At 43.7% G+C, this 144,179-nt stretch overlaps 1 protein-coding gene across 1 annotated transcript; it reads left to right on the plus strand.

The window, feature by feature from the left end:
* The first annotated feature begins 759 nt into the window (after window positions 1-759).
* Window positions 760-106,489, plus strand: LOC122540532 (zinc finger protein 385B-like). The gene is made up of 7 exons (XM_087976543.1): window positions 760-836; window positions 42,219-42,358; window positions 86,503-86,668; window positions 93,991-94,281; window positions 94,826-95,001; window positions 101,969-102,070; window positions 106,220-106,489. The coding sequence occupies exons 2-7, from the start codon at window positions 42,272-42,274 to the stop codon at window positions 106,433-106,435; spliced, it is 1,038 nt and encodes a 345-aa protein (XP_087832669.1). The 5' UTR covers window positions 760-836; window positions 42,219-42,271; the 3' UTR covers window positions 106,436-106,489.
* Window positions 106,490-144,179: the final 37,690 nt, after the last annotated feature.

Below are 144,179 nucleotides of genomic sequence, written 5' to 3' on the forward strand. Positions count from 1 at the left end.
CCACATACAAAGAGAAAGTAAAAAAAAGGAAAGATTTAAAGTCCATCTGTCAGTGGGCGGCACGGTGGCACAGTGGTTAGCACTGCTGCCTCACAGCGCCAGAGACTCGGGTTCAATTCCCGCCTCAGGCGACTGACTATGTGGAGTTTGCACGTTCTCCCCGTGTCTGCGTGGGTTTCCTCCGGATGCTCCGGTTTCCTCCCACAGTCCAAAGATGTGCAGGTCAGGTGAATTGGCCATGCTAAATTGCCCGTAGTGTTAGGTAAGGGGTAAAAGTAGGGGTATGGGTGGGTTGCACTTCGGCGGGGTGGTGTGGACTTGTTGGGCTGAAGGGCCTGTTTCCACACTGTAAGTAATCTAATCAGTAACCCTCACTCATTCCATCAAGACTGAGTAAATATTGCCTTTTATTATGACATGAAATGTTATGTAAGGAAGGGGTTAACTGAGCCTGTTTGTTCGGTGACTGTGATTAATGTCAGTCTCCATGGATTCTAATTACCCCAGTGGAGAGTTCCCATCTTTTAATGATAAATAGGCACTGTTCGATGTGTTATCTCAAAGTGTGAGCAGGAACATCACCGACAGCACGATCAGCAGCCCTAGATGGAGAAGAGATCATAATCCGAGAACATTAGACGGGAATGTTTCAACAATAGATCAGAATCTGGGAACATTAGATTGGAATGTTCCAACAATGGACAGGGGTTTATCGGATTATGTTTGGACTCTTTCTACATATTATGATTGGTTGTCATTATCATCGCGGATCTATTATGTCCTTCGGATTATTCAATATTTTTATTATCCTCTCCTGTCTATCATTGGTGTTCCTGGTAAGTCTCACCATCCAGATTGTAATGTTCTCATTGAGGGCCGAAGGGCCTGTACTGCGCTGTAATGTTCTATGTTCTAACACACTGCATGCCTTCTTAACAGCACAAAGTTTAATTTGTATCTTTTAAGGAAATGAAATGCTGAGCAATGTAGGACTGATGCTGCACACCATTCACCTCTTCTACTTTATACACCACCTGGACATGCCTTGGTATGCCCATCTGCTGCCGCAAGGAGGGTATCCCCAGTGGGAGTCCTCCCTCTTTCGCTTGGAGATCTGGGATAGAGGGTGTTGCACACAGCAGTCCCTTGTAATCACGGTTCACAGACTCCCAGCCCAGCTGCTTATTTGGTGGCACCTTGGAGTCCGTGAACAATATATATTGTGGGCACTTGCACTCCCTTTTTAGTTATCTGAAGAACCTTTCCCTCTGTTTTTGGTTGCACTTTAGCTCCAAGCTCCTGATCTTTGGAGACGGGTAAGAGGACAAGTCAGAGGATCTCCTCATGGGTCTGCTCCTGGGCCTGGCAAAGCTGGCCATGAACAGGTCAAGGCAATGGGCTGTGGAAATGGTCATTATGGCCAAATGCCTGACCCTATTCTGCAGCTATGTTCAAACTTGGGTATCCCTCGAAAAGGAGCGCGTGGTGTCCACCAACACTCTCGATGCCTTTAGAGACGGGTGGGCACAGCAGGAAGTGGAATGCTTTATTTCATACAAAATAAAACATAGAACATTACAGCACAGTTCAGCCCTCAATGTTGCGCCGACCTGTGGAAGCAATCTGAAGCCCATCTATCCTACACTATTCCATTTTCTTTCATATGTTTACCCAATCACCTTTAAAGTTGGTGAGTCTACTGCTATAGCAGGCAGTGTGTTCCACACCACTACTAGTCTCTGGGTAAAGAAACTATCTCTGGCATCTGTCCTATATCTATCACCCCTCAATTTAAAGCTATGTCTCCTCATGCTAGCCATCACCATCTGAGGAAAAAGGCTCTCACTATCCACCCTATCTAACCCTCTGATTATCTTATAAGTCTCAATTAAGTCACCTCTCAACCTTCTCTCTAAAGAAAACAGCCTCAAATCCCTCAGCCTTTCCCCATAAGACCTTTCCTCCATTACAGGCTCCCAGACTGTTGTCCCAGGCACCTTGGCTCTCGGGTAGGACTTTTTCCCTGAGGAGCCGGGTTCCGAGTCTCTGCCACCCAATAACCCAGGCCCAGAACAAGCCCCATTGGGGTGCATTGAGGAGGTCCTGCTAGCGATCTTGGAGATGGTGTCACTGGGAGGTTGGGGCCAGCTGTTGGTGCCAGGCCAGCCTCCACTTTCTCAGTGGAGGAGGGGCCAGTGGCTGAAGACAACTAACCGCAGGAGGATTTCGACTCCCGGTAGTGGGTGCTGGGAATGATGCGGAGTCCGTCTTCAGTAAGAGTTTTGGATTTCCCCTCATCTCCATTGAAGAACTCTAGGACTACTCTTGGTCCTTGTGATAGAGTCCAACTGGGTCCAGACCACTGGAAGATTTTTGGGTCTTCTGGCCCACCCAGACAGCTCATAACACACCCAAAGCTGGCTCTTGAGGGGAAAATCCTCAGGGCCTGATTAGCTGACTGTGGAGTTCTTCAGGGTATTCTGGGATGTCCTTGGGGGGGGTGACTATGCATGTGTCCTGGGGGAGTGTCTCTTGGCCAGAGAGCTGCCTCTTTCCTGGTGCAAGGACAGTCATCGTGCTGCTGCCAAAGAAAGGAAAGCTTCGTTCTCTGAAGAACTGCCATCTGGTCTCCCTCTTCAACACAGATTACAAATTTTTTGCTAGGGTTTTGTATTCTTGCCTGGCATCCATGCTGGACCACATGATCCACCCTAACCAGATAGACCAGCCCTCTGACAAAAATGGATCAGGTCCTTGACCAGATGGACGTTGTCATGTGCCTCTTGCACAAGAATTTGTTGGGACTAGATCTGCGCGGGGCAGGCACGAGCATGATGACATGCTCCTCATTTTCACTGACCTGGCTGACTTGGGGATGATGTACGATGCAGTCAGTGGTGCCTTCCACCAGGATCAACTGGGCCAAATGTTCTGGTCTCCTGTTCTGTCCATGGCCAATGGGATTCTCTGCCAGAAGAGTTATGGTGGTTCAGCTGCAGTACCACCCATCTCCTCTACCTGGGGTCTACCTTAGCATGGCTGAGGAATCCTTTCCAGCGAATTGGCAAGAACCAAAGGCCAAAGTCTAGGACACTGGACAGCACTGCTTCGAGTGCTACCTTACAGGAGTTGAGTACTGGTCATAAACCAGCTGATAGCCTCCATGCTGTCATATCAGCTGGTCTATTTGGTTCCTCTGACTGGTTTTGTTGATGACATCCAGAGAATGTTGGTTCACTTCTTCTGGGACAAAAAGATGCACTGGGTCACTGCGCAGTTTCCCTGTTGAGGAGGGTAGTCAGTCGCTGGTGTGCATCCACACACAGGCAGTAACATTCCACCTTGCAACTGGTACCTTTACGTTTAGCCTCCACCCAGTTGGTATGTCTTGACAACAGTTTTTTTGTCAGTTGCGTATACTCATTTTTGCAGCTCTTATTCATTGACTGTGAGGGTTCACAGAGAGTCCTCAGGATGCTGCCTGTCTTTTCTCAAGACCTGATCAATGTCTGGGACATGATCAACTCAAGCCGGGCCTACCTTCTGTCTGGAGAAGCGGCTATCATCAGAGAACCTATGCTCAGGAATCTGCAACTCCACATTTACAGGTTCGAGTGGCTGGAAGAAGGGAGGGCTGTGGCTACGGGGGAGACCAGGAATTGGGATGTGCTGGGCGGCGAAGGGCCTAGGCTGGAGGCTGCTGCAGGAATTGACATACTGGGCAGGGGTAGACAACAGTGATCACAACTCCTGAAGTTTTAAGGTAGCAATGAATAAGGATAAGTCAGGACTTTGCAGGAAAGTACTTAATTAGGGAAGGGCACATTAGGTCAGTGTTAGGCAGGAGCTAGGCAGAATTAATTGGAATTAGTTGTTCTCAGACAAGTCCAGATTTGACTTGTGGGAGTTGTTAAAAGACCTGCTGATCAGAGTTCAGGACCAACAAATTCCAGTAAGAAGGAAGGACAATAATGACAAGGTATGGGACGTTTGGATAATGAGGGAGGTTGTGAACTTAGTCAAAAAGAAAAAGGAAACATATGTAAGGTTTAGAGAGCTTAAATTGGACAGGGCTCATGAGGAATATAAAAGAAGTAGGAAAGAACCCAAGCAGGAATTAGGAAAGCAAAGAGAGGCCATGGTGAGTAGAGTTAAAGAGAATTGCAAGGCATTCTATACATATATTAAAAGCAAGAGGATAATCAGGGAGAGGGTAGGGCCACACAAGGATTAGATTAGATTAGATTAGATTAGATTTTTTTAGATTAGATTAGATTACATTACATTACAGTGTGGAAACAGGCCCTTTGGCCCAACAAGTCCACACCGACCCGCCGAAGCCCTACATTTACCCATTACCTAACACTACGGGCAATTTAGAATGGCCAATTCACCTGACCTGCACATCTTTGGATTGTGGGAGGAAACTGGAGCACCCGGAGGAAACCCACGTAGACACGGGGAGAATGTGCAAACTCCACACAGTCGCCTGAGGCGGGAATTGAACCCGGGTCTCAGGCGCTGTGAGGCAGCAGTGCTAACCACTGTGCCACCATGCCCCCCCATACATAGAGGAGGGAACTTGTGATTGGAGGCAGAGGATGTGGATGAGATCCCAGATGATTGCTTTGCATACGTATGAACCAAGCAGAAGGACATGGAGTATAGTGAGATTAATGTGGAGCATGCTAATATGCTCGGGAACTTTGAGGGCAAGAAAGAAGTGGTGTTGGTCTTTTGAAGAGCATTAGGGTGAATAAGTCCCCGGAGCCTGATGGGATCTACCCCAGGTTATTGAGAGAGACAAGATTCTTTAGGACTTGATCAAGAACTTTTATGCTCTCTAGCCACTCCACTGGAGAGGTCCCTGAGGACTAGTGAATAGTTAATGTCGTTCCTCTGTTCAAGAAAGGAAATAGGGATAATACAGGAAATTATAGTCCAGTGAGTCTTACATTGGAGGTTGGGAAGCTATTGGAGAACATTCTTAGGGGTAACATTTACGCGCATTTGGAAAAACATGGGACAGTCAGAGAGTCATAGAGATGCACAGCACAGAAACAGACCATTCAGTCCAATTCGTCCATGCCATCCAGATCGTAAATTAATCTAGTCCCGTTTGCCAGCACTTGGCCCATATCCCTCTAAACCCTTCCTATTCATATACCTCTTCAGATGCCTTTTACATGTTGTAATTTTACCAACCTCCACCACTTCCTCTGGCACCTCATTCCATACATGAACCAACCTCGGTGTGAAAAAGTTGCCGCATAGGCCCCTTCTAAATCTTCCCCCTTTCACCCAAAACATGTGCTCTCTAGTTCTAGACATCCCCACCCCAGGAAAAAGACCTTGTCTGTTTACCCTATCTATGCCCCTCATGATTTTAAAAACCTTTATCAGGTCGCCCCTCAGCCTCCAACGCTCCTGGATAAACAGCCCCAGCCTATTCAGCCTCCCCCTATAGCAAAGCCCTCCAACTGTCAGAATGGTCGAAGAATGTGGTGCTGGAAAAGCACAGCTGGCCAGACAGCATCCGAGGAGCAGGAGAGTCAATGCTTTGAGCATAAGCTCTTCATCAGGAATGAGGGGGTGGCCCAAGGGGGTTGAGAAATAAATGGAAGGAGGGTGGCGCTGGGGGGGACGGTAGCTGGAAATGTGATAGGTAGATGAAGGTGGGGGTGAAGTTGATAGGGTGGACAGGAGAGTGGGGCGGATAGGTCGGAAGGAAGATGGCCAGTTAGGACAGTTTAAGAGGGTGGTGCCGAGTTGGAAGGTTGGATCTGATATAAGGTGGGGGGAGGGAAATGAGGAAACTGGTGAAATCCACATTAATCCTGTGTGGTTGGAGGGTCCCAAGGTGGAAGATGAGGTATTCTTCCTCCAGGCGTCGGGTGGCTAGAGTTTAGTGGTAGACGTGGCCAGAACTTGCAAGTCCTTGGTGGAGTGGGAGGCGGCGGAAGAAAAGTTTGATGCGTGTTGAATTAATTGATCTGGGAGTGAGGGGGATGAAAGTGAGGCGTTCACTGAGGATTGATCGTTCATCTTCAGTCGGGGGCGGTCTGGGGTGGCTGGTAAAAACTCGGCAGGGCTGGAGTTGGGAGTGGGGGTGGAGACTGTCTCTAGAGTGGGTGTGTTTATGTTGTTGTGAGTGATGTCACCAAAGGAAGTGATACTTATCCTGGGGGTTGGGGAGCAGAAGTGGTGCATGAACACCTTTCATCAAGTTTTCCTGATTTATTTTGGTCACCTCCCTCCCCTTCCTGAACTTCTTCATCTCCATTTCTGGCAACCGACTCAATTCAGACATCTACTACAAACCCACCAACTCCCACAGCTACTTGGACTACATCTCCTCCCACCCTGCCTCCTGTAAAAATGCTACTCTTTATTCCTTATTCCTCCACCTCCACCACATCTGCTGCTCGGAGGACCAATTTCACCATAGAATAGCCCAGATGGCCTCCTTCTTTAAAGACCGCAGTTTCCCTTCCCACATGGACAATGCCCTGCTCCACTTCCTGCACCTCCACCCTTGAACCCCACCTCTTCAATCGCAACAAAGATAGTGGTCCTTACCTTCCACCCCACCAACCTCCGGATGTATCGCATCATCCTCTGCCATTTTCGCCACTTATAAACAGATCCCAGGGATGTATTTCCCTCTCCACTCCTATCTACGCTCTGGAGAGACCATTTCCTCCACGGCCCCCTTGTTAGGTCCATGCCCCTCACCAACACACCCTCCACTCCCAGCACCTTCCCCTGCCACCGCAAGAAGTGCAAAACCTTCACCCACACCTTCATCGAGGGCCCCAAAGGATCCTTCGCAATCTGACAGAGATTTATCTGTACTTCCACACACGTCACCTACTGTGTCCATTGATCTCGATGTGGTCTCCTCTACATTGGGGAGACAGGATGCCAACTTGTGGAATGTTTCAGAGAACATCTCTGGGACTCATGCACCAAACAACTCCACCACCCTGTGGCTGAACACTTTAACTCCCCCTCCCAATTTACCAAGGACATGCAAGTCCTGGGCCTTCTTCACTGCCAAATTCTAGACACCTGGAGGAAGAACGCCTCAGCTTCTGCCTTCAGACTCTCCAATCACATGGGATCAATTTGAATTTCACCAGTTTCCTCATTCCCCTCCCCTCACCTTATTCCAGATGCAACTTTCCAACTCAGCAACACCTCCTTGACCTGTCCTACGTGTCGATCTTCCTTCCCACCTATCTGCTCCACACCATCTGTGACCTATCACCTTCACCCCCACCTTCATCTACCTATTGCATTTCCCCAAGACCCACCTCCCTCCCATTTACTTCCTAGCCCCTTGGGCCACCCCTTCACTCCTGATGAAGGGCTTATGCTCGAAACTTTGACTCTGTTCCTCTTTGGAGTAGCCTGACCAGCTGTGCTTTGCCAGCACCATACTCTTTGACTCTGATTTCCAGCATCTGCAGTCCTCATTTTCTCCTAATTGTCAGCATGGTTTTGTGCGGAGCAGGTTATGTCTTCCTAACTTGATTTTTGTTTAGGATGTTGATCAATGAGGGTAGAGCAGTTGATGCTGTCTACATGGATATTAGTAAGGCTTTCGACAAGGCCTCTCATGGTAGAATAAGATGCATGAGATCCACGGTGAGTTGGCTGTTTGAATTCAGAATAGGTTTGCCCATAGAAGACAGAAGGTAATACTGGAAGGATGTTTTTCTGGCTGGAGGTTCATGACTAGTGGTGTTCCACAGGGATCAGTACCAGAGGAGTGGCAATGTTCTGGTGGGGTTGGGGGGGGGGGGGGCGGGGGAGTTGGAATTTGCTAATGCTCTTTGGGAGGGTTTAAATTAATTCAGCAAGGGGATGGGAACCGAAACTGTAGTTCCAGTGTCCAGGAGGTTGAGAGTATTGAGGTCAGAAATAAGGTTTCAAGGTCACAAGAGTGCACCAGCAGGCAGGGGTTTGGTTAGATGTGTGTCTACTTCAACACCAGGAGCATCTGGAATAAGGTGGTGAACTTGCAGCATGGGTTGGTACCTGGAATTTCGATGTTGTGGCCATTTCAGAGACATGGATAGAGCAGGGATAGGAATGGGTGTTGCAGGTTGCAGAATTTTAGATGTTTCAGTAAGAACAGGGAAGATGGTAAAAGAATGGGGCATGTGGCACTGTTAGTCAAGGACAGTATTATGGTGGCAGAAAGGACGTTTGAGGACTCATCTACTGAGGCAGCATGGGCTGCGGTTAGAAATAGGAAAGGAGAGGTCACCCTGTTGAGATTTTTCTGTGGGTCTTCAAATAGTTCCAGAGATAGACAATAGACAATAGGTGCAGGAGTAGGCCATTCAGCCCTTCGAGCCTGCACCGCCATTCAATATAATCATGGCTGATCATTCCTAATCAGTATCCTGTTCCTGCCTTATCTCCATAACCCTTGATTCCACTATCTTTGAGAGCTCTATCCAACTCTTTCTTAAATGAATCCAGAGAGTGAGCCTCCACTGCCCCCTGTGGCAGAGCATTCCACACAGCCACCACTCTCTGGGTGAAGAAGTTTCTCCTCATCTCTGTCCTAAATGGTCTACCCCGTATTTTTAAGCTGTGTTCTCTGGTTTGGCACTCACCCATCAGTGGAAATATGTTTCCTACTGCCAGAATGTCCAATCCTTTCATAATCTTATACATCTCAATCATATCTCCTCTCAATCTTCGAAACTCAAGGGTATACAAGCCCAGTCGCTTCAGTCTTTCAGTGTAAGGTAATCCTGCCATTCTAGGAATTGACCTCGTGAACCTACGCTGCACTCCCTCAATAGCCAGAATGTCTTTTCTGAAATTTGGAGACCAGAACTGCACACAGTACTCCAGGTGTGGTCTCACCAGGGCCCTGTACAGCTGCAGAAGCACCTCTTTGCTTCTATACTCAATTCCTCTTGTTATGAAGGCCAGCATGCTATTAGCCTTCTCCACTACCTGCTGTACCTGCATGCTTGCCTTCAATGACTGGTATACAAGAACACCCAGATCTCTCTGTACTGCCCCTTTACATAAATTGAATCCATTGAGGTAGTAGTCTGCCTTCCTGTTCTTGCTACCAAAGTGGATAACCATACATTTATCCACATTAAACTGCATCTGCCATGCATCTGCCCACTCACCTAACATGTCCAGGTTACCCTGTAATCTCCTAACATCCTCATCACATTTCACCCTGCCACTCACCTTTGTATCATCAGCAAATTTGCTAATGTTATTGTTGATACCATCTTCTATATCATTAACATATATTGTAAAAAGCTGCGGTCCCAGCACGGATCCCTGCGATACCCCACTGGTCACTGCCTGCCATTCCGAAATGGAGCCGTTTATCACTACCCTTTGTTTCCTATTAGCCAACCAATTTTCAATCCACTCTAGTACTTTGCCCCCAATACCATGTGCCCTAATTTTACTCACTAACCTCCTGTGTGGGACTTTATCAAAAGCTTTCTGAAAGTCCAGGTACACTACATCTACTGGATTTCCCTCATCCAACTTCATAGTTACATCCTCAAAAAATTCAAGAAGATTAGTCAAGCATGATTTCCCCTTCATAAATCCATGCTGACTCTGTCCTATCCTGTTACTACTATCCAGATGTGCAGTAATTTCATCCTTTATAATAGACTCCAGCATCTTTCCCACCACTGAGGTCAGACTAACTGGTCTATAATTTCCTGCTTTCTCTCGCCCACCTTTCTTAAAAAGTGGTATAACATTAGCCATCCTCCAATCCTCAGGAACTGACCCCGAATCTATTGAACTCTGGAAAATAATCACCAACGCATCCACGATTTCCGGAGCCACCTTCTTCAGTACCCTGGGATGCAGACCATCAGGCCCCGGAGACTTATCAATCTTCAGACCTGATTACATCCAAAAAGCACAACAACTACTTACAGATATCAACACCTACCAAATGAAGGAATTTGACCCCACACCACAACTCACCAATAGGATAAATAACACACTAAGGAATCTACAAAAAAACGGACAGATAACCAGAGCTGACCTACAAAGAATGAAACCGGAAAGCAACAACACCCCCAGATTCTATGGATTACCTAAAGTACACAAACCAGACATCCCACTCAGATCCATAGTATCACTACCAGGGACACCATCATACAAACTGGCCAAAGAACTACAACAGAAACTGAAACACCTGGTCAGCGGATCCAAACACTCTATACAATCAACACAGGAATTCTTGGACATCATCAGAAATATACACATAGACAAAGAAGAAACCATGATATCAATCGACGTGATGGCACTGTTCACTTCGATTGACAAAACCCTAGCCAGAGAAACAATAGCCAACCTACTGGACATACAGAACAGAAAACAGGACACTGAACCTATCAACAAAGACGGCATACTTAAACTACTGGACTTGTGCCTCACAACACACTTCACATTCAACAACCAGATATATGAACAAATCAACGGAACACCCATGGGATCACCAATCTCGGGACTCATAGCAGAGGCAGTTATGCAAAGGTTAGAACAAACAGTCCTACCACAAATTCAACCCAAACTCTGGGTCAGATATGTCGATGACACGTTTGTAATCATTAAAAACACGGAACTAGAAAAAACACACCGGATCATCAACGCCACACTCACAGGAATCCGATTCACAAGAGAAGAAGAAAAGGATAGCCAACTCCCATTCCTAGACGTGATGGTACAGAGAACACCGAACTGAGAATTCACTACAAGGGTATACAGGAAAGCCACACACACAGACCAAGTCCTAAACTATGAAAGTAACCACCCCAACACACACAAACGAAGCTGCATCAGGACACTATTCAAAAGGGCCACAACACACTGCAGTACACCAGAACTGCAAAAAGAAGAAGAGGAACACCTATACAAGGTATTCGCTAAAAACGGATACCCGCGCAACTTCATCAACAGATGCCTAAGAGAAAGACCACGGAACGAGGACATACCACAACCAAAAGGACTAGCCACACTACCGTACATCAGGAGCATCTCAGAACTGACAGCCAGACTACTGCGACCCCTAGGACTCATAACGGCACACAAACCAACAGCCACGCTCAGACAACAACTCACCAGAACGAAGGACCCGATACCCAACATGAGCAAAACTAATGTAGTGTACAAAATACCATGCAAGGACTACACAAAACACTATATAGGACAAACAGGAAGACAGCTAACAATCCGCATACATGAACATCAACTAGCCACGAAACGACACGACCAGCTATCCTTAGTAGCCACACATGCAGACAACAAGCAACATGAAATCGACTGGGACAACACTACTATCATAGGGCAAACCAGACAGAGAACAGCCAGGGAATTCCTAGAGGCATGGCATTCATCCACAAACTCCATCAACAAACACATCGACCTGGACCCAATATACCAACCACTACAGCGGACAGCTGAAACTGACAACCGGAAGCGGCAGGGACAGACCACTATAAACACCGGAGGAAACATCAAAGAAGCGCTTTGCAGGAGGCTCCCAAGCACTGATGATGTCGCCTAGCCAGGGGACGAAACGTTTGCAACAAAAACTTCCAGCTCAGCGAACAGAACCACAACAACGAGCTCCCGATCTACAAATCTTCGCACAAACTATGAATACTTGAACTATACTATTTCCAGTCAATATTTGTAAAGTTAAAAACCCCCATAACAACTACCCTGTCTCTCTCACTCCTATCCAGAATCATCTTTGCAATCCTTTCCTCTGGGGGAAAGGACCTGAACTTAAGGGAATTTATATTTGCCAGGATTTGGTGTTGGAGAGAATGAAAACTTCCAGCTCGGCGAACAGAACCACAACATAGTTCAAGTACTTTAGATGGGTCAGTTTTTGTCCAATGTATGCAGGAGGGTTTCCTGACACAGTATGTAGCTAGGCCAATAAGGGACGAGGCCACATTGGATTTGGTAATGAATCTGGCCAGGTGTTAGAGTTTGAGGTAGGTGAGCACTTTGGGGTGATAGTGACCACAATTCGGTTATGTTTACTTTAGCGATGGAAAGGGATAGGTATATACAGCAGGACAAGAGTTATAGCTGACTGAAAGCCAACTATGATGCGATTAGGCAAGATTTAGGATACAGAGGATGGGAAAGGAAACTGCAGGGGATGGGCACAATTGAAATTTGGTGCTTATTCAAGGAACAGTTACTGAGTGTCCTTGATAAGTATGTACCTGTCAGGAAGGGAGGAAGTGGTCGAGCGAGGGAGTTGCGGTTTATGAAAGAAGTTGAATCACTTGTCAAGAGGAAAAAGAAGGCTTATGTTAGGTTGAGACATGAAGGCTCAGTTAGGGCACTTGAGAGTTACAAGTTAGCCAGGAAAGATGATAAGAGAGAGCGAAGAAGAACCAAGATGGGACATAAGAAGTCGTTAGCAGATAGGATCAAGAAAAACCCTAAAGCTTTCTACAGGTATATCAGGAATAAAAGAATGACAACATTAACATTACGGCCATCAAGGTCAGTCATTGGAAGGTGCACGTGGAGTCGGAGGAGATAGGCGAATCACCAAATGAATTTTTTCGCCAGTATTCACACTGGAAAAAGACAATGTTGTTGAAGAGAATACTGAGGTACAAGCCACTAGACTAGACTAGACAGGATTGACGTTCACAAGGAGAACATGGTAACAATTCTGGAAAGAGTACCAATAGATAAGTCCCTTGAGCTAGATGCGATTTATCTGAGAATTTTCTGGAAAGCCAGGGAGGAGATTGCAGAGCCTTTGGCTTTGATCTTTATGTCATCATTGTCTACAGGAATAGTGCCAGAAGACTGCAGGATAGCAAATGTTGTCCCTTGTTCAAGAAGGGGAGTAGAGTCAACCATCATAGTTATAGACTAGTGAGTCTTACTTCGTTTGTGGGGAAAGTGTTGGAAAAGGTTGTAAGAGATAGGAATAATTAATCATCTAGACAGTAATAAGTTGATTAGGTATAGTCAACACGGTTTTGTGAAGGGTAGATCATATGAGTTCTTTGAGAAGGTGGCCAAACAGGTGGATGCAAGCAAAGTGATTAATTGGTGTATATGCATTTCAGTAAAGCATTTAATATGATTCCCCATGGTATGCTATTGCTCCAAATGCAGAGGCATGGGATTGAGGGTGATTTAGCAGTTTTGAGCTGTAATTCGCTAGCTGAAAGAAGACAAGGTGGTGGTTGATGGGAAATGTTCATCCTGGAGTTCAGTTGCTAGTGGTGTACTGCAAGGATCTGTTTTGGTGCCACTACTGTTTGTCATTTTTATAAATGGTCTTAACGATGGTGTAAAAGGATGGATTAGTAAATTTGTGGATGACACTAAGGTCGGTGGAATTGTGGATAGTGCTGAAGGATGTTGTTGGTTACAGAGGGACATAGATAAGCTGCAGAGCTGGGCTGAGAGATGGCAAGTGGAGTTTAGTGCAGAAAAGTGTGAGGTGATTCACTTTGGAAGGAGCAACAGGAATGCAGATTACTGGGCTAATGGTAAGATTCTTGTTAGGTGAGCCGAGGGATCTCAGTGTTCCTGTACATAGATTCCTGGAAGTTGTCACCTGGGTTGATACAGTTGTTAAGAAGGCATATGATGTGTTAAGCTTTTGTTGGTTGAGGGATAGAGTTTCAGAGCTATGATTTCATGTTGTAGCTGTATAAACCTCTGGTGCGGCTGCACTTGGTGAATTGCATACAGTTCTGGTAACCGCATTATAGGAAGGATATGGAAGCTTTGGAAAGGGTTCAGAAGAGATTTACTAGGATGTTGCCTGATACAGAGGGAAGGTCTTACAAGGAAAGGCTAAGGGACTCGAGGCTGTTTTCAATAGAGGGAAGAGGTTGAGAGATGACTTAATTGAGACATATAAGATAATCAGAGTGTTACACAGAATGGACAGTGATAGCCTTTTTCCTCGGATGGTGATGGCTAGCACAAGGGGAGAAAACTTTAAATTGAGGAGTGATAGATGTAGGACAGATGTCAGAGGTAGTTTCATTACTTAGAGATTCGTTCCACAGGTCGGTGCAACATCAAGGTTCGAAGGACCTGTTCTGTACTGTAATGTTCTATGTTCTACAGTACTGAGAACTCTGCTGTTTGTGATATATGTCTAAATTACTTGGATGAAAACATCAACGAGTGGGCTCATAAGTTTGCAGCCGACACGAAGATCTGAGGAATTGTAGATAGTATAGAAGTTAGTTGAAGGACTCAGCGAGATATAGATTAGTTGCAGATTGTGGTGGAGAAATTGTACATGGTGTTTAATGCAAGTAAGTGTGAGGTTCTTCACTTTGGGAGTTCAAATGTTAAGGAAAAGTACACAGTTAGTGGCAGGACCCTGAAGAACAGAGAGATCTTGGGTTCTATTCCATAGCTCCCTGAAAGTGACCACACAAGTAGATAGGGTGATAACGAAGGCATAAAGCACCCTTGTCTTTATTGCTCAGAGCATTGATTACAAGGGTCAGCAAGTGATGTTGCAGGTTTATAAAAGTTTGGTTTGGCCACAGAGTATTGGTCGCCACATTACAGAAAGGATGCGAAGAGGACACAGAAAAGGTTTACCAGAATGTAGGTTAGATCACAGAGTATGAGCTAAATGGAAAAGCTGGACAAAGTACAGTTGTTTTCTCTGGAATTGTGGAGGCTGAGGGAAGACCTGAAAGAAGATTATAAAATTATAAGAGGCATAGATAGGATTGACGGTCAGAATCCTTTCCCTGATTTGAAATGCCTAATAGTCGGGGCATGCATTTAAGGTGGTAGGGAAAAGTTAAAAGGAGATGTGAGGGGCAAGTTTTTTACACAAAGAGTGTAGGTACCTGGAGTGATAGGGGCTTTTAGGGGGCTTTTTGATAAGTACATGAATGTGTAAGAAATCGAGAAATAAGGATCATGGGCAGGCAGAAGGGATTAGTTTAACTTGGCATCATGTTCAGCATGACATTATGGTCCGAAGGGCCTGTTCCTGTTCTCTGCTCAATGCTCCATATTGATGAGGCTCATGCAGTTGACGTGGTTTATGTAGACATTAGTAAAGCCTTTGACAATGTCCCAATGTGGAAAGCTGTTCAAAGCCGATGTGATCCAAAGCAAACTAGATCCAAAATTAGTTCATAACTAGAAGACAAAGGGTGATGGTAGAGGGTTACTTTTGTTATTGGAAGCCTGTGACCAGCGGTGTACCACAAGGTTTGGTGGTGTACCCCTTGCCATTTGTTATGTATATTAACTCTTTAGTTGAGAATATAGAAAGTACAATTAGTAAGTTTAGTGATGAAAAATTGGTGGCGATAGTGAAGAGTCTCAAGCTAAAGTCTGATATTGATAAGCTGGTAAATTGGGCAGAGCACTGGCAGGTGGAAGTTAATCTTGATAAGTATGAGGTGAAGCATTTTGGGAGGTCTAATATGTAAAGGATGTACACAATGAGTGGTCATATATAATATAAGAGCAGGGAATTCTTGTCGCAACTTCATAGAGCATTGGTTGGTCCATCGATGGAAATCTGTGTCCTGTTCTGGTCGCTACACAATCAGAAAGGTGTCATTGCATTGAAGAGGGTGAATGGAAATACATCAGAATATTGCTTGGGAAGGAAAATCCTGGAGAAGGGATAGCTAGGGGCTATTTGACAGGCATAGATAGGACAGATCTTGAGAATCATTTCCCCATGTGTCTAAGACCAGAGGGCATAGGTTTAAGGTGAAGAGCAAGTCATTTAGAGAGGATTGGAGGGAAATATTTTTGCCCACGCCTTGATAGAAACATGGAACATGTTTCCTTACAGTCTGGTGGAGGCAGTTACTATCACAGTGTTTAAGAAGCATCTGGATGAGTACTTAAAATGCCCGGGGGAGACTATGCTATGGACCAGGGGCAGGTAAATGGGATTAGTACATTTTTGTCTTTGTTGCTTGCTTTAGGGTTCGTTTGTATTCTGTATGACTCTAACTCTAACCTAAATACAGACAAGTATGTCTCAGTGATTGTCCTTTTCAAAAAGTCTCCTGAGTCTAAACAACTGCTCACTCCCCTGCTGTTAGGTCTGAGCTGGATCTTATGACAAAGGCCCTACAGATGTTCAGTGTTTCAGATGTACAGATTAGTGAACAGCTCCTAATGAATAGTTAATATTAGTTTACAATTACATTAGGAAACCTGGTGAAAGACTGCTCTATGAATGAAAGATTTTAGCAAGTGTGGAAGGTATGCTAGGTTTGATTAGGTAAAAAGGCCAATTGGATTTGTAACATTTGGATAACTGAAACATTACGTACCAGTCTCCAAAATGTGATCACATTTGATATTTCAAGGACTGGATGGTCCTAAATCTCAAAGGAATTGACACATTTTATTAAGAACAACTTTAAACAGTTTGAAAGCCATGTCAGCATTACTTTCAACAAGTGTGAGGAACTCATGGCTTCTCTGCCACTAAGTATGGCAGTATCCATTCATCAGTTTCTGCCACTTTTTTCTCACTCCACATGTCATATCTTCTCATGAAAGCCCTGTACATCATCCCATCCCCCACTACACTGGCTTTGAACTTACATCCATCTCTATGTTCTTTACTATATTCCCTCATTGCTTTCTTTGACCTCAACTTGCCCATAAGAGCCACAATTCTACCAACTGCTGATGAACCAACTTCCTTTTCAGGATCCCATGGTAACTAAAGTTGCTGATGTTGAAACTCTCATCTCTGCCTTTGTTGCCTGTTGACTATTTCAAAGTTTAACTGCACATTCTACCATCTGTAAATTTGAGGCTATCCAAAGCATTGCTGCCTATATCCTAACACACACCATCTGTTGTTCACCTATCATCTGTTGTTCACCGAGTGTTAGGTAAGGGGTAAATGTAGGGATATGGGTGGGTTGCGCTTCGGCAGGTCGGTGTGGACTTGTTGGGCCGAAGGGCCTGTTTCCACACTGTAAGTAATCTAATCTAATCTAATCTCTGTGCCAATGGACCTGCATTTTCTCCTAGTTGAGTGATGACTCAAATTTCAAATTCTCATCATTTCTTTCAAATACCTCTCAAGCCTTATTCCTCCCTATGTCTATAACATCCACCAGCCCTATAATGCTCCAAGGTATCTGGGCATTGTCCTTTCAGTTCCCAGGCCCGAAATTCTGGATTACTCTCTCTAAATCACTCTGCTTCTCTAATCTGTTTTTCTCCTTTAAGGTATTCAAGAATCATACAGTCAAATGGGATAAAAACAGAACCTTTAGTCCACCATATCTACACTGACCAACAGTGTTGTGGGCAGCACGGTGGCACAGTGGTTAGCACTGCTGCCTCACAGCGCCAGAGACCCGGGTTCAATTCCCGCCTCAGGCGACTGACTGTGTGGAGTTTGCACATTCTCCCCTTGTCTGCGTGGGTTTCCTCCGGGTGCTCCGGTTTCCTCCCACAGTTCCAAAGATGTGCAGGTCAGGTGAATTGGCCATGCTAAATTGTCCGTAGTGTTAGGTAAGGGGTAAATGTAGGGGTATGGGTGGTTTGCGCTTCGGCGGGTCGGTGTGGACTTGTTGGGCCGACTGTAAAGTAATCTAATCTAATCAAACTCCAAACTACACCAATTCCATTTACCTGTACTTGGTCTATAGTCTACTATGCTCTGAATTTTAAGTGCTCATACAGATGCTTCTTAAATGTTGCATAATGATGTGCTGCCAAAACTTTCTTAGGCAGCATGTTCCATATTTTTACCACTGTGGGTGAAAGTTGTTTTCCTCAGAACCTCTCTAAATGACTTACTCTTTAGCTTAAATTTATGCCATCTGATCTTAGATACATTTGCCATAGGGAAAAGATTCTTATGATCTACCCTATGTAATTTTATATATCTCAATTGGATATTCCTTTAGTCATCTCTTCTCCAGTGAATACAAACACAGCCTATCAAGTCTCTCTTTATAACTGAGTTTTTCCATCCAGATATGTACCTTGCTGGATATCTCTATGACTCTATGACAGCAAACTGGTGAACCTCCTCTGTACCCTCTCCAGTGCAATCATGGTGCAATTCCGATCGTGTGGTTACCAGAGCTGCATACAGTATTCTATTTGTTGACGAACCAATGGTCTATAAAGTTGCAACAAGACTTCCATACTCCCATGATCTATGCCTCAGCTAATGAAGGCAAGTATCCTATGTACTCTCCATCACTTGTGCTGACCCCTTCACAGATCTATGGGGTTGTACAGCAAGTTTCCTTTGTTCCTCAGTACTCCTCAGTACTATATTCATTGCATAAATCCTTCCTTTATTAGATCACCCAAAGGCATCACCTCACAATTATCAGGATTAAATTCCATCCGCCATTACTCTGCTAACTTACCAGTTAATTAAAAGCAAGCTACAGCTTGAGACTATCCTTCTCACTATCAACAACACCACTAATTTTCATGTCATCTGAAAACTTACTAATTATACCTTCTATGCTAACATTTAAGATGCTAATGTGTATAAAAAAGAGCAAGGGTCTGAGTACTGATCCCTGTGGTATATCGCTGGCCACAGGCTTCCAATCACAAAATAGGGGAGGTGATGGCCATGTGTATTATCATTAGACTATTAATTCAGAGGCCCAGGTAATGTTCTGAGTCCTGGGTTCTAATCCCACCATAGCAGATAGTGGAATTTAATTCAGTAAAATGTTTGGAATTAAGAGTCTAATGATGTCCATTGAACCATTTTCGATTGTCTGCAAAAACCTATCAGGTTTACTAATATCCTTTTGGGAAGGAAACTGTCATCTTTATTTGATCTTGTGTACATGTGACTGCGGATCCACAGTTGACTCTTAACTACTCTCTGAGTAACTATGAATAGACACTAAATGTTAGCCTAACCACGAGGCCCAAATCCTATAAATGATTTAAAACAAACAAATGAAGATGCAAGTGATTTGAGGATCAAATCCTTTCATCTTTGCAATCTTCTTTTAGATCCAGTTTTCCTACTTGCTTTGGAGTCTGTGGGCTCTTGAATCCTGCCTCTTTGTCCAAGTGTTAGCTCATCCTACTTAAAATCTCCTTACGTGTGTCACTGTCACATTGTGCTTTGCACTACTATAAACTATATGTTTTTAGTGTTAAGATAATGAAATTACTAAAATAACTGTGTATCTAGTTCTTTGGCAACAAGCTCAAACCCAGATCCCCAAAAGGATGCCCGTGTAGAGAGTCCTTGATGAGGAACACTATTCTCTGTTGGCCACAACTGTTTGGGCAGTGAGAACATTAGTGCTGTCCCAGCTCCTTTCACAGACATCACACTGCTCCCAGCTTAACAGTTAGATTGGAAATTCTGAACAAAAGCTGGTCTGGTTTGTGAGAGTGCTCCTGATGGCAATAGCATTAAACTTGAATAGCAACCTGACCTATTTGTGAGTCAAACTGCAGCTGCTAAGATGAGAGGGCTCAAATTTCTTCCCTTCAACATTACATCCATTAAAACCAAGTCTACAAAAGGATCCACAGCAAATTAGTAGAAAACTCATTGAACACAACACTGCATCTGTTGAATTAGTAATAAGTGCTGTAAGCTAATGTGCAATTTGATATAACAAATGCAACTGAAGTGGGTCTGAAGGTCACATTCCAGAATCTTTCAGTAACTGTCAGGAAAAGGAAGCAGGCAGCCATTACAGAGTTACAGTCATTATGGCACAGAAGGAGGCCATGCAAACCATTGAGCCTATACCAATTACCTCTAAGGCAATCCAGTCAGTTGTATTCTTTCACTCTTCCCCAAATCACTGATCATTTCCATTCCCACTGCTTTTGTGGGCAGTGAGTTCCAGGTCATTATTGCTCACTGTATAAAAACATTCTTCTTCACATCAACTTGTGCCCTTTGCCCAAAACCTTAACTGTATGCTCCCATTAACCAATAGCAAAACTGATTCTTGTCTAGCTTATCTAAGCCAGTCAAATCTTTCCTTGATCTTAACTGTTCCCAGCAGAAAATCCCAGCTTTTCCAAGCTAATCTTATCATCAAAATCTACCACCCTGAAATCATCCTCTTCACTCTTGTGAGGATCCTCAAGCACTTAAAGTGTGGGACTGGATGTAGTAATCCCGTTGTGGCCTTGCCAGAGCTTTATCAAAGATCAGCAAAATATCTTTTGCCTCATACTCAATGCCTGTATTTAGGAAATTCAAGATCCCATTTGCTTTGCTAGCCACTGCCTCAATATATCCTGCATCGTCAGTGAACCTCTGGATGAAGTACTGGTGGTGTAGCCCGCTGTCTATTTATATGTTTGGGTTTCCTTGGATTACTGATGTTGTTTCCTGTGGTGATGTCATTTCCTGTTCTTTTTCTCAGGGGGTGGTAAATGGGATCGAAGTCAATGTATTTATTGATAGAGTTCCGGTTGGAATGCCATGCTTCAGGGAATTCTCGTGCAGAGTGATTTAGAGAGAGTAATCCAGAATTTCGGGCCTGGGAACTGAAAGGACAATGCCCAGATACCTTGGAGCATTATAGAGCTGTTGGATATTATAGACATAGGGAGGAATAAGGCTTGAGAGGTATTTGAAAGAAATGATGGCTTGTCCGAGGATGGATGTGTTGTCCTAGTCGAAGTAGTGTCCTTCCTCATCCGTATGTAAGGATACTACATACTACATGAGAGTGTGTCATGCCTTTTAGTGGCTAGTTGATGTCATTTCCTGTAGTAATGTCATTTCCTGTTCACATCAACTAACCACAAGAAGACAAGACCCACTCTCCCTAGTATCCTTACATACAGATGAGGAAGGACACTACTTGAGTGTTATTGGGTAAAAACAATGACTGCAGATGCTGGAAACCAGAGTCTAGTTTAGAGTGATGCTGAAAAAGCACAGCAGTTCAGGCAGCATCCGAGGAGCAGTAAGATCGACGTTTCAGGCAAAAGCCCTTCATCAGGAATACAGGCAGAGAGCCTGAGGGGTAGAGAAATAAATGAGAGGAGGGTAGGGTGGGGAGAAAGTAGCATAGAGTACAATAGGTGAGTGGGGGAGGGGATGAAGGTGATAGGTCGGGGGTGGGAGGGTGGAGTGGATAGGTGGAAAAGAAGATAGGCAGGTAGGACAAGTCATGGGGACAGTGCTGAGCTGGAAGTTTGGAACTGGGGTGAGGTGGGGGAAGGGGAAATTAGGAAACAGTTGAAGTCCACATTGATGCCCTGGGGGTGAAGTGTTCCGAGATGAAAGATGAGGCGTTCTTCCTCCAGACATCTGGTGGTGAGGGAGCAGCGGCGAAGGAGGCCCAGGACCTCCATGTCCTCGGCAGAGTGGGAGGGGGAGTTGAAATGTTGGGCCACAGGGTGGTGTGGTTGATTGGTGTGGGTGTCCCAGAGATGTTCCCTAAAGCGCTCTGCTAGGAGACATCCAGTCTCCCCAAGAGGAGACCACATCGGGAGCAATGGATACAAAAAATGATATTGGTGGATGTGCAGATAAGACTTTAATGGATGTAGAAGGCTCCTTTAGGGCCTTGGATAGAGGTGAGGGAGGAGGTGTGGGCGCAGGTTTTGCGATTCCTGCGGTGGCAGGGGAAGGTGCCAGGATGGGAGGGTGGGTTGTAGGGGGGCGTGGACCTGACCAGGAAGTCACGGAGGGAATGGTCTTTGCAGAAAGTGGCAAGGGGTGGGGAGGGAAATATATCCCTGGTGGTGGGGTCTGTTTGGAGGTGGCGGAAATGTCGGCAGATGATTTGGTTTATGCGAAGGTTGGTAGAGCGGAAGGTGAGCACCAGGGGCGTTCTGTCCTTGTTATGGTTGGAGGGGTGGGGTCTGAGGGTGGAGGTGCGGGATGTAGACAAGGTGCGTTGGAGGGCAACTTTAACCACGTGGGAAGGGAAATTGCGGTCTCTAAAGAAGGAGGCCATCTGGTGTGTTCTGTGGTGGAAATGGTCCTCCTGGGAGTAGATACGGCGGAGGTGGAGGAATTGGCAATTTTGCAGGAGGTAGGTTGGGAAGAGTCGGTGGGTTTGTAAAAAACGTCAGTGTCAAGTCGGTCATCATGAATAGAGATGGAGAGGTCCAGGAAGGGGAGGGAGGTGTCAGAGATGGTCCAGGTAAATTGAAGGTCAGGGTGGAATGAGTTGGTGAAGTTGATGAATTGCTCAACCTCCTCGTGGGAGCACGAGGTGGCGCCAATGCAGTCATCAATGTAGCGGAGGAAGAGGTTGGGAGTGGTGCCAGTGTAACTACAGAAGATGGACTGATCTACATAGCTGACAAACAGACAGGCATAGCTGGGGCCCACACAGGTGCCAATGGCTACCCCTTTGGTCTGGAGGAAGTGGGAGGATTCAAAGGAGAAATTGTTAAGGGTGAGGACCAGTTCGGCCAAACGAATGAGAGTGTCGGTGGAAGGGTACTGTTGGGGACGTCAGCAGAGGACCAGGAGGCCCTGGTCATAGCGGATGGAGGTGTAGAGGGATTGGATATCCATGGTGAAGATGAGGCGTTGGGGGCCGGGGAAACGGAAGTCTTGGAGGAGTTGGAGGGCGTGTGTGGTGTCTCGAAAGTTTGTGGGGAGTTCCTTTACTATGGGGGATAGGACAGTGTCGAGGTAGGTAGAAATGAGTTCAGTGGGGCAGGAGCATGCTGAGACAATGGGTCAGCCAGGGTGGTCAGTCTTGTGGATCTTGGGCAGGAGGTAGAACCGGGCTGTGCGGGGTTCCCGAACTATGAGGTTGGAAGCTGTAGGTGGAAGATCGCCTGAGGTGATGAGGTTCTGTATGGTCTGGGAGATGATGGTTTGGTGATGGGGGGTGGGGTCATGGTCGAGGTAGGAAGAGATGTCCTCGAGTTGGTGTCTGGCTTCAGCGGTGTAGAGGTCAGTGCGCCGGACTACCACTCAGCCCCCCTTTATCTGCTGGTTTGATGGTGAGGTCGGGATTGGAGCAGAGGGAGTGGAGGGCAGCGCGTTGTGAGGGTGAGAGGTTGGAGTGGGGGAGGGGCGTATACAGGTTGAGGCGGTTAATGTCCCGGTGGCAGTTGAAAACGAAGAGGTCGAGGGTGGTTAATAGGCCAGCACGGGGTGTCCAGGTGGATGCAGTGTGTTGGAGGTGGGCGAAGGGGTCCTCGGAAGGTGGGCGGGAGTCCTGATTGTGAAAGTAAGCTCGGAGGTGGAGGCAGCGGAAGAATTGTTCGATGTCACGGCGTGTATTAAATTCATTGATGTGTGGGTGGAGGGGGATGAAGGTGAGTCCTTTGCTGAGGATTGATTGTTCGTCCTCAGTGAGGGGGAGGTCTGGAGGGATGGTGAAAACTCGGCAGGGCTGGGAGCTGGGATCTCGTGTGGGTGTGGAGCTGGGAGTAGGGGCGGGGCCAGTAACTGGAGTGTGTGTGGTTGTGGGGAGAATGGGGATGGAGTCATGAGCAGGGATGGTGTGCCCCTCAGGGTTCTGGGGGGCGGGGATGGTGACAGTAGGATCTGTGAGGGAACGTGTCAGCAGAATGCAGGTGAGTGGCGTTGGTGGGACGGAAGTGGTGGCAAACACGGCAATGGGGGTCGGAAGTCACTGAGCGTGTGACATCAGCGATGATGTGAGAGGCGGAAATGATGTCACGTGTGGTGCATGAGGAATTGTGAGGGGCGAAAGTGACTGTGGGAGCAGAAGTGACATCGTCAATCAGAGTGGGAATGGTGCAGTGTTATTGGGGCTGCACTCATCTGCGCAAATGGAGTATATTCCATCACATTCCTGAGATGTGTCTTGTAGATGATGGACTGGCTTTCATGATTCAGTAGATGAGATACTTGCTGCAGTATTCCTAGCCTCTGATCTGCTCTTGTAGCCACGGTGGCACAGTGGTTAGCACTGCTGCCTCACAGTGCCAGAGACCCGGGTTCAATTCCCGCCTCAGGCGACTGACTGTGTGGAGTTTGCACGTTCTCCCCGTGTCTGCGTGGGTTTCCTCCGGGTGCTCCGGTTTCCTACCACAGTCCAAAGATGTGCAGGGTGAGGTGAATTGGCTAAATTGCCCGTAGTGTTAGGTAAATGTAGGGGTATGGGTGGGTTTCGCTTCGGCGGGTCGGTGTGGACTTGTTGGGCCAAAGGCCCTGTTTCCACACTGTAATCTAATCTAATCTAGTATTTAAATGGTTAGTCCAGTTCCTGAGTAATCGTAACCACTAGGTCGATGATATAGGGGCATTCAGCATCGAAGAGTGTGGTGCTGGAGAGCACAGCCTGTCAGGCAGCATCCAAGGAGCAGGAGAATCGCCACTTCGAGCATAAACTGTTCATCACGAATGAAGCTAGTAGCCCAAGGGGGTTGAGAGATAAATTGGAGGGATGGGGCTCAGGGAACGTAGCTGGGAATGTGATTAGTAGATGGAGGTGGGGGTGAAGGTGATAAGTCGGAGAGGAGGGTGGAGCAGATAGGTGGGAAGGAAGATGGACAGGTAGGACAAGTAAAGGGGGTGTTGCTGAGTTGGAAGGTTGGATCTGGGATAAGGTGGGGGAGGGGAAATGAGGAAACTGATGAAATTCACATTGATCCTGTGTGGTTGGAGGGTCCCATGACGTTCCTCCTCCAGGCATTGGTTGTATAGGGTTTGGCACTGGAGGAGGCCCAGGACTGCATGAACTTGGTGGAGTGGGAGGGGGAGTTAAAGTGTTGGATAGGCACATGGATGATAGTAAAATGAAGGATATGTTGGTTAGAGTAGGATAAAAGATCAGCACATTACATTGAGGGCTAAAGAGCCTGTACTGTGCTGTTCTGTTCTGTGTTCTATCTGACTTTGTGATGGAGGGAAGTTGTTTGGGCCTAAGACAATATCTCCTGCAGAGATGTCCTGGAGCTGAAGTGATTAATATTAAGTGATTAAAGTGTGCAAAGTATGACTCCAAATAGTTTCTCCTGAATAGTCATGATCTCATTGAATGGCAGAGTGGACCTGATAATGGGATGATGGGCCTATTCCCAAACCTACATTCTAAGATCTTACAATTTTATGGACTCCAGTTTTGCTAGAATTCTTTAATACCACATTTGATCAAGTATTTACTTGATGTCAAAGGTTTCATCAAGGAACAGGAAAACAAAAATGTTTATTATAATAAATGTATCTTGAAATAAATGGCAAAAACATACTATTAATTATAAATGCAAACTTAAACTCCTGTAAATCCAAACAATTCATTCACACACACAACAAACAAAGTGGTGAGAAAAAATGTTTTCGTAGGAATGCCATGAATGGAAAATACAGGCAAATAAGACCCAAAGTTTGTGGATTAAAGTGCAGTCAAAAAGGGAGAAGTGGGGTTACTTTTTTCAAAGTTCCGTTTTGGTTCCTGGTGATATCATGTTGCTGTCAACTTCAATGATCTCAGTTTGGTAGCCAGTCTAGGCTCTAGCCAATCTAGCTCTTAGAATCATAGAAACCTGGAATGTTACAGTCCAGGAGGAGCCCTATGGCTCATTGATCTGAACCAACACAAAAAAATACTGCTACCTACACCCGTCTCACTTTCCTGCAGTAGGCCCATAGCCTTGAATGTTATGACACTTCAAGTGCTCATCCAAATACTTTTTAAATACTGTGAGGTTTCCCAGCTCAATTACTCACTGTGGCCAACGTTTTCCAAACCCCCACCACACCGTGGGTGAGAACGCTTTTCCTCGAAATCTTCTGCCTTTCACATTAACATTTCCACATAACCTCTCTGCTCTTATAAACTGTGTGTGAATGATAAAGGCAAGCACGGATCCTCTAAAGTAGCCTATACACCCGTCCTGCTATCCATCAGATCTTGGTGAGTATTGATACACATGCTGCTGAGTGCTGCAGGGTTCCCCCATAGTGACTCAGGCAGCAGAAAATATACTTAGAAAATACTTGATCTACTTGATCACATGCTTTATGACAAAATGGGTTAATTAGCACCAGATTGTCGGTGTTGTTGCCTAGTTTTTAACCCTTTAATTTTTCCTCGTGGGTCTGCTGCAGAATGAAGACACATGTACTCCATATGGCTACATGCCTCTTTGACATTGAGGAAGTGAAATTCCTCTCTGTCATGGTAATTATAGGTTGGTTAGCTTGACAATGGTGTTGGAGACAATTATTAAGGATGTAATAGAGCATTTGGAAAACGGTGACAGGATTGGTCTAAGACAGCATAGATTCACTAAAGGGAAATCATACTTGACAAATCTTGCCGAACCTTTTGAGGATGTGACCAGTAGAGCGGACAAAGGTGAATCAGTGGATGTTGTGTATCTGAAATTTCAAAAGGCTTTTGACAGGGTTCTACACAAGAGATTAGTAACCAAAATTAAAGCTCATGGTATTGGGGTAATACATTGAAGTGGATAGAGAACTGGTTGGTCGACAGGAGGCAGTGCATTAGAATAAGCAGGTCCTTTCCAGAGTGGCAGGCAATTGATGAGGTGGGTAACACAGAGTTCAGTGCTGGGACCCCAGCTGTTCACAATACATTAACAACTTGGACTAAGAATTTGAATGTAATATCTCCAAATTTTCAGATGACACTAAACTGGGTGGTAGTGTGTGCTATGGGAAGGATGCTAAAAGGCTGCAGGGAGACTTGGACAGACTGGCTGAGTGGGCAAATACTTGACAAATGCCATAAAATGTGGATAAATGTGAGGTTATCCACTTTGGTGGCAAAAACAGGAAGGCAGATATTACCTGAATATTGGCAGTTTCAGAAAACATGAGATGCAACAAGACCTGGGTGTCATGATGAAACAGTCACTGAAGGTTGGCATGCAGGTGCAGCAGGCAGTGAGGAAAGGTCATTACCTCACTTATATCAAGTGGATTTGAGTATTGGAGTAGGGATGTTTTGCTGAAGTTAAATAGGGTCTTGGTGAGACCACACCTCGAATATCGTGTGCAGTTTTGGTCTCATAGTCTGAGGAAGGATACTATTGTTACTATTGAGGGAGTCCAGCGAAAGTTCACCAATCTGATCTTTGGAATGGCAGGATTGACATATGAAGAATGACTGGGCTTGTACTCACCGGAATTTAGAAGATTGAGGGGTGATCTCATAGAAACATATGAAATCCTAATTGAGTTGGACGGGCTAGATGTGGGAAGAATATTCCTGTTGTTAGGGAAGTCTAGAATTAGGGGTCACAGTCTAAGAGTAAAAGGTAAGCCATTCAGAACTGAGATGAGGAAGAATTTCTTCACTCAGGAGAGTTGTGAACCTGTGGAATTCTCTACTACAAAAAGCTGTTGGAACCTGTTCATTAGATATATTCAAGAGGGAGTTGGGCATGACCCTTGTGGCTAAAGGGTTCAAGGAATTTAGAGAGAAAGTGGGAATCGGATACTGAGATCGCATGATCAGCTATGATCATATTGAAAGGTGGAGCAGATGTGAAAGGCCAAATGGCCTACTCCTATGTCTATTTTCTATGTTTCTATGTTCATGTTGAACGATAGAACAGGCTCAATGGGTCAAATTGTTTACTCCTTTTCTTGCTCCTATTTTCTTGGATTATATATTTCTGTCATGGCAAGAAACTACCACATCATTCTCTCCGTACTAGCACACAAAGCCTTTGCAACCATGTCTTTGAGACGCTGAATCTGAGAGGTTAACTGGATCTTTGAGATTTCTATCAAGTGCTGAGTAACATCACCTGCTCTACACATATGTCCAATACATACTCCCTGTGCAGTGTTGCACCCTCACCAATGTGGCAGAGGGGTGTGGCTGCAGCAAAAATACTGTGTTAGACCCAAAATAGAATCAACGTTTTCATTCAACATCTTCAGGAGGGAGGCAAACTCATCTTTTAGCCCATTGTGCTATTTGAAAGTAGTCATCCTTCTGCTAGATCCATGATTTTGCCTGTAACCCTATTATATCTCAAAGTATCTTTTTTATTCATTCATGGGATATGAACATATAAGCCAGCATTTATTTTCCACACAGAGAGCAGTTAAGCGTCAAAAACATTACTCTGAGTTTGGAATCCCATATAGACCTGTTCAGGTAAGGACAGCAGGTGAACTAGAAATATATTTCCAGTAATCCAACCATTGTTTTGCGTCATCATTAGACTCTCAACTCTATGTGTGTTATGGAATTCCAATGCCATGCAGAACATTACCTGGGTCTCTGACTTAATAGTCTAGTGATTAAACCATCACCACACCAGTTAAGACAGCTGTTCAATTCCTGTTTCTTACTGTAATTATTTACAGTAAATTACTGTAAATTATTTACAGTATCAGCCATCCCACTTTCCAATTAAGTATTTCAGAGTCAACAACTATGAGTAAAACATTTAACTTTTCTCTTTTGCTACATGTTCTTTGGATGGAGTGACACTCTCCAGGGAGAATCACAAGCACTTTGTTTTGTATTTTTTTTCATATTCTCTCTTGTTGAGATGAAGACAATGAAAGGTATTTCTGCTGTAACCCTTAACAGCCTAATCCTATTTAAAATTCATTTCAGTCTGGTGAATCTCCCGAGCTGGAAGATGCTGGGAGTAGAAAATGAAGTATCTGAATACTATAACAGGACCTGCTAACAGTGCTGGCATTGAGCTTCTCCTACAGGCAGTTGTAAACCAATCAAACAGCATAAGCAGTGCCCAAGGGGTGCAGCCTGTCTGACTGACCTTTGATGTGGCTCCTATTTGCAGGTATTTATGAAGAGTTCAGGATAGATAGAATATCAGTTTCTGTGTGTTGCTTTTGTAAAGCCTGTGCGTGTGTGTGTACTGCCTCGTTCACACTTGGAGATCTATTTCCAACACTCTTCATCACCTGCTTTAACCATGTTGCTGGGTAGGTTGCAGACTTGGTATAATGTACTTTCAAACAAACTTTGGTCATTTTCCTGTGTTTGATGCTCAGTAAATAACTGGTTTTGGTTCAGTTTAATTTACTGTGGCACTCTGACTCTGCAGTGAACAGCTTTGCTCATTCACTTTGACTTAATTTAATTGTCTACTTTCTATTTTCATTCTGTGTATTTTCTTTACAAATCCCTTGTTCTATTAGGCAGGGGAATTTTGAAGTGGATTTAGTTATTTAAACACTTGGATATGAGGTTAATAATAAGAGCCAAAAGCAGTGTTTCTTTTACACGACAAGTTATTAGGATCTGGAATACGCTGCCAGACAGGACAGCGGAAGCAGATTAAATTATAGCTTTCAATAAGAATTAGATAACTCGAGAAAAGGAGGAATTGAAATTCATTGTGGAAAGGACAATGGAATGGACAAAATGGGGAAATCTTTCAAAGAGCTGGCTCTGGCAAAATGAAATAATGCAGAGTATTGCTCATTAAGAAGCATAAATGAGAATCCTTTATAAGTTCAAAAGTTGGGAATAAGAATGGGCTGTGTAGGAACATTGTTGCTGGCTTGACCAACATTTATTGCACATCTTCAATTGTCTTTGAGAAGATGATGGGGAGTTGTTTTCTTGACCTGTTGCCTCCATCAGTTCAGTACACCCCACAATGTGGTCAGGAACAGAATGTGCGTATATCTATGCATGTTAAAACAGAGAGAGCTGCATATTCTGCCCCTGTGCATGTGGGCAAAGTTTGTTGAGTTTGTCTTTGTGCCTGAGTATGGATTTAGCTGTGTGGGGTTGTTGGTGTCTGTGTATTAATCTATGAAATCTGCCTGGCTGTGTATTGATTAAGGATGCAGTGTGTGTACAGAGGAACCTTGATTATCTGAAGGACATGGGCGGGGAGTATTTCGTTCGATTAATCGAATTCCGGATATTTGAATGCCAGATAACATAATTTGCCGAGCATTAGGAGCTTGCGATCTTGCCGGATAATCTGATATTTGGATAATCAAATGCAGGATAATCGAGGTTCCTCTAGTGTAGGTATATGTAGGTTAGATATCTTGATGCGTGTCTGTGTTTAGTAGGTCTATGTGTATCTAGGGGTATAGAACATACAACATAGAACAGTAGAGCACAGTACAGGCCCTTTGGCCCTCGATGTTGTGCCAACTTTTTATCTACTCTAAGATCAAACTAACCAACATACTCTTCAATTTACTATCATCCGTGTCACTTAAATATCCCTAATGTACCTGACTCTACTAGCACCACTGGCATGGCATTCCACGCACCCATCACTCTCTGTGTAAGGAACCTACTTCTGACATCTCCCCTAAACCTTCCTCCAATCACCCTAAAATTATTCCCCCTTATGATAGCCATTTCTGCGCTGGGAAAAAATCTCTGATATCCACTCTATCTGTGCCTCTAATCAACTTGTACACCTCTATCAAGTCACCTCTCAACCTTCTTTGCTCCAATGAGAAAAGCCCTAGCTCCCTCAACCTTTCTTCATAAGACATGCCCTCCAGTCCAGGTAGCATCCTGCTAAAACTTCTCTGCACCCTCTCTAAAGCTTTCACATCCTTCCTATAGTGAGACAACCAGAACTGAACGCAATATTCTAATTGTGGTCTAATTAGGGCTGTATAAAGCTGCAGCATAATCTCGTGGTTCTTAAACATATCATACACCTTCTTAACAACTCTATCAACTTGGGTGGCAACTTTGAGGGATCTTTGGATGTGGACCCTCAAGATCCCTCTACCTGTCCACATTGCCAAGAATTCTGCCTTTAACCCTGTAATCTGCATTCAAGTTCAACCTTCCAATATGAATCACTTCACACTTTTCCAGGTTGAACTCCATCTACCACTTCTCAGCCCAGTTCTGCATCCTGTCAATGTCCCATTGCAACCTACAACAGCCCTCCACATTATCCACAACTCCACAAACATTCATGTCATTGACAAACTTACTAATCCACACTTCCATTTCCCCATTATCCACAACTCCACAAACATTCATGTCATTGGCAAGTTTACTAATCCACACTTCTGTTTCCCCATCCAATCCACACTCCTACTTCCCCATCCAAGTCATTTGTAAAAATCACAAACAGCAGAGGTCCTGGAACAGATCCTGACCTTTACTATAGTCATGGAGAGAGATCGGAGCAGACAATATGGGAAAGTATTTAATTAGGGGAGGGGTAATAGCAAATCTATTAGGCAGGAAGTGTGGAGCATAAATTGGGAACAGATATTCTCAGGGAAATGCATGACAGAAATATGGAGGTTGTTTAGGAAGCACTTGTTGCATGTTCCTGAAGAAGGGCTTATGCCCGAAACGTCGATTCTCCTGTTCCCTGGATGCTGCCTGACCTGCTGCGCTTTTCCAGCAACACATTTCCAGCATGTACTGGATAGGTTTGTCCCACTGAGACAAGGAAGGAACGGTAGGATGAAGGAACCTTGGATGACAAGAGATGGGGAATATCTCGTCAAGAGGACAAAGGAAGCTTACTTAAGGTTGAGGAAGCAAGGATCAAAAAGGGCTCTAGAGGGTTAGAAAGTAGCCAGGAGCAGACACTACTGAAGTATATTGGGAGGATGTGTGCATGTCAGTATGTGTGTGGCAGGATGTATGCTAATGTGTGTGTCTGAATGTGAAGCTGCGGAAATACCTGCCTATTTCTCTATCTCTTGAATCACCTATCATTATGCCTTCTCCAGTCTTTCTTGTACACCCCCTTAAAGTAATGACACTTTGTGCGCAAATGGTTAATGGATGTTGTAGGTTGGGACATTGACAAGATGCAGAACTGGGCTGAGAAGTAGAAGATGAAGGTCAACCTGGAAAGTGTGAAGTGATTCATTTTGGAAGGTTGAATTTGAATGCAGACTACAGGGTTAAAGAATTATCCTGGAGTTCCCACAGTGCACAGATGGAATTTGGGATAACCTTGTAATTTTGGTGTATGTTACCTTGTTACATTCAATCAATCTTAGTACTGTGAATAAATCTTTCTGAACAATTGTACTCTTGACTACTATTTAAAAACCTAATGAATATTATAAAATCTATTCATTCTTATGAATGTTAATAACATGTTTTAAGCCTTGCTATGGAGGTGGTAATGTCGACGTTTTGGGCAAAAGCCCTTCATCAGCTCATTATCAATGAAGGGCTTTTGCCCAAAATGTCAACTCTCCTGTTCCTCGGATGCTGCCTGACCTGTCGACTCCTGCATTTCTCACTTTCTCCATGGGGGTGGTAATGGTCTGGCTTAGATTCTTCTTGCTTTAGTGTACAGAACATAACTTGACAATTTTTCAGAATGTCAAGTAGATGATAGTGTTATTACTGTAATATAACAATATGGCTAGGGACTTTGCTAGTTCTGGAGCACAAATCTTCAGCCAGAATGTTGTCAGGCTGAAATTCTGTCTTTGTAGAATTTGGCGCCTTCAGCTGTTTCTTGTCATCATTTTGGGTGAATTGAGTTAGCATTTATGATGCTTGACACCTCAACGGGAAGCTTAAAATGGGTTTTGCATTTAGCATTTCTAGCTGAAGATTGCTACAAATACTTCAGCGTTAATTTTTAACAATTATGCTGGCTGCGCCCATCATTGAGGTTGTGGGTATTTGTGAAATCTTGTATTCATTGTATAATTGTCAACTGCCTTTCAAGGCTGGAGTTGGTAAGACTACAGAGCTGAGATCTTATCCAATGGCTTAGGTTCATATTTCTCTGTTTATTGCATGAGTAAACAAGTATCTTTTGTGCAACAGCATACAACATGGTCGTGGTCTGTACTACTGATAGATTTTGTCAATGTTATGGGAACTAGCAGTCTATGAAATTAATGTTGAGAGACTGTGGCTCCTGGACAGAACTGAAATAATTATGAGATGGGAAAACTGTTTAGGTTCAGTTTAGTGCAAATAGTATCAGATTCAGTATTACCTGAATGAAGAGGGCAGACTATTAAGGTCTCATTTGCTGAGGGAATGCTGCTGGTGGAGATATTGTTTCAGTTCATTTTCATTCCCTTTCAATGTCAAGAGCTAGACCTGACCTATTCCTAAATAACTTAAACTCTGAAGCTGTTCTTCGTTTGGACTGTCTGCCTTTGTTACCTGAAAATTGTAATTCTCTTCCACGTTCATTCATAGACAGCAGGGTGAGAGTGAATACAACCTTGGTCAACCTGGGTCAGTGGATCAAAATCTTGGAATTCCCGCCCAAATGACATTGTGAGTCTATCTACAGCACATGTATGATCTGTAGACTGTACCACATGGAAGGCAGGTGCAGCTTGAGAGTCAGATAGATGGATAGTTTAGAGTTATTGATAGTGTGGTGCTGGAAAAGCACAGCAGACCAGGCAGCATCTGAAGAGCAGGAGAATCGATGTTTTGGGCATAAGCCCTTCATCAGGAATGAGCAATCAGGCTCATTCAGGATGAAGGGCTTATGCCCAAAATATCAATTCCCCTGCTCCTCAGATGCTGCCTGGCCTGCTGTGCTTTTCCAGCACCACACTCTCAACTCTGATCTCCTGCATCTGCAGTCCTCACTTCCTCCCAGTTTGGAGTTGTGTGTGCTTCTTTTGATGCCTGACTTTGCCCCTGCTGTTCATGACAAAGTCTTTGTTTGTTCCCTACTTCCCAAATGAACCTTCTGTTTTTTTCCTTCAGCATAACTCAGGGTCTTCTATGAGTCAGTAGGCTATTTCACCTTTTCATTGACTCTTTGTGGAATCTTTAAAATGTTTACCACTTTCATCCTGGAAGTCTCCTGCTGTGACTTGAGTTCTAGGTATTTTCTCCATGAATGTAGTGTCAGACGCACAAATGTGTTCATGTAGACAGTCCATTCCAGTTTTAAAGTGATCTGTTAAAGGAGCAAGGATGAAGTGAGCAAAAACTTTTTCACTCAGTTAGTAGTTTGGGTAGTTTTGCACTGTCTGTAAGTGTGGTGGAGGCAGATTCAATTGAGGTATTCGAGATTGCATTTGATGATTATTTGAATAAATATAATATGGAAGAGTGTATGGAAAAAGGAAGAGACTTGCAAACTTACAGAGAAAATACAGGAAGGTATGAGGTAATGATGCTCACTTAAAGAACCGGAGCCATTGCTAAATGGTTCCTTCTGTGCCATAACAATTGCATAATTCAGTGGAGTTTGCTTTAGGTGATTAGCCCCTCAATGTTGGGCATATTGACCTGGGGAATGGGAGATTATTGCTTCATGTTTCATATGGAGTTAGTTCAGGCAAAAGAACAGCTTCACTCCCAGTTTAATCAGTCTTCCCCTACTGAAATGAGGCTAACAACAAATCCCTTCCTGATTTTAATGAAAATGTTCTTGCGCTAAGTTCCACCTTTCACCCACACTTTCTCTGTTTGACTCAGCTAATTCTGCTAGAAAGAGACAATAAAAGAAAAATTATGGATAAATTAGTTACAAAGAAGAATATTTTTAAAACATAATGTCTTCGTGGAGAGGTGATAGCATTGTGGTATAATTGCTAGACCATCAATGCGGACAAGTGTGAGCTAATTCACTTTGGTCGGAGTAACCGGAATGCAAAGTATTGGGCAAATGGTAAGATTTTTGGTTGTGTAGATGAGCAGAGAGATCTCAGTGTCCAGGTACACAGATCCTTGAAAGTTGCCTCCCAGGTTGACAGGGTTGTTAAGAAGGCATACAGTGTTTTAGCTTTTATTAATAGAGGGATCGAGTTCCAGAACCGTAGGGTTATGCTGCAGCTGTACAAGACTCTAGTGCAGCCACACTTGGAGTATTGTGTACAGTTCTGGTCACCGCATTATAAGAAGGATGTGGAAGCTTTGGAAAGGGTACAGAGGACATTTATGAGGATGTTGCCTGGTATGGAGGGAAAGTCTTATGAGGAAAGGCTGAGGGACTTGAGTTGTTTTCGTTAGAGAGAAGGTTGTGAGGTGACTTAATAGAGACAGATAAGATAATCAGAGGGTTAGATAGGGTGGACAAGGAGAGCCTTTTTCCAAGAATGGTGATGGCGAACATGAGGGGACATAGCTTTAAATTGAGGAGTGATAGATATAGGACAGATATCAGAGGTAGTATCTTTACTCAGAGAGTAGTAAGGGTGTTTAGATTAGATTAGACTACTTACAGTGTGGAAACAGGGCCTTCAGCCCAACAAGTCCACACCGACCCGCCGAAGTGCAACCCACCCAGATCCATTCCCCTACATTTACCCCTTCACCTAACACTACGGGCAATTTAGCATGGCCAATTCATCTAACCTGCACATTTTTGGACTGTGAGAGGAAACCGGAGCACCCGGAGGAAACCCATGCGGACACGGGGAGAATGTACAAACTCCACACAGTCAGTTGACTGAGGTGGGAATTGAACCCAGGTCTCTGGCGCTGTGAGGCCACAGTGCTAACCACAGTGCCACCGTGCCACCCACAAGTGGAATGCTTTGCCTGCAACGGTAGTAGATCCGCCAACTTTAAGTACATTTAAGTCGTCATTGGACAAGCATATGGCCGTACATGGAATAGTGTAGGTTAGATGGGCGTCAGATTGGTATGACAGGTCAGCGCAACATTGAGGGCCGAAGGGCCTGTACTGCGCTGTAATGTTCTATGTTCTATCATTCTAGATACATTAATAATGTTCTGGAGATCCAGTTCGAATCCCACCACAGCAAATGGTGGAATTTGAATTCAAGTTTTTAAAAATCTGGAATTAAGAAACTAGTGCTGTCCATGAAGTCACTGTCAGTTGTCAGACAAATTCATCTGGTTCATCAAATAAATGAAACTGGAAGGATCATCTGGCATCAATTGAGGTACCAGAAAAGACAACAACAAAGACAGACCTGTACACCCTGCAAAGTGCTCCTCACTAACATCAGGGGGCTAGTGACAACATTCGGAGTGGTGCCTCATAGGCTAGTCAATAGACACAATAGACGATAGACAATAGACAATAGGTGCAGGAGTAGGCCATTCTGCCCTTTGAGCCTGCACCACCATTCAATCCTTAATCAGTATCCTGTTCCTGCCTTATCTCCATAATCCATGATTCCACTATCCTTGAGAGCTCTATCGAACTCTTTCTTAAATGAATCCAGAGACTGGGCCTCCATTGCCCTCTGGGGCAGAGCATTCCACACACCCACCACTCTCTGGGTGAAGAGGTTTCTCCTCATCTCTGTCCTAAATGGTCTACCCCATATTTTTATGCTGTGTCCTCTGGTTTGGCACTCACCCATCAGCGGAAACATGTTTCCTGCCTCCAGAGTGTCCAATCCTTTAATAGTCTTATATGTCTCAATCAGATCTCCTCTCAGTTTGCTAAACTCAAGGGTATACAAGCCCAGTCGCTCCAGTCTTTCAGTGTAAGGTAGTCCCGCCATTCCAGGAATTGACCTCGTGAACCTACACTGCACTCCCTCAATAGCCAGAATGTCTTTTCTCAAATTTGGAGACCAGTACAGCACACAATACTCCAGGTGTGGTCTCACCAAGGCCCTGCACAGCTGCAGAAGAACCTCTTTGCTTCTATACTCAATCCCTCTTGTTATGAAGGCAGACTATTAGCCTTCTTCACTACCGGCTGTACATGCATGCTTACCTTCATTGACTGGTGTACAAGAACACCCAGATCTCTTTGTACTGCCCCTTTATCTAAATTGATTCCATTTAGGTAGTAATCTGCCTTCCTGTTCTTGCCACCAAAGTGGATAACCATACATTTATCCACATTAAACTGCATCTGCCATGCATCTGACCACTCACCTAACCTGTCCAGTTCACCCTGTAATCTCCTAACATCCTCCTCACATTTCACCCTGCCACCCAGCTTAAGCAACAACCTGACATAGTCATACTCATGGAAACATACCTTACAGAAAATTTCCCAACCACCACGTTCACTATCTCTGGATATGTCCTGTCCCATTGGCAGGACAGACCCAGTAGAAATGGTATCCGGGAATCCTCAGCATTGACTCTGGATCCCAAGAGGTCACATGGCTTCAGGTTAAACATGGGTAATCCTGCTGATTACCATAAACGTCTTGCGTCATCTGGTGAATCACTACTCCTCCATGTTGAACAACACTTGGAGGAAGCACTAAGGGTTGCAAGAGTGCTAAATGTACTGTGGGAGGGGGATTTCAATGTTTACAACCAGGAGTGTCCTGTAGCAGCACTACTGATCAAGCTGGTTGGGTTCAAAAGGACATGGCTGCTGACTGTGTCTGTGGCAAGTGACAAATGAACCAAGAGGGAAAATCATACTTGACTTCTTCCTTACCAGTCTGCCTGTTGAAGATGTATCTGTCCATGATAGTATGGTTAAGAGTGATCACTGCACAGTCCTTGTGGAGACAAAGTCTAGTCTTCACATTAAGTAAACCCTTCATTGTGTCATGAGCATGTTAAATGGAACAGACTTCATACAGATCTAGCAATTCAAGACTGGGCATCCACGAGATACTGTGGGCCATCAACAGCAGAATTGTATTCCAGCACAATGTGTAACTTCATGGCCTGGCATATCCCCCACTCAACCATTATCTGCAGGGTTCAATGGGGAGTGCAGAAGGGCATGCCAAGAACAGCAGCAGCAGGCATACATGAAGCTGAGGTGAAGCTACCTGGTGAAGCCGCCAAACAGGATTACTTGCATGCTAAACAGCATAAGCAGCAATAGACAAAGCTAAGTAATTCCACAACCAATGGATCAGATCTAAGCTCTGCAGTCCTGCCACATCCAGTCCTGAATGGTGGTGGACAATTAAACAATTTACTGGGGAAGGAGGCTTCATCCTCAATGGTGGAAGGACCCAACACATTTGCACAAAAGTTAAGACTGAAACATTCACAGCAATCTCAGCCACAAGTGCCAAGTGGATGATCCATCTTGGCCTCCTCCGTGGTCCTACGCTTCATAGGTACTTATCTTTTGCTAACTTGATTCATGTCATGTGATATTTAGGAATGATTTGAGATACTGACTACTAAGGGTACCATGATAATAGTCCTAAATATTTGGGCTCCAGAACTTGCTGCTTCCAGAACTAGCAAAGCTCTTCCAGTACAGTTACAATGCTGGCGTGCACTTGACAATGTGAAAATTGTCCAGGTACATCCTGTACATAAAAAGGAGGACAAATCCAAGCCAGCTAATTATCGCCCCACCATTCTACTCTCAATCATCAGTGCTATCAAGCAGCACCTGCACAGCAACAATCTGCTCAGTGAAGACCAGTTTGGAATCTGCCAGGACCACTCAGCTCCTGACCTCATTACAACCTTGGTCCAAACATGGACAAAAGCACTGAATTCCAGAGGTGGGGTGAAGATGATAGCCCTTGACACCAAGGCTGTAAACGACCGAATGTGGCATCAAGGAGCCCTGGCAAAATTGGAATCAATGGGAATCTGAGGACAAATTTGCAGTGGTTGGAATCATATCTGACACAGAGGATTATGGTTGTGGTTATTGGAGGCCAGTCATCAGCTTCAGGACATCTCTGCAGGAGTTCCTCAGGGTAGTGTCCCAGGCTCAACCATCTTTAGATGCTTCATCAATGACCTTCCCTCCTTCATTCAGTCAGAAGTGAGGATGTTTGCAGAAGATTGTACAATGTTCAACACCATTTACAATTCCTCAGATATTGAAACAGTCCATGTCAAAATGCAACAAGATCTGGAAATCTCCAGGCTTGGGCTGATAAGTTGGTCGGCATGGATAGTTTGGACTGAAGGTCTGTTTCCCTGCTGTACATCTCTATGACTCTACAGATTTACCAGAATGCTGCCTGGATTGGAGGACTTGTCTTATGAAGAGAAGTTGAGTGAGCTAGGGCTTTTTACACTGGAGAGAAGAGATGGAGGTGACTTGCTAGAAATGTACAAGGTAATGAGAGGCTTTGATAAAGTAGATAGCCAGAGCAGAAATAGTTGTCATGAGGAGTCATAATTTTAAGGTGATTGGAGGAAGGTTTAGGAGAGATATCAGATGTAGGTTCTTGACACAGAGTGTGGTGGGTGTATGGAATGCATTGCCAGCGGTGGTAGTAGAGTCAGATATATCAGGGACATTTAAGCAACTCTTGGATAGGCACATGGACGGCAGTAAATTGAGTGGTGTGTAGGTTAGGTTGATCCTAGATAAGATAAATGCTCATGCAACATCATTGGCCTGTACTGTGCTGTACTGTTCGATGCTCCATGTTCTAGGTTCAGTCCAGTTTTTGCACCAGGATTATCAATTGTGAAGCCCGATTAGCCAATTTGCCTTTGTAGGGTTTTAAACAAATGGTAAACTGCTTCTCACAACTGAATAAACACCCAATCACATAAATGATTTAGATGCAAAGTTGGTAGGTGGGTTATCCTTCACAAAGCCGTACATGAGACACATATACTTGCAATTGTGGTTAGATGTGGTTTCCCAGAAATATGCTGCAGTTAATACACTTCAAAGTTTGTATCAATATACAAAACTACCATTTGGGGTATCATTGGCCTGTGCAATTTTTCAGCATTGTAAAACATTTTACAGCATTGTAAAACATTTTACAAGGTCTACCCCAGATTGCCATTTATCTAGGTGACATGCCAATGATGGAAAGACCAATTAGGAGCACTTAGAGAACTTGGGAAAAGTCCTTAGATGTTTCTCCCAGGTGGGTGTAAGCCTTAGATGGAAACAATGTGTGTTTCAGGGACCCCAAACAACCTAATTAGGATACAAAGTCGGCAAGATCAGGTTACAAGATAAAGTGAGGGTGATCAATGGTGCTCTGGCTCCTACATTTGTACCAGATCTTAGGGTTTTCCTTGAGCTGGTGAATTATTATGAAATATTCATATATAACTTTACCTCAATCCTGATACCTTTGCATTAACTCATAAAAATGGGTCAACCTTGGAGATCGTCATGTAACCAAGCTACAGCTTTCAGGGATGTGAAGAAACAACTCACATCATCTAGTGTTGGCACACTATGAACCCATGCCATGTCTCCTTGTGCAGCATAAGTGGAGAGGAATGTCGAATAGCTTATGGATCCAGGACTTTGGTTAATGCAGAGTGTAAATACGCCCAGATAGAGAAGGAAGGTTTGGCAGGCACATTTGGAGCCAGAAGGTTCCACCAATACCTCTGCAGATCTAAATTTTTAATTATAACAGATTAACCTCTATGAGGGCCATCCGGGGGTTCCACATGAAGATGTTGGTGAGATGCTATGATTGGTGGCTAGAATAGGATACAGACATTGGTAAGGAAATGCCCAGTGTTCCAACTAGAACAAAGATTACTGCCAGCAGTTGCTCCATATTCATGGGAATGGCTGGTTAAACCTTGGACTCAATTACACATTGACTAAGCAAGGTCTTTCATTGGCTCAATGCTCTTAGTCATTGTGAATGTCTACTCAGAATGGCTAGACATGCATAGAGTTCATCCATGAAACTTGGGGATGATGACAGAAAAACTGCAATACATGGACTCCTGGAAGTGCTGGTCACAGATAATAGCCAATTGTTTACCAGCAGGGAATTTCAGTGTTTCAAATGGTATTCGACAATATCAGGACAGTTCCATATTATCCATCCTCTGGTAGAAAGAGCAGTCCACACTTAGGAGACAGGCTTAAAGAAACAGTCTACAGCTTCACTAAATACCAAACTCTCCAGGTTCCAATTTGATTATGGGACCACGCCTGGTGAAACTACAGGGATAGATCCAGCAAAGTTGTTGTGGAGAGAAGTCTTGGTGCCAAGTTAAATCTGACCTTCCTGGACCTGATGAAGAGGGTGAAACAGCAAAAGGAACGTCAATGCAGGACACAAGACTGATGTAAGTGAGACAGACAGTTTACTTCAGGGGATGAAGTTTGGTGTAGGAACCATGGGAATAGTCCTGCATGGTCAACACAAAGTCATGTCCTGCATGGTCAACATAAAGTCTGAATAGATGTGATAATCCTGAACAAGCATGTGGACCATATGAAAACTGTAAACTGGCAAACTGTATGGGAGCAAAACACACCCATCTCCACAACAGCCATTCAGATCGTTCTGGAACCCATGGTTCTCGATCTCCATCAATCGCTGAAGATAACTCGCAATCTGAGACTGAGGGATGTCGCAGACTCGATGCATTTGCCACTTGAAGAAGAGAATGAATTTCTTTCAAGATGCTCCAGGCACAAGTGGTGAGCTACAGTGTGCTACACGCTGCCCGTATCAGAGGCAGAGTTGGAGGAACCTGACCCAGTGCTGAAACGCCTGAGGGGGAGCTATGGAAAAAAGGGGAACCAACCTATGTCCTTGGATTCAGAGGGGGAAGAGTGTAACAAGGTCAGCCAGGTGGATCTCATAGAATATGAGTTCCCTGATTGGGGTTGTTAATCTGGTTTAATCAGGGATCTCTGGCTGACAGATGAGAATGAAGTGTCAAATGTTTCACGAGCCAAGTGGGTGCTTTTGTGATAGTGGAAAATGTAGAATAAATTTTAAGCAAATTGGTGTCTTTTTACTGGGTCAGTACACATTCACACACAGCCATGGGTGATGTGGGGAAAAAAATAAGTACTACTACCTCTGAGCCCGATTTGGATGCTGTGGTAGTGTGTGTGTGTGTGGGGGGAAATAAAACAAAAGGAACAGGAGTGTCAGACATCCTGTTGACTTTGAGGTCTGGAGCTGAGGGAGCTGGATCAGTGTTAAGGACTCTCCACATGATGGGATACTGGCCTCTGGGAAGTTATTTCTGGTACTGTTTGATATATTTGGATATATCCGTGTAATACATCCAGAGACAATCTACTACACCCAGAAACAATGTATATTAGACCCAGAGAGAGAGCAAGATATCCAGAACCAAAGAAATATCAAAAGAGTTGGGTTACCACATCTGTTTGCCACAATCAATGCTTCTTAACCTTACTGCATACTACTCAGAGAAAATGAGCACAGTTGATGTAATTGAATAAGGCAATTAGCTTGAAGGCATACTACTGGTTCCTATGTCTCAAATTGCTCCATAGCTAATTTTGAGATGTCATCACTTTCAATAAAAGCAAACACAAGAACAACCACTTGCAGTTGTATAGCTCATTTATCAATGTAAAATTTCCTCAGACTCTTCTTAGGAATATTATTCTCAAAACCTAACACTGAACCAAGCGACTGCAGAGAGATTACCATTAATTTCATTCTGTGATAGTTCCAATCTTTCTACCTTTGTTTCTCAGCAATAACGTTTGTTTTTTCCCTTCTTCAGGTGGCATTAACCAATTGAACACACTCCCATTAAGTGATCAGATCCATGTTGCAATGTCACCGCACATGATGAATACGAAGTCAATTATCTCTTTCCCATTTGATGTTTCTTCTCCCACCAGATTCTATCACAACAATGCAGTAAGTATGGCTTAAAGCAATAAAGGTCCCATTTTCAATGAAACAAACCAATGCGTATAATTGTCTGGATTTCAGAATGTGAAGGGGGGAGGGGAGAATGCAATAAAGAAATGATGAAGGATATAAATGGAAATACATGCAGGACTAGCTCTTAAATCTTCACTTTCCATGGGACTAAAAAATTGCAGCCTGGATTTTCCTGAACTTGTCCAGATGTCATGGACCTTTAAAAGTGATGTGTGGGACTTGATTCCAGCATTTCCACTCCCATTCCTGGTGCCCTCAATTTTCACTGGTACAGGACAAAAGTTCAAATAATGTGCCAATACCATGTTTTCCCGAACTGACAGTTTGCATTGTGGGGATAGGAATCTCCCTGCGCCCTACTCTCTGTACAGTCTTCCCTGGTGTCAGGTTGGCGCCCCCATGACTTGTGGTTCAGAACTCCTCAGAGGAAGGCTGAATCATCAGCTGGATTTAATTTGATTTGAAAGGAGGAGATCACCAAGTCTTATCCATGCTGCCCAATTCCATTCTATGCCAACTCATGCTCTTCCAGCCACCCCAGAGTAAAAATCAAGTTTGATGGGGAATTTATCCCTGTAGTCAAGGACAAAGAACAAAGAAAATTTACAACCCAGGAACAGGCCCTTCGCCCCTCCAAGCCTGAGCCAATCCAAATCCACTGTCTAAACCTGTCGCCCAATTCCTAAGCATCTGTATTCCTCTGCTCCCCATCTACTCATGCATCTGTCCAGACACATCTTAAATGAATCTACCATGACAGCCTCTACCACCTCTGCTGGCAAAATGTTCCAGACACCCACCACCCTCTGTGTAAGGTACTTGCTGCATGTATCCCCCTTAAAAATTTCTTCTCTCACCTTCAAAGCATGACCTCTCGTTATTGAATCCTTCACCCTGGGAAAAAGCTTGTCTCTATCTATCCTGTCTATACCCATCATGATTTTGTAGACCTCAATCGGGTACCCCCTCAATCTCCTTTTCTCTAATGAAAACAAACCTAACCTACCGTTTTGGATACTTGTGGGGGGGATGACTTACCAGGGGTAAGTAACGGGGCTCAGGTCTCTGGCACGGAGCCTGTCCCCGTTACTCAGAAGGGAAGGGTGAAGAAGAGCAGAGCAGTAGTAATTGGGGACTCGATAGTTCGTGGCACAGATAGGCGGTTTTGTGGGAACGAGAGAGACTCACGTTTGGTATGTTGCCTCCCAGGTGCAAGGGTACGTGATGTCTCTGATCGTGTTTTCCGGGTCCTGGAGGGGGAGGGGGAGCAACCCGAAGTCGTGGTCCACATTGGCACCAACGACATAGGTAGGAGGAGTGCTGAGGATGTTAGACAGGCTTTCAGGGAGCTAGGTTGGAAGCTTGGAGTTAGAACAAACAGAGTTGTTGTCTCTGGTTTGTTACCCGTGCCACGTGATAGAGATTCGAGGAATAGGGAGAGAGAACAATTAAATGCGTGGCTTCAGGGATGGTGCAGGAGGGAGGGGTTCCAGTTTTTGGATAACTGGGGTTCTTTCTGGGGACGGTGGGACCTCTATAAACAGGATGGTCTACACCTGAACCTGAGGGGAACCAGTATCCTTGGGGGGAGGTTTGCTAGTGCTCTTGGGGAGGGTTTAAACTAACTCGGCAGGGGCATGGGAACCCAGATTGTAGCTTCAGGGTGCAGGGCCTGGAGTGTAGGGAGGTGAGGAACATGGCATCAATTTCCAAGGAGGGTGCCTGTAAACAGGGAAGTGGCTTGAAGTGTGTATACTTCAATGCAAGAAGTATACGAAATAAGGTAGGTGAACTTGCAGCGTTGGTTGGTACCTGGGACTTCGATGTTGTGGCTATTACGGAGACATGGCTAGAACAGGGACAGGATTGGCTGTTGCAGGTTCCGGGATTTAAATGTTTTAGTAGGGTCAGAGGTGGGGGTAAAAGAGGGGGAGGTGTGGCATTGCTTGTCAAAGATAGTATTACAGCGGTGGAAAGGACGATGGATGAGGACTTGCCATCTGAGGTAGTTTGGGCTGAGGTTAGGAATAGGAAAGGTGAGGTCACCCTGTTAGGAGTCTTTTACAGGCCTCCTAATAGTCCTAGAATCATTGAAGAAAGGATTGGGAAGGTGATTCAGGAGATGAGTGACAGTAATAGGGTGGTTGTTATGGGGGACTTTAACTTTCCTGATATTGATTGGGAAAGCTATAGCTCAAGTTCGTTAGATGGGTCAGTGTTTGTTCAATGTGTGCAGGAGAGTTTCCTGACACAATATGTAGACAGGCCAACAAGAGGTGAGGCCATACTGGATTTGGTTCTGGGTAACGAACCAGGCCAGGTGTTAGAATTAGAGGTAGGTGAGCACTTTGGGGATAGTGACCATAATTCGGTGATTTTTACACTCGTGATGGAGAGGGATAAGTGTGTACTACAGGGCAAGAATTATAGCTGGGGTAAGGGAAATTATGATGCGGTGAGGCATGACTTAGGATGTGTGGCTTGGAAAAGTAGACTCCAAGGCAAGAGTGTAAATGATATGTGGAACTTGTTCAAGGGGCAACTATTGAGTGTCCTTGATAATTATGTACCTGTCAGGCAGGAAGGAAAGGGTCGTGCGAGGGAGCCGTGGTTTAATAAGGAATTGGAATCCCTTGTTAAATGGAAGAGGGCGGCCTATCTCAAGATGAGACGTGAAGGTTCAATTGGGGCGATTGAGAGTTATAGGGTAGCCAGGAAGGACCTGAAGAGAGAGCTAAAAGCAGCAAGGAGGGGACATGAAAGGTCCTTAGTAGATAGGATTAGGGAAAACCCTAAGGCTTTCTATAGGTACATTAGGAATAAAAGAATGACTAGGGTAGGAATAGGTCCAGTCAAGGATAGTAGGGGGAAGTTGCGTGTGGAGGCGGAAGAGATTGGGGAGACACTGAATGAATACTTTTCTTCAGTATTCACTCAGGAACAGGGCATTGTTGTCGATGAGAATACTGAGGCACAAATAAGTAGAATGGATGGCTTTGATGTATGTAGAGAAGAGGTGTTGGAAATCCTGGAAAAGGTGAAAATAGATAAGTCCCCTGGGCCTGATGGCATTTATCCTAGGATTCTCTGGGAAGCAAGGGAGGAGATTGCAGAGCCATTGGCCTTGATTTTTATGTCCTCTTTGTCTACAGGAGTAGTCCCAGAAGACTGGAGGATAGCAAATGTGGTTCCCTTGTTCAAAAAGGGGAGTAGGGATAGCCCTAGTAACTATAGGCCGGTGAGTCTCACTTCTGTTGTGGGCAAAGTCTTAGAGAGAATTGTAAGGGATAGGATTTATGCACATCTAGATAGGAATAATGTGATCAAGGATAGTCAGCATGGTTTTGTGAAGGGCAAGTCGTGCCTCACAAACCTTATTGAATTCTTTGAAAAGGTGACGAAGGAGGTTGATGAGGGGAAAGCGGTAGATGTGGTATATATGGATTTTAGTAAGGCGTTTGATAAGGTTCCCCATGGTAGGCTACTGCAGAAAATACGGAGATATGGCATTGAGGGTGAGTTGGAGGTTTGGATTAGGAATTGGCTGGATGGAAGAAGACAGAGGGTAGTAGTTGATGGCAAAGTTTCTTCATGGAGTGCCGTCACTAGCGGTGTTCCGCAAGGATCTGTTTTGGGACCATTGCTGTTTGTCATTTTTATAAATGACCTGGAAGAGGGGTTAGAAGGTTGGGTGAGCAAGTTTGCGGATGATACGAAAGTCGGAGGAGTTGTTGACAGTGAGGAAGGATGTGGCAGGTTACAGCAGGATATAGAGAAGCTGCAGAGCTGGGCAGAAAGGTGGCAGATGGAATTCAATGTAGCTAAGTGCGAGGTGATTCACTTTGGGAAGAATAACAAAAAGATGGGGTACTGGGCTAATGGTCGGATACTTGGTAGTGTGGATGAGCAGAGGGATCTTGGTGTCCATGTACACAGATCTCTGAAAGTTGCCACCCAGGTAAATAGTGCGGTGAGGAAGGCATATGGCGTACTGGCTTTTATTGGTAGAGGAATTGAGTTCCGGAGTCCTGAGGTCATGATGCAGTTGTATAAGACTCTGGTACGGCCGCATCTGGAATATTGTGTGCAGTTTTGGTCGCCATACTATAGGAAGGATGTGGAGGCATTGGAACGGGTGCAGAGGAGGTTTACCAGGATGTTGCCTGGTATGGAAGGAAAATCGTATGAGGAAAGACTGAGGCACTTGGGGCTGTTTTCACTAGAGAAAAGAAGGTTTAGGGGTGACTTGATTGAGGTGTACAAGATGATTAGGGGGTTAGATAGGGTCGACAGTATGAACCTTTTCCCGCGTATTGAGTCGGGTATTACAAGGGGGCATAGCTTTAAATTAAGGGGGGGTAGATATAGGACTGATGTTAGGGGTAGGTTCTTCACTCAGCGAGTCGTTAGTTCATGGAATGCCCTGCCAGTAACAGTGGTGGACTCTCCCTCTTTATGGGCATTTAAGAGGGCATTGGATAGGTATATGGAGGATAGTGGGTTAGTGTAGTTTAGGTGGGCTTGGATCGGCGCAACATCGAGGGCCCAAGGGCCTGTACTGCGCTGTATTCTTCTATGTTCTATGTTCTATGTTCTACTCAACCTCTCTTCATAGCTGGCACCTTCCATACCTGGCAACATCCTTGTAAACCTTCTCCGCACCCTCTCCAAAGCATCTACATCCTTTTGGTAATGTGGCGCCCAGACCTGTACACAGTATTCTAAATGCAGACGAACCAACATAGTGTACAATTTTAAGATGACCTGCATTTCTTATACTCAATATCCCGACCGATGAAGGCAAGCATACCATGTGACTTCTTGACCACTCTATCCACCTTCAGGGTACAATGGACCTGAACTCCCAGATCTCTCTGCGCACCAACTTTTCCCAAGGCCCTTCCATTCATTGTATAATTTGCTATAGAATTAGACTTCCCAAAATACATCACCTCACATTTGCCTGGATTGAACTCCATCTGCCACTTTTCCGCCCAACTCTCCAGTCTATCTATATTGTCCTATATTCTTTGACAGTCGCTTATGCTTTCTGCTACTCCACCAATCTTAGTGTCATCTGCAAACTTGCTGATCATACCAACAGTGCCCTCTTCCAGATCATTTATGTATATTACAAACAACAGTGGCCCCGATACTGATCCCTGTGGAACACCACTGGTCACCTTTCTCCATTTCGAGAAACTCCCTTCAACTACTATTCTCTGTAGCCTGTTGCTCAACCATTACTTTATCCACTTAGCTAGAACACCCTGCACATTATGTGACTCCACTTTCACTATTAGTTTACCATGGGGAACCTTGTCAAACGCCTTACTAAAGTCCATGTATATAACATCAACAGCCCTTCTTTCATCCATCAACTTGGTCACTTCCTCAAAAAACTATTCAGTTGGTAAGGCACGACCTTCGCCACACAAAACCATGTTGCCTATCACTGACACGCCCATTCTTTTCTAAATATAAATAGATCCTATCCCTCAGTACCTTCTCTAGCAACTTTCCCACCACTGACGTCAGGCTCACTGGTCTGTAGTTACCAGAATATCCCTACTACCCTCCTTGTACAGGGGGATAACATGAGCAACCTTCCAGTCCTCCGGCACCTCACCTGTGTTTAAGGATGCCACAAAGATATCTGTCAGGCCCCCAGCTATTTCCTCTCTCGCCTCCCTCAGCAACCTGGGATAGATCCCATCTGGTCCTGGGAATTTGTCCACCTTAATAACCTCTAGCCTATGCAACACATCTTCTCTACTTATGTTAACATGATCCAGACTAATCAAACTTCTATCTCTAATCTTAACATTCATCATGTCCCTCTCCTCAGTGAACACTGATGCAAAGTAATCATGCAGAATCTCACCCATTCTCTCAGGTTCGACACACAGTCTTCCTTCAATATTCTTTAGTGGACCAATCCTTTCTCCAGTTATCCGCTTGTGTCTTATATAAGAACAAAAGGCTTTGGGATTCTCCTTAATTCTGTTTGTTAAAGTATTTCATGACCCCATTTAGCCTGCTTGATTCCTCATTTAAGACTGGTCCTACTCTTTTGATATTCCTCCAGGTCTCATTCTGTTCTTAGCTGCCAGGGCCTTATGTAAGCTTCCCTTTTCCTCTTGCTTAGTCGTACAATTTCTTTTGTCATCCACGGTTCATGAATCTTGCCCTTCCTATCCTTTGCCTTCAACGGGACATGCCTATCCTGCACTGCCGTTAACCTATCTTTGAAAGCCTCCCACATCTCAAATGTGGACTTCCCTTCCCTCCAATCTACATTTCCGAGCTCCTGCCTAATTCTGATATAATTGGCCTTGGCCCAGTTTAATACTTTTCCTTAAGGACCACTCTCATCTTCATCTATGAGTATTCTAAAGCTTACAGAATTGTGGTCACTGTTCCCAAAGAAATCCCCCACCACAATGAATACCACCTGTCCTGGCTCGTTCCCCAGTACTAGGTCCAATATGGCCCCTTCCCTCGTCGGACTATTGACATACTGCTCTAGAAAACTCTCCTGGACGCTTTTTACAAATTCTACCCCATCCAGACCTCTGACACTATGTTTATCCCAGTCAATGTTGGGAAAATTAAAATCTCCCATCACCACTACCCTATTGCCTTTACATCTTTGCATAATCTGTTTATCTATTTGTTCTTCTACTTCATACTCACTGTTGGGAAGCCTGTAATACAGCCCTAACATTCTAACTGCACCCTTCTTATTTCTCAGCTCCATCCATAATGACTCACTACTCAAGCTCTCCTTTAGCACAGTTGTGATATCATACCTGACCAGCAATGCAACTCCACCCACCCTTTTACATCGGTCCATATCCTGTCTGAAGTGTCTCTATTCTGGAACATTTAGTTGCCAATCATGCCCTTCCTTCAATCAAGTCTCTGTGACTGCAATAATGTCATACTCCCAGGTTCCAAATTGAAGCCCTAAGTTCATCTACCTTACTCACTACACTGCTTGCATTAAAGTAGATGCACTTCAGGCCACCAGTTATTTTGTGATCATCTGCTCCCTGCCTCCTATTCCCCTTATTAATGCTATCTTCATGATTCTTACAGTCTCCAGTTTCCACCTCACTGTCTAACTGTCTTCTCTTCTGGTTCCCAGCCCCCTGCCACATTAGTTTAAAACCTCCCCAACAGCAAGTGATCTGAGCCAGAAAATTTCTCAATGCAATCTACCCAGCCCTGGCCTTTCAGAAATCTGAGACAGATTGTCTTGATTTCATATGTCTCTTATTGTGAAGACTGACGATCTTCATTTCTAGAGTGACACAATCAAGCTTAAACAGTTAAAAATCACACAACACCAGGTTACCAAGTCTTTCATCTGTTAGAATACCATGATAGTTTCACTTCTCTCATGTTGTAAATCACAAAATCTTCTTTTAAAAGTTGCATTCTCGGGTTAGCTGTTAACAATGGTGATAGCTCGACAATATGTTGAAGGTGTTAGCCCCCTGTGTTCTCTGTCTATGCCATGATGTTTAGATTGATTCTAATCTAAAAAGTGAGACAACAGAGTTTTACATGAATGCATGCTGTTTTTGAGCAAAATACAATGTAACCCTACAAGGGGCTAACACCTTCAACATATTGTCTAGCTATCACTATTGTTAACAGCTAACCTGAGAATGAAACTTTTGCTATAAATTCTGTGTTAGGATTGAGCCCTCCACTACCACCTGATGAAGGAGCGGCGCTCTGAAAGCTAGTGTGCTTCCAATTAAACCTGTTGGACTATAACCTGGCATTGTGTGATTTTTAACTTTGTACACCCCAGTCCAACACCGGCACCTCCAAATCAAGCTTAAACAGTGCCTTAAAACAATAGAGTCAAAATCATCGATCATAGAAATGTGGCAGCCTGTGGCCTGTCTATGTCTGTGTTGACCAAGAAGCCACCAAATTATACTAATTCTATTTACCATCCGTTACCTGTTATGCTCTGGGAGAAAGTGAGGACTGCAGATGCTGGAGATCAGAGCTGAAAATATGTTGCTGGAAAAGCGCAGCAGGTCAGGCAGCATCCAAGGAACAGGAGAATCGGCATTTCAGGCTGTCACTTCCTCTTGGCAGAAGAGCGCCTCATCTTCCGCTTAGGAACCCTCCAACCACAAGGGATGGCCGAGGAACCCTCCAACCACAAGGGACGAACTCAGATTTATCCAGTTTCCTCTTTTCCCCTCCCCCCACCTTGTCTCAGTCCCAACCCTCGAACTCAGCACCACCTTCCTAACCTGCAATCTTCTTCCTGACCTCTCCGCCCCCACCCCCACTCCGGCCTATCACCCTCACCTTAACCTCCTTCCACCTATCGCATTTCCAACACACCTCCCCCAAGTCCCTCCTCCCTACCTTTTATCTTAGCACACTTGGCACACTTGGCACACTTTCCTCATTCCTGAAGAAGGGCTCATACCGAAATGTCGATTCTCCTGCTCCTTGGATGCTGCCTGACCTGCTGTGCTTTTCCAGCAACACATTTTCAGCTCTGTTATGCTCTAGCATTATAATACTGGTCAAGATGCTTCTTAAATGTTGTGAGAGTACCTATCTCCATCACCCTCTCAGGCATCACATTCCATACTTCGACCACCCTCTGGGTGAAAAAACATTTCCGCAGAACCCTTCTAAACCACTTACTCCTTGCCTTAAACTTATGCCTTCTAGTCTTAGACATGTCTGCCATGGGGAAAAGATTCTCACAATTAATCCTTCAGAAATGTCACTTAAAATCCATTTCCATCAAAGGGTTTAGAATAAATTTCATGCAGGATGCCAGTTGCTCAAAATCATTAAGTCAGTGGCTGACTTGCCAAGCTTAGTTAGCAAATTGTTGGACTTGTCAAGGTGCAGAATGCCAACAACAACTTGGTTTTCTGCCAACATTTGAAGCATAGAAGAAAATATTGCATTTTTCTTTTGTAGATTTGTTGGAAGTTAGGTTTCAGCTCGAAAGCTTTCACTGCACTAATCATGTTGGCAATTGTCATCTGGTACATTTGCCATTCACAGAGCCTTCAATTTCTCTGTTGGATCAAGCAGCCATGCAATGTTTGATAATTGGATGATAGCTTTGTCTTTGACTGCATGAAAGGTTTGATTTCTGACACAAGTGAAAGAAATTGATCAGTAATTTCCACCCACTAAACTAATGGATTTTTGTGTTGCATAGGATCAGCATTCTCAGATGAAATCAAAAATGACTTGAAACTTTGGTGATGATTAGTATTTTCACAAATTGAATTAATAATTCTAACAACAGGACATAAAATGTGATCATTCCCCAATACTTTGGCGCAAGTTAATTGTTGATGAGTGATATGGTGGTTGTTCAGGAAAGGAGGGAAATCAGAAATTGCTTTACACATTGCAATAAAATTAGCATGACTGTTACTAACATTACCCTTTTCAATGGGGCATTCTTTTCTGCAAAATAACTCTTGAACTCATTGTATATGTCAATATCTTTCAATGTGGATTCCAGAGGCAACAATGTGGAGAATTTCTCTTAAATGGTGAAATTGTCAAACCCTATTCAAATAAACACTGAGTATTGCTTGTGCCTACATTGAATAGAAACAACTCACATTCACTTAAATCCCTCTCTAACTGCTCTTTCACACTGGCTCATAATGCAGGCTTCCTTGTTACCATGGGGTTTGTTCCTAATTGCACATCTGAAATGGCAGACATCATTTCAGGCTTGCTGTTGAAATCTTGGATTAAAGACTTAACCATCAAAATCAAACACCTTCACAATTACATTTTTTAAATGTTATCCTGTTAAGAATAAAGAACAAGACAAGATAATGTCCTTTGGTCCACCAAACCTGCACTGATACATGACACCTTTCAAACTAAAAACCTTTAACCTCTACACAGTCTATAATTCCTCTATTCCCTGTCTATTCATTATCTGTCAAGATGTATCCTAAATGTTATTATATTTGCTTAGAAGACATTTTCTGGCAATATTTTTGTAAGTCTTATTTGCGCTGTTTCCAGTTTAAGTATGTCTTTCCTGTTGCAAGGTGACAAAAATTGTACCACAATACTCCAAGTATTGATTTTATTCACTTTTATTTTGAAGGCTGACAATCTCCATTTCCAAAGTGACACAATCCAGCTTAAACAGTGCATTAAATCCATAGAGTCATAGAGCATAGAAACAGGCCCTGTGACCCACCATGTCTATGCTGACCAACAAGTCATTGGTCAGCGTAGACCCTCAGTTGGCCTCACCAATGACTTATACGACTGTATCATAATGTCCCAGCTCTAATACTCAATGCCTTGACCGTTGAAGGCCAAAATGCAAAATGCCTTCTTCAACACCCTATGTCTTTGTGATGTCGCTTTCTACAAACTATGTACTTTTACTCTTAGGTCCCTCTGTTCCACAACACTCCGCAGGACATTACCCTTTACTGTATAAGTGCTACTTTTGTTTGACTTTTCAAAGTACAATGCCTCACACTCATCTGTATTGAATTGCATTTACCATTCCTCAGCCTACTTCCCCATCTGATCAGAATCCCTGAGTATTGTTTGATAATCTTCCTTGCTATCAAAAGTACTCCAAATTTTGTATCATCTACAAACTTTCTCGTCATACCTTGTAAATTCACATCATTTATGAAAATCACAAAAAGCAAAGTTCCCAGCATCGACCCCTGTGGCATACCACCAGTCACAAGCCTCCAGTCTGAGAAGCAATCTTCAACCATCACCTTCTGCTTCCTACCATCGAGCCAATTTTGAATCCAATTACCGAGCTCTTCCTGGATCCCATTCGATCCAACCTTCATGACTAGCCTACCTTGCAGGACCTTGTCAAAGGCCTTACTAAAGTCCATGTAGACAACAGCCACTGCCCTGTCTTAGAACATAGAACATAGAAAAATACAGCGCAGTACAAGCCCTTTGGCCCTCAATGTTGAGCCGATCCAAGCCCACCTAACCTACACTAGCCCACTATCCTCCATATGCCTATCCAATGCTCACTTAAATGTCCATAAAGAGGGAGAGTCCACAACTGCTACTGGCAGGGCATTCCATGAACTCACGACTCGCTGAGTAAAGAATCTACCCCTAACATCTGTCCTATACCTACCACCCCTTAATTTAAAGCTATGCCCCCTCGTAATAGCTGACTCCATACGTGGAAAAAGGTTCTCATGGTCAACCCTATCTAAACCCCTAATCATCTTGTACACCCCTATCAAGTCACCCCTAAACCTTCTTTTCTCCAATGAAAATAGCCCCAAGTGCCTCAGCCTTTCCTCATACGATCTTCCTACCATACCATTCAATATCCTGGTAAACCTCCTCTGCACCCATTCCAGTGCCTCCACATCCTTCCTATAGTATGGCGACCAAAACTGCACACAATACTCCAGATGCGGCCGCACCAGAGTCTTATACAACTGCAACATGACCTCAGGACTCCGGAACTCAATTCCTCTACCAATAAAAGCCAGTACGCCATATGCCTTCTTCACAGCACTATTTACCTGGGTAGCAACTTTCAGAGATCTGTGTACATGGACACCAAGATCCCTCTGCTCATCCACACTACCAAGTATCTGACCATTAGCCCAGTACCCTATCTTCTTGTTACTCTTACCAAAGTGAATCACTTCACACTTACCTACAATGAACTCCATTTGCCACCTTTCTGCCCAGCTCTGCAGCTTATCTATATCCCGCTGTAACCTGCCACATCCTTCCTCACTGTCAACAACTCCACTGACTTTCGTATCATCCGCAAACTTGCTCACCCAACCTTCTAGCCCCTCCTCCAGGTCATTTATAAAAATGACAAACAGCAATGGTCCCAAAACAGATCCTTGCGGAACACCGCTAGTAACTGCACTCCAAGATGAACCTTTACCATCAACTACTACCCTCTATCTTCTTCCAGCCAGCCAATTCCTAATCCAAACCTCCAACTCACCCTCAATGCCATACCTCCGTATATTTTGCAGTAGCCTATCATGGGGAACCTTATCAAACGCCTTACTAAAATCCATATACACCACATCTACCGCTTTACCCTCGTCCACCTCCTTAGTCACCTTCTCAAAGAATTCAATAAGATTTGTGAGGCATTACCTGCCCTTCACAAAACCATGCTGACTATCCTTGATCACATTATTCCTATCCAGATGATCATAAATCCTATCCCTTACAATTCTCTCTAAGACTTTGCCCACAACAGAAGTGAGACTCACTGGCCTATAGTTACTAGGGTTATCCCTACTCCCCTTCTTGAACAAGGGAACCACATTTGCTATCCTCCAGTCTTCTGGCACTATTTCTGTAGACAACGAGGACATAAAAATCAAGGCCAATGGCTCTGCAATCTCCTCCCTTGCTTCCCAGAGAATCCTAGGAAAAATGCCATCAGGCCCAGGGGACTTATCCATTTTCACCCTTTCCAGAATTTCCAACACCTCTTCCCTACATACCTCAAAGCCATCCATTCTAATTAATTGTGACTCAGTATTCACATCAACAACAATGTCCTGTTCCTGAGTGAATACTGACGAAAAGTATTCATTCAGAGTCTCCCCAGTCTCTTCAGCCTCCACACGCAACTTCCCACTACTATCCTTGACTGGACCTATTCCTACCCTAGTCATTCTTTTATTCCTGACATACTTATAGAAAGCCTTTGGGTTTTCCCTAATCCTACCAACTAAGGACCTTTCATGTCCCCTCCTTGCTGCTCTTAGTTCTCTCTTTTGATCCATCCTGGCTACCTTATAACTCTCAATCGCCCCAAATGAACCTTCACACCTCATCTTTACATAGGCCGCCCTCTTCCATTTAAAAAGGGATTCCAATTCCTTATTAAACCACGGCTCCCTCACACGACCCTTTCCTCTCTGCCTGACAGGTACAATATCCCTCATCAGCCAGCTTTTCCCTTCACCCTAACAGATACATACTGTTCCTGGACTCCCGATATCACACTTTTAAAAGCCTCCCATTTACCAGTCATTCCTTTTCCTTCAAAAAAACTCGCCCAATCAACCTCTGCTAGATCCTGCCTAATAGCCCTTAAATTGGCTCTGCTCCAGTTTAGCACCTTAACTTGTGGAACTGTCCTATCTTTATTTATTACTATGTTAATCAAGAGAATTATGGTTACTGGACCCAAAGTACAATCCAACTGACACTTCATGCCCTTGCTGACCTCATTTCCTAAGAGGAGGTCCAGTGTTGCATCCTCCCAAGCAGGACTCTCTACATATTGTCAAAAAGTATGGCTTTGGAAAAGCACAGCAGCTCAGGCAGCATCCATGGGGGGTTGGGGTGGGGCTGGGGGGAAAGTAGCTGAGAAGGTGATAGGTGGCTGCTGGTGGGGGTAATTATGATAGGATGGTGGGGAGGCTGGAGCGGATAGGTGGGAAGGAAGATGCATGTATAGGACAGGTCAAGATGGTGGTGCCGAGTTGGATGGCTGGATCTGGGATGAGGTGGGGATGGGGAACATTTGGAAACTGGTAAAGTTAATGTTGATGCTGTATGGTTGAAGGATCTTAAGGCAGAAGGTGTAGAGTTCTTTCTCCTGTCAAGTGGCTTCAATTTGGCAGTGGAGGAGGCCCAAGACTTGCATGTTCTTGGAGGAGTGAGGGTGGGGAGGAGCTGAAGTGGTCAGCCACAGGATGGTGAGGTGTTTTAGTGCATGCGTCCCAGAGATGTTCCCTGAAGCGTTCTGTGAGTTGGCGTCCTGCCTCCCCATTACAGGTGAGGCCACATCGAGAGTAATGGACGCAGTAGATGAGCTGGGCTGATTTGCAGGAAAATCTCTGCCAGATGTGAAAAGATCCTTTGGGGCCTTCCAAAGTAGCCAAGGCTGGATTGCTTTGACAGTACAACCTTGGTAGACTGAAGGGTAATTTTTGTATGGTAAAATTCCATGATTTTACATTATTAGCTTCCCTGTCCATCAGAGAGACTGGCATCCCAACCTTGGCCAGACACCGTCACTTATTTTCATTTTTAAAGTGAGATATATGTTATTGCTTTGATGATTTTGTTGCAATGATAATAGGAGTATTTGCTTACAATTTCATAAATTATGGCTTCATTATGATATTATTATGTAGTTTGGTTTAACACAGATGGACATGATTCAGAGAACAGTTGTCAATAACAGTGTTGGGATCCCTTTCACTCCAAACAAGAGGCAAATCAACTGCTGCAACATTTGCCAGCTGTTCTTTAACTCCCAGGTCAGTCTGCATTTTAATCCATGCACAGGATTCGATTGAAACATGTAGGGAATTTTATGTTGGTGGCAGAAAATGCAAACAACAATTGACAATTTGTCTGATATATGAAGCAGCCTCTGGACATGTCTTCACAGGATCACACTGATCCAAATTCCCCTGTCCCTCTCTCCAGATCCCTCTCTCCAGGTCCTCATCTCCCTGCCCATCTCTCTTATCCTTTATCTTCTCTCTCTACTGTTGCCCAAATTCAGAAACCCAAGTTGGCGAAAGATTTATTACTTGATCCTTTCTTTATTCACTTATAGATTTAATTTACTAAGGCACATATTTCAGACTGTCCCTTGTGAACAAAAGCAATCCTTTCTGTTGTCTGCTGCTTCACAATTACACCTACATGGGGCATGACAGAAACGTATAGGTGTATCATGCATTGAACTTTCAGTTGAAGCTTTTCAATATTTGATTGAAACAATTTGTTAAGGTGGCTGCTGTATGTCATGTCATCTTTAACATTTGGACAGCTGACAGTATCAAGTCTATGGTGAATACTTAATCTTGGGAATTCACGTAGAACATAGAACATAAAACATAGAACATACAGCACAGAACATGCCCTTCAGCCCTCAATGTTGCACCAAACTGTGAACTAGTCTCAGCTCCTCCCCCTACACTATCCCATCATCATCTATGTGCTTATCCAAGGATTGTTTAAATCTCCCCATTGTGGCTGAGTTAACTACATCGGCAGGTAGGGCATTCCACGCCCTTACCACTCTCTGAGTAAAAAACCTGCCTCTGACAGCTGTCGAGGAGAAAGTGAGGACTGCAGATGCTGGAGAACAGAGCTGAAAATGTGTTGCTGGAAAAGCGCAGCAGGTCAGGCAGCAACCACGGAACAGGAGAATCGACGTTTCGGGCATAAGCCCTTCTTCAGGAATGAGGAAAGTTTGTCCAGCAGGCTAAGATAAAAGGTAGGGAGGAGGGACTTGGGGGAAGGGCTTTGGAAATGTGATAGGTGGAAGGAGGTCAAGGTGAGGGTGATAGACCGGAGAGGGGGTGGGGGTGGAGAGGTCGGGAAGAAGATTGCAGGTTAGGAAGGCGGTGCTGAGTTCGAGGGATTTGACTGAGACAAGGTGGGGGGAGGGGAAATGAGGAAACTGGAGAAATCTGAGTTCATCCCTTGTGGTTGGAGGGTTCCTAGGCGGAAGATGAGGCGCTCTTCCTCCAACCGCCGTCATCCACTTTACCAACATCTTCCACCCCGACCTCAAATTCACCTGGACCGTCTCAGACTCCTCCCTCCCCTTCCTAGACCTTTCCATTTCTATCTTGGCCGACCGAATCAACACGGACGTTTACTATAAATCGACCGACTCCCACAGCTACCTAGACTACACCTCCTCCCACCCTTCCCCCTGTAAAAATGCCATCCCATATTCCCAATTCCTTCGTCTCCACCGCATCTGCTCCCAGGAGGACCAGTTCCAAAACCGTACAACTCAGATGGCCTCCTTCTTCAAAGACCACAATTTCCCCCCAGACATGGTCGACAATGCCCTCAACCCCATCTCTTCCACTTCCCGCTCCTCCGCCCTTGAGCCCTGCCCCTCCAACCGCCACCAGGACAGAACCCCACTGGTCCTCACCTACCACCCCACCAACCTCCATGTACAGCGTATCATCTGCCCTCATTTCTGCCATCTCCAAACGGACTCCACCACCAGGGATATATTTCCCTCCTCTCCCCTATCAGCGTTCTGAAAAGACCACTCCCTCCGTGACTCCCTCGTCAGGTCCACCCCCCCCACCAACCCAACCTCCACTCCCGGCACCTTCCCCTGCAACCGCAAGAAATGCAAAACTTGCACCCACACCTCCCCCCTTACTTCCCTCCAAGGCCCCAAGGGATACTTCCATATCCACCACAAATTCACCTGCACCTCCACACACATCATCTATTGCATCCGCTGCACCCGATGTGGCCTTCTCCATATTGGGGAGACAGGCCGCCTTCTTGCGGAACGTTTCAGAGAATACCTCTGGGACACCCGGACCAACCACCCAACCACCCCGTGGCTCAACACTTCCACTCCTCCTCCCACTCCACCAAGGACATGCAGGTCCTTGGACTCCTCCATCGGCAGACCATAGCAACACGACAGTTGGAGGAAGAGCGCCTCATCTTCTGCCTAGGAACCCTCCAACCACAAAGGATGAACTCAGATTTCTCCAGTTTCCTCATTTCCCCTCCACCCACCTTGTCTCAGTCAAATCCCTCGAACTCAGCACCGCCTTCCTAACCTGCAATCTTCTTCCCGACCTCTCCACCCCCACCCCCTCTCTGGTCTATCACCCTCACCTTGACCTCCTTCCACCTATCACATTTCTAACGCCCCTCCCCCAAGTCCCTCCTCCCTACCTTTTATCTTAGCCTTCTGGATGCACTTTCCTCATTCCTGAAGAAGGGCTTATGCCCGAAACGTCGATTCTCCTGTTCCGTGGTTGCTGCCTGATCTGCTGCGCTTTTCCAGCAACCCATTTTCAGCTCTGACATCTGTCTTAAATCTATCACCCCTCAATTTGTAGTTATGCCCCATTGAACAAGCTGACGTCATCATCCTAAGAAAAAGACTTCTACTGTCTACCCTATCTAATCCTCTGATCATCTTGTATGTCTCTATCAAATCCCCTCTTAGCCTTCTTTTTTCCAATGAAAACAGACCCAAGTCTCTCAGCCGTTGCTCGTAAAACCTTCCCTCCAGACCAGGCAACATCCTGGTAAATCTCCTCTGCACCTTTTCCAATGCTTCCACATCCTTCCCGAAATATGGTGATCAGTACTGTACACAATATTCCAAGTGCAGCCGCACTAGCATTTTGCATAGTTGCAGCATGATATTGTGGCTCCGGAACTTAATCCCTCGACCAATGAAACCTAACACACCATATGCCTTCTTAACAGCACTATCAACCTGGGTGGCAACTTTCAGGGATCTATGTACATGGACTCCAAGATCCCTTTGCACATCCATACGACCAAGAATCTTTCCATTGACCCAGTACTCTGCCTTCCTGTTATTCTTCCCAAAGTGAATCACCGCACATTTAGCTGCATTAATCTCCATTTGCCACCTCTCAGCCCAATTCTGCAGTTTATCCAAGTCCCCCTGCAACCTGTAACATTCTTCCAAACTGTTCACTACTCCACCAACTTTAGTGTCATCTGCAAATTTACAATCCATCCACCTATGCCTGCGTCTAAGTCATTTATGAAAATGACAAAAAGCAGTCCTTGTGGCACACCACTAGTAACCGGGATCCTGGCTGAATATTTTCCATTAACCCCCACTCGCAGCCTTCTTTCAGAAAGCCAGTTTCTAATCCAAACTGCTAAATCACTCTCAATCCCAATAGCCTACCATTGGAGCCTTATCAAACACTTTACTGAAGTCCATATATATGACGTCAACTGCCTTCCCTCATCCACATGCTTGGTCACCTTCTCAAAAAGCTCAATAAGGTTTGTGAGATATGACCTGCCCTTGACTATCTGAAATGAAATTGTTGCTTGCTAGATGATTATAAATCTTATCTCTTATAATCCTTTCCAAAACCTTTCCTACAACAGAAGTAAGGCTCACTGGTCTATAATTACCTAGGTCATTTCCACTGCCCTTCTCGAACAAGGACATTTGCAATCCTCCAGTCCTCTGGTACCAAACCTGTAGACAATGATGATTCAAATATCAAAGCCAAAGGCTCTGCTATCTCCTCCCTAGCTTCCCAGAGAATCCTCAGATAAATCCCATCCGGCCCAGGGGACTTGTCTACTTTCACTCCTTCTAGAATTGATAAAACCTCTTCATAACTAACCTCGATCTTTTCTAGTCTAATAATTGTATCTCATTCTTCTTCTCTACAATATTCTCCTTTTCCTGAGTGAAAACCATTGAGAAATGTTTGTTCAGCATGTCTCCGATCTCCACAGGGTTTACACTCAACTTCCCACTTCTGTCTTTGACTGGCTGTATTCCTACCCTAGTCATTCTCACATACCTATAGAAAGTTTTAGGGTTCTCTCTTCTTCTATTTGCTAAAGACTGCTCGTGTCCTCTCTTTGCTCTTCTTAACTCTCTCTTTAAATCCTTCCTAGCTGATCTGTAACTCTCTGTTGCCTAAACTGAACCATCTTGTCTCATCAACACATAAGCTGCCTCCTTCTTCTGCTTAACAAGAGATGCAATTTCTGTTGTAAACCACGGTTCCCTTACCTTATCACCTCCTCCCTGCCTGACAAGGACATACCTATCAAGGACACGCAATATCTCTTCCTTAAACCAGCTCCACATTTTCATTGTCTGCATCCCCTGCATTTTGCTATGCATCCTAATTCTTACCTAATCCTGCATTACACCCCTATCCCTCTTTCTACCTATGTCATTGATACCTACGTGGACCACACATTTCATTGTTTAAAGATGGCTGACTCTAAAATCTCAAATTGCCTGTCTCCATATTCAACACTGAACAAAGGGAAATTTAAAACTAAATCAACTTCCCATCATATCTCAAACTAGAATAGGTAGACCTCAGAAATGTTAAACTACAACAAAGGATACAGATTCAACATCAACACATGTTACTTGTGAAAAACCAAACTGGCAGTACAGACTTGATGAGCTGAAGGGCCTTCTCTGTATGTTTCTATGATTATCTGCAAATAAAATCGGCAAAGTACAGTGTGCGGGCAGATCTAGTAGATTTATGAGAACCATCAGTTGTCATCTGGTTTGAGAACCAGATTCAAACAAGCTTCAGGTCCTCAAGCAGCCAGTATTAACCTGTTCCACATTTAAAGGTCGTCTAAGAACCAACCTCTTAGAACAGATTCCATTCTAGAGCTATTCATATGCTGATTTGTGCACAAATTGGAATATAATGCAAGACAATATCAAATAAGTGTATCAGATCTTTAAAAATTACACCCCTGAATGGATTGTGCTCTTAAGTTGGACATTCATAAACTGGGGACCCCTGTATTCATCCAAAGGAAATCTCATAAGCTGCAATGAATCTTTTGCTTTACAAGATCATCAATTACAAATTTAAACAATTAAAACCATTTCAGAAGCCACAGGCCTGTCATTAGGGAGACTGAGAAGCATAGATCAGAGATCAAATTCATTGTAATGTGAGGGTACACTACTGTATTCAGGAGTTTGTGTGTCGTGTATGTGCCCTGTATGTAGAATCAGAATTTTACAGTATAGGCGACCATTCAACCCAAAATATCTATACTGGCTCCTGAAAGAGCTACCCAGCTAGTCCCTTTCTCCAGTCTTTTTGCTGTAGCCTCTTAAATTCACAACTTCAAATATATATCCAGTTCTTTTCTGAAACCTCCTATGGAATCTTTCTCTGGCACATTCTCTGGCAGTGCATTCCAAAGTCTAACAACTCTAAGAGTAAAGAGGTTTTTCCTCATATCACTGCTAGCTTCTCTCTGACAGTCTTCAAATTGTGACTTCTAATTACTGACATACCAACTATTCACCCTGTCAAAATTGTTCATGATTTTGAACACCTCAGTGAGGTCACTGCTTAACGATTCTCCCCCAAAGAGCATAATCCCAATTAATAAGCCCAATTTTTCTAATCTTTCCTTGTATCTAATATCTCTTATTCTTGGTATCATTCTAATAAATCTCCTTTGCACTCTCTACAAGGCTTTAACATTTTTCCTTAAATAATGTGCCCAGAACTGAACACAATGCTCCCAAGGTGCTTGAAAGCATTCTTAACAACTGTTTCAACTTGCCTGTCCACCTTCGGAGAATTCTGCGTCTAAGCCCTGATGTCCCACTGCTGCTGTACTCTCACAAAGTTGTATCATTGAACCTGTATGAGACTGAGTATGTAACTTTGTGTAAATCTGGGTTAGGTTTGAGAACTAAATAACTTTCCTAATTTTGAATTCACAAAATCTTACAGCTGAACTTTTGATTGGAATAGAAACTCTAAACAAAAGCAAAAACATATAATTTTACACACAAAATACATTGATTATGTGCATTAAGAATGTCCTAATTGGAACTAGCACTGCAATGTTAGCAAAAATAAATCTGAACTTAAATCTGAACTTAAAAGGAAACTTCCATTTATTTTCCAGAATTAATGATGCAAGGAATCTCTTTTGGGGTAGAAGTGACCTGTACAAGAAGGACGAATTGCACCTAAATTGGAAGGGGACTAATATACTGGCAGGGAAATTTGTTAGAACTGCTTGGGAGGATTTAAACTAGTAAGGTGGGGGTGGGGGGGTGGGGGTGTGACCCAGGGAGATAGTGAGGAAAGAGATCGATTTGAGACAGGTACAGATGAGAACAGAAGTGAGTCAAATGGTCAGGGCAGGTAGGGACAAGGTAGGACTAATAAATTAAACTGCATTTATTTCAATGCAAGGGGCCTAACAGGGAAGGCAGATGAACTCAGGGCATGGTTAGGAACATGGGACTGGGATATCAGAGCAATTATGGAAACATGGCTCAGGGATGGGCAGGACTGGCAGCTTAATGTTCCAGGATACAAATGCTACAGGAAGGATAGAAAGGGAGGCAAAAGAGGAGGGGGAGTGGCATTTTTGATAAGGGATAGCATTACAGCTGTGCTAAGGGAGGATATTCCCAGAAATACATCCAGGGAAGTTATTCCCGGAAATACATCCAGGGAAGTTATTTGGGTGGAACTGAGAAATAAGAAAGGGATGATCACCTTATTGGGATTGTGTTATAGACCCCCCCAATAGTCAGAGGGAAATTGAGAATCAAACTTGTAAGGAGATCTCAGTTATCTGTAAGAATAATAGGGTAGTTATGGTAGGGGATTTTAACTTTCCAAACATTGACTGGGACTGCCATAGTGTTAAAGGTTTAGATGGAGACAATTTTCTGATTCAGTATGTGGATGTACCTACTAGAGAAGGTGCAAAACTTGACCTACTCTTGGGAAATAAGGCAGGGCAGGTAACTGAGATGTCAGTGGGGGAGCACGGTGGCACGGTGGCACAGTGGTTAGCACTGCTGCCTCACAGCGCCAGAGACCCGGGTTCAATTCCCGCCTCAGGCGACTGACTGTGTGGAGTTTGCATGTTCTCCCTGTGTCTGCGTGGGTTTCCTCCGGGTGCTCCGGTTTCCTCCCACAGTCCAAAGATGTGCAGGTCAGGTGAATTTGCCATACTAAATTGCCCGTAGTGTTAGGTAAGGGGTAAATGTAGGGGTATGGGTGAGTTGCGCTTCGGCGGGTCGGTGTGGACTTGTTGGGCCGAAGGGCCTGTTTCCACACTGTAAGTAATCTAATCTAATCTAATCTAATTCTACTCGTTTTAAAATAGTGATGGAAAAGGATAGACTAGATCTAAATTGGAGAAAGGCTAATTTTGACGGTATTAGGCAAGAACTTTCAAAAGCTGATTGGAGGCAGATGTTCGCAGGTAAAGGGACAGCTGGAAAATGGGAAGTCTTCAGAAATGAGATAACAAGAATCCAGAGAAAGTATATTCCAAGCAGGGTGTTAGGTATAGGGAATGCTGGGTGACTGAAGAAATTGAGGGTTTGGTTAAGAAAAAGAAGGAAGCATATGTCAGGTACAGACAAGATAGCTCGAGTGAATCCTAAGAAGAGTATAAAGAAAGTAAGAGTATACTTAAGAGGGAAATCAGGAGGGCAAAACGGTGGCATGAGATAGCTTTGGCAAATAGAATTAAGGAGAATCCAAAGGGGTATTACAACTATATTAAGGACAAAAGGGTAACTGGGGAGAGAATAGGGCCCCTCAGAGATCAGCAAGGTGGCCTTTTTGTGGAGCCACAGAAAATGGGGGAGATACTAATTGAATATTTTGCATCAGTATTTACTGTGGAAAAGGATATGAAAGATATAGACTGTAGGGAAATAGATGGTGACATCTTGCAAAATCTCCAGATTACGGAGGAGCTCGTGCTGGATGTCTTGAAACGGTTAAAGGTGGATAAATCCCCAGGACCTGATCAGGTGTACCCGAGAAATCTGTGGGAAGCTAGAGAAGTGATTGCTGGGCCTCTTGCTGAGATATTTGTATCATCGATAGTCTCAGATGAGGTGCCAGAAGACTGGAGGTTGGCAAACGTGGTGCCACTGTTTAAGAAGGGTGGTAAGGACAAGCCAGGGAACTGTAGACCAGTGAGCCTGACCTCGGTGGTGGGCAAGTTGTTGGAGGTACATCCTGTCCCTCAGGATTCCATCTATTTGGAAAGGCAAGGACTGATTCGGGACAGTCAATACGGCTTTGTGTGTGGGAAATCATGTCTCTCAAACTTGATTGAGCTTTTCGATGAAGTAACAAAGAAGATTGATGAGGGCAGAGCAGTAAATGTGATCTATATGGACTTCAGTAAGGCGTTTGACAAGGTTCCCCATGGGAGACTGATTAGCAAGGTTAGATCTCATGGAATACAGGGAGAACTAGCCATTTGGATACAGAAATGGCTCAAAGGTTGAAGACAGAGGGTGGTGGTGGAGGGTAGTTTTTCAGACTGGAGGCCTGTGACCAGTGGAGTGCCACAAGGATTGGTGCTGGGCCCTCTACTTTTTGTCATAAGAGGGACAGTTAGTAAGTTTGCAGATAACACCAAAATTGGAGGTGTAGTGGACAGCGAAGCGGGTTACCTCAGATTACAACAGGATCTGGACCAGATGGCCCAGCGGGCTGAGAAGTGGCAGATGGAGTTTAATTCAGATAAATGCAAGGTGCTGCATTTTGGGAAAGCATATCTTAGCAGGACTTATACACTTAATGGTAAGGTCCTAGGGAGTGTTGCTGAACAAAGAGACCTTGGAGTGCAGGTTCATAGCTCCTTGAAAGTGGAGTCGCAGGTAGATAGGATAGTGAAGAAGGTGTTTGGTATGCTTTCCTTTATTGGTCAGAGTGTTGAGTACAGGAGTTGGGAGGTCATGTTGCGGCTGTACAGGACATTGGTTAGGCCACTGTTGGAATATTGCATGCAGTTCTGGTCTCCTTCCTATCGGAAAGATGTTGTGAAACTTAAAAGGGTTCAGAAAAGATTTACAAGGATATTGCCAGGGTTGGAGGATCTGAGCTACAGGAAGAGGCTGAACAGGCTGGGGCTGTTTTCCTGGAGTGTCGGAGGCTGAGGGGTGACCTAATAGAGGTTTACAAAATTATGAGGGGCATGGATAGGATAAATAGGCAAAGTCGGGGAGTCCAGAACTAGAGGGCATAGGTTTAGAGTGAGAGGGGAAAGATATAAAAGAGACCTAAGGGGCAACCTTTACATGCAGAGGGTGGTACATGTATGGAATGAGCTGCCCAGAGGAAGTGGTGGAGGCTGGTACAATTGCAACATTTAAGAGGCATTTGGATGGGTATATAAACAGGAAGGGTTTGGAGGGATATGGGCCGGGTGCTGGCAGGTGGGACTAGATTGGGTTGGGATATCTGGTTGGCATGGACAGGTTGGACCGAAGGGTCTGTTTCCATGCTGTACATCTCTATGACTCTATGTCTCTATAACTGACCCCACCTACTCCCATCCCACAGTGCCCATCAGTTGTGGAGTGTCTGAAAGGTATCAGTTGGCATGGTGTGGTCTCTCCATGGCCACCAAGCACTTTCAAACAAGAGAGAAAGATGTCAGGCTAGATGGCTGTCTTGATTGTCTCCTGCCTGGACTTCCTTGGCTGGGTCCAGATGGAACCCCATGAGGTTGTCCTCTAATCTGCCAATCCCCTCTACACTGAGAACAGGACAATGGGGCAACAGGTCCTTTCAGGTAAAGGAGTAAAAACACAGGAATCATTTATGAAGAAAATGATTGTATTATCAGACTAATTTGGCATTGTTTCGTGAAAGCAAAATCATATCATTAGATATTCTTGAAGGATGTAATGAAAGGGGAGATAAAGGGGAACACAAAGTCTACTTGGATTTCCTAAAGGCACATGAAAGGCTAATGGAGTTGGGGTTAATATGTTAGTATAAATGAAGAATTGGTTAACGAAAAGAAAGCAAAACATATGGTGAAAATTGGGGCATTTTCAAGCTGACAGTGATGTGAGGATCTACACTGAGGTCCTGGCTACTGATTATCTGTGTTAATGACATAGATGAGAGGTTTTCGCATTGAAATGTTCAAGATTTTAAAGGAATGTAAAGGATAACTTTACATTCACTGGGGAACGTCATTTAAAACGTGGAAGCACAGTCTCAGGACAATGAGTTGATTATTTAGGATGGAGATGAGAAAAAAATTATTACACTGAAATTGTCTCAAATCTTTGGAATGCTCTACCCAAGATGACTGTGGATGCTCCATGGTTGACTATATTTAAGGATGAGACGGACAACATTTTGGTCTCCCAGTGAATCAAGGGATATGTGTACAGGCAGGAAAATAGAGTTAAAGCCAAAGATCAGCTGTGATTCTATTGAAGATGAGGCTGTGTTAATGACTTGAGACTAAAAAACAATTGGACTGGATCAGAGCTGGCTATATGAAAATAACCGTTAAGAAGACCTTGGAGATCAAAAAACCTTTGGATCATAAATTGGCTAGCTGAAAGAAGGTGATGGTTGATGGGAAATGTTCATCTTGGAGTTCAGTTACTAGTGGTGTACCACAAGGATCTGTTTTGAGGCCACTGCTGTTTGTCATTTTTATCAACGATCTGCATGAGGCTGTATAAGGGGGATTTAGTAATTTTGCGAAGGTCGGTACAGTTGTGGATAGTGCCGAAGGATGTTGTAGGTTACAGAAGGACATAGATTAGCTGAGAGGTGGAAAATGAAATTTAATGCAGTAAAGTGTGAGGTGATTCAGTTTGGAAGGAGTAACGGGAATGCAGAGTACTGGGCGAATGGTAAGATTCTTGGTCGTGTAAATGAGTAGAGAGATCTTAGTGTCCATATACACGGATCCATCAAAGTTGCCATCCAGATCGATAGGGCTGTTAAGAAGGCATGTGGTGTATTAGCTTTTATTAGAAGAGGGATCAAGTTTTGGAATCATGAGGTCATGCTGCAACTGTACAAAATTCTGGTGCGGTAGCACTTGGAGTATTGCGTGCAGTTCTGGTCATTACATTATTGGAAAGATGTGGAAGCTTTGCAAAGAGTTCAGAGGAAATTTACAAGGTTGTTGCCTGGTATGGAGGGAAGGTTTTATGAGAAAAGTTGTTGGGCTTGAGGCTGTTTTCATTAGAGAGAAGAATGTTGAGAGGTGATTTAATTGAGACATGTAAGATAATCAGAGGGCTAGATAGGGTGGATAGTGAGAGCCTTTTTCCTCAGATGGTAATGGCTAGCACGAGGGGGCATAGCTTTAAATTGAGGGGTGATAATATAAGACAGATATCAGAGGTAGTTTCTTTACTCAGAGAGTAGGAGGGGCGTAGAATGCACTGCCTGCAACAGTTGTAGACTTGCCAACTTTAAGGGCATTTAAATGGTCATTGGATAGACACATGAACGAGAATGGAATAATGTAGGTTAGATGGGTTTCAGGTTGGTTTCACAGGGTGGCGCAATATTGAGGGCCATAGGGCCTGTACTGCACTGTAATGGTCTATGTTCTAAGAACAGGACCAGCTATTAAATATTACTGGATACAAGTTGCTCTGGAAAAGTAGATGTGTGGTGTTATTATTTAAGGAGAACATTGTACTGCAGGCATCTGTGATTCTTGGGACCTTTGCAGGAGACCGAGATGGATTATTCATTCGGCACTTCTAGCTAAAGATTGTTGAAAGTTCATCAGCCTTATCTTTTGCACTGTTGGGCTGCCCCATCATTTAGGATGAGGATATTTGTGGAGCCTCGTCCTCCAGCGACTTGTTAAATTGTCCACCACCATTTATAGGAGGAGAAAGTGAGGTCTGCAGATGCTGGAGATGCTGAAAAATTCCTGAAGAAGGGCTTATGCCCGAAACGTCAATTCTCCTGTTCCCTGGATGCTGCCTGACCTGCTGCGCTTTTCCAGCAACACATTTTCAGCACCACCATTCACAACTGGATGTTGTGATAATGCTGCCACTTTATAAAGTTTGTTTGTCCTTGTTTTTTTGAAGAGAGGTCAAAGGCAGAGGTTTCTAAGAGTCAAGAGAGTAGCAATTAAACAATGGAAGGGGAGTGACCAGTTCTCACAGACAGATTTTTTTTTCTAGTCTTTTTTAGCTATAGCAGTCACAAAGTGTTTTGAGTACCAGAGGTAAAAATCACACAACACCAGGTTATAGTCAACAGGTTTAATTGGAAGCACTAGCTTTCGGAGTGCCGCTCCTTCATCAGGTGGCTGTGGAGGACACAATTGCAAAGCACAGAATCTATAGCAAAAAGGATAATAGTGGGAAGTTGTGTGTGGAGTCAGAGGAGATAGGGGAAGCACTAAATAAATATTTTTCACCAGTGTTCACTATAGAAAATGAAAATGTTGGCAAGGAAGATACTTGCATCTAGACTAGAAGAGATTGAGGTTCACAAGGAAGAGGTATTAGAAATACTGCAGTGTGTGAAAATAGACAAGTCCCCTGGGCCAGATGGGATCTATCCTAGGATCCTCTGGGAAGCAAGGGAAGAGATTGCCGAGCCTTTGGCATTGATCGTCAAATCATCATTGTATACAGGAATAGTGCCTGAGGACTGGAGGATAGCAAACGTTGTTCAAAAAGGGGAGTAGAGACAACTCTGATAATTACAGACCAGTGAGTCTCACTTCAGTTGTTGGTAAAGTGTTGGAAAAGTTTATAAGAGATATGATTTATAACCATCTAGAAAAGAATAATCTGATCAGGGACAGTCAACATGGTTTTGTGAAGGATAGGTCGTGCCTAACGAATCTTATTGAGTTTTTTGACAAAGTGACCAAACAGGTAGATGAGAGTAAATCGGTTGATGTGGTGTATATGGATTTCAGCAAGGCATTCGATAAGGTTCCCCACAGTAGGCTATTATACAAAATACGGAGAAATGGAATTGTGGGAGACATAGCAGTTTGGATCAGTAATTGGCTTGCTGAAACAAAACAGAGGGTTGTAGTTGATGGAACATGTTCACCTTGGTTTCCAGTTACTAGAGGCGTACCGCAAGGGTCGGTGTTAGGTCCACTGCTGTTCGTCATTTTTATAAATGACCTGGATAAGGGCTTAGAAGGGTGGGTTAGTAAATTTGCAGACACTAAGGTCGGTGGAGTGGTGGATAGTGATGAAGGAGGTAGTGGGTTGCAGAGAGACATAGATAGGATGCAGAGCTGGGCTGAGAGGTGGCAAATGGAGTTTAATGTGGACAAGTGTGAGGTGATACACTTTGGACGGAGTAATCAGAATGCAAAGTACTGGGCTAATGGTAAGATTCTTGGGAGTGCAGATGAGCAGAGAGATCTCGGTGTCCATGTACACAGATCCCTGAAAGTTGCCACCCTGGTTGACAGGGTTGTTAAGAAGACATACAGTGTTTTGGCCTTTATTAATAGAGGGATTGAATTCCGGAACCAGGAGGTTATGCTGCAGCTGTACAAAGCTCTGGTACGGCCACACTTGGAGTATTGTGTACAGTTCTGGTCACCGCATTGTAAGAAGGATGTGGAAGCTTTAGAAAGGGTGCAGAGGAGATTTATTAGGATGTTGCCTGGTATGGAAGGAATGTCTTACGAGGAAAAGCTGAGGGCCATGAGGCTGTTCTCGTTAGAGAGAAGAAGGTTGAAAGGTGACTTAATAGAGACATATAAGATAATCAGAGGGTTAGATAGGTTGGACAGGGAGAGCCTTTTTCCAAGTATGGGACGACAAACACAAGGGGACACAACTTTAAAGTGAGGGGAGATAAGTATAAGACAGATGTTAAAGGTAGTTTTTTTACTCAGAGAGTAGTAAGGGTATGGAATGCTTTGCCTGCAACGGTAGTAGATTCGAGGAGAAAGTGAGGTCTGCAGATGCTGGAGATCAAAGTTGAAACTTTATTGCTGGAACAGCACAGCAGGTCAGGCAGCATCCAGGGTACAGGAGATTCGACGTTTCGGGCACAGGCCCTTCTTCAGGAATCCTGAAGAAGGGCCTGTGACCGAAACATCGAATCTCCTGTACCCTGGATGCTGCCTGACCTGCTGTGCTGTTCCAGCAATAAAGTTTCAACGATAGTAGATTCGCCAAGTTTAAGTGCATTTAAGTCGTCATTGGACAGGCATATGGACGTACATGGAATAGTGTAGGTGGGGTGAGCTTCAGATTTGTATGATAGGTCGGCGCAACATCGAGGGCCGAAGGGCCTGTATTGCGCTGTACTGTTCTATGTTCTATGTTCTAAGATCAACCTAACCTATACACCCTTCGATTTACTGCCATTCATGTGCTTGTCCAGAAGTCGCTTAAATGCCCCTCATGTCTCTGACTCTACTACCACTGCTGGCAGTGCATTCCATGCACCCACCACTCTCTGTACAAAGAATCTATCTCTGACAACTCCCCACACCTTCTTTCAATCACCTTAAAATTATGACTCTTCATGACAACCATTTCTGCCCTGGAGAAAAGTCTCTGGTTACCTACTCTATCTATGCCTCTCATTACCTTGTACACCTCTATTAAGTCATCTCTCTTTCTTCTTCTCTCCAGTGTGAAAAGCCTTGCTTTATAAGACAAGCCCTCCAATATAGACGCCATCCTGGTAAATCTCCTCTGCACCCTCTCTAAAGGATCTACATCCTTCCTATAATGAGGCAACCAGAACTGGACACAGTATTCCGATTGTGTTCTAACCAGGGTTTTACAGAGCTGCAGCAAAACCCTGCAGCGCTTAAACTCAATCCCCCTGTTAATAAAAGCCAAAACACCATACGCCTTCTTAACAACCCCATGAACCTAGGTGGCAACTTTCAGGGATCTATGCATGTGGACCCCAAGATCCCACTGTTCGTCTACAAAGCCAACAGTTCTATCTTTAACCCTGTATTCAGCATTCAAATTTGACCTTCCAAAATGAATCACTTTGCATTTATCCAGGTTGAACTCCATTTGCCACTTCTGAGCCCAGCTCTGCATCTTGTTGTCATCTGCAACAGCCCTCGATACTATCTCCAACATCACTGGCTTTTGTGTCATCAGAAAACTTACTAACCTACCCTTCCACTTCTTCATCCAAGTCATTTATAAAAAGAGCAGAGGCCTAAGAACAGATCCTTGCGGGACACCATTGATCAAGTGGAATACTTTCCATCCACTACCACTCACTGTCTTCTTTCGGCCAGCCAATAGCTATTGTATCGGGTTGGTTAAGTTTTCCAACAGTTAAGTTATTCTAAATTCAGTTTTCCTTTGTTCATGTTTAACTTCAATGTTTAAATAAATTTTGTTAAGTTTAAAGCCAAATGGTTTGGTGAGTTGAATCACATCAGAAACAGCCACTTCACAGCTGTCTTTAAAATAAGAAAAATTAGCGTCTGGACTACCCTCTTAAAATATTTTGAGGGGTTCTGGCCTGGTCCATAACAATTTGACAGGACCACACAACTTACATCTGATCTATTGGCTGTGGAATCACCTAGCCCCATCTATCAGTGTATTGTGTGGTATGCAAATACTCCTGTTTTGTAGCTTCACTAGGCTGACACTGCATTTTTAGGTATACTTGGTGCTGCTCCTGGAATGCCCTCCAGCATTCTTCATTGAACCAGGGTTTGATCCCCTGGCTTGCTGATAATGATTGAGAGGGGGACATGCTGTACCATGAGATTTTAGATTGTGTTGAAGTATCATTTTGTTGCTGCTGACGGACACTGTGAGGTATTAGATCTGAGTGAAGTCTATTCCATTTCGCACGTTGATAGTGGCACTGATAGATGATGGAGGGTATTTTCTATGTGAGGATGGGACTTTGTGGCCACTGTCACTAATTCTTCATGGACTGATGTATCGGTAGTCATTTGGTGATGATGAAAGCAAGTATATTTTTATCCTCATGTTCGTTCTGCAAAGACCGTTTTTTTTATTTTTCTGTTTTTTTTTATTGTTGACTTCAAATAGGAAAAAGATTGTTGAAGATTGTTACTTTTTAGAAGTAAGTAACTAATAGTCTTTGCAAGTAAGTATTATTTATACAGTTACTTATTTAACTAGTAGTGCAGGCCTGGATTGAAGGTGAGCTAAAGTCAAAGAATGGACCTTTGGCTGGCAACAAAGTCCAGGCTGTTAATCAAGTACAGAAGGTAGTTAAAAAGTTTAAGAATTATACAGAATTTCCCAACTTAAATTTTGGGATGAGCTTAGCAAAGGCAGGCTTGACATTCAGCACACTACCCCAGTGAGGCATGACAGCATTTTTCACCACCAGCTCCAGATCCAGTGTAGCAGCTACGTCCTTTAGGACCCAACCAGCTCGATCCCAATCAGCTGCTGCTGAGCCACTCATGGTGAGCCCCTCCCTCCACCCAGAGTACATTCTACTCCCTTACTACCCTTGCCCTCACTGCTTCCACAAAGCAGTGTTAAACAAGAGCAGCACTGATTTCAGGAGGTTTCTTTGCCATGTCTGACCTCAAACTTTGTGACTTCATGAAGTTGAGAGTCAATGTTGAGGACTCCCAGGGTGACTGTTGCCATTTCCAAGACGGCAGTGGAATAGGACGTTTTAGACAGAGCTTGCCACTCCTTTGCTTTTTTCTTTCTTATTTTCCCACTTTTGTCTTTTTTCCTTCCTCATCTCTTTTTCTGGCATCGGACCTTGTGACATTCTGACCTCCTGGCCTTGGATCTCCTGGTCTCAATTCAGGATAGCCTGGTGTTCTCTTGGCCCAGCGTGGTGACCCTCCAGGGGCTCAGTGTGGCCTTCAGGCAGAGCATTGTGGTGTCTTGGCCTGGCATGGCCTCAGTGTGGGCTTCTGGTCTTGAGGTAGTTCCAGAATGATCTCCCGGCTTTATGAACCCTGAGGTGAATTCCAGCACAGTCTGGAGTCAGTGCCTGGTGCAGACTGGAGGCTAGGTGCCGTTGTGGACTCGGGGTGAAAACCATTGCTCTGAACTTTCTTTTTCTCCATTTTATAATTTATTCCTAAAATCTGCAATGCTGGAGTGTTTTACTTCTCTATTTTTCAAAGAACTATAACTGAAAATGTTGTACCAATGAATATTTGTACCTAAGATGGCACTGTAAGCGGTGACTTCTACACTTTTCACTGTAATCATTCAATTACATGTGACAATAAAGCTAATTGGAATTCCAGTTTAACTTTCTCCTGACTATATAATATTGTGCCACCATCCTTGCTGATGGTGGGACAGAGCAAATCCAGTGATAATGATGACAGTATCTGAAATGTTGGTGTACGGTATGATTCCATATGACTATATCAGATTATTGCTTCACTAATCTGTGAGACAATTCTCTCAATTTTGGCACTGACTCCCAGAAGTAGGAAGGGGAACTTTATGGATTTGGCTGTTTCTGCCATCGTAATTTACTTACTTGATAGCAGGTGGTTTGCCTGGTTAAATTTCTTTTTATGATATATGTATGTAATTTGACAAATGGAAACTCTTTGCCAATGGAAGTAAAGTTTGAAGTAAAGATAATCAGCCATGAAGATGAGACCACGGTGTAACTCATCGTCCTGTCTCTCTCCTTTCACAAACACCATCAGATGCCTGACTCTAAATGAGGCAGGATGAATGGTGCAAAATAAAATTGCAGTCTGTTCAACTCACACAGTAGATCACAGGCTGTAGTGATCTTAGGAAAATGTTTTGAAATGGTCAATGTATGATGTGAATGATTTCATTGACTGTGCATAGTAACATACAATCACACTGCCCACTGCTAAAATTGAAAATTGGTAATGATACATCTTAGATTTTGGGAAGAGTATTTTTATCTCCAGTATCAAAAGAACACCAAAGGATCTCGATTGTGCACTATGCTTTGTTCACTTTCTGTTGTAAAATCGAGTTTTAAAAATAAAAGGAACAACATGGAAATATTATACATCTTTAAACTTAAGTAAATCAGGACTTTATCTTGTTTAAGTTAGACAAAATAATTAGTGCATCTGGGCATTTATTCCATCTCCAATTAACTGCTAATTGTTGATTCATTGCACTGATATTTACTGCTCCAGACATTGGAACACAAGATAATCTCATAGACTTGCACAAATAGGACACTAATGTGACATGCTGTGAGGAAAAGGGATAAAATCCTCAGAAGCAGGAGAAGTACAGGGCCCAAACTTTCCCTCCCAGGCCTTGTTAGAGGGAATAAATCATTGTATTACAGAATTCTGGTTGGCTATGGCATTGGGTAAGAATTAAATCAGAATAAAATCAATTTAATAGGGAGAAAACCAATTTCAATTGGGTAAGAATAGATTGAACACAATATATTGAAAAAATGTTGTAAGCAAAGTCAAAACTGAATAACGAGCTGACTTTAAAGAGGAGAAAGTATAGGCATCATGAACGTATATTCTCTCAAAGGGAAAGGTTAGGATAAAACAAATCCAAAGGAATCATAGTTGACAAAAGTGATGAAAGATAACAAGAAGAAGAAACAATGTGCTTTTGAAAGATATCATAATACAACTGATAACCAGGTTGAACATAAAGGATCCAAAAGGGAGTGAAAAAGCAAGTAAGAGAAGCAAAGGGAGAGTGTGAAAAAAGACTGGCATCTAACATAGTCTTCTCTAGTTTTCCAAGAACTATAAGCATACAAAAAGTAAGATTTGGAAAAGTTGGTGGGTTAATTAGGCACCAAAATGGTGATGTAATCATGGAGCAGAAAACATGGCTGAGGTCTTAAATGAAAACTTTGCATCTGTCTTTCCCAAGGGAGAGAATGTAGCCCAGATGATGGTGAAAGAGGAACTAGTTCAGAAAAGTTTAGAAATGATAAAGAGGTGGTATTGGATAGGCTGTCTCTGCATCTAAGGAATCGAGGGAAGTGAATAGAAATTGAGGAGTATCACAACTCACTGGGGTACTGCACTAGAAACCAAGCCCCATTATTCCCAGAGTTGCCATAAATGTGAAAAAAATTAGTCAAAACATCCAATTTTCCTGCCTGATGACCATAGATGAAAGGAACACTTGCCAGGATTCTGTACTTAACAAACATTTATTTTCTTAATACAAACAAATTATTTTTAACCATTGGATTAGAAAGTATGAATTGCTAACTCTACAACTGAAACTCTATCCCTTCTTCAGTTCTTTTCTTGGACAGGCTGGTGCAGCAGAGAACCAACCAACAAAGTGAAAATATCAAAAACTTGCTCTATTTCTTTTGAGGTAGCACTGGGAAGTTTCCAGAAAGAGTCTCCTTCTTAGTTAACTCTTCAGAAACAGACACACGAAAACAAGCAAGACAAGAACATTAAGGTGGATAAAGAACAAAACAAAATCAGGGAACCACAGTTTAATAGCACTAATCTGGGCTACAGAATTCAACCATCCTCAGTAGTCTTTTTCTCATGATGAGAGATCTGGTAAGACTATGGCAACCTAACCTTAGTGGGTGGCACGATGGCACAGTGGTTAGCACTGCTGCCTCACAGCGCTAGAGACCTGGGTTCAATTCCCGCCTCAGACGTCTGACTGTGTGGAGTTTGCATGTTCTCCCCGTGTCTGCGTGGGTTTCCTCCGCGTGCTCTGGTTTCCTCCCACAGTCCAAAGATGTGCAGGTCAGGTGAATTGGCCATGCTAAATTGCCCGTAGTGTTAGGTAAGGGGTAAATGTAGGGGTATGGGTGGGTTGCGCTTCAGCGGGGCGGTGTGGACTTGTTGGGCCGAAGGGCCTGTTTCCACACTGTAAGTAATCTAATCTTATTACACAAACACTGGATTATACCAAGACACAAGACTGCCATTTGGGGTATCATCAGCCAACATCCTTTTCCAGTGGACCATGAAGAACATTTTACAAGGGCTACTCTAGTTTTCCATTGACATTGTAATAACTGGGAAGACCAATAAAGAGCACTTGGAAAACTTGCACACATTACTTAAATGTTTCTCCTAGGCAGACATATACCTTAGAAGGGGAAAATGTGTACTCCAGGTACCCAGAGTGATTTACTTGAGTTACAGAGTCAACAAAACTGGGTTACACCTGTTGGAAGATAAAGCAAGGCTGATTAAGGAGCCCTGGCTTTCACATCTGTATCAGAGCTTAGGTATTTCCTTAGATTAATAAATAATTATGGAAAATTCATTCATAATCTCAGCATCCTGACACATGCTATTGAAAAAGATTCAGCCTTGAAAATGGTCAAGTGACGATGCTGTTCCTTTACCAACGTTATGTTCCCCTTGGTTTTTTGTTCCAGAAGGATTGTAAGTACAGAGACTCTGGGAGGTCTAGCTTTGATGGGTTTTAGGGCCAATTTGATTATAGCTAACAAATACTGCCTCAGGCAAAAGACTTCCATGTTTTAAAAAAACACATGTACAATGTTAGGGGGAGTGGCCAGTTCTCTCAGCTCAGCTTTTCTCTAGTTTGATTTGGTCTGGTTTTAGCAAACAGTTAGATCTTTGAGGCTGCTGGTCAAAGAGACAACTACATGGAAGAAAGAATTCCATGCTGAATCTCTCTGTCATCTCTCCTATAAGACCCTGTGTTTGATTTTACTTTTTTTGCCAAGGGGTGTTTATGGAACTTGTTGCAGGAATTTAGAACAGCATTATTAAGTTGAGATGATCCTTTGGGTTTTTGGATAGGTTAATTTATTCTATGCTGGAAATGTGTTGCTGGAAAAGCGCAGCATGTCAGGCAGCATCTAGGGAACAGGAGAATCGACGTTTCGGGCATAAGCCCTTCTTCAGGAATTTATTCTGTGGTTTGTTCTCTTTTGTTTGTGTTTCATTCGGTAATCTCACAAATAAATTCTGTTTAGTTTAAAACAGGGGCAGGGGTGCGGTGGCACGGTGGCTCAGTGGTTAGCACTGCTGCCTCACAACGCCAGGGACCCAGGTTCGCCTCAGGCTACTATCTGTATGGAGTTTTCACATTCTCTCTGTCTCTGCATGGGTTTCCTCCAGGTGCTTCAGTTTCCTCCTACAATCCAAAGATGTGCAGGTTAGGTGAATTGGCCATGTTAATTGCCCACAGTATTCAGGGATGTATAGGTTAGATGCATGAGTCAGGAGTAAATATAGGGGAATGGGTCTGGGTGGGTTACTCTTCAGAGGGTTGGTGTGACTTGTTCCCACACAGTAAGGATTCTAATTCTAAGTGGTAGAGCCAGCTACATCACTCCTGGAATAGCCACTTTACACCTGCTGAAAACAACTAACAAAGTTAGGGTCCCGGCTACTTTCTTGAAATGTTTTGAGGGGGTCTGGCCTGGTCCATAACATAGCCAAGAAGTAGCCTTTAGGGAAGTTAAGAAACAGCTATCGTCATCTAAGGTGTTGGCTTATGATGATCTGACATGAGAGGTAGTGCTGACAGGTGATGCCTTCTCATACAGTATCAGGGTAGTGTATACGTATGAGGCGAGGTGCATGTGAGGTCAGGTTCCATGACTTACAAAGTCTGGGTAGGTGAGCCGATCCTGAACAAACATGTGGATCACCTGAAAGCTGCTCCCTCGTAAACAGGGCAGGAGCTGCTCCCTCGTAAACAGGGCAGGAGTAAACAGGCCCCTCGGAACTTCTAGAAAGTCTTTCAGAAACCATGGGTTCTCACCCTCCATCTAATGTTGAGGATACTTCAAAGTTGAAGATGGATGCAGTCTTGATACTATTGTTACTGGAAGACAGGGAGGAGAAGTTTCCAAGATGCTCTGGATGCAAGAGTCGTGTACATGCTGCCCATGTCAGAATTGAAAAATGTGGTGCTGGAAAAACACAGCAGGCCAGGCAGCATCCGAGGTGCAGGAGAATCGACGTTTCGGGCATAAGCCCTTCTTCAGGAATGATGCCCAAAACATCGATTCTCCTGCTCCTCAGATGCTGCCTGGCCTGCTGTGTTTTTCCAGCACCACATTTTTCAACTCTGGTCTCCAGCATCTGCAGTCATCATTTTCTGCCCACGTCAGAGTCCAAATCAGAGAAACCAGACCTGAGGCATAAACATTGTAAAGAAAGACCAGGCCTAACATCCCTGGACTTGTGGGGATGTGGGGAGGGGGAAGGATGTAGTGATTGGATTGGGCTGGACCTTGCTGACTATGAGGTCCATGATTGGGGTTGTTAACTCTGGCTAACCAACATAAACAGAAGATGTAGCAGTAGACGTCTGGTACGTGGTCACCGCCATCCGATGCCTTAAAACGGTGGTGCTCGGACCCGACGTAATGCACCAGTTGGAGGATGCTCAGGTGTGCGGTGGGATCCCGTCCGCGCTCACCCCAGCCCGGACAGAATTTCACATTGGCCTCAAGGTCCCGTACTTCCCGCGGGAGCCTGTGCCCCACAACCTGAGCTGCCTCCGGAATTTTAATTTTGTTTCTTTCATAGGTGTAAAAAGGAGGGCCCTGTATAGACTGCTGCTGCACACCGTCCACCTCTTCTCCCTCATCCACCGTCCGGACACGCCTTGGCATGCCCATTTGCCACCAGGCGGTGGGGATCCCCAGTAGAGGGCTCTCTATGCGGGAGTTCCCCCCCCTTTCTCTCGGGGATCTGGGGTGGAGGGGGTCGTTAGGGCCGACTGCCTGCCCCTCTTCCGCGGTTACATTAGAGCCCAGGTGTCCTTGGAGAAGGACCAACACCCTGGAGCTGTTCAGGGAGAGGTGAGCACCGCAGGGAGTGGAGTGCATTATTTCTCCCTCCAACTCTATTTTGATTTAGTCCCTACCCTCCCCTTCACTGTTTTGATCACACAGCACTGCCCTTTGATGTGAAGGGCAGTGTTTGTCACTGGCCACCCGGGCGTTTTCCTATCTTCCTGGTGGTGAAGTTTGAATAAAGATTCGTGCACTTTGTATCTTTCACTGTGTCTCACACCTGCACACACACACCATGGGTGCTGGGGAAAAAATAAGCCTGGCTCTCTGTGGGTGGATTAGGCCTCTGAAGACTGAGCACCTGTGTGTGCTGGAAGGTGAGTATTTACTGCATCCTGGAGTGGATGTCCCCTGTGAGTTGACTGCACCTTTTTTACAATGAACTGTATTCCTGTGAGTGAGCCTGACTCTCTGGATAGACAGTCCTCTATGGAGACTGAACACCTGTGGGGTTTGCATTTGCTGCTGTTGGGAGTGGACTCTGTTCCTGGCAATTGATTCTGCATTCTGGAATAGTCTATTCCTAGGAATGGATTTTGCATTCTGAAAAGAATGGTTTATGATAATAGACTCTGTACCAGAAGAGTTTGTTTGTTTGTCTGTCTGTCGTTGCTTGTTGGGATTATCACCTGCACTATCTTGTCCCTGGATTTAGCAGGCCTCGTTGTGAGCTGGGAGGCTCATTAAATCCTCCTGAATGCTGTCACCCAAGAACTGGAGGGTGGGTAGGCCATCCTGTGAATCAGAAGGTGAGTAGGCTACCCTGATGCCAGTTGCCGGAGAGCTGGAAGGTGGGTAGGCTGTTCTGAGTGCTATTGTCCCAAGAAGGGGTAATTGGGATGGGCTGTCCTGAAGTAGCTGGAGGGTATGTAAGGGGCAGGCTGAGATACAGAAGGCTTGTGGGTTGCCTTGTGTGCCGTCTCCCCAAGGAGGGGAACAGGCTGTCCTAGAGGTGACCGGAAGGTGTCAGGGCAGTCCACAGGCTGGATGGTGTGTTTGGGCAAGAACCAGATGGAACACAGGGGTAGACCAAGAGCCAGAAAGCAGCTAGGCCATCCTCACTGCCCTGTGACCAGGGCAGGCTGTTCTTGAGGTGGCAGGAAGGTGTGAAAGGGTGGCTTGGGAAGCCAGCAAGTGAGTAGGCTGTCCTGGGGGGTGTGGGGAAACAGGACAGGCTGCCCTAGTGGTGACTGGAAGGGGCATGGGGTGGACAGGGTGCTGGAAGGGGTGTAGGGGTGGGCTGCTTTTGAAATGACTGGAAGATGGTAGAATAGGGTGGTTTGCTGGGTTGCCAGGGATGTCTGTTATACGCACTGTTTTGTTTGGTTTATTGGACTGTCTGTATTTCCTCCTTGTATCTTTCATTATAATCCTTTTTGGTGTGATAAGGTAGGATTCAAGGCTACCTCAATTCCCTGTGAACTGGTTGTATGGTGGGGTTTGGCTTTGCTGCCCCTTTCCCCTGTAACTTGCTGTTTCTTGTTTATGGCTGTTAATGTTAACTGTTTGTGATTTGTACTTAATGAAATATAACCAGGACATTTAGAATCACCTTGTTTTAACAAACATAAACAGAGGATTTAAAATCTCCTCCGTTCAGGGTGCTGACTCTGAGCTGGCTGGCCATAGACAGTATACAATTTAAAAGTAAATAAAGGATGACTTGGTGATTGAATACTGGCCTCTGTGCAGTTATTTCAATTACTTTCTATTTAGAACATAACATTACTTGCAGTTCAGGCCCTTTGGCCCTCAATGTTGTGCTGACCTGTGAAACCAATCCACAACCCATCTAACCTACACTATTCTATTATCATCCATATATTATCTAAATAACCATTAATTGAGTCCACTATTGTAGCAGGCAGGGTATTCCACATCCTTACTACTGAGGAAACTTCCTGAAAGCCTTTCCTCAGAAGACCTTCCCTCCATACCAAGCAATATCCTAGTAAATATCTTCTGAACCTTTTCCAAAGCTTCCACATCCTCCTTATAATGCGGTGACCAGAACTGTACACAATATTCTAAATGTGGCTCTGTCAGCATTTTGTACAGCTGCAACACCACCTCATGGCTCAAACTCCATTCCTCTCTATCAATAAAAGCTAACAGTGTATGTCTTAACAACCCTATCAACTTTGATATCAACTTTCAGGGATCTATGCATATGCGCACCGATCCCTCTGCTCATCTACATACCAAGAATCTTACTATTAGCCCAGTACTTTGCATTCCTGTTGCACCTTCCAATGTGAATCACCTCATGCTTTTCTGCATTAAACTCCATTTGCCACCTCTTGGCCCAACTCTACAGCTTATATATGTCGCTGAAAATGTGTTGCTGGAAAAGCGCAGCAGGTCAGGCAGCATCCAGGGAACAGGAGAATCGACGTTTCGGGCATAAGCCCTGCTTCAGGAATCTTATATATAAAAGCTTATATATGTCCCTCTGTAAACTGAACCATCCTTCCACATTGTCTGTAACTCCAATGACATTAATGTCATCTGTAAATTTACTAACCAATCCTTCTACGTCCTTATCTAGGTCACTTATAAAAATGATAAACAGCAGTGGCCTCAGTAAATCCGTGTGGTACACCACAAGTAACTGAACATTTCCCATCAAACGCCACCCTCTGTCTTTCAGCTAGCCAATTTCTGATCCATACTGCTAAATCCCCCTCAATCCCCCACATCTCTATTTTCTGCAATAGCTGACTGTGGGGACACTTATCAAATGCCTTACTGAAATCCATATACACCACATTAGCTGCTTTACCTTCATCCACCTGTTTGGTCACCTTCTCAAAGAGCTCTTAGTTTGTGAGGCATGACCTACTCTTCACAAAACTGTGCTGACTATCCCTAATAAAATTATTCCATTATAGATATTATAAATCCTATCTTTTACAATCCTTTCCAATGTTTTACCCAAAACTGAAGTATGGCTCACTGGACTATAATTACCAGAGTTTAGATCAGAGTGGGGCTGGAAAAGCACAGCAGGTCAGGCAGCATCCAAGGAGCAGGAAAATCAATGTTTCGGGCAAAAGCCCTTCATCAGGAATAGAGGCAGGAAGCCTCCAGGTTGGAGAGATAAATTGGGGGGTGGAGGCTCGGCTCGGGAGAAGGTAGCAAAGAGTACAATAGGTGAATGGGGGAGGGGAGGGGGGGTGGAGGTGATAGGTCAGAGAGGAGGGTGAAGTGGATAGGTGGGAAGGGAGATTGGTAGGTAGGACAGGTCGTGAGGACAGTGCTGAGCTGGAAGGTTGGAACTAGGGGGGGGGAGAGGAAATGAGAAAAATGGTGAAGTCCCTGGGGTTGAAATGTTCTGAGGTGGAAGATGAGGCGTTCTTCCTCCAGGCTTCGGGTGGTGAGGGAGTGGCGGTGGAGGAGGCCCAGGACCTTGTGTCCTTGGCAGATTGGGAGAAGGAGTTGAAATGTTCGATGAAGGGGCGGTGGGGTTGATTGGTGCGGGTGTCCCGGAGATGTTCCCTGTAGTGCTCACCATCACCATCAAACCAGCAGATAAAGGGGGTGCAATGGTAGTTTGGCGCACTGACCTCTACACCACTGAAGCCAGATGCCACCTCGAAGATGCCTCCTCCTACCGTCCCCTCGACCATGACTCCACCTCCCCCCATCACCAAACCATCATCTCCCAGACCATACAGAACCTCATCACCTCAGGAGATCTCCCACCCACAGCTTTCAATCTCGTAGTCCGGGAACCCCGCACCGCACCATTCTACCTCCTTCCCAAGATCCACAAGACTGACCACCCTGGTCGACACATTGTCTCAGCCTGCTCCTGCCCAACCAAACTCATCTCCACCTATCTCGATACTGTCCTATCCCCCCCAGTCCAGGTACTCCTCACATACGTTTGAGACCATGCCCACGCCCTCCACCCCCTCCAAGACTTCAGTTTCCCTGGCCCCCAACACCTCATCTTCACCATGGATATCCTATCCCTCTACACCTCCATCCACTATGACCACGGCCTCCAAGCCCTCCGTTTCTTCCTCTCCTGACGTCCCCAACAGTACCCTTCCACCGACACTCTCTCATTTGTTTGGCTGAACTCGTCCTCACCCTTAAGAATTTCTCCTTTGAATCCTTCCACTTCCTCCAGACCAAAGGGGTAGCCATGGGCACCTGTATGGGCCCCAGCTATGCCTGTCTGTTTGTCAGCTATGTAGAACAGTCCATCTTCTGTAGTTACACTGGCACCACTCCCCACCTCTTCCTCCGCTACATTGATGACTGCATTGGTGCCACCTCGCACTCCTGCAAGGAGGTTGAGCAGTTCATCAACTTCACCAACACATTCCACCCTGACCTTAAATTCACCTGGACCATCTTTGACGCCTCCTTCCCCTTCCTGGACCTCTCCATCTCCATTAATGATGACTGACTTGACATTGACATTACTTACAAACCCACGGACTCCCACAGCTACCTGGATTACACCTCTTCCCACTCTACCTCCTGCAAAAATGCCATCCCGTATTCCCAATTCCTCTGCCTCTGCCGTATCAGCTCCTAGGAGGACCAGTTCCACAACAAAACACACCCAGATGGCCTTCTTCTTTAGAGATCGCAATGTCCCTTCCCACTTGGTTGAAGATGCCCTCCAACGCATCTCATCCACATCCCACCCCTCCACCTTCAAACCCCACCCCTCCAACCATAACAAGGACAGAACCACCTGGTCCTCACTTTCCACCCTACCAACCTCTGCATTAATCGCATCATCCGCCGACATTTCTGCCACCTCAAACAGAGCACACCACCAGAGATATATTTCCCTCTCCACTCCTTTCCACAAAGACCATTGCCTCCATGACTACCTGGTCCTTCCTGGCTAACTTCTAACTCTCAAGCACCTTAACTGAGCCTTCATGTCTAATCTTTACATAGTTAAAAATCACACACCAGGTTATAGTCCAACAGGTTTAATTGGAAGCGCTAGCTTTTGGAGCACCGTTCCTTCATCAGGTGGCCACAACCTGAGCGGAGCTCTGAAAGCTAGCGCTTCCAATTAAATCTGTTGGACTATAACCTGGTGTTGTGATTTTTAACTTTGTGCACCCAGTCCAACACTGGCATCTCCAAATCATCTTTACATAAACCTTCTTTCTCTTGACAAGAGATTAAGTTTCTTTAGTATACCATGGTTCCATCACTCTAGCTTCCTCCCTGCTTGACGGGCATGTACTTATCAAGGACACACAGTAGCTGTTCCTTGAACAAGCTCCAACTTTCAATTGTGCCAATCCCCTACAGCTTCCTTCCCCATCCTATGCATCCTAAATCTTGCCTTATCGCATCATAATTACCTTCCCCCAGCTAAAAATCTTGTCCAGCTAAAAAAACCTATCCCCTTCCATCGCTAAAGTAAACATGACCGAATTGTGATCACTATCAAAGTGCTCACCTACCTTCAAATCTAATCATGTACCAGTACCAAATCCAATGTGGCCTCGTCCCTCGTTGGCCTGTCTACATACTGTGACAGGAAACCCTCTTGCACTCATTCGTCAAAAACTGACCCATCTAAAGTACTCAAACCATAGCTTTTCAGTCAATTTTGGAAAGTTATAGGCTCCTATATAAAAAAAACCCAATTACTTTCACTCCTATTCAGAATCATCTTTGCAATCTTTTCCACTACAGATCTAGAATTTTTCGGAGGACTATAGGAAATTCCAAACAGGGAGACCTCTCCTTTCCTGTTTCTGGCCTCGGCCCATACTACCTTTAGTAGATGAGTGCACATTAAGTATCCTTTCTACCTCCGTAATACTGTCCTTCCCTGATCTTACTGAAACATCCAAGCCCCAGAACCTGCAACAACCATTCCTGTCCCTGGTCTGTCTCCAAAATGGCCACAACAAAGTCCCAGGTGCCAACTATGCTGCAAGTTCATCCATCTTATTCCAGATACTCCTGGCGTTGAAGTAAATGCACTTCAAAACCCCCTCCCTGCCTGCTGGTACACTCCTGTGACCTTGAAATCTTAATCATGACCTCACTACTAAATCTAGTGTATACTAGAACTACAATTCAGGTTCCCAGTCTGCTGCTGAATTAGTTTAAACCCTCCTGAAGAGAATTAGCAAAAGTCCACTCCACCCGCACCCCTTCAGGATATTGGTAGCCCTCTGGTTCATGTAGACCATCCCGCCTATCTCGGAATGAGCCTCAATTATTGATTAGATTAGATTCCCTACTTGAATTTTGAGTTGGTCTGATCATGACAGGATAAGAGATTATTTACATGTTATATCTAATTGTCCCCTGTATTTTTCTAACTTTTTAAAATCTAATTCCATCCTTAAACCCCCTAGTAGATGGATCTTTTCAGTTAACGTTTACTTTGTAATTGCACATTTTTGTTTAACATTGATTTGTTGTTTTTACATGCTTTTTTTGTTTTTTTTTAAACTCAATCAGGAAACAGGCCCTTCAGCTCAACAAGACCACACCGACCCTCAGAGTAACCCACCTTAACGCATTTCCCGTCATTTACCCCTGACTAATGCACCTAAACACTCTAGGCAATTTAGCACACCAATTCACCTGACCGGCACATCATTTGGATTGTGGAGGAAACCCACGCAAACACAGGGAGAATGTGCAACTCCACACACAGTCACCCGAGGCCAGACTCGAACCCGGGTCCCTGATGCTGAGGCAGCAATGGTAACCATTAAGCCACTGTGCTGTCCCAGGTATCTGAAACCCTTCCACCTGCACCATCCCTGTAGCCGCATGTTTAACTGCTCTCCCTCCCTATTCCTCGCCTCGCTAGCACATGGCATGGGTAACAAACTAGAGATAACAACTTTGTTCTAACTCCTTGAATTTCTGCCTTATACCTCCATTCCCATTTAAAAGTGCCTGCAGAATTCCAGCTGATACTAGCCTCGAGGATACACAAGGATTATTCAATACAAGGTTCAGCAGATTTAATTTAGAAATATCTATTAAACTCAAATGTGTACTAAATTTGAATTTGCTCTTTCTGAATTAACCTTATTTTGTTTTTTCTATTAGAACCAAGCTGAAACCCACTACAGAAGTAACAAGCATGCCAGGATGGTCAAGGGGCTGGAGTCCAAAAAAACTAAGCAGAAAGGGTCTTCTCCAAAGGACATCACTGTCTCCAAGACCACCTCCATCTCAGCTACAGATATCATTGAAAAGAGCATTCAGAAAACAGGTTCTCCAATATATTTTGTGCATTTTCAGTGTGTTCTGCATAATGCCAACAATGACTCCTTGCTGCCATGATTTGCTCTGTGGATCTTTCAGTGTTAGATTACTATTCGCCTTATTCACTGATGCTGCCTCAAACAGTGTTGGAAAATAATGTTTTTACTTTGAATTTTGAGTTGGTCTGATCATGACAGGATAAGAGATGATTTACATGTTATATCTAATTGTCTCCTGTGTTTTCTAACTTTTAAAAATCTAATTCCATCCTTAAACCCCCTAGTAGATGGATCTTTTCAGCTAACGTTTACATTGTAGTTGCACATTTTTGTTTAACATTGAATTGTTGTTTTTACATGCTTTTTTTGTTATTTTTTAAAACTCAATCAGCCTTCCAAAGTGATTGGCTTTAATTAAGATTATTGTATTGGACTAATGTATGGTGCTTTTTAAGCTTATTATGGAATTTAACGATGTTATGATCATCTTCTCTCAGAAGCTCTTCTATTATGAAGTTAATTAACTCCCCCTTATTAGACAAAAATAATACAATACAAAAGTTTCTTCCACAGTTAATTCCAACACATCTTCCAGACTACCTTTGCACATTTGATGTGACCATATTGTACAAACTTTGAAGACCCACATGATTTTAAAAAAATGGTTGTTGCTCCAACTGGAGTATAGGAGCATCTTGTTTCAATTCTGCAGAGTACTTATGAGATTACACCTGAAGTATTGTTGCAGTTCTGGTCTCCTTGCCAAAAGAAATATGTTGTTCACTGAGACAGTGTAGCAGAGATTCACCAGACTGGATCCAGGGATGGTGTGCATGTTCTATAAGTGGAGATTGATCCTGTATTCTCTGAAGTTTAGAAGAATGAGAGGTGATCTCCCAGAAACTCGCAAGATAATTAAATGGATAGGCAAGAGTAGGTGAAAAGAAGATGCTTCCCCTGGATATGGGGTCTAGGAACAGGAGATGGTCTCATTCTGAAAAGTAAACCACTTAGAACTGACATGAGGAGGAGTATCTCCATTCAGATAAAGGTGAATAGGTGGAATTCTTTATTACGAGGAGTGTGGAAGCTCAACCGTTAAGTAAAAGATAAAGACTGATTGATAGATTTCTAGTTAATAATTGTCAGAGATATAAGAATAGTGTGGAGATAAATGATTAACCATGGGAGTGGTATTATCACTAGACTATTAATCCAGAAAATCAGCGAACATGCTAGGGACCCAGGTTTGAATCCCATTGTGGGAAATGGTAGAATGTGAATTCAACTAATATCTGGAATTAAGATCTAATGATGTTCACAAAACACTGCCAATGCCCCTTTGACTCTCTAATGTTCTTCAGGGAAGGAAATCTGCCATCTGAACTTGGTCAGGCCTACATGTGACTCCAGATCCACACACTCAACTGCCCTCTGAAATAGAAAATGAGGTCTGCAGATGCTGGAGATCAGAGATGGAAATGTGTTGCTGGAAAAGCGCAGCAGGTCAGGCAGCATCTAGGGAACAGGAGAATCGACGTTTCGGGCATTAGCCCTTCTTCAGGAAATTTTCTTTTGCCCTCTGAAATAGCCTAGTTATAACAATTGCTATGAAGTCTCAAAAGAGAAATGAAATAGATAGACTTCCTTTATATCAGTCTAGGCACCAACAGCAATGTTGGCAGAAATAGCCCCATCAATTCTCTAAAGTTCTCTATACCAACAGCTGGGGGCTAGTGCCAAATTGGGAGGGCTGTCTCACAGACTAGTCAAGCAACTACCTGATATAGTCATACTCGTGGAATTATACCTTATAGACAAGGTCCATCAAACTACCATCACCATCCTTGGATATGTCCTATCACACTGTGGGAGGTGTGGCACAGTTGGGAGGAAGTTGGCTTGGGAGTCCTCAACATTGACATCAAACCCCATAAAATCTCGTGGCATCAAGTTTAGCATAGGCAAGAAAATCTCCTGCTGATTACCATGAACCATTCTTCCTCATAATGGTATTCAAACCTGTGTCTCTAGCATGTTAGCTGATTTTCTGGATTAATAGTCTAGTGCTAATACCACTAGGCCATGGTCTAGCATTTGTCCTCCATTTGGGCACCAACTCTGGTTCAACTAAAAGTGCAGGAGCAGCACCAAGCAAATCTAGTGTCAATGGGTTGAAGCGACCAAAACAGGACTACTTGTATCTCAAACCACACTAGCAACAAGTGATCACAGGATCATAGTGTGGAAACGGGCCACTTGGCTCAACAAGTCCACACCGACCCTCTGAAGTGTATCCCACCCAGATCCATTCCCCTACATTTCCCCTGACTAATGCACATAGTCTACGCACCACTGAACACTATGGCAATTTAGCTTGGCCAATCCACCTAACCTGTACATCTTTGGACTGTGGGAGGAAGCTGGTGCACCCAGAGGAAATCCACGCAGACACGGAGAGGATGTACAAACTCCACACAGACAGTGATTGACCGAGCCAAGCAATCCCTCAACCAAGCTGTGCAGTCTTGCCATATCCAGTTGTGAATGATAGTGGATAATGAGATGAGGAGGCGCCATAAATATTCCCATCCTCAATAACAGAAGAACCCAGCATACAGTGCAAAATATAAGGCTGAAGCGTTCACAGCAATCTTTAGCCACAAGTACGGACTGGATGATCCAGCTCAGCCTCTTCAAGAGATCCCCAAGATCACAGATACTAGTCTAGGAAATAGTTGGAGGTCAAGATATTACAAAGGCTATGTGCCCTGACAATATTTTGCTATAGTTCTGAAGACATGGCCTAGTCCTTGTTACACCTGCGCCAAGCTGTTCTATTCAGCTATAACACTGGCATCTACAGAACAATATGGAAAATTGCCCACGTTTGCCCATAAAATGCAGCACAAGTTCAATCCAACCAATTACAGCCGTATCAGTTGACTCTAGATCACTAGTAACGTGATGGTAGGTGTCATCAACAGTGCAGTCAAACAGCACTTGCTCAGTAACAACCCGTTCACTGATGTCCAATTTGAGAATGGCCAGGCCCCTCAGCCCCTGACTTTTATTACACCTGCGACATCCCTGTTCAAAGTGGGACAGAGGCAAAAATGCCAATTAGCCTTACATCTATTGTTGGAAAAATGTTGAAATCAATTAAGGAAGTAATAGCAACACACTTGGAAAATGGTAATCTATATCAAGCCAAGTCACCATGGCTTCATGAAAGGCAAATCACGTCTGACTAATTCATTAACTTTATTGAGGAAGTCTCAACAAGAGTGGATACAGGGGATAGATATTTTATATTTGGACTTCCAGAAGACATTCAACAAGATACCTCACAAAAGGTTAATTTATAAGATAAGAGCCCATCTCACTGGAAGTAGTATATTGTCATGAATAGAGACTTGGCTAATCAGCAGGAAGCAGTGAGGTAGGAAAATGGATTCATTGAATGTGAAATCTCTGATTGGGTTGATGATGTGGGCCTATCAAGGAGCTCAGGGATTCTCCTCATTCTAGGGACTAGTTCTGTAGTAGCTGGTCAGAGTCTACATACTGTGCATGTGTAAATAAAAGGTGACATGGTGATGGAATATAAGTCCCTCTGGTGCATTTCAGTGATGCTGAAAGAAAACAGGACACTCCTGTAGAACGTTCATTCATAACAGTCATATTTGAGTTTGGGTAGATAATTCTAGCATCATACCTTTATTTGTGAAACTTGATCTCATTTGATCCTGCCATCAAAGACAGCGCCTAGTATGTGGTAAGAACTCATTATTTTTTTTCTGGGCAAAATACTTGCTCTCTTTATTCCAGGCACTAAGCACAAGACCATGATGACAGTTCAGAAAGGTTTGGGTCCTATAAAGGTTTATCCAAAGCCACATTTCCAAACCCACAGTCAAACAAAGCCCTGGTGCAGATTACAGGATAGGATTTTCCACTGTTGATTGTGCGATGTTTGTGTTAACTCAGAAATGCAACTAAAGCAGGTGCAAACTGATCTGATTTATCCTCATTCCAAAACTGAGTCTAATCAGGTATAGAATGACAACATAAATTGCTGGAAAAAGCTCAGGTCTGGCAGCATCTGTGGGGAGAAATCAGAGTTAACGTTTTGGGTTGAGTGACCATTCAAACGTTAAATATGATTTCTCTCCACAGATGCTGTTAGGCTTGCTGAGCTTTACCCAGCAATTTCTGTTTTTGATTCTGATTTACAGCATCTGCAGTTTTTTTTTTAAAGTTTGATCAGATATGGGGCTGTGAAAGACTAGACACAAGTGTAATGGGAGAGGCTTGGAGCTGGAGAAGAGATTGATCAGTGAGGAGCAGCCCCAGGATTGGTTTATGAATTACTAGGCATGTGCTACATGCCTGGGCCTAGACACGCAGACAGTAAGGACCAATCAGTTATGTTGGGAATCTTAATTATTGATGAACACACCGTACTTAAATGGAAGACACACTCACGAAAAGAAGAAAATCTATTTTTTTCTGGGCAAGCAATGTTGGGACAGATGAAAAGCCTCTCATCATCTCGTATACCTCATTCAAGTCACCTCTCATCCTCCTTCACTCCTTAGCTCCCTCAACTTTTCTTATAAGACACGCTCTCCAATCCAGGTAAATCTCCTCTGCACCCTCACTAAAACTTCCACATCCCTCCTATAATGAGGTGAACAGAGCCGAACACCATATTCTAACTGTGGTCCAATCAGGGCTCTATAGAGCTGCAGCATAATCTTGCAGTTCTAAAATTCAATCCCCATGCTAATGAAAGCCAACACACCATACACATTCTTAACAACTCTATCAAGTTGGGTGGCAAGTTTGAGGGATCTATGGACATGGGCCCCAAGATCCCTCTGTTCCTCCACATTGCCAAGAATCCAGCCTTTAACCCTGTATTCTGCATTTAAATTCAACCTTCCAAAATGAATCCCCTCACATTTTTCCAGGTTGAATTCCATCTGCCACTTATCAGCCCAGTCCTCCAGCCTGTCTTTGTCGTGTAGCAACATACAATAGCATTCTACACAATCCACAACTCCACAAATCTTCATGTCATTGGCAAACTTACTAACTCACCCTTCCACTTCCATTTAGAAAAATCAGAAAGAGCAGAGTCATAGAGATGTACAGCATGGAAACAAACCCTTCAGTCCAACTCGTCCACGCCGACCAGATATCCCAACCCAATGTAGTCCCACCTGCCAGCATCCGGCCCATATCCCTCCAAACCCTTCCTATTCATATACCCATCCAAATGCCTCTTAAATGTTGCAATTGTACAAGCCTCTACCAGTTTCTCTGGCAGCTCATTCCATACACGTATCACTCTCTGCGTGAAAAAGTTGCCCCTTAGGCTTCTTTTATATCGTTCCCCTCTCACCCTAAACCTATGCCCTCTAGTTCTGGACTCCCCGACCCCAGGGAAAAGACTTTGCCTATTTATCCTATCCATGCCCCTCATAATTTTGTAAACCTCTATAAGGTCACTCTTCAGCCTCCGACGCTTCAGGGAAAACAGCCCCAGCCTGTTCAGCCTCTCCCTGTAGCTCAGATCCTCCAATCTTGGCAACATCCTTGTAAATCTTTTCTGAACTCTTTCAAGTTTCACAACATCTTTCCAATAGGAAGGATATCAGAATTGCACGCAATATTCCAACAGTGGCCTAACCAATGTCCTGTATAGCCGCAACATGACCTCCCAACTCCTGTACTCAATACTCTGACCAATAAAGGAAAGCATACCAAACGCCTTCTTCACTACCCTATCTACCTCCGACTCCACTTTCAAGGCGCTATGAACCTGCACTCCAAGGTCTCTTTGTTCAGCAACACTCCCTAGGATCTTACCATTAAGTGCATAAGTCCTGCTAAGATTTGATTTCCCAAAATGCAGCACCTTGCATTTATCTGAATTAAACTCCATCTGCCACTTCTCAGCCCGCTGGCCCATCTGGTCCAGATCCTGTTGTAATCTGAGGTAACCCTCTTCGCTATCCACTACACCTCCAGTTTTGGTGTCATCTGCAAACTTACTAACTGTACCTCTTATGCTCACATCCAAATCATTTATGTAAATGACAAAGTAGAGGGCGCAGCACCAATCCTTGTGGCACTCCACTGGTCACAGGCCTCCAGCCTGAAAAACTACCCTCCACCACCACCCTCTGTCTTCAACCTTTGAGCCAGTTCTGTATCCAAATGGCTAGTTCTCCCTGTATTCCATGAGATCTAACCTTGCTAATCACTCTCCCATGGAGAACCTTGTCAAACGCCTTACTGAAGTCCATATAGATCAGATTTACTGCTCTGCCCTCATCAATCTTCTTTGTTACTTCATCAAAAAGCTCAATCAAGTTTGAGAGAAATGATTTCCCACACACAAAGCCGTATTGACTGTCCCGAATCAGTCCTTGCCTTTCCAAATAGATGGAATCCTGAGGGACAGGATGTACCTCCAACAACTTGCCCACCACCGATGTCAGGCTCGCTGGTCTATAGTTCCCTGGCTTGTCCTTACCACCCTTCTTAAACAGTGGCACCACGTTTGCCAACCTCCACTCTTCCGGCACCTCACCTGTGACTATTGATACAAATATCTCGGCAAGAGGCCCAGCAATCACTTTTCTAGCTTCCCACAGAGGTCCCAGAAGAGAGTCTTGTGGATCACCGCTGGTCATCGAGCTCCAGGCTGAATACTTTCTATCTACTACCACACACAGTCTCCTATGGGGCAGCAAATTTTGCATCCAGACAGCCAAATTTCCCTGTATCCCATGCCTCTTTACTTTCTGGATGATCTTACCATGGGGAACCTTATGAAATGTCTTGCTAACATCCATGTACACCACATCTACTGCTCAACCTTCACAATGTCACATCCTCAAAAAAATCAATAAAGCTTGTGAGGCATGACTTGCCCTCCAGAAAGCCATGTTTGCTATTTCTAATCCAGCCATAATTATTATTCCTGTTTCTCAGAATCCTCTCCAATAATTTGCCCACCGCAAATATAAGATTGACTGGTCTGTAATTCCCCGGGTTATCCCTATTCCCCTTATTGAACAAAGGAATAACATTTGACACCCTCCAATCATTTGGTACTACTCCAGTGGATAGTGAGAATGCAAAGATCATTGCCAAAAGTGCAGCAATCTCTTCCCTCATTTTCTGGCCCAGGGGACCTATCCATCCTTATGTTTTTCAAACTTTTCAGCACATCCTCCTTCTTAACATCAGCCTGTTTGACCACATCAGCCTGTTTCATGCTTTCCTCACAATATGTTGCTCTTTTTTTCAACAGAAGATCATGTAGAGATTGTCTCTACTGGAGTTCCCTCAGAAACTCTTTGGTCTATTTCCCCATTGCTCACTCCTGAGCTTCAACCATCTGCTATCCTCACTGCATCAACTGACAGTACATTGGCTCCTGCAACTATATCGACTGGAGCTTCCGGGGTGGACGGAGTGACAACAGTTGATGCCAGAATGGTTAACAAGGAGTCTGACGAGGAGACAGCAATGAAACTGCAATATTGTTCACTCTGCAAAGTAGGCCTGAACTCACTATCCCAACTGCAAGCTCACAACAAAGGTAAGTGACTGCTTACTTTCAGAAATGTCTCTCCATCTCCTATGGGTCTTGGTTCAAATATTAAAAGTTGCAGCAAATGTCCTTCAGCAAGTAATGCTCTGTGATGTTCTTAAGTCGATAGCAAGATTGACTTTTGGGTAATGGGGTTAAAAAATGTGGTGCTGGAAAAACACAGCAGGCCAGGCAGCATCCGAGGAGCAGGAGAATCGACGTTTCGGGCATAAGCCCTTTAGGAATGAGGCTGGTGTGCCAAGTGGCTTTGGGGTAATGGGGTCAGCAATGTTGATGGCAAGGGCAATGGGGCCAATCTCTTAGTCTTGGTATAAATTCTCAAAATCCTACCCCTCATCTGTCACTCTGGGTAACTGTTTAGCTGTGACAACCCCATAACAAAACACTTTGCCAATCATGTGGTTATTTCCAATTATTAGTGAATAAGACTGGTAAGAATCAGCAACTATCAAAATAGGAATTAAATGAGTGATGCTTGAATGGATGATGTTTTAAAGAATTGAAGAATAAATACTTTCTCTCTTTATTTCAGGCACTAAGCACAAGACCATGTTGGCAGTTCAGAAAGGTTTTGGTCCTATAAAGGTTTATCCAAAGCCACATTTCCAAACCCATGGTCAAACAAAGCCCTGGCGCAGATTGGAGGATAGGATTTTCCACTGTCGATTGTGCGACGTTTGTGTTAACTCAGAAATGCAACTAAAGCAGGTGCAAACTGATCTGATTTATCCTCATTCCAAAACTGAGTCTAATCAGGTATAGAATGACAACATAAATTGCTGGAAAAAGCTCAGGCCTGGCAGCATCTGTGGGGAGAAATCATAGTTAACGTTTTAGGTTGAGTGACCATTCAAACGTTAAATCTGATTTCTCTCCACAGATGCTGTTAGGCTTGCTGAGCTTTACCCAGCAATTTCTGTTTTTGATTCTGATTTACAGCATCTGCAGTTTTTTTTTAAATTTTGATCAGATATGGGGCTGTGAAAGACTAGACACAAGTGTAATGGGAGAGGCTTGGAGCTGGAGAAGAAATTGATCAGTGAGGAGCAGCCCCAGGATTGTGCTCATCAATAATTGGGTGTAAGACACCCTCACTAAAAGAAGATTGTGGTTCAAGGTTTCTCAAAACTAAAATGTCAAATACAATAGTGTCTAAAACCAGGTCAGAGCAAGTTTAGCTGAAAATCTAATCAATAACTACCGAAATGTTGTGTCTAATTTATCCAGCAGTTACCTCCTAATAACTTCACTTCTTTCAAATGATATTTGTTCTGACAGAATAATAGCAGCTTCATTATAGATACCCTTTCACCATAATCTTATGTAGCTCATCAAGCATGTTTTTTTCACTAACTTCTGTTGCTACGGGAACTGATAGTTCTGTAAAATATACATTTATTCCCACAATTCATTGCTCCCAACACAGGAGGGGTTTCTGAAAAAGAAACAGAAAAGAAACTGAAATTCCTGGAGAAACCCAGCAGGTCTGAAAGCATTTGTGGACAGAAAGCAGAGTCAACTTGACAGTTCCAAAGACTTTTCTTCAAAACTCTTGAGGGGAGGGAATTCTATTGAGTGACCACCAGCATTCTTGTGGCAAGTTTAAGTGGAGACAATTAGGGCGTTATGCTTCTCTCTGGTAGGGTGGTAAAAACAAGGACTGCAGATGCTGGAAACCAGATTCTAGATTAGAGTGGTGCTGGAAAAGCACAGCAATTCAGGCAGCATCCGAGGAGCAGTAAAATCGACATTTCGGCACCAGGAATACAGGATGATGAAGGTCTTTTGCCCGAAACGCCGATTTTACTGCCCCTTCTCTCTGACAGCCCTGTGTACACTCATTATCAGCTTCATTTGCTCATAAATCACAACATGGCTCTGTCAATTCCTGCTGCAGAGATTTAATCCATGTTGACTCTCTCACTGTTGTATTGACGGAGGCTTCATCCTAAAGCTGTCATCACAGGATTATAAAATAGTTACATTACAGAGGGAGGCTGTTCAGTCCATTGTATCTGTCTGTGCTTGCCCTGCAAATGATCAATACACCTCATGGCACTCCATTGCCTTCTCCACTGTACAGAACATAGATGCTTGTGCCAAGCATTTATCGTAATCTAAAATCAACCTAACTTACACACCCCTCAAATGACTGCCATCCACCTCTGGCAGTGCATTCCATGCACCCATCACTGTCTGCATAAAGAAACCACCTCAGACATCTCCCCCATACCTTCCTCCAATCACCTTAAAATTATGATCCCCCATGACAGCCATTTCTGCCCTAGGGAAGAATCTCTGGCTTATCTACTCATTACTTTGTACCCTTCGATCAAGTCACCTCTCTTCCTTCTTCTCTTCAGTGTGAAAAGCCCTAGCTCACTCAACCTCTTATAAAACAAGCTCTCCAATCAGGCAGCATCCTGGTATGTTTCCTCATCGCCCTCTCTAAAGCCTCTACATCCTTCCAAAATGAGGAGACCAGTACTGGACACAATATTCCAAGTGTGGTCTAACCAGGGTTTTATAGAGCTGCTGCAAAACCTCGCACTCTTAAACTCAAATCCTCCTGTTAATGGAAGCCAAAACAGCATATGCCTTCTTAACAACTCTGTCAACTTGGGTTGCAACTTTGAGAGATCTATTTACATGAGCCCCAAGATCCCGTTGTTCCTCCACACTGCTAAGAATCCGGTCTTTAACTCTGCATACAGCATTCAAATCTAACCTTCCAAAATGAATCACTTCATATATGTCCAAGTTGAAATCCATCTGCCACTTCTGAGCCCAGCTCAGCATCCTGTCAATGTCTTGTTGTAGCCTGCAACAGCTCTCGACACTATCTACAACACCACTGACCTTTGTGTCATCGACAAAGTTACTAACCCACCCCTCCACTTCTTCATCCAAGTCATTTATAAAAACTACAAAGAGCAGAGGCCTAAGGACAGATCCCTGCCGGACACCACTTGTCACTGACTTCCAGGCAGAATGCTTTCCATCCTCTGCCACTCACTGTCTTCTTTCAGCTAGCCAAAATTCCTTGTATCCCATACCTCGTAACTTTCTGAATGAACTTACTGTGGGATACCTTATCAAATGTCTGACTGAAATCCATATATACCACATCCACTGCTCAACCTTCATCAAATTGTCTTGTCACATTCTCAAATAACTCAGTAAGGTTTGTGAGGCATGACTAGGTCATGCTGACTACCTTTAATCAAACTATATTTCTCCAAATAACCATAAATCCTATCTCTCAGAATCCTTTCCAGGACCTTACTTACCACAGACATAAGACTAACTGGTCTATAATTCCCAGGGATTTCCCTATTCCCTTTCTTGAACAGAGGAACAACATTCAATCATCTGGGACTACTCCAAGTGGACAGTGAGGATGCAAAGATCATTGCCAGAGGCGCCGTGGGTCCCCATTTCTCATGTCCTGTAGTAACCTTGGATAAACCTGGTCCAGCCCTGGGGACTTATCTTGATGCTTCCCAGAATTTCTATCACATCTACCTTCTTAATATCATTCTGTTCATCCTATTAACCTGGCCCATGGTGTTCTCACTATTAACAAAGTCCATCTCTGTAGTGAATACTGAATCAGAAAACTCATTTTAGGGCCTCCTCTACCTCTTCCGACTCCAGGCACAAATTCGCTCCGTTATCTCTGATCGGCCCTGTCCTTTCTCTGATCATTCTCATGTGATCCCCCATAATCGTAGAATGCTTTTGGAGTTTTGCTAATCCTTCCTACTAATGATTTGGAGATGCCGGTGTTGAACTGGGGTGTACAAAGTGAAAAGTCACACAACACCAGGTTATAGTCCAACAGGTTTAATTGGAAGCACACTAGCTTTCGGAGCGATGCTCCTTCATCAGGTGATATTGGAGGACTCGATCATAACACAGAATTTATAGCAAAAATTTGCAGTGTGATGTAATTGAAATTATACATTGAAAAATTGATTGTCTGTTAAGCCTTTCATCTGTTAGAATACAGTGATAGTTTCACTTCTTTCATGTGTAAATCACAAAACCCTTTTTTTAAAGTTGCATTCTCGGGTTAGCTGTTAACAATGGTGATAGCTAGACAATATGTTGAAGGTGTTAGCCCCCATGTTCTCCGTCTATGACCTGATGTTTAGATTGATTCTAATCTAAAAAGTGAGATAACAGAGTTTTACATAAATTCATGCAGTTTTTGAGCTCAGAGTTCTACATGAATGTATGCAAAGTGCAATGTAACTCTGCAAGTACAAATTCACCACACAAAATATGTGTGCATGTGGGTGTGTGTCTGTCTGGGGTGGGGGTTGTGAGTGTGAGAAAGTGTGTGTGTGTGTGTGTGTAGTGAGTGCAGAGTGTCTTAAGTCTGTGAGGGGGTGCATATGTGAGTGTTGGGGTGTGTGTGGGTGTCTATATGCGCGTCTGTGTGTACCTGTGTCCATGTGTATGTGAGAGTGTGTATGTGTAGTGCAATGGTGATCACCTGTAATGTGACATGAACCCAAGGTCCCGGTTGAGGCCCTCCCTATGCTTAGCTATCTAACTTAGCTATCAGCCTCTGCTCGGCCACTTTCCTGTGCTGCCTGTCCCGAAGTCCACCTTGGAGGATGGTCACCCGAAGGTCCGAGGGTGAATGTCCTGGACCACTGAAGTGTTCCCCAACTGAGAGGAAACCCTCCTGTCTGTTGATTGTTGTGTGGTGCCCATTCATCCGTTGTCGTAGCCTTTGCTCGGTTTCCCCAAAGTACCATTGGATAGGTATATGGAGGATAGTGGGTTAGTATAGGTTAGGTGGGCTTGGATCGGCGCAACATCGAGGGCCAAAGGGCCTGTACTGCGCTGTATTCTTCTATGTTCTATGTTCTATGTACCATGCCGTGTCTGTCTCCTGAGGAGGTCATAGATTAGATTACTTACAGTGTGGAAACAGGCCCTTCGGCCCAACAAGTCTACACTGACCCCCCAAAGCGCACCCACCCAGACTCATTCCCCTACATTTACCCCTGCACCTAACACTACGGGCAATTTAGTGTGGCCAATTCACCTAACCTGCGCATTTTTGGACGGTGGGAGGAAACCAGAGCACCCGGAGGAAACCTATGTAGACACGGGGAGAATGTGCAAACTCCAGACAGTCAGTTGCCTGAGGTGCGAATTGAACCTGGGTCAGGTGAATTGGCCATGCTAAATTGCCCGTAGTGTTAGGTTAGGGGTATGGGTGGGTTGCGCTTCGGCGGGTCGGTGTGGACTTGTTGGGCCGAAGGGCCTGTTTCCACATTGTAAGTAATCTAATCTTGTAAGTAATCTAATCTAATCTCTGGCGCTGTGAGGCAGCAGTACTAACCACTGTGCCACCGCGCCGCCCACATTGTTACATTACTGATTATGGTATCTCTGGTGCCCTGTTGTTCTTGATCCGTGCACCCATGGGAACTGTTCCTCCTCATCTGTTCTGTCCAGAACACTCAGCTTTTTCAATAAAGTCAATCAAAGTTTACTCACCCGCTGTGGCCTCCTCTAATTCGGGAGACAGGCCGCCTGCTTTGCACCCCAATATGCCAACATGTTCATGCACAAGATTAAACAAGACTTCTTCATCCCACACAGAACTTCTAACCAGCACTATCCACCGGAAACATTGATGACAATTTCTTCTGTTGGTATTATGGCGAGGAATCACTGAAACAACTACACAGTGAGATCAACAAGTTTCACCCCACTATCAGACTTACCATGGACTACTTTTTAGAATCAGTCTCCTTCTTGGACACATGCATCTCCATCAAAGTAGGACACCTCAGCACCGCACTCTACTGCAAACATACAGATAACCTCACAATGCTACACATCACCAGCTTCCACTCTAAATTTAAAACAGCCACCCCCTACAGAGAAGCCCTACACATACACAAGATCTGCTTGGATGAGGAGGAATGTGACGGACACCTGAAGTTGTTGAAGAATGCACTCACGTGAACAAGATATTGTGCTCAGCTCATCGATCACCAATTCCATTGTGCCACAGTGAAAAACCATAATGACCTCCTCAATGCATACATGGGATACAACCAATAGGGTACGCTTCATCATCCAGTACTCCCCAGGAGCAGAGGAACTTCACTATGTTCTTTGCACCTTTAACGCATCAATGACAATGAATACCTTGTCACGACCTTCCCTACGCCTCCACTTCTCGCCTTCAGAAAACTGCCAAACCTTGTTCACAACAAACTACCCAGCCTTTAGTCAACATCGACCAAAACACCACACAATGCTGCCATGGCAACCTCTGCAGGACATGATACTACCATTGCACACGGGAATCCCACCCAACATATACACAGCAAGTACTCATGTGACTTGGCCAATGTCATCTACTTTAAGGCAGACTTTGAGATATGCAACAATGCAAAATTGCTGAGCAGAGCTAATAGCTAAGTTCCATAACCATGGCAATAGTCTCAACCGTGACGTTGGGTTCATATCTCGCTACAGGTAACCCAACCACACTATATACTCCCATATAGAGATTCCCAACTTACACAGACCCTCTTCTACATATGCACATTCGCATATACACTCACACTCAAATGCATGCACTCACACATGCTGATGTAAGCATATGCTCACACACACTCTCTCACGTGTGCACACTTCTCACATTTGCATACACATTCTCTCTATCTCGCACATACGCTCACACTCTCACACAACCACACACGCGCTGGGGGGATTATTTCATTTTAGATTATTTTCTGTCAAAGAACAGACCTTAGTTTGAAATATATAGAGTCCAAGCGGGATCACATGTGCAGACTGCATTGTCTTAACTGAGATATCACCCCTTGTACATTGATAAAACCTTTCATTACCTAGGGACAAAGGAATATGGAGTTTGCATTTTTAAAGCTAGCTTTGCTTATAAATATTGTGTTTTCTACCTCTCTATTATACCATGCACAGCTCCGAAAGCTTGCAATTTCAAATAAATCTGTTGGACCAAAACCTGGTGTTAATTGATTTTTGATGTTGTCCACTCCAGTCCAACATTGGCATCTTCGTGTCATGTTTTTAAGAAAAATCACATAACCAACAAACAGCCAAAACTGGGGCTGTGCAACAGTAACAAAAATCTTTCTTAAAAATTGGGGTGGAGGGAGAAGAAGGAAGGAAGTAGCATTGGAAGGACAAATGCTCCACCTGTACTTTCCCCACCATCTCTGTCTGCACTTGCTGTACAGTCCTCATCCTCATTACTTGCATCTTCCCCACTCTTGCCACACATATTTGCTCCACACTACTTACCTATACCTCCTCCACATGCTCCACCTGTGTTTTCCCCAATGTTCCCTATTTGCATGCCCCACCCTCCTGGCTGTATCTGCCTCAGAGGCCTGTTTGTACTTGTATCTGTCCCACAATTATTCCTTGCACCTGTTTCACAACTACTGCCCAGACATGTCCCATGCCCAGTTGCTTATACCTGGAGGGAGGGTGTTTCAGAGAGTTTAGAATGTGGTGGTTGTGAAAGAGCAAAGATTTGGCAGGTGATATTTGGGGTAACAGTGAGTGAAGAGAGCTCAATTTTTGCAAAGATGGATTTTATGACCTGATGTTTTACTGCTAAAAAAATCAAGAACTTTTTTCCTGTCTTTAGCATATATCCAGTCGACGGCATAAGGACAGAGTTGCAGGAAAGACTCCAAAACCCAAACCTGGTCCAAAAAAGAAGCTACAACTCAATGTTCAAGCACCAGCAGTAAGTGTCCCTGGAATGGGGAAAGGCATGGGATCTGTTTCAATACCAGTTTTTCTCATTTTCTTTCTCTCGTGTCCAATAGTGCAGTCTGGAACCAAAATAGCAAATATCCGATATTACATTACTCAGGGGAGATCGGATTAATCCCAATGGAAAAGTATTGTCTTAGCCCCTCTTATTCAAGAACAAATAATATTTCTAATTCTAAGACTATAAAATACAAAGTTAAGCCCATTAAGAAAAGTGAAATGAAATAGAAGCAAATGTGAAAATAGAGAAAAAGCATGTCGAGGAGGGGTTAAGTTCAGAATTGATTTGACTTAGAGACAAGAAACAAACAAATGGTGCAATCAAAAGGTGTCATTACAATGCTCAGTATAGCATATTGGCCAAGCAATGGTACAAGTTTGAAAGAAATTGCAATGGGGCCTTTACTTTTTGCATTCAGACTCGCACAACAATCGTGTAAAGGACAGAATGGGGCAAGGTGTCATTAAAGTACAGTCAGGAGAATTTTCTCACCATGTTCAATGAGAAAGTATACACAGATACCAGGTATAAGTGAATCTCATAAGTCAGTACAGGAACCTTTAGGAGTCAGTGATAACAAGGTGACCATAGAATCAGGTTTTGGTGTTACTGCTGGAACTGTCAGAGCTGGGGACAGACGTATGCAAAAAGCATATTGCAGCAGGAGTCGACCCTAGACATGAAAAAAGACAAAAAACAATCCAGAATATTGTATTGTTGAGAAACGTAGCTGAGAAAGCACAGAGTATGATGAGGAATTAGTGCTAATTTGGGAATGTGAATGGGGAAATCTGTTTTTCAAGCTATAATTCCTATTAATGGTCAGATTCTCATTTAAAACTTTAAAAATGGCAAAACTGCATGCTCAAAAACCCAACCAATAGAAATATCCTGGCAGAGACAATTATCTGTCAGTCAATAAAAATGTTTGCTCAAAGTTTGTGAGAAGATTTGTAGCTCGGGTGCTCGTTGCTGTGGTTCTGTTCGCCGAGCTGGAAGTTTTTGTTGCAAATGTTTCGTCCCTGTCTAGGTGACATCCTCAGTGCTTGGGAGCCTCCTGTGAAGCGCTTCTGTGGTGTTTCCTCCGGCATTTATAGTGGCCTGTCCCTGCCGCTTCCGGTTGTCAGTTTCAGCTGTCCGCTGTAGTGGCCGGTATATTGGGTCCAGGTCGATGTGTTTGTTGATGGAGTTTGTGGATGAGTGCCATGCTTCTAGGAATTCCCTGGCTGTTCTTTGTTTGGCTTGCCCTATAATGGTAGTGTTGTCCCAGTCGAATTCATGTTGCTTGTCGTCTGCGTGTGTGGCTACTAGGGATAGCTGGTCATGTCGTTTCGTGGCTAGTTGGTGTTCATGGATGCGGATTGTTAGCTGTCTTCCTGTTTGTCCTATATAGTGTTTTGTGCAGTCCTTGCATGGGATTTTGTACACTATGTTAGTTTTGCTCATGCTGGGTATCGGATCCTTCGTTCTGGTGAGTTGTTGTCTGAGTGTGGCTGTTGGTTTGTGTGCTGTTATAAGTCCTAGTGGTCGCAGTAGTCTGGCTGTCAGTTCAGAGATGTTCTTGATGTATGGTAGTGTGGCTAGTCCTTTGGGTTGCGGCATGTCCTCGTTCCATTGTCTTTCCCTTAGGCATCTGTTGATGGAATTGTGAGGATATCCGTTTTTGGCGAATACCTTGTATAGGTGTTCCTCTTCCTCTTTTTGCAGTTCTGGTGTGCTGCAGTGTGTTGTGGCCCTTTTGAATAGTGTCTTGATGCAACTTCGTTTGTGTGTATTGGGGTGGTTGCTTTCATAGTTCAGGACTTGGTCTGTGTGTGTGGCTTTCCTGTGTACCTTTGTGGTGAATTCTCCGTTTGGTGTTCTCTGTACCATCACGTCTAGGAATTGGAGTTGGTTGTCCTTTTCTTCCTCTCTCGTGAATCGGATTCCTGTGAGTGTGGAGTTGATGATCCGGTGTGTTTTCTCTATTTCCGTGTTTTTAATGATTACAAAGGTGTCATCAACATATCTGACCCAGAGTTTCAACCCAAACTGGCTTGACAGGATCAACGCGGAGATTTATTTCCCCTGATTGAGCAGTCTAGAACATAGGAACACATTCTCAGGACAAAGAGCCAATCATTCAGTGCATCAATTAAGAGAATCTGGAATGGGCTGCCTGAAAGAATGATCCAAGGCAGATTCAATCATGTCATTTTAGGGATAATTAAAAAGGAAGAATATACAGGACTGTATGAGAAGGCAGGATGTGGCCCTGGGTGAGTTACCCCTTCAGAAGATCAGTACAGAACACAATAGCTCTAAGGGCTTCCTCTTCAGATGTAAGAATTCTATGACATTATACGTATTAATTATGTATTAATGTAATAATTTTTCATTACAATTGGTAAAATGGAATACACACCTTCAATAATTCTTGTTATTTGGAAAGAGTATACCTGAGATGAAATGGTCACCATGCCCTCCAGTTGTCTCCAAGAAAAAGTCTCGCCTCAGAAAGCAGCTAATCAACACATTGTTAGCAGTTCACTTGTTTCAGTAACTGTATCAGAAATGGACAATGGTCCCTGAGGACAGTGTGCAGTGATGGAGCTGGTCTTTGAATCAAGTCTGGGGCCTTGTTGGGACAAAAACAGAAATTGCTGGAGAAACTCTGTAGGTCTGGCAGCATCTATAGAGAGAAAGCAGAGTTTATGTTTCAAGTCGTTCTTCAGAAGGATCTGAAGCAGAGTCACTGGACTCAAAACATTAATCTGCTTACTTTCCAAGGTGCTGCCAGGTCTGCTGAATTTCTGCAGCAATTTTGTTTTTTGTTTCAAATTTCCAACATCTGTGATTCTTTATTTTATTTTATTGACCTGTTGGGATGGACTGGCATGCCCCAGCAAGGAGAGTGGTGACAGGTTAATGAGGGAGAAACAGAGTTTTTATCTTGATGGAGATTTTATTGGGCACTGGTTGCATGACCAGGTGGTGCTCTCTCCCAGCCTATCCACCTTGCTGAACAATGGGCACAAAGTTGGTTTGGTGCTCATGGCTGTCATCCTGCCTGAGGGGAGCATAAAAATTTGGTAATTAGCCATTGTCAGAATCCTCTATTCATATTATAACTAGGATGAGGTGCAGGATCTTTCATGTAACTTTGACAAAGGACCCTAATTATACTAATTGTAATCACTCCATTAAGCTCTGTAATTTGCTCCCCACACCTCCCCATCTCTCAACTTCACTTTCCCCCCTTTAAAACTAACCACTCTTGATCACTTGACCTAAAAGCTCCTGGTGTGCCTCAGGATCATATCTTGGTTAATTGTGTTCCTATGAAGCACCTTGAGTACTTGATAATGTTAAAGGTATGATAGAAGTTGTTGTCTTTGGGCTAACAGATGAGAATCATTCAGACCTTCTGCTCCTTATTTAATGCTATCAGGAAAATTTAAAAGCATTTTATCAGGGACTCAGATTCACAGAGCACAGAAGGAGACCATTCTGCCCAATAAGCTTGTGCCAGTTCTTTAAAACTATTGAATTAATCCAACTTACTCTCTTTTATCTCTACTCCCTGGAGTTTCTGTCTCTCAAATATTTATTTAATTCCCTTCTGAATGCTATTATTGAAAGTGCTTCTTCACCCCAACCCTTCAGGCAGTGCATTCCAGATAACTATAAATCACCATGAAAAATAAGCTCCCTGACCTCTGCCATCTCACCCTCTGCTTCTTTTTGTTAATTCTCTTCGAACTGTGTTTACTGATCCCTCTACAATTTTCTTTTTTTTTACCTATAAAAACAATACATGATTTTAAACTGCTACGTGAAATTTCCTCAAAATATTCTATTTTCTAAAGATATCAATTCCAGCCTTGGAGTGAAGAAATTGACAATTCCCATCCCCATTTCCATTCTAGCAAATCCCTTCTGCATCCTTTGGAAATGTTCAACCTCCTTCCCAAAGTGTGATGCTCAAATTCAGACACAAAGCTTCAGGTGGAAACTTATCAGTCAGTCAGCTCCATGATCAATAACAAAGTAGACTGTTTAAACTAAAGATTAATGTTTTGTTGTTTAATATTTACAAGGATAAGATATTCCAATGAAGGACTTTTCTTATTTCATCAGATGTTTCTGCCATTTCAGAATGAGCTCCAGGAGTCAGTAGAGGCCGGATTCCTGCCCAATCCCTTGACTTCTGCAATGACAACAGTCTTATCTACACTGCCTCTACGTCCGGCTGTAGCTCCCACCATTTTTCAGGCACCACCAATAACACTACTTCAAGCAATGCCAGGGCCGGTTCGAATCTTCCACAGACCCATCCTCTTTACCCCATACTAATTCAGCGAAAGCAGCAGCTGTCTGCCATATGAAGTAATTTTTTAATGACAGCCAGCAAATCAACTGTGTTTGTGAACAGATTGTGAACAAATAAAAGTTTCTCGTTGTAAGCTCATGGACTCCATTAGTATTTCTTTGGGAGACTAAATAGCTTCAAAATACACAACAATACAGCGAACACCGTGGTGAAATCTAAATCATGTTTTCCTTTCTGTAGTTTGTGGAATTGTGTTGAGAAGCCATCTCAGAGATTGGGGTTCCCAAGGAGAGGATCATTAAGTTCAGAACTCACAAAGACAGATTCTCTTAAAGGGGTTGTATATGCATCTTCACAGACAGATGAAGGCCTGAGAGAGGGTGCAAAAGCACACTTCCTCACTCCCCATCTGTAATGACTCAGATAGAATACTCCCTGGATGAGTCCAGCTCCAAGAGAACCTTGATGCCAACCAGGACAAAGCAACATGAATGGTCATCACCACCTTGGCAACCTTCACTTTTCACTCCCTTCACCTCCAAAGCACAGAGCAACAATGTACCGCACTAAGCTCACTCCAACCTTTTACAACAGAAAAGTAAAAAAAAATCCCCAACTTTTGAACCAAAATGAAACTCCAGTGACTCGAACAAATAAACAAACAGAAACAAAAATGGGTTTTCTTGACTCTGCCCTGCCAACCATTCTTAGGATAGGGACAGCAAGGGGTAAAATGTGGAATGAAAGCCTTCATGGCTCATCCAGCCAGTCAAAAATTGAACCAAAAGGAAAATAAGACTACCCTCTTCCTGGGGCAACAAACCGAAAACAAATACAATTCAAAAGGCAAAATGGAAAGTTTCATTATGGAAACAAAAAGATTTATTGAATTAAAACATTATTGTTCAGGTTTATGATTCCCTCCGGTCCCCACAGCACTCATTGGTCATGAATGGCCTCAACTGTACTGGGGAACACTGCGGATCCCTGCTCCAGGGGCACCCAAGCGTGACTGTAACTGCAAACGAGGGGCAGACAATTAGGAACAAGCTCCTCCTCTCTCACTGTCTGGGCATGTTAATGGCCATTTTGGCCAGGCCCAGGACCGAAACCATGAGAACTCTCAGAGACTTGCCCATCCTCCCCACATTGGGTGCCTGTAGTTCATAAACATGGTGCTGAAGTGCAAACAAAATTTCAACAGTAGCCCCTTAAAAAAACTAAAAAGAGCCTGAAGACGAATGCACTCAATCTAAAATTGGAAGGCTGTCTCCTTCATGCCACAGAATGTGCATGTGGTCTGGCACCCTGTAAACATGCTAGGTTGCCAGCAGCACTCTCCACTCCAGATCCCCAAGTAAGAGAGGGCCCTCCACTGGGGACCTCTGCCTCTGGAGGACAAACGTCACACCAAAGCATGTCTGGGTTGCAGGTGGAGGCACAGCAGTGGAGAGTGTGCAGCATCAGCCCATTCAGGTGATGCCTCTGTGCCATTTGAAAGGAAAGTAGGAGATGTCTCTGAGACTGCTCAGATTATGGGGCACTGCATCACAGGAGACAGCCAACAGTACAGGGACAATGTAGAGTTCTGGACAGACAGGGGTCAGCTCACCTGGAAGCCCGTCACATGCCTGAGCCGCCTTGAGGTGTCAGAGCGGAATACATTGACCATCAGGCTCCAGATGACTCAGATCACCAACCAGAGGTGGACCGATGTCCTCATGACCAACTCTGCTGGAGTCATCCAGCCCACTTCTCTGCTATCCAGCACATCCCTGACCCTGGTCAGCCCTACATCCTGAGCTCTCTCCTTTCTTGGCCAGCGCAAACCATGTTTGAGGAGGAACTTATTCCTGAGCAGAAGCTCCATTGGTGGAAAGTCTGATGTGAGCCAACCATATTCCAGACTGTAATCAGGTCCCGACAGAAGACAGAAAGTTCTTTGCAGAAGACCGGAGGCTAGGACCACTACAAGAACAGGAACTGCGTGCCTGATGGAAGAAATACATCTTCAAGGCACACTACATAAGAGGAGGCTTGACATAAAGGTATCGCTGCAGAGTCTGAAGATGGAAAGTCACTACCGGTGTGAAAGCACACCAGCGCCTAACAACTCTCCTCAAGCAGGAGTCCCAGATCTGCAGCAGTGACCCTGTGTTGTCTCTTGTCTCCAAAAAAGCTCCCCCAGGGAGGGACCAAAGTGGCCAGCCAGTATCACATGGTGGCCACCAGCTGGTTTATGACTAGCACTCGCATCTGTAGAACAACACGATCAGTGGTCCTGTCCAACGTGCTAGGTGACACCTAGTCCTACTCCAGGATGTCGCCACCATCCCTACAGGACAGAACAGGCTGGAATCTTTTTCCTACAACACAATCCCTCGAATATTCTTCAGACAGGTGAGCATAAATCTCTTGTGCTTTATCAGTTAATTTACTTTGCATAGATAAGGTCAATCTGTTTTTGACCACCTCATTTGGGTTTCTACCTTCTCAAAGGACATAAAACATGCGTCCATGTCCTTCTGTTCAAATTTAGCAAAGTCTGAACAACCTTAAACATTTCCTGACTGAACAGTGGATTACGACTAGAACTTTACTTTTCCAAGTCATCCCAAACCTCTGGTGTAAAAAGATCAAAAACAAACAAAATTACAGCACAGGAACAGGCCCTTTGGCTCTCCAAGCCTGTGCCAATCCGGGTCTTCAATCTAAAACCCAGAACGGATGCTATCGTGCTCGCCTCTACTGCCTTTACTGGCAACACGTTCTATGCACCCACTACCCTCTGTGTAAAGATCTCTCTGTACACCAATTTCCTCCAGGGCTTTTCTATTTATGTATAGCTTGGTCTTGAATTGGATCTTCCAAAATGCATCACCTCTCATTTGCCTGGATTGAACTCCATATGCCATTTCTCCACCCAACTCTCCAATCTATCTATATTCTGCTGCATTCTCCAACTGTCCCCTTCACTATCTACTACTTCACCAATCCTAATGTCATCCGCAAGCTTGCTAATCAGACCATCTCTACCTTCCTCCAGATCATTTATGTATATCACAAACAACAATACAGGTCCCTGTGGAACACCACTGGTCACATTTCTCCACTTTGAGAAACACCCTTCCACTATTATTCTCTGTCTCCTGCTGCACAGCCAGTTCTCTCTCTATCCATCTAGCTCATACACCCTGAACCCCATGCAATTTCACTTTCTCCATCAGAATACCATGAGAAACCTTATCAAACACCTTCCTGAAGTCCATGTATATGACTTCTACAGCCCTTCCCTCATCAGTCAACTTTGTCACTTCCTCAAATAATTCTATCAAGTTGACAAGATATAATTGTGGTAAAAACAAGGACTGCAGAAATCAGAGACTAGATTAGAGTGGTGCTGGAAACGCACAGCAGGTCAGGCAGCATCCGAGGAGCAGGAAAATTGATGTTTTGGGCAAAAACCCTTCATCAGAAGATATGATGGTGTCTGCTGCATTATTTTTAATTTGAATTCCCGTTCTCTCTTTTTCTTCTCTTCTCTCTGCCCTTTCTTTCTCTTCCTCTGCCAGTTGGAATTCCAATATTTTAAGTAATAAATCTCTTTGGAGTTCTGTCTTTAATTTTCTCTATTTACCAGAACTGCAATTCAAGTTTCACTGATACATCAAATGTAGCAGCCAAATGAAAATTTAATTAGGCCTCATTTTGAGTATTGCTTGTAATTTTGGTTTCACACTATACAAAGGTTTTGGAAACTTTGGAGAGGGTGCGAAAGAGATTTAATAAGGATGTGGCCTGGATTGGAGTGTATTAGCAATAAGGAGAGTGTGAAAAAACTTGGATTGTTTTAACTAGAACATCAGAGACTGAGGGGCAACCTGACTGAAGTATGTAAAATTGTGAGAGGCATGGATAGGATGGATAATTGTAGTCTTTTGTCCAGAGTGGAAGAGTCAAATATTCAGGGGCATAGGTTTAAGCTGAGAGGGGGAAAGTTTAAAGGAGATGCATGAGGTAAGATTTTTAAAGTGAGCGCTGTAGGTGCCCAGAAAGCATATACAATAACTTAGTTTAAGAGACACTTAGATGACGCATGAACATTCAGGGAATCAAAAAATGTGGACCAAGTGTGAGCGGATGGGATTAGTTTAGAATGGCATCATGGTCGGTGGAGACATGGTGAGCTGAAGGGTTTATTCCTGTGCTTTACTGTTCTACGTTCTTTGTACCACATCTACCTCCTACTTCCATTACACAGAATCACTTCCCTATTAAATCTATACGGCTGGCTTCTAAAATTGCTCTGCTAACTTTATTTTCAATCTGCTGGCTAACTTTGCTAGTTTAGTTTTAATTGTACTCTATAGCAGTACCAGGGAAACTTCTGACACTTTCAAACAACCTTTAACAATTTCCAGTACCATCTTAAATATGTATCCAAACTTGGTGTCTGATTGCCGACTCTAAGTACTAAAATATATTTCGGCACTCCAAAATCCCAGGCAAGCCCCCAGTTATGTTATGACATAGTGATAGACAGACCTCCTAACGCTGTATTCACACCACAGTAAAATTAAATTATGCAATGGCCCTTAAAACGTACCCCAACTATTCCTAACCAGACTTTTGTATAACCAGTACCAGAGTTTGTGAGTAACCGATACCTGACACAAGGTATAGATGCTTGAACGCACACACCAACAGATCAAGAACAGCTTCTTCCCTGCTGTTATTAGACTGATGAATGGACCTCTCTAACTTCAAGTAATGTTGATCTTGCTTTGCGCATCTTCTGTGTAGTTGTAATCTTTTATGCTTTGCTCCGTTTAAGCACCATACATTGTATGTCCTTGTTTGTTACTGGACTGCTTGCAAAACAAAGCTTTTCACTGTACTTAAGCACATGTGACTACAATACATCAAATTAAATCAAATAAAAGATTAAACTATTTATTAATAATATAGTAGCTTTATCAAGGCAAAGTTAAATCACATGGTCATCTAATTAACATCTATGATGTAAATCCAATCACCTTTAATTCTAACTAGCCACTCATACAAAGACAGACAGACTGACACAGCTATAGAATAAATTAAAACAAAGAAATAAAATGTAACTGGCTAATTCAATCAAATAGACATCATGTTCCATAAAATTTCAGGTATACGGGATTGTATCTTGCTTGGTTTCTGAAGACGCTGATACACTGAAGCAATTAGCTTCAGTAGGCTTTGAAGAATATTCACTTAACAATCATAACTGAGATTCTATACTCCACTATTTCAAAAAGTTTGATAATGAGAGGACAACCAGGGACAATCAAACTCCACCCTGTAACTATGAATAGCCACAATACTTTTGATTCAAACACAGTCCAAAACCTAGTTCAAACTTTCGTTTCTCCTTGTAGGGCAGGCTATCTCCCTATGAGGCCTCTGCTACCATTCAAACAACTGCCATCCTTTTGAGCATAATGTCTCTCTACTGTCGATGTGTCTGTATACCTTGAACAGAACCAATATTGCAATTAATGTTCATGCCTGGCATCATAAGCAAACATCAGCTTGTTCTCTTTTGTTTTGAAGCAAGCCGATGCTCATAATCCAAAGGTCACTTTTAACTTTTAGGGTGGCACGGTGGCTCAGTGGTTAGCACTGCTGCCTCATAGTGCCAGGGTCCCAGGTTCAATTCCAGCTGCGGGCAACTGTCTGTGTGGAGTTTGCACATTCTCCTCAGCTCTGCGTGTGTTTCCTCCAGATGCTCCAGTTTCCTCCCACATTCCAAAGATGTGCAGGTCAGGTGAATAAGCCATCGTTAAATTGCCCATAGTGTTCAGGGATGTGTAAGTTAGTTGCATTGGTCAGGGATAATTGTAGAGGAATGGGTCTGGGTGGGTTAGTCTTCAGATGGTCGATGTGGACTTGTTGGGCCAAAAGGCCTATTTCTATGAATAAAGAACTTAGAGTAAAAATAAAGAAACTAAAAAGGAATTGTTCTTACCAATTTCCACCATAAACTCCTGTTCCTGTGTGTCTCTGGTCAAAGAGCACTTGAAATATCAGTGATGTCACTATGGGCTTCATATCAAACATTACTCAAGTGCAGAGAAAACTGGACAACATGCAGAGAGATTAACTTTACACAGCATCCATCATGTGCATAAATCTCGAGCATGAAAGGGGTCAGGACTATCTGATGCGCTTCTTGCTAACCTATACACATAATTGTGTTGAATAGTATATTTTGGGAAGACAGCATTGCTAATTCCCACCAACAAGTATGATTCTTATTAATCACTGAACAAGAGTTGTTCCACTGAACTCCTGTCCAATTGTGTTCTCTTTTTATTAAAAGTTGGGTGCTTGAAGAATCCTCAATGGAATTTATTTAAACTGATGCATCCACCACAAGGTTATTTAATAAAGGGCCCTGTTTTATTGGTTCATTCCTTCAGGAGACTTGGATGGTGGTTGAGTAGCTGCAGTTGATTATCCCTCCTCTCAGTAACAGTAAACAGTTCATTGGTGGGAGCTATTTGTTTTATCAAGTTGGTTGACCATTGTATTCAGCTTTTGGAGTACGAGTTAATGTATTCCTATGAAAATAGACTGGCCACTGTCAGAAATTGGCCATTTACTGAGAACTTTTGGTGTACACCTGAAAATGTAAGTGGAATGTTTGAATGTGCATTGTGGGAGTTAGAGCTGGTTGTGTGTGGGTATATGGATAGACTAACTGCACTGCTTTGTATTCCTGTGGAAGGAAGAGTTTAAAATACCCTGTACTCAGGGACCCTACTTCCCAACACAAAACGATGACTGTTGCAAAAGTTTGTTATGGAATAATGGGGTTTTGGAAGCTCCGCTAAATCATCCTCTGAATAAGTGCTGGCTGGCTGAGCATCATGTTCTCCAAAGAATGGGAGGCTAATGATTTTGTATATAAGTGCTATGAAATGTTTCTGGGTTTGTTGCCTGTTTAAAATGAGTTAGAGCTCTGAGTGACCACTGTTGATGTTCTTTTATGTAATAATGAGTCACGTAATACACATTTGGCTATTGAATGCAGTTAGCTTTGGCTAGCTCACTATTAAGTAGAATGATAATTCAGCAACCTGAGAATAAATTACAAAATGAAGAGATGAAATTTCTGGACTCATTGGAATAAGAATATCATTGGCTTAGTGTTTGTATTTTATTGATTCTATCCTTTGACTGCTCTGATCTTGTTCTTTGTCAGTTTCTGCTTTTTCGTTGCTGTTACCATTGATTTCATAGTCCCTATCTTATCTGCTTGCTACTTGGTAAAGGGGGAGTAACACCAATGAAAAAAGTAGGACTCCCCTAGCTTTACCCCTTATAATTCCGGACTGTAATACCTACCATGTGGGTTTATCTTTTTGTTCATTATCCTGTAGTTTCTGTAATTCATATTTGACTAACAAGGTCTACAATTTCCTAATATTGTCTAAAATCCAAGACAACAATTTCTGAGTGAAGACATTACATTCAACCCATCTTCATAAAAAAGTCTTTAGGGCCCTGTGCTTCTCTCTTTCTGAAAAGTGGAACCAATTGTTATGGACCAGGCCAGACCCCCTCAAAATATTTTAAGTTAGCCTAGACCCTAACGTTTTCATATTTTAAAAGCTGATATGAAATGGGTGTTCCCAGTAAGATGCAGCTGGGAAAGATACTTGGCCTTAAACCAAACAGAATTTATTTAAACACTATAGTTGAAACACCAACAGACGAAAGTGGAATATAAAATAACATAGAATGTTACAGCGCAGTATAGGCCCTTCACCCATCGATGTTGTGCTGACCTGTGAAACCAATCTGAAGCTCATCTAACCTACACAATTCCATTTTCAGCCGTACATCTATCCAATGACCATTTAAATGCCTACAATTGCAGGCCCCTACTACTCTGAGTAAAGAAACTATCTCTAATATCTGTCCTATATCTACCAGTCCTCAATTTAAAGCTATGCCTCCTCGTGCTAGCCATCACCATCTGAGGAAAAAGGTTCTCACTGTTCATCTGATCTAACCCTCTGATATCTTATATGTCTCAATTAAGTCACCTCTCAACCTCCTCCTCTTCAACGAAAACAGCCTCAAGTCCCTCAGCCTTTCCTCGTAAGACCTTCCCTCCATACCAGGCAACATCCCAGTAAATCTCCTCTGAACCCTTTCCAAAGCTTCCTATAATGTGGTGACCAGAACCGTACACAATACTCCAAGTGCGGCCGCACCAGAGTGTTGTACAGCTACAGCATGATCTCATGATTCTGAAACTCAATCCCTCTACTAATAAAAGCTAACACACCCGTATGCCTTCTTTCCAACCCTATCAACCTGGGTGGCAACTTTCAGGGATGCTTGGACATGGATTCCGAGATCCCTTTGCTCATCTACATTACCAAGTATCTTACTATTAGCCCAGTAATCTGTATTCCTGTTGCTCCTTATAAAGTGAATCACCTCACACTTTTCTAGATTAAATTCCATTTGCCATCTGTCAGCCCAGCTCTGCAGCTTATCTCTGTCCCTCTGTAACCGACACATCCTTCTGCACTATCTACAACTCCATCAACTTAGTGTCATCCACAAATTTACTAACCCATCCTTATACAGCCTCATTCAGGTCATTTATAAAAATGAGAAACAGCAGTGGCCCCAAAACAGATCCTTGCAGTACACCACTAGTAACTGAACTCCAGGATGAACATTTCCCATCAACCACCACTATCTGTCTTCTTTCAGCGAGCCAACTTCTGATCTAAACTGGTAAATCACCCTCATAACTTAATTTAACTACTAGAAAACTTAACAGACCTGATATAGTAATGATTACTAATTAATTGTTCCAATACAGTAACATCCCATAACACACCCCTTGGCAAAAAGGTAAATACAAATTCAGGAGAAAGTCGGAGGTATTCTTTACTGAAGTTTACAACTTCCCTGGACACTCTCATCATGTGACTGTTACAGCTAAATCAATCTGGAAAAAATCTGAACTGTGAGAACTGGCTACTCCCCTTCCATTGTTTGCTTTGCTTATTTAACTGTATTGCTATCTGAGCCATTTGTGATATCAAACTTTTCAATTCAGTCACCTTGCTCTAGTAAAGTAATTTGAATTGTGCTGAATTTGAACATGGTAGACTGGTTAGCAAGGTTAGATCACATGGAATAGAGAGAGAACTAGCTATTTGGGTACAGAACTGGCTTGATGGTGGTGAAGGGTTGCTTATGCCACAAGGATTGGTGCTGATTCTACTGCTTTTTATCTTTGTACATAAAAGATTTTGATATGAACATAAGAGGTATGGTTAGCAAATTTGCAGATGAGACCAAAATTGGTGGTGTAATGGACAGCGAAGAAAGTTACCTCCAAGTACAACAGGATCTTGATCAGATGGGCCAGTTGATTGAGGAATGGCAGATAGAGTTTAATTTAGCTACATGTGAGGTGCTGCATTTTGGAAAAGTAAAGCAGGGCAGGACTTGTACACTTAGTGATGAGGTCCTGGGGAATGTTGCTGAACAAAGAGACCTTGGAGAGCAAGTTCATAGTTCCTTGAAAGTGGAGTTGCAAGTAGATAGGATAGTGAAGAAGGCATTTGGTATGCTTGCCTTTATTGTGCATTGAGTATAAGAGTTGGCAGGTTATGTTGTGGCTGTACAGGACATTGATTAGGCCACTATTGTATAATTCTGGTCTCCCTGCTACAGGAAGTATGTTGTGAAACTTGAAAGGGTTCAGAAAAGATTTACAGGATGCTGCCAGAGCTAGAGGGTTTGAGTTACAGGGAGAGGCTGAATAGACTGGGGCTGTTTTTCACAGAGCATCAGGGGGTGAGGGATGATCTTATAGAAATTTATAAAATCATAAGAGGCATGGATAGGGTAAATTGAGAAGGACTTTTCCCTGAGGTGGGGGAATCCAAAACCAGTGGACACAGGTTCAAGGTGAGAGGAGAAAGATTTAAAAGGGACCTTGGGGGGCGACTTTTTCACACAGAGGGTGCTGAGTGTATGGAATCAGCTGCCAGAGGAAATGCTAGAGGTCTGTACAATTATAACATTTTAAAAGGCATATGGAAGGTACATGAATAAGAAGAGTTTAGAGGGATATGGGCCAAATGCTGGCAAATACTTGTTTTTTCCTGGTTCCATAGGGGAACTCTTGCTATCTGTTCATTTGCTGGCCAGGCTTCTGAGGTTTAGATTAGAGTGGTGCTGGAAAAGTGCCTCATCATATTTTACATTTGATGTTCTGGAATTTCTGACCTTTTTACCTACACAGGAGCTAAATAGTACTCTTGGGATCATGACCTTCTATTCTGCAGTTTTAAATCCCCAGTTTGGAACTCACTAAATCATTTTGTTTAACATTTTAGTCTCCATTTTTATATATAAATATATAATTGTTATTGAACCTGTTGCATTGGATTCTCAATTTAAACTATGTAAACACTTATTGCAATTTGTCAGATTTTTTAAAATCATGGGATCCAGGCTATTGTAGGTGTTGGTGTTTTAAAAATTATCAAGTTTACTCTATTCCTACTCTCTTCCTCCACCTTTTATATTTCTTTCTGATCATTTTACCAAGTTTATTTTTGGTAAAACTTATCATTCAGTTTTACTTTAAAATCAATATCGCACCAGGGTTGTGGATACAGATTCAATAGTAATTTTTCTCAAACAATTAAACATGAATCCACACTTATTTTCTCTAGCAATGGAGAGAGGAACTAAGTTTACTTTGAGTAGTTTCTCTCAAACAGCATGTGTAGGGCTGAATATTGTCATTTGGAACAGTCCATTCTGTAAGTCAACTTTTGAACAGTTCAGTATTTTTAAGGAAAAGGGGAGATGACTAAAGTAAATTCAGATTATTTAAATTGAGGATTTATCACGGTCTAGATTGTCTTGATGTCAAAGATTGTCAAAGAGTGTGGTGCTGGAAAAGCACAGTTGGTCAGGCAGCATCCAAGGAGCAGGACAGTCGACTTTTCTGGCATAAGTCCTTCATCAGGAATGCCTGAAATGTTAACTCTCCTGTTCCTCAGATGCTGCCTGCGCTTCTCCAACACGCCACTCTTCGACTCTGATCTCCAGCATCTGCAGTCCTCGCTTTTTCCTATTCTCTTGATGCAGTAAAGAACGTTGTATTTGCTGCCATCTGCAAATTGTAACTTCTGACATCTGCAAAGATAGCTAGAACTGAACAGTCAGGGATTGTAATTTAAAAGTAAGTATTTTTTTAAAAATACACCTTGAGTTTTTTTTCATATTCCAAATCAATTATCAATGAACAGCTCCTCAGGCCCAAGGAAATTAATTCTGTATTTTGTACAGTATTATATTAATTTTCTCCTTTTTTCTGTATCTTCGATATACTTTTAATCTTTTTTAAGCTACCTTAATTCTTCATGTCACAATCTTTTTTTTGTTTTCTACAAAAATAAAAATTGGTTTGCAGGTTTATAATTAAACTTATAGAAGGGAAATAATTGCAACAATATTATTGTCCTAGCATTCCAGAACCCAGACTAATGATGATTGCAGACAAGAGCTCAATCCTGCTTAGAAACTTCAATTCAATTATACTGTGTTTTTTTTTAAAACTACTCTGATCATGAAAAATTTTCATTAAAAAGCCATCAGGTTCATTAATGTTCAGGGAGTGGACGGTGAGTGAATAAAAATCTGGCCCCAAAACCTGGTGTGACATCCATGTGACTCCTGACTCAGAAATATAATTACCACTCAACTGTTCAGTGAAATGTTCTAGTAACTTCCAATAGCATCTGATGTGCCTATTATGACGGCAATCAAAATTCAGTCATACAGCATGGAAACAGACCCTTTTGTCCATGATGCACATAATCTCAAACTAACCTAGTCCCACCTGCCTGCTCCTAGCTCATCCCTTGAAACCTTTCCTATTCATATGCTTATCCAACTATCTTTTAAATATTATAATTGTACCCACATCCACCACTTCTTCAGGAACTTCATTTCACATTTGAACTACTGTGTTTTTTTTTAAAAGAAATGTCTCATGTTTTTTTTTAAATCTCTCACCTCACCTTAAAAATGTGCTCTCTAGTCATGAAATCCACCATCCTAGGGAAAAGACAATTATCATTAACTCTATCTATACCCCTCATTATTTCATAAACTTCTGTAAGTACTGACCTTTCCATGAATGATACTTGTTACTTCCTCGTTTCCGACTTGAGAAATCAACATGATTATCTGCTGAGTCAGTCTATTTGTTTGACTTTATTAAGAGATTGCTTGTAGTTAGCTTGAGGATGAAATGAATGATGGGGGGAGAGGGAGGGAAGCCCAGTCTATGAAGTTCACAAGACTTTGTGGTCAGCAGCATGTTATTGATGATGATGATGATTCACTGTTTCTGTCCAGATGGCCAAGGCTTGATTCCTACACTGCCCAACTGAAAATGAACCTGATGTCACCACTTGCTTTTTCTGTCTGAAGGAGTTGGAAAGCTGGGAACCTGAAGATGAACCCTGGTATATGGGAGGAGGAGGGTTGGATGTTTCAAATATTAAGTCTATTGGAATGAATTTTGAAGTTGTGTGGAGCTGTTTATAATGCTGGGTGTATGGTTAACTTGGAACCTTGTGTGCAGTGTTAAAAGTAATAGAATTTGTGTAGCACGAGGGAACTATTTGGCCAGTTATGTTATTCTGGTGCTACACCTCTGCTCTTTCTCGATATGAATGACATGATGAGGACAACATTGAGATAATAAGACATGAGAAATAGGAACAAGAGAAGGCCAGTCTTCTAAACTTCAGTGAGTAGGGTCCCAACCTGTTTCACCATTGCTATCAATCCCTCACATCAGGGATCATACTAGTGATATGTGGCTGTCAGGGAAACACTTGATATTGTTCTAAATGAGTTGTAACATTGCTCATGGTCTGTCATGGAATAAAGGGACAGTAGCAACACTGATTTTACAATAGTTGAGTGACAGGAAGAATGAAGCAAGACAATATAAAAGAAAAGATGTGCATCAGACAGACCTCGTTCTACATTCATGAACCATTGAAAATGATGGAACAGATTGAGAGAACATTCAGCAAACTCAAAAATCTTTGTTAAACTTGTACCAAATCATGGTGGATATCAATGGGACTATTATCTTTGTTCTGAATGCCATACTCGGGAAGGGTTTAGATATTGCAAAAAAACCTCAGTGAAACAGTTACACAAATAGAATGAAGAAGTTGGACCTTTTCTCTTAGAGCAAAGGTTAAAATGAAATTTGATGGGGTCAGGATTCCACTGCCCCAAAGGTGGGAAGGCTCAAGGACTTGAGGTAATCTAGATTGGTTAAAAATCACACAACACCAGGTTATAGTCCAACAGATTTAATTGGAAGACCTGATGAAGGAGCGACGCTCCGAAAGCTAGTGTGCTTCCAATTAAACCTGTTGGACTATAACCTGGTGTTGTGTGATTTTTAACTTTGTACACCCCAACTTTGTACACACTCACACACACACACACACTCTCACACACACACTCCCACACACACACACTCTTACACACATACACACAGATACACACACTCTTACACACACACACACACACTCACACACACACACATCTCCAAATTATTCCAAACCAGTGAAATACAAATAATGAACTCTGATGCTGGAGAAATAAAAACAGAACATGCCATGGGTATTCCAATCTGGCAGATATATGAAGAGAGAAACACAGTTAATGTTTTAAGGCTGATTATAGTTCTGAAAAACAGTCACATGGACACAACATGAACTTTTTCTCTTTCCATGGATGCTGCCAAACCTCCTGAGTTTCTGTAGCACTTTGTTTTTAATTCAGATCTCTCCAGCATCCACGTGACTTTGCTTTTATTTGGGAGTTTAATTCACCACCATTTCTGTTTCCACGCATGTCCATTTTGAACAAAAACAGAAATGGCTGGATTTAGTTCAGCAGATCTGGCAGCATCTGTGGAGACAAATCAGAGATAATGTCTCTGGTTGACAACCCACAGTTCTTTTGGTTTCTATGTCTAAGTTAAAATTCTGTTTTATTTTCTATGGGATTGCCATTTGAATCTTTCAGTTTATTAGCCTTCATTTGCTTTCTATTTCCTCCTGGTATTTATTTTTGCAACCACATCTTAAAACCATAAGACGTAGAAGCAGTAATTAGCCATTGAGCCTATCAAATCTGCTCCGCTTTTCAATCATGGCTGATAAGTTTCTCAATCCCAATCTCCCACTTTCTTCCCGTAATCCTTGATCCCCTTGGTAATCAAGAACCTATCTATCTTCATCTTAAATTTATTCAATGACCTGGCCTCCACAGCCTTCTGTGGCAGTGAACTCCATAGAAGTTCTCCTTATATCCATTCTCAAAAGGTCTTCCCTTTACTCTAAGTGCCCTCAGGTTCTAGTCTCCCCTAACAATGGAAATGTCTTCCACACTGTCCAGGCCATTCAATATTCCATAAGTTTCTATTAGACCCCCCTCATCCTTCTAAATTCCATTGAGTATAGACCTAGAGTCCTCATATGTTCCTCACGTGAGGCGTTTCATTCCTGGAACCATTCTTGTAAGCTCCTGTGAACACACTCCAGGGCCAGTAATCCTTCCTGAAATATGGGGCCCAAACTGCACATACTCCTCCAAACATGGTCTGACAAGGACCTTTTAGAGCATCAGAAGTACATCCCTGCTTTTATGATTAGATTAGATTCCCTACAGTGTGGAAACAGGCCCTTCGGCCCAACAAGTCCACACCAACCTTCCAAAGAGCAACCCAGACAGACCCATTCCTGGACATTTGCCCCTGACTAATGCAACTAACACTACAGGCAATTTAGCATGGCCAGTTCACCTGACCTGCACATCTTTGGAATGTGGGAGGAAACCGGAGTACCCGGAGGAAACCCACGCAGACACAGGGAGAATATTCTAGTCCTCTCAAATTAAAATCCAACATTGCATTTGCCTTCCTAACTACCGACTCAACCTCGTGGGCGGCACGGTGGCACAGTGGTTAGCACTGTTGCCTCACAGCGCCAGAGACCTGGGTTCAATTCCCACCTCAGGCAACTGACTGTGTGGAGTTTGCACATTCTCCCCGTGTCTGCGTGGGTTTCCTCCGGGTGCTCCGGTTTCCTCCCACAGTCCAAAGATGTGCAGGTCAGTGGAATTGGCCATGCCAAATTGCCCATTGTGTTAGGTAAGGGGTAAATGTAGGGTTATGGGTGGGTTGTGCTTCGGCGGGTCGGTGTGGACTTGTTGGGCCAAAGGGCCTGTTTCCACACTGTAATGTAATGTAAAACCTACACGTTTACCTTGAGAGAATCCTGAACTAGAACTCTCAAGTCTCTTTGCACTTAGACTTATGAATTTTCTCCCCATTTAGAAAATAGTCCATGCCTCTATTCTTCCTACCAAAGTGCATGACCTAACACTTTTCCATGTTGTACTCCATCTGCCACTTCTTTGCCTACTCTCCTTACTTGTCCCAATTCTTCATGAGGTGTCCTCGCTGCCTCAACATTACCTGTCCCTCTACCTATTTTTGTATTGTCTGCAAAGTTAGACAGAATGCCATAAATTCCTTCATCTAGATCGTTATTGTATCAAGTGAAAAATTGTAGTTCCAACACTGACTCTTGCAGAACACCACTTGTCGCTGGCTGCGATCCTGAGAAAGACCCTTTTTTCCCCAATCTCTGCTTTCTGTCATAGCCAAGCTTATATCCATATTAGCACCTTACCTCTAACACCATGGGCCTTTATCTTACTTAGCATCTTGTCAAAGGTTTTCTTGATGTCCAAATAGATAACATCCATTTGGTCTCCTCGGTCTAATCTGCTTATTACTACTTCAAAGAATGCTAGAAAGTTTATCAGGCATGACCTCCCCTCGAAACCAGGCTGACTTTGCCCTATTTTACCATACACTTCCAAGTATTCAGAAATCTCATCCTTCACAATGGATTCCAGGATCGCATCCACGACCGAGGTTAGGCTAATTTGTAATCTGTAATTTTCCATTTTTTGCCTAACTTCCTTTTTAAACAGGGGTGTCACATTAGCGATTTTCTAGTCCTCTCGGACTCTTCCTGACTCTAGCGATTCCTGAAAGCTCACCACTAACGCCTCCAATAACTCTTCAGCTATCTCCCTTAGAACTCTGGGGTGTAGTCCATCTGGTCCAGGTATTTATCCACCTTTAGGCCATTCAGTTTTTCTAGCACCTTCTCCTTGGTGATGACCACCATAGTCAACTGTACCCGCTCACTCTCAAATTTTTGGGATATTATTTGTGTCTTCTATCATGAAGTAATTATTCAGTTCCTCAGCAATTTCCCTATTTCTCACTACTATCTCTCCAGTGTCATTTTCCAGTAGCCCAATTTCCGCTCTTGCCTCTCTTTTGCCCTTATATATCAAAAGAAATTCTTACAATGTTCCTTTATATTACTGACTAGCTTCCTTCCTATTTAATCTTTTTTTTTGTTACCCTCTGTTGGTCTTTGTAAGCTTCCCAATCTTCTGATTTCCCACTGCCCTTTGCCACATTATATGTGTTCTCTTTTGCTTTTAAGCTCAACCTGACTTACCTAGTCAGCCGTGGTTGCCTTATCCTCCCTGTACCGTCCTTCTTTGTCCTCAGGATGAATCTCTGCTGTGTCTTGAGAATTACTGCCAGAAATTCCTGCCATTGCTGTTCTACTGTCTTTCCTGCAATGCTCTCTCAGTTGATTCTACCTAGCTCCTCCCTCATGTTTCTGCTGTTGCCTTTATTCAACTCTGATTCTATCTTCTCCCTCTCAAATTACAAAGTAAATTCAATCATATTATGATCACTACCTCCTAAGGGTTCCTTCACCTTAAGCTCCCTTATCAATTCTGTCTCATTGCACAACATTAAATCTAGTATTGCCTGTTCCCCAGTGGGCTTCTTAACAAGCTGCTCCAAAAACCCTTCTTATAAACATTCCACAAATTCCTTTCCTTTGAACCACTACCAACCTGATTTTCAAGGAACACCTGCATATTGAAATCACCCATTGCCTTTGCCTTTCTGACACATTTTTTTTCTGTCTTTTAGTGTATCTTGCGCCCTAGCTCCTGACTACTGTTTGGAGCCTGTACATAACTCCAACTATAGTTGCAGTTCCTCAATTTTAGCCACACAGATTCTACATCATCTGTCCCTATGTCATTTCTTACTAATAAGGTAACTCCACCTACCCCATCAGCCCACCTGCCTATCTTTTTGATAGGACGTTCAGCTCCCATTTCTGATCTCCTTGAAGACACGATTCTGTAATGCCCACCACGCCATTCCTGTCTATTTCGATCTGTGCCACCAGCTCATTTACATCATTTGTTTCACTGCGTGCATTCAGATTTAACACTTTCAGTCCTATATGAAGCCCCCCTTTTGTCATTGTCCTTCATTTGTCCAGTGTGCTTGAAGTTTGATTGCTAACCCTTTCCAAACATTTTCTTTTGTGTCTTTTCTGGAGATTTTAATAACCTCTCCTGTGCTCTGCACTCCTATCACCTCCTTGAATTCGGGATTTCTAATTTCCCACATAACTACACCACACCTCCCCCACTCGCTCCCCCACCATCACCCCCAGCCCATTTAGTTTAAAGCTCTGTCTACAGCCCCAGTTATGTGTTTTGGTCCCAGCACTGTTCAGATAAAGACCATCCCATCAGAACAGGTCCATTCTTCCCCAGTACTGGTGTCAATGTCCCATGAGTTCAAACCTATTTCTCACATATCAATCTTTAAGCCATCCATTTACTTTCTCAATCTTATTGATCCTGTGCCAATTAGCTCATGGCTCAGGTAGTAATTCAGAGATTATTACATTTTTAGTTCTGCTTGTTAATTTGGCTTCTAGATGTTCATAAACTCTTAGTAGAACCTCAGCCCTAGTTTTATTGATGTTGTTGATACCTACATGGATCATGAGCACTGGACCTTTACCCTCTCACTCTAAGTTCATTTGCAGCCCAGATGAGATATCCCAAACCCGAGCAGCAGGCAGGAGCACAACCTTCAGGACTCTTGATCCTGGTCACAGTGAACAGTGACTTTGCCTCTACCTATGCTATCCTAAATTATAACATTTCTATTTTCTCCTCCCACTTGAATGGCTCCCTACTCCAAGGTGCTGCAGTTAGTCAGTTCATTCTCCCTGCAGTCCCCATTCCCATCCAGGAGGAGAAAGTGAGGTCTGCAGATGCTGGAGATCAGAGCTGAAAATGTGTTGTTGGAACAGCGCAGCAGGTCAGGCAGCATCCAGGGAACAGGGGAATCGACGTTTCGGGCATAAGCCCTATGCCCAAAACGTCGATTCTCCTGTTCCCTGGATGCTGCCTGACCTGCTGCGCTGTTCCAGCAACACATTTTCAGCCCATTCCCATCCACACAGGAAGCAAAACTCTCGAACCTGTTGGACAAGGATAGAGCTGAGTCTCCTGCAAATCTATCTCCTGGGTCCATCTACCTGCCTCACTCACAACCACACCCTTCTGTCCCTGACCAATGGCCGAATTTGAGTTAGTTACTGTCAGGCGTGTGACTATTTCCTGAAACACAGCTTCCAAGTAACACTCCCCTCCCTGATGTGTTGGAATGTTTGAAGTTCAGACTCCAGCTCATCAACTCTGAGGGCTGCACAAGAATGCAACCATCATTTTATAGAAGACCATGAAGAAGACCATATTCCCCTCAGTTCTTCCAGCAACCAAAATTTACTACAGACATGGAAACTGGAAACTACAATGGGATTCACCAGCTTTCACATTATGCAGAAAGAACATATCACCTGACCCTCCATCTTTATTTTATTTAATTGGCTTTGAATTAAAAAAAGCTTTTTATATCTCTGCATATTTTCTTAATCTGAATGCAAGCTGTAACCGAAAATTTAATAAGGTTCAATTTAACACAGATTCAAATTTACCAGATTTCCTATTTACCAATCAAATCACAAACCTCATGAGATGTCACTTGTCAGTTTTCCCCTCAGAATCAAACTCTTACTCCTCAGAATCAAATCAGACTGACCTCTGCTTGCTCCCACTCAGTTCCGGTCTTGAAGTGGAGAATCACAATCATGACTGTTTCTGGCGCTAACTTAGCTAAAGAGTTCCAACTGACTTTAGCAGAGTCATTGGGGACATTTAAACCACTGCTGGACATGCACATGGATAGCAATGAGTTGAGGGGTGCGGAGGTTAAGTTACTATATTTTACATTAGGATTAAATCTTGGCACAACATCGTGGGCCAAAGGGCCTGTTGTGTGCTGTACTTTTCTATGTTCTATGTTCTATGAATTTTCATACGGTCTTCTATGACATGATGGTTGCATTCTTGTGCAGCCCCTTGTTACAGCAAAATTCTATTTTAGAAACAATGCTTAAAGTGTTGGTACTGTTAATTGTGTTATAGCCAACACACACTTTAAAGATTCATACTGCAGAAATAGCATCCCCATTACAGCGAATATGCATTGACAAAACGTGTATTATAACAGAATATTGTTATAATACATTGTTATAATACAATACAAGCAAGGGAGGAGATTTCTCTGGGAAACAAGGGAGGAGATTCTCTGGGAAGCAAGGAAGGAGATTGCAGAGCCATTGGCCTTGATTTTTATGTCCTCGTTGTCTACAGGAGTAGTGCCAGAAGACTGGAGGCTAGCAAATGTGGTTCCCTTGTTCAAGAAGGGGAGTAGGGATAACCCTAGTAACTATAGGCCGGTGAGTCTCACTTCCATTGTGGGCAAAGTCTTAGAGAGAATTGTAAGAGATAGGATTTATGAACATCTGGATAGGAATAATGTGATTAAGGATAGTCAGCATGGTTTTGTGAAGGGCAAGTCGTGCCTTACAAACCTTATTGAATTCTTTGAGAAGGTGACTAAGGAGGTGGACGAGGGGAAAGCGGTAGATGTGGTGTATATGGATTTTAGTAAGGCATTTGATAAGGTTCCCCATGGTAGGCTACTTCAAAAAAGACGGAGGTATGGCATTGAGGGTGAGTTGGAGGTTTGGATTAGGAATTGGCTGGCTGGAAGAAGACAGAGGGTTGTAGTTGATGGTAAAGGTTCATCTTGGAGTGCCGTTGCTAGCGGTGTTCCGCAAGGATCTGTTTTGGGACCATTGCTGTTTGTCATTTTTATAAATGACCTGGAGGAGGGGCTAGAAGGTTGGGTGAGCAAGTTTGCGGATGATACGAAAGTCGGAGGAGTTGTTGACAGTGAGGAAGGATGTGGCAGATTACAGCGGGATATAGATAAGCTGCAGAACTGGGCAGAAAGGTGGCAAATGGAGTTCAATGTAGCTAAGTGTGAGGTGATTCACTTTGATAAGAGTAACAAAAAGATGGGGTACTGAGCTAATGGTCGGATACTTGGTAGTGTGGATGAGCAGAGGGATCTTGGTGTCCATTTACACAGATCTCTGAAAGTTGCCACCCAGGTAAATAGTGCGGTGAAGAAGGCATATGGCGTACTGGCTTTTATTGGTAGAGGAATTGAACTCCGCAGTCCTGAGATCATGTTGCAGTTGTATAAGACTCTGGTGCGGCCGCATCTGGAGTATTACGTGCAGTTTTGGTCGCCATACTATAGGAAGGATGTGGAGGCACTGGAACAGGTGGAGAGGAGGTTTACCAGGATGTTGCCTGGTATGGTAGGAAGATCATATGAGGAAAGGCTGAGGCACTTGGGATTGTTTTCATTGGAGAAAAGAAGGTTTAGGGGTGACTTGATAGAGGTGTACAAGATGATTAGGGGTTTAGATAGGGTTGACCATGAGAACCTTTTGCCACGTATGGAGTCAGCTATTACGAGGGGGCATAGCTTTAAATTAAGGGGTGGTAGGTATAGGACAGATGTTAGGGGTAGGTTCTTTACTCAGCGAGTCGTGAGTTCATGGAATGCCCTGCCAGTAGCAGTGGTGGACTCTCCCTCTTTATGGGCATTTAAGTGGGCATTGGATAGGCATATGGAGGATAGTGGGCTAATGTAGATTAGGTGGGCTTGGATCGGCGCAACATCGAGTGCCAAAGGGCCTGTACTGCGCTGTATTCTTCTATGTTCTATGTTCTATAACATCCTGTATTGTTAATCCAGACATGATTATAGATATCTTAGTGACACAGCACACCTTGGATAGGTGTTCTTGCTGCATCCTGAGGTCATGCCGGGTACTGTCATATGAACATTTTAGACACCTATGCCTCATGCTTTCTCAGTTATTCTGGTGCCTAGTTTCATAGGTTTTTTTTATCTAATGTCTTAACAAAAAATATTTTCTCTTCATCAGCATCTTGTTTGTTTCAATCAAGTCAGTTCTGAATTCCAGTGGTACAAGCCTAGTTTATCCAGCCATTCAGTCATAGGACAATCACTCATTACAGCTATTTGCCTAGTGTACATTCTCTGAGCTGCTTCCAACACATGTCCATTCTTAAATTCTAATGGCTTTCCTGATTATTCATAACTGTGATTTACACATGAAGATGCATCCCCATTTTGATAATATTAAAGAATGCCAGTGTATTTCCAGGTCAGGATGGTGAGTGGTCTGGAGAGGGACTTGCAGGTTTTCCCATATATCCCTTGTCCTTCGAGGTGGAATTGGTTTTCGGCTTAGAAGGTGCTGCCTAAGGAGCATTAGTGAATTTCTGCAGTGTATCATGCAGATGGCAACAGGAATTTATAACCATGTCTCAGCTTCATTCATTACCTAGTGGTTTCAAGATGTTTGACAGTCAAATCATCAATTCACTTCTTAATGTGAAAACCTAAGTATTTATAAATCATTGTATAGAACGCATTGTATTTCTCATGCAATTTCTCAAAATTGTATAATACTGCCATATTAAATTAATTCAACAGCTTGTTTTACAAGGACTCCAAATAAAACTATTGAGTTGAGGAAGATCTTCTTCACCCAAAGGGTTGTAAATCTGTGGAATTCCTGGCCCAGTGAAATAGTTGAGGCTCCCTCATTGAATGTTTTTAAAGCAAAGGTAGTTTCCTTTTTGAGAAGTAAAGGAATTAAATCTTATGGTGAGTGGGTGGGTTAGCGGAAATCCATGAAACGATCTGCCCTGATCTCCTTAAATGGTGGGGCAGGCTTGCTGAGCCAGATGGCCAACTCTTGCTCTTTGTTTTTATGTTGTTATGTTTTGGCAGGGTATAAAGAGCCCAAGGATAATTCAGAAAAAAAAGTAGGACCTTTCAAGATTTCTGCAATTGATCTTGAAAATATATACTGCCGCAGTGTTTGTGGTGGAGGGAATGGATGTTAATTGATATGGTGCCAATCAAGTCAGTTGCTTTGTTCTGGATGGTGTCAAGCGTCTTGAGTGATGTTAAAGCTGCACTCATCCAGGCAAGTAGGGAATATTCTATCACAGTCCTGACCTGTGCCTTGTAGATGATGGAGATGCTTTTGGGGAGTCAAGAGGTGATTACTTGCTGCAGTTTTCCTAGCCTGAGACATAAGATTAATTGTCATTTAGAAAGTCATGGACTGGTCAGGGCTTTAAGGGCTTTGCTGGTCAGTATGGCTTTAAGGGAAGGTCATGCCTAACAAATTTCATTGAATTCTTTTGAGGAAGTGACCAGGAGGATTTGAGGTTAGTGCAGTGAATATTCTCTACATGGATTTTAGTAAGACATTTGACAAAGTCCCACATGGCAAATGGTCAAAAAAGCAAAAATCTGAGGAATACAGGGCAATGTCGAATTGGATCCAAAATTGGCTTAGTAACAATGAAAAGCTGTTTCAAGTGGTATCCTGCAGGGCTTAGTTTTGTTTCTTGCTGCTTGTTTTATATGCTACTAATTTGGAGTTGAAGGCGGGGAGCATAATTGCACATGACACATAAACTGGCCAAATAGTGGATGGTGTAGACAATAGCTGTAACTCCAAAATGATATAGATGGGTTGCGTATTACAGTAATACTACTCTAAGATCAAACTAACCTACATACCCTTCATTTTATTATCATCCATGTGCCTATCCCAGAGTCACTTAAATGTCCCTAATCTATCTGACTTCATGCACCCACCTACCTTTGACATAGAATCATAGAATCCCTACATTGTGGAAACAGGCCCATTGGTCCAATAATTCCACACCGATTCTCTGAAGAGAGAGACCCATTCTCTTAACCTATTATCCTATAGTTAGCTAATGCACCTAACCTACACATGCCTGAACACTATGGGCAATTTAGCATGGCAAATTCACCTGATCTGCACATCTTTGGATTGTGGGAGGAAACCGGAGCACCCGGAGGAAACCCACGCAGACACGGGGAGAGCATACAAACTCCACATAAACCGTCGCCCAAGGCTGGAATCGAACCCTGGTCCGTGCCACCATGCCATCCCAAACCTTCCTCCAATCACCTTAAAATTATACCACTCTGTGACAGCCATTTCTGCCCTCTGGCTATCCACTCTATCTATGCCTCTCATGTACACCTCTATCAAGTTACCTCTCATCCTTCTTTATTCCTTTGAGAAAAGCCCTTGCTCCCTCCACCTTTCTTCATAAGACATGCTCTCCAGGCCAGGCAGCACCCTGGTAAATCTCCTCCGCACACTCTCTAAAGCTTCCATATCCTTCCTATAATGAGGTAACCAGAACTGGACACAATATTCAAGTGTGGTGGTCTAACCAGGTCTTTATAGAGCTGCAGCATGACCTCGTGGCTCTTAAACTCAATCCCCCCGCTAATGAAAGCCAATACACCATATTCCTTCTTAACAGCCCCATCAACTTGGGTGGCAACTTTGAGGGACCTATAGATGTGGATGCCAAGATCTTCATACTGTTTCTTCATATTGCCACGAACTCTGCCGGTAACTCTGTAATCTGCATTCAAATTCGTGGAGTTAGTGGGGTGGGCAGGAATGTAATAGCTGGGGGCAAAAGTGAGGACTACAAAAGCTGGCGATTAGAGTTGAGAGTGTGGTGCAGGAAAAGCATAGCAGGTCAGGCAGCAAATGAGGAGCAGGAAAATCAATGTTTCTGGCAAAAGACCTTAATCAGCAATAACGTAATAGATGGTGTTCAACTCTAAGTGTGAGGTAATGCATTTAGGGTGGTCAAACATTAAAAGGGAATATACCATAAAATAATACACTGAGAGGGGTTGATGAAGTGAAAGGGATGGCACAGTGGCTCAGTGGTTAGCACTGCTGCCTCACAGTGCCAGGGACCCGGGTTTGATTCCTGCCTTGGGCGATTGTCTGTGTGGAGTTTGCACATTCTCCCCGTGTCTGCAGGTTTCCTCTGGGTGCTCCAGTTTCCTCCCACAATCCAAAGATGTGCAGGACCCATAGTGTTAGGTGCATTAGTCAGGAGTAGATATAGAGTAGGGGAATGGGTCTGGATGGGTTACTCTTCGGAGGGTCGGTATGGACTTAGGCCGAATGACCTATTTCCATATTGTAGGGAATCTAATCTAATCTTGGTGTGCAAGTGCACACGTCACTAAAGATAGCAATAAAAGTAGATAAGTTTATAAAGAAAGTATATGGAATACTGTACTGCAGCAGAGGTATAAAGTACAAGTGTAGGAATATGCTGATGAAACTGTATAAGACACTGGTTAGATCGCAACTGGAGCATTGTGTGCAGTTCTGGTCACCATATTACAAGAAAACCACAATATATACACCACATTGCTCTGGAAAGAGTGCAGAGAAGATTTAGAAGAATGTTGTGACAGGGCTTATAGCTACTAGGAGAGACTGGAGGAATTGGGGTTGGTTTCCTTGGAACATAGGAGACAGAGTTGACATGACTGAGTTTTACAAAACTGAGGTGTAGAGAGAATAGAGAGGAGGAACCTGTTTCCCTTGGCAGCAAGATCAAAAATGAAGGGTTGTAGATTCCAGCTAGGTGGCAAAAAGATTATAAGGGACGTGAGGAAAAGTGTTTTTTTATGCAAAGTGTGGTTGAGTGACTGGAATTTACTGCTTGGCTTAGTGGTGAATACAGAGACCCTAAACTCTTTCAAATTGTACCTAGCTCTGCACCTTAACCTTGCAGTTTACAACATTTATGGGTTGTTTACAGGAAGATGGGATTAGAAAGATGTTTGGGTGGCTTTGGTAAGCATGGATAAGATGGACTGAATGTCCCCCTTGTGCAGTGTATTATTTCTATTTTCTACATTTCAACTAGTTAGAAATGATCTGAGTAAGACATATAACAGCAGGAACTGGAGATCTAAAACTAAAACAGCAATTGCTGGCAGAAATCAGCAGGTCTGGCAGTATCTCCGAGATTCTTTCAAATCTAGTGACTCAACATCAGAACTGAGATTATTCTTTATTCACTAATTACTTGTTAATGAGATGAATTTGACCTTTTCTGTTCTTGGCATTTGAGTGTTGGAGCAGTTAGAGGAGAGATGTGATGCCAGCCACACTTTCCTGTGTTTGCTACCTGCAACTGATTGCTGGAATGTGGTGTTTTAAGATTGTTTTCTGGCTGCAGACTATGAAGAGAAGTTGCTTATGTGTTGTCTTTGCACAGCCGATTCCCCATTTTGCCTTGCAAGCATGTGATATAGAGGCAGCATTAGTCAGCTGGCAATTGCCTCACTGTAGTTCCTTGGGCACAATGGGCAAGAAGCCCTTTTCACCTACAATTTAGATAACTCAAAAGTATACCATCTACCAACATGGAAAATTTAGTTTAATGCTTGATTTAGTATGGAGAAAGTGAGGACTACAGATGAGGAGCTCAGAGTCGAAAAGTGTGGTGCTGGAAAAGTGCAGCCAGTCAGGCAGCATTTGAGGAGCAGGAGAATCAACGTTACGGGCATAAGCCCTTCATCAAGAATGAGGCTTGTGGGCCAAGGGGACTGAGATAAATGGAAGCTGTGTGGAACTGGGAATGCAATAGGTAGATGAACCTGGGGTGAAAGTGATAGGTCGGAGAGGAGTGTGGGGCAGATAGATGGGAAGGAAGATAGACAGGTCAAGGGGGCAGTGCCAAGTTGGAAGTTTGGGACTGGGATAAGGTGGGGAGGGGAAATGAGGAAACTGGTGAAATTCACATTGATGCCATGCGTTTGGAGGGTCCCAAGGTGGAAGGTGAGGCGTTTTTCCTGTAGGTGTTGGGTTTTTTTTAGATTAGATTAGATTACTTACAGTGTGGAAACAGGCCCTTCGGCCCAACAAGTCCACACCGCCCCGCCGAAGCGCAACCCACCCATACCCCTACATTTACCCCTTACCTAACACTACGAGCAATTTAGCATGGCCAATTCACCTGACCTGCACATCTTTGGACTGTGGGAGGAAACCGGAGCACCTGGAGGAAACCCACGCCGACACGGGGAGAACATGCAAACTCCACACAGTCAGTCGCCTGAGTCGGGAATTGAACCCGGGTCTCTGGCGCTGTGAGGCAGCAGTGCTAACCACTGTGCCACCGTGCCGCCCTGATTAGGGTTTGGTGATAGAGGAGGCCCAGGACCTGCATGTCCTTGGAGTGGGAGGGGAAGTTGAAGCATTCAGCTACAGGATGATGGGTTGGTTAGTGCAGATGTCCCAGAGATGTTCCCTGAAACGATCCAGAAGGTGACATCTCCTCTCCCTAGTGTACAGGAGACCACATTGGGTGCAACAGATACAGTAGATAGTGTGTGGCAGTACAGGTAAATCTCTATCGGATGTGGAAGAATCATTTGGGGCCTTGGACAGTGATTGGCCAGACTTGGTATATTACCTCACCAATGTGACCAGCTGGGAATTGGCTTTGGATGGAATGCAATGAAACAGTCATCAAGGTTATTGTGAACTGGGTTGGAATCAATGTTAGCACATATAGGATCTTTCTGGCAAATCACAACTGTGACTGTTCCATTAACTAATCTTTGTTTTAATTTTTTTCTCCTCCCCTCAACCTGCCAATAAGTTAGAACATCAGAGTCATTCTCCAGCTTGTGCATTCCTCTTTATGAAAATTGATGTATTAGATCTGACTATAGAAGAGTTCTTCAGATTGGAAATGGAGCAGCTGAAGTTGTACATGATGATTTTTCCATGTAATTTTACAGCAAGGGGGATGGAAAGTGGAAGGATATCTGCTTGCTCTCTCGTGGTCTCTCTCATTTATTCTGTGTGTTTCTGAGATTTCTGAAAGGCATTTACTTAGAACAAATAACAACACAGCATAGGAACAGGCTCTTTGGCCCTGCATGCCTGTGCTAACGTATTCAGCCCTTCCACACAAAGCTATCTTCTCTTGCAGGATCCACACCCTTCTATTCGACAAGGTTCCCCATGGGAGACTGATTAGAAAGGTTAGATCTCATGGAATACAGGGAGAACTAGCCATTTGGATACAGAACTGGCTTAAAGGTAGAAGACAGAGGGTGGTGGTGGAGGGTTGTTTTTCAGACTGGAGGCCTGTGACCAGTGGAGTGCCACAAGGATCGGTGCTGTGCTTTTTGTCATTTACATAAATGATTTGGATGCGAGCATAAGAGGTACAGTTAGTAAGTTTGCAGATGACACCAAAATTGGAGGTGTAGTGGACGGCGAAGAGGGTTACCTCAGATTACAACAGGATCTTGACCAGATGGGCCAATGGGTTGAGAAGTGGCAGATGGAGTGTAATTCAGATAAATGCGAGGTGCTGCATTTTGGGAAAGCAAATCTTAGCAGGACTTATACACTTAATGGTAAGGTCCTGCTGGAGTGTTGCTGAACAAAAGAGACCTTGGAGTGCAGGTTCATAGCTCCTTGAAAGTGGAGTCGCAGGTAGATAGGATAGTGAAGAAGGCGTTTGGTATGCTTTCCTTTATTGGTCATAGTATTGAGTACAGGAGTTGGGAGGTCATGTTGCGGCTGTACAGGACATTGGTTAGGCCACTGTTGGAATATTGCATGCAATTCTGGTCTCATTCCTATCGGAAAGATGTTGTGAAACTTGAAAGTGTTCAGAATAGATTTACACGGATGTTAGAACATAGAACATAGAACAATACAGCACAGAACAGGCCCTTCGGCCCACGATGTTGTGCTAAACATTTGTCCTAGCTTAAGCACCCATCCATGTAACTATCCAATTGCCGCTTAAAGGTCACCAATGATTCTGACTCTGCTACTCCCACAGGCAGCGCATTCCATGCCCCCACCACTCTCTGGGTAAAGAACCCACCCCTGACATCTCCCCTATACCTTCCACCCTTCACCTTAAATTTATGTCCCCTTGTAACACTCTGTTGTACCCGGGGAAAAAGTTTCTGACTGTCTACTCTATCTATTCCTCTGATCATCTTATAAACCTCTATCAAGTCACCCCTCATCCTTCGGCCGTTCCAACGAGAAAAGGCCTAGCACTCTCAACCTATCCTCTTACGACCTATTCTCCATTCCAGGCAACATCCTGGTAAATCTTCTCTGCATCCTCTCCAAAGCTTCCACATCTTTCCTAAAGTGAGGCGACCAGAACTGCACACAGTACTCCAAATGTGGCCTAACCAAAGTCCTGTACAGCTGCAACATCACTTCACGACTCTTGAATTCAATCCCTCTGCTAATGAACGCTAATATACCATAGGCCTTCTTACAAACTCTATCCACCTGAGTGGCAACTTTCAAAGATCTATGAACATAGACCCCAAGATCCCTCTGTTCCTCCACTTTACTAAGAACCCTACCGTTAACCCTGTATTCCGCATTCTTATTTGTCTTTCCAAAATGGACAACCTCACACTTGGCAGGGTTGAGCTCCATCTGCCACTCCTCAGCCCAGCTCTGCATCATATCTAAGTCCCTTTGCAGCCGAAAACAGCCCTCCTCACTATCCAGAACTCCACCAATCTTCGTATCATCTGCAAATTTATTGACCCACCCTTCGACTCCCTCATCCAAGTCATTAATAAAAATTACAAACAGCCGAGCACACAGAACTGATTCCTGCGGAACTCCACTTGTAACTGGGCTCCAGGCTGAATATTTACCATCTACCACCACTCTCTGACTTCGACCGGTTAGCCAGTTTTCTATCCAATTGGCCAAATTTCCCTCTATCCCATGCCTCCTGACTTTCCACGTAAGCCTACCATGGGGAACCTTATCAAATGCCTTACTAAAATCCATGTATACTACATCCACTGCTCTACCCTCATCCACATGCTTAGTCACCTCCTCAAAGAATTCAATAAGACTTGTAAGGTAAGACCTACCCTTCACAAATCCGTGCTGGCTGTCCCTAATCAAGCAGTGTCTTTCCAGATACTCATAAATCCTATCCCTCAGTACCCTTTCCATTACTTTGCCTACCACCGAAGTAAGACTAACTGGCCTGAAATTCCCGGGGTTATCCCTATTCCCTTTTTTGAACAGGGGCACAACATTCGCCACTCTCCAGTCCCCTGGTACCACCCCCGTTGACAGTGAAGACGAAAAGATCATTGCCAACGGTACTGCAATTTCCTCTCTTGCTTCCCACTTTATCCTAGGATATATCCCGTCAGGCCCGGGGGGCTTGTCTATCCTCAAGTTGTTCAAAATGTCCAAAACATCTTCCTTCCTAACAAGTATTTCCTCGAGCTTACCAGTCCGATTCACACTCTCCTCTTCAACAATACGGTCCCTCTCATTCGTAAATACTGAAGAAAAGTACTCATTCAAGACCTCTCCTATCTCTTCCGACTCAATACACAGTCTCCCACTACTGTCCTTGATCGGACCTACCCTCGTTCTCGTCATTCTCATGTTTCTCACATACGCATAAAATGCCTTGGGGTTATCCTTGATCCTATCCGCCAAAGATTTTTCATGCCCTCTCTTAGCTCTCCTAATCCCTTCTGGCTATCCTGTATCCCTCCACTGCTCTGTCTGAACCCTGTTTCCTCAACCTTATGTAAGCCTCCTTCTTCCTCTTTACAAGACATTCAACCTCCCTCGTCAACCAAGGTTCCCTCACACGACCATCTCTTTCCTGCCTGACAGGTACATACATATCAAGGACACGTATGGTGTTCCTTGAAAAAGTTCCACATTTCCACGACATCCTTCCCTGACAGCCTATGCTCCCAACTTATGCTCCTCAGGTCCTGTCTTACAGCATCGTATTTACCTTTCCCCCAATTGTAAAATCTACCCTGTTGCACGTACCTATCTCTCTCCATAACCAAGGTGAAAGTCACAGAATTGTGGTCACCATCACCAAAATGTTCACCCACTAACAAGCCCATCACTTGTCCCGGTTCGTTACCAAGTACCAAATCCAATATGGCCTCCCCTCTGGTCGGACAATCTACATACTGAGTTAGAAAAGCTTCCTGGACACACTGCACAAACACCACCCCATCCAATCTACTTGATCTAAAGAGCTTCCAATCAATATTTGGGAAGTTGAAATCGCCCATGACTACTACCCTGTGGCTTCTGCACCTTTCCAATCCGTTTCTCCACATCTCTGTTGCTATTGGGGGGCCTATAGTAAACATCCAACAAGGTGACTGCACCTTTCCTATTTCTGACTTCAGCCCATACTACCTCCAAAGGCAGATCCCCCTCGAACTGCCTTTCTGCAGCCGTTTCTAATTAGCAACGCCACCGCCCCTCCTTTTTTTACCACCCTCCCTAATCTTACTGAAACATCTGTAACCAGAACCTCCAACAACCATTCCTGTCCCTCTTCTATCTACGTTTCCATGATGGCCACAACATCGTAGTCCCAGGTACCGATCCACGCCTTAAGTTCACCCACCTTATTTCTGATACTCCTTGCGTTGAAGTATACGCACTTGAACCCATCTCTGTGTCCGCAAGTATTCCCTGTCAGTGCTACCTTCTCCACAGCCTCCCTACATTCTTGGACATCCTGACAAACAGCTAGCCTACTTGCTGGACTACAAGTCCGGATCCCATCCCCCTGCCAAATTAGTTTAAACCCCCCCCGAAGAGTGCTAGCAAACCTACCCCCCAGGATATTGGTGCCCTTCTGGTTCAGGTGCAACCCGTCCTGCTTGAACAGGTCCCACCTTCCCCAGAATGCAGTCCAATTGTCCAAATACCTGAAGCCCTCCCTCCTACACCATCCTTGCAGCCACGTGTTCAACTGCACTCTCTTCCTATTCCTTGCCCCACTGTCACGTGGCACCGGCAACAACCCAGAGATGACGACTCTGTCTGTCCTAGCTTTTAGCTTCCAGCCTAACTCCCTGAGCTCTTGAATAACCTCCCCACCCCTCTGCCTACCTATGTCGTTGGTGCCAACGTGCACCACGACTTCTGGCTGCACATCCTCCCCCTTAAGGATTCTGAAGACACGGTCCGAGACGTCTCGGACCCTGGCACCCGGGAGGCAACAAACCATCTGAGAGTCTCGCCCATGTCCACAGAACCGCCTGTCCGTCCCTCTAACTAAAGAGTCTCCTATAACTAGCGCTCTCCTCCTCTCCCCCTTTCCCTTCTGAGCCTCAGCGCCAGATGTTGCCAGGGTTGGAGGATCTGAGCTACAGGGAGAGGCTGAACAGGCTGGGGCTGTTTTCCCTGGAGTGCCGGAGGCTGAGGGGTGACCTTATAGAGGTTTACAAAATTATGAGGGGCATGGATAGGATACATAGGCAAAGTCTTTTCCCTGGGGTCGGGGAGTTCAGAACGAGAGGGCATAGGTTTAGGGTGAGAGGGAAACGATATAAAAGACACTTAAGGGGCAACTTTTTCACACAGAGGGTGGTATGTGTATGGAATGAGCTGCCAGAGGATGTGGTGGAGGCTGGTACAATTGCAACATTTAAGAGGCATTTGGATGGGTATATGAATGGGAAGGGTTTGGAGGGATATGGGCTGGGTGCTGACAGGTGGGACTAGATTGGGTTGGGATATCTCATCGGCATGGACAGGTTGGACCGAAGGGTCTGTTTCCATGCTGTACATCTCTAAGACTCTATGAGTCTATATTTGTCCAGTTGCTTCCTGAATGCTGCTGTGTCTGCTTCCACCATAACCTCTGGCAAAGCATTCCAGGCACTCATCACTCTTTGTGTGGAAAAAAGTGCTTAACACATCTCTTAATGCTCACACCCCTCACCTCCTCGCATCTTGATCTGGAGTCCCCTAGTAATTTACCCCTTCACCTTGGGGAAAAAACCCTCATACTTTCCACTCTATCTATGCCATTCACAATCATATCAATTTCTATCAGGTCACCCTCAACCTGCTGTGCTCCAGTGAAAACAAACCCAGTCTATCCAACCTTTCTTCACAACTAAAATTCCCCATACCATGTTAAACCTTTTCTGTATCCTCTCCAAAACATCCACATCCTCTGGTGACCAAAAGTGGAGCTGGAAAAGCACAGCTGGTCAGGCAGTAGGAGAAAGTGAGGACTGCAGATGCTGGAGATCAGAGCTGAAAAATGTGTTGCTGGAAAAGCGCAGCAGGTCAGGCAGCATCCAAGGAACAGGAGAATCGATGTTTCGGGCATAAGCCCTTCTTCAGGAATCCTGAAGAAGGGCTTATGCCCGAAACGTCGATTCCTGAAGAAGAGCTTATGCCCAAAACGTCGATTCTCCTGTTCCTTGGATGCTGCCTGACCTGCTGTGCTTTTCCAGCAACATATTTTCAGGCAGTAGAAGAGTCAACGTTTCAAGCCTTCCAGCTCAGCTCAGCAGAACCTCAACCTGAGCTACAAATCTTTGCAAAACTCGCCACGTGCTCCTCATTAGGACACTGAAAAATTACAGTAAATGTTATTTTTAAGTTGGAAAAGTAGAAGCAGCGTGAATGGGTGGGGTCAAGTTCACTCAGACCAGGTTATTTTTAGTTTTAGCCTTCAGTGATGGTTGCTGGGATCTTGGAGCTGAATGTGGAAACTTTTATTTCTCTCTCTGTTAGAGCTAAAAGCTAGGTTCTCTTCCTGCTGCTTGAATCCTTTGCAAAGGGTATATTTATTGCATGTAATAGTTAAGTACTTATATTTTCCCCAGCACTCATGTTGTGTGTGCAGGTAAGGGACACAGTGAAAGACACAAGGTGTACAAATCTTTATTCAATTTCCACCACCAGGAAGAAAAGAAACACCCAAGTAGCCAGTGACAAGCAGTGCCCTTCACATCAAAGGGCAATGCTGCATGATCAAACAGTGAAGGGGAGGGCAGGGATTAAATCAAAATAGATTTGGAGGGGGAAATAATATACTCCACTCCTTGCGGTGTCCACCTCTCCCTGAACAGCTCAAGGGTGTTGGTAGACACTGCGTGCTCCTTCTCCAGAGACACCCGGGCTCTAACATAACCATGGAAGAAGGGTAGGCAATCAGCCCTAATGATCCCCTCCACGCTCTGCTTCCTGGACCTGTTTATGGCTAGTTTGGCCAGGCCCAGGAGCAGACCCACGAGGAGGTCGTCAGACTTGCCCTCCACCTTCTGTACTGGGTTCTTGGAACAATTATTTAGTAATTAATACATATTATTTTTTTAAGCATTTCAATAGTTACAATTAAGCAAATTATTTTGTGTTTATTCTGTCTGTATTTTAATTATAGTGAATAAATATAGTGTGTTTTGTTTCAGTCCTAGTAGTCTCTCCAATTAAATTGCATTCAGAACTTATCTCTCAAATAATTTTTAAGATAAAAAAAACCTAGGGTCTTGACCATCTTCTTAATATATTTTGAAGGGGTATGGTCCAGTTGGTTATGAACTGGGGGCTCTTGTTTGGGTCAAAATCTCTAATTCCATGTTGGGTTTAGGATTATTGGATTCAAAGACACAGTTGTGTTCTCTTTACTGGAGTTGAATTAGATTTGTTTAAATAAGGTGTGCTTTGTGAAGTAATAGCTCTGTCTGTTCACTAAAAGTTTCCTTGGGGTGAAAGAAGTCCCTTTGGGAGCTTTACAAAAAGTCAACAAGGCAAAGCTTTTGGAATTGTTAGACGAGCTGGAGTTGGGGTTTCCTTTGTCTGTGGCAAAAAGAGAAGGTAATTGCAGCAATAGCTCAACATTCATGATTGCTGGAAATCAGAATAATTGGAAATGGCTAAAATTTAATTGCAAATGAAGCAACTTGAACATAGAAAGGAAATTAAACAGTTTGAACTACGATTAAAAGCGGAGGAAAAAGGAAAGGAAAGGTAGGTCCTAGTAGAAAAAAGGGAGAAAGAGGATTTTTGAACTTCAGAGATCGGAACTGAAAACTCAAAGCCAAAAAGGTGTGATGAGGACAGTAATGGAGAGCAATCCTATCATAGCCAAAGGCCAGGTGTGGTTCTGTTTAAATATGCCTCAAAATTGCCAAAGTTCAATGAGAAAGGTGTTTTTGTTTCATTTGAGAAAATGGCTTAACAAATGAAATGACTGCTGACCATATGGGTATTGTTCAGCCAAACAAAACTGGCAGGTCTAGCTAGCGGCGGTGAGCTACCTATTTAAACTGTTAGTGTAGGGATACCCATAATACTGTTAGGAAGGGAGTTCTAGAATTTTGACCCAATGATAGAGATCACAGTTTTAGAAGTCATCTTCATTTGTCCAAAGTGTGTCTCCAACCATCAGAGAGATTGCCCCAATTCCCATTGACTCTAGTTTTGCGAGAGCTTCTGATACCACACTTAGATACCCCTGACATCAATGCCAATCTGACTGTCTAAAGAAGATGATGAGTTGCTACAGTCCATCTTCTCGATGGTACATACTTGCTGATACTGTTATCAGAAATTGATTCAGTGCCAATGAAGCAGCCTGCGTTTTTCCTGAATGGGGTCAAGATTTTTGAGTGTTATTGGAGCTGCACCCATCCAGACAAGTGGGGGTATTCTGTCATATTCCTGACTTGTATTTTGTAGATGGTGGACAGGCTTTGGGCTGTCAGGAAATTAGATTAGATTACTTACAGTGTGGAAACAGGCCCTTCAGCCCAACAAGCCCACACCTACCCTCCGAAGAGCAACCCATCCAGACCTATTCACCTAACACTACGGGCAATTTAGCATGGCCAATTCACCTAACCCGCACATTTTTGGACTGTGGGGGGAAACAAGAGCACCTGGAGGAAACCCGGGCAGACACAGGGAGAATGTGCAAACTCCACGCAGACAGTCGCCTGAGGTGGGAATTGAACCCAGGTCTCTGGAGCTGTGAGGCAACAGTGCTAACCACTGTGCCACTGTGCCGCCCTATGCCTCAATGCAGTATTCTCAACCTGTTCCTGTAGCCAAACTATTTATTGGTTACGCTGAAAATGTGTTGCTGGAAAAGCGCAGCAGGTCAGGCAGCATCCAAGGAGCAGGAGAATCGACGTTTTGGGCATGAGCCCTTCTTCTGGCCAATGATAACTCTGTGATGTTGAAAGCGAGGAATTCTAAGACGGTAACATTATTGAATGTTGAGGAGAGACGGTTAGATTCTCTCCTGCTGGAGGTGGTCATTACCTGTTATTAGTGTGGCATGAGTGTTACTTGGCATTCATCAACACAAGCCTGGATGTGGTTTCGGACAGCTTTAATATCAAAGGAATCATGGACAGTGCTGAACATTGTATAATCATAAAGAATATTCATACTTATGACCATATAATGGAGGGAAGGTCATTGATGAAGCAGATAAAGATGGTTGGACCTAGGACACTACCCCTGAGCATGGTGCAGTGATGCAATACACCCTGTAGTTATATCTGAGGAATAAGATGATTGACCTTCAACAACTGCAGCCATTTTCTTTAGTGCAGGGTACGTCTCCAATTCTGATTACCATTGACTCCAGCTTTGCTAAAGCTGCTTGATGCCTTTATAGGTAAGGCAGATGAGGTTCAAGCCAGATCAAGAGATGGCACTATGATGTTGCAGCCAGTCCTATCCTCTCTATGTTCCAGGCATTTGTTATTTTAGACAAAATAGGAAGGAAGGTAAAATAAATGGAGGAATTGTATTACTAATCATGGAGAATGTCAAATCTACACTCTGAGAGGATATTTTGGAGGGCTCATCCACTGAGGCAATATGGGTAGAGGTCAAAAATAAATTGGTTGCAATCTCTCTATACTAAAGTCTGTCCAATAGTCACCATTTGAGGAACAAATGAATCAGCAGATTATGGAAAGATGCAATAATAGCAGCGTTGTCATTGTGGGTGACTTAGTATTGACTAGGACTCCCTTAGAACAAGAGATTAGATTGGGCAGAATTTGTTAAGTGCATCCAAGAGGGCTTCTTGAAATGGTGTGTGGATAGCCCAACTAGAGGAGGGGCCATATTAACTAATGAGCCTGGCCAGGTGACTGACCTTTCAGTGGGAGGGCATTTTGGAAACTGTGACCACAACTCCGTAAGTTTTAAGATAGCTATAAGGCTAAATCAGAACCTTGTGGGAAGGTACTGAGCTGGGGAAGGCCAAATTAAGTCAGTATTAGGCGGGGGGAGTTGTTTAAAAGCCTACTAATCACACCATGTTCCAGTAAGGAGGAAGGTCAAGGATGGCAAGGTAAGGCACCTTTGGATGACAAGGGAGGTTGTGAATTTAGTCAAAAAGGAAAACAAAAAGAAGCATTTGCACAATTTAGGAACATAAAATCAGATAGGATTCATGAGGAATATAAAGAAAGCAGGAAAGAACTCAAGCAGAGAATTAGGAAATGAGCCACAAAATGTCTTGACAAGTAGGGGGTAAAGAGAATCCAAAGGCATTCTATACATACATTAAAAACAAAAGGAAACTAAGGAGAAGGTAGGACTAGTAACACAGGGATCTGTGCTGTTGTTTGTGTTATACATAAATGATTTGGAGGAACATGTAGGTTGCCTCATTAGCAAGTTTGTAGATGACACTAAGATTGGTGGAGTAGCAGATAGTGAAGGGGACTGTCAGAGGATATAGATAGATTGGAGAGTTGGGGAGAGAAATGGTAGATGGAGTTCAATCTGGACAAATGTGAGGTGATACATTTTGGGAGATGCAATTCCAGACCGAATTATACAGTAAATGGAACACTCCTGGGGAAAATTGATGTACAGGGAGATCTGGGTGTTCAGGTCCATTGTTTCCTGAAGATGACAATGCAGGTCAGTAGAGTGGTCAAGAAGGCGTATGGCATGCTTTCCTTCATCGGATGTGATGTTGAGTAGAAGGGTTTGCAGGTCATGTTGCAGTTGTATAAGACTTTGGTTCGGTCACATTTGAAATACTGCATACAGTTCTGGTCTCCACATTATCAAAAGGCTGTGGATGCTTTGGAGAGGGTGCAGAGGAGGTTCACCAGGATGTTGCCTGGTATAGAGGGTGCTAGCTATGAGAAGAGGTTGAGTAGATAAGGATTATTTTAATTGGAAAGAGGAGGTTGAGGGGAGTTTGGATTGAGGACTATAAAATCATGAGAGGTGTAGACAGGATGTAGGTTTGCTCGCTGAGCTGGAAGGTTCATTTCCAGATGTTTTGTCACCCTACTAGGTAATATCTTCAGTGGGCCTCAGGAGAAGCACTGCTGATAAATCCTGCTTTCTATTTATATGTTTGAGTTTCTTTGGGTTGGTGATGTCACTTCCTGTGGTGATGTCATTTCCCGTGGTGAAGTCACTTCCTGTTCTTTTTCTCAGGGTGGTAGATGGTGTCTAACTCAATGTGTTTGTTGATAGAGTTCCGGTTGGAATGCCATTCTTCTAGGAATTCTCGTGCTTGTCTTTGTTTGGC

The sequence above is a fragment of the Chiloscyllium plagiosum genome, unplaced genomic scaffold (genome assembly GCF_037043375.1).
Source record: "Chiloscyllium plagiosum isolate Xiang-an unplaced genomic scaffold, Cpla_swu_hap1 HiC_scaffold_29, whole genome shotgun sequence".
Lineage (NCBI taxonomy): Eukaryota > Metazoa > Chordata > Chondrichthyes > Orectolobiformes > Hemiscylliidae > Chiloscyllium > Chiloscyllium plagiosum.

Excerpts from the sequence above, each read along its gene's own strand:
- LOC122540532 (XM_087976543.1), top strand. The coding sequence starts at position 42,272 with ATGTCACCGCACATGATGAATACGAAGTCAATTATCTCTTTCCCATTT. Across the intron at positions 86,669-93,990 it reads AAAGAGCATTCAGAAAACAG|AAGATCATGTAGAGATTGTC; the intron begins GTTCTCCAATAT and ends TTTTTTCAACAG. Across the intron at positions 94,282-94,825 it reads ACTGCAAGCTCACAACAAAG|GCACTAAGCACAAGACCATG; the intron begins GTAAGTGACTGC and ends TCTTTATTTCAG.